General features: G+C 42.3%; 1 protein-coding gene across 17 annotated transcripts; it reads left to right on the top strand.

Moving 5' to 3' along the window:
• Positions 1–20,696: 20,696 nt before the first annotated feature.
• Positions 20,697–93,355, top strand: RIMKLB (ribosomal modification protein rimK like family member B). 17 transcript variants are annotated; one of them, XR_004028270.1, is made up of 10 exons: positions 20,722–21,096; positions 22,585–23,409; positions 36,558–36,788; positions 69,834–70,064; positions 71,933–72,019; positions 73,843–74,046; positions 83,173–83,318; positions 87,433–87,645; positions 89,855–90,559; positions 93,171–93,355. XR_004028270.1 is itself a non-coding variant. In XM_030804524.1 (8 exons), exons 3-7 carry the CDS (start codon positions 36,614–36,616, stop codon positions 83,634–83,636), a joined length of 1,161 nt encoding a protein of 386 aa, XP_030660384.1. In that variant the 5' UTR covers positions 20,722–21,096; positions 22,585–23,409; positions 36,558–36,613; the 3' UTR covers positions 83,637–83,644; positions 87,433–87,468. The 17 variants fall into 17 exon arrangements, 1 of the variants encoding a protein (XP_030660384.1); XR_004028269.1 differs by having other exon boundaries at positions 83,173–87,645; positions 89,855–89,932; positions 90,396–90,559; positions 93,171–93,353; XR_004028267.1 differs by having other exon boundaries at positions 83,173–87,645; positions 89,855–89,932; positions 90,393–90,559; positions 93,171–93,353.
• Positions 93,356–107,933: the final 14,578 nt, after the last annotated feature.

The following is a 107,933-nucleotide window of genomic DNA, read 5'->3' as shown; positions in this document are numbered from 1 at the left end:
AGACAGGAGGTCAGCACAAAATACAGGTCATAAAGACCTTGCTGATAAAACAGATTGCAGTAAAGGAGCCAGCCAAAACCTACCAAAACCAAAATGGACATGAGAGTGACCTCTGGTAGTCCTCACTGCTACACTCCCACCAACGCCATGACAGTTTACAAATGCCATAGCAACATCAGGAAGTTACCCTATATGTCAAAAAAGGGAAGGCATAAATAAGCCACGCCTTATTTTTTTTTTGAGACAGTCTCACTCTGATACCCACGCTGGAGTGCAGTGGCGCGATCTCGGCTCACTGCAAGCTCCGCCTCCCGGGTTCACGCCGTTCTCCTGCCTCAGCCTCCCGAGTAGCTGGGACTACAGGCGCCCGCCACCACGCCCGGCTAATTTTTTGTGTGTGTTTTTAGTAGAGACGGGGTTTCACCATGTTAGCCAGGATGGTCTCCATCTCCTGACCTCGTGATCCGCCCACCTCGGCCTCCCAAAGTGCTGGGATTACAGGCATGAGCCACCGCGCCCAGCCAGCCACCCCTTATTTAGCATAGCATCAAGAAATAACCATAAAATTGGGCAACCAGTCACCCTCGGGGCTGCTCTGTCTTTGGAGTAGCCATTCTTTTATTCCTTTACTTTCTTGATAAACTTGCTTTTCCTTTGCACTGTGGACTCGCCCTGAATTCTTTCTTGCGCAAGATCCAAAAACCCTCTCTGAGGGTTTGGATCGGGACCCCTTTCCTGTAACACCGCTATACGGTCTGGGTTCAGGCATTGAAGTTATTGGACTGCAGAGGGCACTGCCTCATTCAGTTAAGATGAAAAGCGTCGCTAGAGATCTCTCATTCCCAGCAAAATGCCAATTAGGGCAGATTTTAATGTGTGACCTTGACCTTCATCTATTATGGAAAGGTCTTCTATGTTTTTCTTTTGTTTTTTTTTTTTTTTTGAGACGGAGTCTCGCTCTGTCGCCCAGGCTGGAGTGCAGTGGCGCAATCTCGGCTCACTGCAAGCTCCGCCTCCCGGGTTCACGCCATTCTCCTGCCTCAGCCTCTCCCAGTAGCTGGGACTACAGGCGCCCGCCACCACGCCCGGCTAATTTTTTGTATTTTTAGTAGAGACGGGGTTTCACCGTGGTCTCAATCTCCTAACCTCGTGATCCGCCTGCCTCGGCCTCCCAAAGTGCTGGGATTACAAGCGTGAGCCACCGCGCCCGGCCGGAAAGGTCTTCTAAAAAGTTTTGTGTGCTAGATCTAAAAGATCCATCTAAAGGAAACAAACTTACAATGAAGCATTGTGTATTACAAGCCCCTTGTTCCTGGGGTCAGAGCTGCTGTTCTCCAGGTCTGGTTTTTTTTTTTTTTTTTTTTTGAGACAGAGTCTCACTTTGTCACCCAGGCAGAAGTGCAGTGGCACAATCTTGGTCTCAAATGATCCTCCCACCTCAGCCTCCCAAGTAGCTGGGATTATAGTTCGATACCACCACGCCCAGCTAATTTTTGTAGAGATGGGTTTTCACCATAGCATATGGACACCATTCTTAGGCTGGTCTCAAATTCCTGAGCTCAAGCCACCCACCTTCCTTGGCCTCCCAAAGTACTAGGATTACAGACATGAGCCACTGTGTCTGGCAGGCCTGGTCTTCATATACCAGTGCTTTGAGGGCTGCTGCCAATGTAAACAAACAATTGTACAAAATATATATATATGTTGAATAAGTGTGGTATAAGAATAAATACATTTGGTCTTTGGGCCTTGTTCCTGTCACAGAGATCTTAAAATCCTTGGAATTTCCTGAGTGATAAGAGTGTCTTTTGTTATTCACAACAAGCCCCTGATCTTGCATAACCATCAGTCACACCTGAACTTGTGCGACGTTAATGCATGACGTAAGGTGTGGCTCCTATTCCGGATGAAACTGCTCACGTAAAGACCAAGGGATAAGAGGACTGGAACTATCAGCCCCACCCACTGACCTTTGGGAAGCAGGCAGGAGAGGGGGCTGGAAATAAAGCTCTATAAAAACTCATGAACAGTGGGTCTTGATGAGCTTCCGGGTTTATGGATTCATTGGCTGTTTCCACCGGCTAGGAGGGTGGTGCACTCTTAACTCCGGGACAGAAGCCCCTGTGCTCAGGACTCCTGCAGACCTCTTTACCTGGCTGTTCATCTTCCATAATCAACTGGTAAGTAATATGTTTTCCTGAATTCTGTGAGCCATTCTAGCAAATGATGGAACTCAAGGAGGAGGTCATGGGAACCCCCAAATTTATAGCTGGTCAGTCGGAAGTACCGGGACTTTCAATTGGCATCTGGGTGGGAGCAGTCTTGTGGGACTCAGCCCTAAACTTGTGGGATCTGATATTGACTGCAGGTAGATAGTGTCAGTATTGAGTTGGATTGTAGGACACCCAGCTGGTGTTGGAGAATCGGTCAGTGTGGGGGAAAAAACTCGCACATCTGGTGTCAAAAGTGTTCTGTGTGAGGGTGTAGAGAAACAAGTGTATTTCTTAGAATACATACATTAAAAAACACATAAAGTTAAAGGAATCAGAATTCTTCAAAGGGGAGGGAAGAGCCTGTAGTTCCTAAATCGGGACACAAGAGGGCAACAAATAACCACCAGAGCCTTGTCGTCGCGTTGCTTTTCTTTGCAAGGGGTTTATACTTCCAGTTGATTGCTAATATAGTTCATGTAGCAAGAATATTGAACTATGCCTGGCAGGATGAAAGGCTCCTAATGACTAAGACCTGTACTTCATTTATAGTCGCTTTCCTTCTCAGTGCCAGGCACTGCGTTGAGTACTGATATTTTAAAATGATGAATCAGTCAAGGAGTCAAGAATTTAGTGGGAAAGAGAAACAAGTGATTCTTATTTTTTTATTTCCCCAAAATATAAAGAAACAAAGGGTCAAACCCATTTCCATCAGTAATACTAGCTGCCTAAGATGGTGGAGAAAGGCCGGGCGCGGTGGCTCACGCCTGCAATCCCGACACTTTGGGAGGCCGAGGCGGGCGGATCACCTGAGGTCGGGAGTTGGACACTAGCCTGACCAACATGAGGTGAAACCCCTTCTCCACTGAAAATACCAAATCAGCCGGGCGTAGTGACGCATGCCTGCAGGAGAATCGCTTGAACCCGGGAGGCGGAGGTTGCGGTGAGCCGAGATCTCACCATTGCACTCCAGCCTGGGCAATAAGAGCGAAACTCCGTCTCGAAAAACAAACAAAAGACCAAAGATGGTGGAGAAAGACCGGGCGTGGTGCCTGTAATCCTAGCACTTTGGGAGGCCAAGTCAGTCTGGGCAACGAGGCATGTTTTGCCACATCTTAAACCCGTTTTTCCTTTTACATAGACTTGATTTTTAAAGAAGTTTTAGGTTCACGGCAAAGTTGGAAGGCAGGTAGAGTTCCCATGTATTCCTCGCCTTCACGCACGTGTCCTCTAGCATCAACATCACTGACCCAGGGTGGTACATTTGTTAAAACTGATGAACCAACATTGACACATCATCACTCAGAGTCCACCACCAGGCCCAGCTAATTTTGTATTTTCAGTAGAAACGAGGTTTCTCCATGTTGGTCAGGCTGGTGTCGTACTCGTGACCTCGGGTGATCCGCCCGACTCAGCCTCCCAAAGTGCTGGGATTATAGGCGTGAGCTACCGTGCCCGGCCTGCAATTACTGATCTTTTTAACATCTCCATACTTTTGTCTTTTTCCAGAATGTCATATAGTTAGAATCATACAGTATGTGGACTTTTCAGATTGACTTCTTCCATTTAATAATATGCTCTTAAGGTTCCTCCATGTCTTTTGGAGGCCTGATAGGTCATTTCTTTTTATTGCTGATTAATATCCCATTGTCTGAATATACTACAGTTTATTTATTCCTTCATCTACTGAAGGACATCTTGATTGCCCACAAGTTTTGGCAATTATGAATAAAGCTGCTATAAACATTCATGTGCAGGTTTTTGTGTGGGCACTGTTTCCTCTCCTATGGATGAATACCAAGGAGTATGATTGCTGGATCATATGGTAAGAGTATGTTTAGTTTAGTAAGAAACCACCAATCTGTCTTCCAAAGTGGCTGCCCCATTTTATGTTCTACCAGCAATGAATTAGTTTCTGTTGCTTCACAGCCTCCCCAGCATTTGGTGGTGTCCGTGTTCTGAATTTTGGCCAATCTAATAGGGGCATAGTGGTATCCTATGTTTTAATTTTTATGCCCTCAATAACATATAATGTGCAGCACCTTTCCATATGCCCATTTGCCATCTGTATATCTTTGATGTGGTTTCTGTTCAGATATGTTGCCCATTTTAAAAATTTAGGTTAAATTGTTGTTTTTAACAGTTCTTTTATTATTTTGAATAATATGCCTTTTCCAGAAGTGTCTTTTGAAAATATTTGTTCCCAGTCTGGCTTGTCTTCTCATTCTCTTGATATTCTCTTTAGCAAAGTAGATGCTTGTAATTTTGGTTTTTTGTTTGTTTGTTTGTTTGAGACAGAGTCTCGCCCCTGCCGCCCAGGCTAGAGTGTAGTGGCACGATCTCAGCTCACTGTAACCTCTGCCTCCCGGGTTCAAGCAATTCTCCTGCCTCAGCCTCCCGAGTAGCTGAACTTAAAGGCGCCTGCCACCACACCCAGCTAATTTTTGTAGTTTTAGTAAAGGTGGAGTTTCACCATGCTGGCCAGGCTGGTCTCAAACTCCTGACCTCAAGTGAACCACTCCCCTCAGCTTCCCAAAGTGCTGGGATTATAGGTGTGAGCCACTGTGCCCCACCAATGTTTGTAATTTTGATGAAGTCAAATTATCAATTTGAGTTCTCAATTATTTCTAAGTTCTTTCAAAGGATTATGCCTTTGGTGTCATATCTAAAAAGCTATTGCCATATTGAAGGTCATCTAAATTTTCTCCTTTTTTTTTTTTTTTTTTTTTTTAGATGGGAGTCTCGCTCTGCCACCCAGGCTGGAGTGCAGTGGCACCATCTCTGCTCACTGCAACCTCTGCCTCCCGGTTCAAGCTATTCTCCTGCCTCAGCCTCCCAAGTAACTGTGACTACAGGCACACGCCACCACACCCAGCTAATTTTTGTATTTTTAGTAGAGCTGGGCTTTCACTATGTTGGCCAGGGTGGTCTGGAATTCCTGAGCTCCAGTGATCCACCCACCCCCGCCTCCCAAAGTGTTGGGATTACAGGCGTGAGCCACCACCCGGCCTAAATTTACTCCTATGTTATCTTTTAGGAGTGGTATCTTTTGCATTTTGCATGTCGGTCTGTGATCCATTTTGAGTAAATTTTTGTGAAGTGTGTAAAGTCTGTGTCTATTGTCTAGATTCTTTTTTTTTTTCATGTAAATGTCCAGTTGTTCCAGCACTTTTTTTTTTTTTTTGAGACACAGTCTCACCCTGTCGCCCAGGCTGGAGGGCAGTGGCACAATCTCGGCTCACTGCAACCTCCCAGGTTCAAGTCTCCCGGGTTCAAGTGATTCTCTCGCCTCGGTCTCCTAAGTAGCTGGGACTACATGTGCCTGCCACCATGTCCGGCTAATTTTTTTGTATGTTTTGCAGAGACGGGGTTTCACCACGTTGTCGAGGCTAGTCTTGAACTCCTGAGCTCAGGCAGTCTGCTCACCTCGGCCTTCCAAAGTGGTGGGATTACAGGAGTGAGCAACCGCACCCAGCCTGTGTTTTTTATTTCAAATTACACTTGCTCATCACTGATATATAGGAAAGCAATTAATTTTTGTATGTAAACCTTTTATCCGTAATTGTGCTAGAATTGCTTATTAGTTTCAGGAGCTTTTTTGTAAATTCTCGTAGATTTTTTATATAGGCAATCATGTCATCTGCGAACAAAGAGTTTTATTTCTTCCTTCTCAGTCTGTACACATTTTATTTCCTTTTCATGTCTTGTTGCACTAGCTAGAACTTTCAGTATTGAAAGTGGTAAAAGAAGCCATGGTTGCCTTGGTCCTTTATCTTAGTGGGAAAGCTTCAAGTTTCTCACCAACATGATGTTAGCTGTAGTTTCTTTGTAGATGTTCTTTAAGCGGTTGAGGAAGTTCCTCTTTATTTTCAGTCTTTGGAGAGTTTTCTTTTTTTTTTTTTTTTGAGACAGAGTCTCACTGTTGCCCAGGCTGGAGTGCAGTGGCGTGATCTCGGCTCACCGCAAGCTCTGCCTCCCGGGTTCACGCCATTCTCCTGCCTCAGCCTCCCGAGTAGCTGGGACTACAGGCGCCCACCACCACGCCTGGCTAATTTTTTGTATTTTTAGTAGAGACGGGGTTTCAATGTGGTCTCGATCTCCTGACCTCGTGATCCGCCTGCCTCGGCCTCCCACAGTGCTGGGATTACAGGCGTGAGCCACCGCGCCCGGCCCATTTTGTGCTTTATGGGAGTTTTGCAAGCTTTTATGTGCACGTGCTTGTAAGCATGTTTTTCTATCAAAATTTGTGTTAGAATAGGGGTTTTTGGTGCACACTGGGTTGTATGAATCTTAATGCCTTTCTAAAATACTTTCACCTTGAAATATATAAACAAATGTAAAAAAGTGGTCTCGAACTCCTGACCTCAGGTGATCTGCCTGCCTCAGGCTCCGAAGTGCTGGGATTACAGGCACGAGCCACTGTGCCTGGCCAATCCCAGCACTTTGGAAGGCTGAGGTGGGCGGATCAAGAGATCAAGAGGTCGCCGGGCACGGTGGCTCACGCCTGTAATCCCAGCACTTTGGGAGGCTGAGGTGGGTGGATCATGAGATCAAGAGATTAAGAGATCAAGAGATCGCCGGGCATGATCTTTTGTATTTTTAGTAGAGATGGGGTTTCACCGTGTTAGCCAGGATGGTCTTGATCTCCTGACCTCGTGATCCGCCCACCTCGGCCTCCCAAAGTGCTGGGATTACAGGCGTGAGCCACCGCCCTCGGCAGGAGAGTTTTTATTTTTATCCCATACTTCATGTCAAAATGCTAAGAGTTTTTTGTTGTTGTTTTGTTTTGTTTGATAATGAATGGGTGTTTGATTTTGTCAAATGCTCTTTCAGCATCTATTGGTATGATCATGTGGTATTTCTTTAGTCTGTTGATGCGATGGATTGCATTAATTGATTTTTCAAATATTGAGTCAGCCTTGGTTGTGGTATATAATTCTTTTTATTAAATTGTTGCATTCAGTTTGCTAATATTTTGAGGATTTTTACATCTATATTTATGACAGATATTTTAATATCCATAGGATTTGCAGTGATGCCTGCTCTTTCCTTTCTTTTCTTTTCTTTCTTTTTTTTTTTTTTTTGAGTTGGAATCTCTCGCCCAGGCTGGAGTGCAGTGGTGAAATCTCAGCTTACTGCAGCCTCTGCCTTCCGGTTCAAGTGATTCTCTTGCCTCAGCTTCCCAGGTAGCTGGGACTACAGGTGTATGCCACCACACCCAGCTATTTTTTATTCTTTTTTGAGACAGCGTCTCGCTCTGCCTCCGAGGCTGGAGTGCAGTGGGGCAATCTCGGCTCACTGCAACCTCCACCTCCCAGGTTTAAGCAATTCTCCCGCCTCAGCCCCCCCAGTAGCTGGGAGTATAAGTGCCCACCACCACGCCTGGCTAATTTTTGTATTTTTAGTAGAGACGGAGTTTCACCATATTGGCCTAGATGGTCTCGAACTCTTGACCTTGTGATCCATCCACCTCGGTCTTCCAAAGTGCTGGGATTACAGGCATGAGCCACCGCACCCGGACTAATTTTTGTGTTTTTAGTAGAGACAGGGTTTCACCACGTTGGCTAGGCTCCTCTCGAACTCCTGACCTCAGCTGATCCGCTGATCCACCCACCTTGCCCTCCCATAGTGCTGGGATTACATTACAGGTGTGAGCCACCCAGCCCTCTCCCCGTTCCCTCCCCTCCCCTCCCCTCCCCTCCCCTCCCCTACTCTCCTTTCCTTTCTTTTCCTTTTTGGAGACGGAGTCTCACTCTGTCACCCCGGGCGGAGTGCAGTAGCCCGATCTCTGCAACCTTCGCCTTCCAGGCTCAAACGATTCTCCCACCTCCGCCTCCCCACCACGGACGCGTGACACCATGACCAGCTATTTTCTTTTTTCTTTTTTTTTCTTTGATTCAGGGTTTTCTTTTGTTTTGTTTTTGAGACGGAGTCTCGCTCTGTCGCCCAGGCTGGAGTGCGGTGGCGCGATCTCGGCTCACTGCAAGCTCCGCCTCCCGGGTTCACGCCATTCTCCTGCCTCAGCCTCCCAAGTAGCTGGGACTACAGTGCTCGCCACCACGCCTGGCTAATTTTTTTGTATATTTAGCAGAGACGGGGTTTCACCACGTTAGCCAGGACAGTGTCGATTTCCTGACCTCGTGATCCGCCCGCCTAGGCCTCCCAAAGTGCTGGGATTACAGGTGTGAGCCACCACACCCAGCCTCCATTGACTTTTAAAAAGTTAATGCTATATAGACAGCTGCATATATATAGATGCAGTGTTCAATCCTATGCAGATTTGGAGAGGGCTCCACAGAGGAATTATGGAGAAATCAGCGGTTATGAACTTTAGTGCATCAGAATCATCAATGTACAACAAAATGAGGAATCTTCAGCTCTTTCTCTAAGGATTTCAATTTGGTGTGTCTGTGGTGGGGTAAGAATACGTACTTGGCAACCACCTTCAAGTGATTCTGATTCAGATGATCTCATAAATGCTGGCTTTCTTTATACCAGTATTTCTCAAATTTGAGTATGTACCTGAATCCCCCGAGGGCATAATTGCCAGATAAACACAGGATGATCTGTTTACTGTGAATTTCAGATAAACAATATAATTTTTTTAGTATGTGTCTCAAATACTGTAATATTTGGGCAAATAATCTAAGTAAAATTCAAATGTGCTTCCTCTCTAAGCATCATGAGTACTTTCAAATTAGGAGTTTAAATCTCCCTTGTGGCAGATATTTGTGATGATTATTTTGTCTTTTTAGGACATTTCAAAATATACAACCTCATCAAAAGATTTTCCTCTTCATTACTGTTTCTCCTGTTAACTTTTTCTTAATATCTCCATCCTCCTTCTGTGGTCACTTCTGAAACAAAAAGCTCCAGAGAAATGTTACAACTTATTTTTCATACTTTTTCCTCTTTTCTTTGTTTCTCCTTTTATTTTCACACTTCTTGCTCCATTTCCTCTCTCCGCCTGTGCTCTCTCCTCTTTCCTTTGTAAGTCCCCAAGTTGCCCTGGACAAAATGAAATTTCTACCAGGGCTCCCCTCCTTCCTTTCTTCCTTTCTGTTTTCTTCTCTTTTTCCTTCCTTTCTGCTTTCTCCCTAAGCCATCCATGTCAAAATTAAAATCTGTAGGAACAAATTAGGGAGTCAGGGTACTGAGGACCAGCCTACATTATTGTGTTCCAGAAGGAGATTCTGTTCTGACAGTCCTTTTCCTAGAGCAAGTTCCAAGTCAGGAAAAAAAAAAAAAAAAAAAAAAAAAGCAGGGGACCAGGGAGAGCTTCAAGAAACAATTGCTCTGCCTGGGGATCTGTTGGGAGAGTGATGGATGGCACTGCAGTTAGGACTTGGAGAACTGCAGGAAAAGGAGGGGAGTCATTGCCAGGCAGCATGAGGGGAGGAGGTGTCTAGAAGAAACAGCCATTCAGGAAGAGCTTATGAAAGGGGTGGAGAATGCACTGCCTGTGTATGCTGCAAGACCTTTCTGCAGACATTGTGTCTTTGTGAGCTGACTGCAGAGGCCATGTGCATGTGAAATGTATGAGAATGTATGTGTTGCTTATTTCAGATCATGGATGAACCTGTGTGAATTGCTGACTGCAAGAAACGGGAGTGGGTTGTTGAAAAGACCTTGCAGCCAGAGTGCTTGTTTGTGGTTGTGTGGTATGTGTGGCTTTTTGCCAAATGCACTGTTCTGATTCCAGCTCTGAAAGTTTAGTGGAAGTCTGGCAGATTAAGCCAAGACATAACAAAGTCAGAATTTAGAAGAAAATATGGGGGCAACATGAGAGGGAAACAGAAGCTGTTACAATAAGAGACAAGAAAAGGGAGATTTAGGGAAAGGGGAATGAGAAAACAGAAGATAAATAATAGAAATTATTTTCTTAGGAAAATTTTAAAGAAGAGCAGAAAGAAAAACAACACATTCTTTCAGATATAGGCACTGTATACTTTTAGTTCTCCTGGTACTCCAGTGACATAGTTCTTAGTCTCCCTAATTTCTTTCTGGATGGTTTCTCTTGAAATAATGTATATTACAGGTATATTTTGGTTATACCAGAGGATATTTAAACCTTACCAATTATCCAGAAATGAGCATTACCATTTTTATGTAATTAAAAAAAACTTGTTAAAGGAGGGCTGTTGAGCATAATGAAAGTTTTGATCCAGGGATTAATTGAACAGGATTAGAGAATTTTGTGTGAGTGATTAAAATAATGTGTGAAGTGCATGACATATTTCTTTCTTTCTTTTTTTTCTGAGGTGGAGTCTCGCTCTGTTGCCCAGGCTGGAGTGCAGTGGCACCATCTCGGCTTACTGCAGCCTCGGCCTCCTGGGTTCAAGAGATTCTCCTGTCTCAGCCTCCCGAGTAGCTGGGATTACAGGTGCCCAACACCACACCCGACTAATTTTTTCTATTTTTAGTAGAGACAGGCTTTCACCATGTTGGCCACGCTAGTCTTGAACTCCTGACCTCAGGTGATCTGCCTGCCTCAGCCTCCAAAAGTGCTGTGATTACAGGCGTGAGCCACTGCACCTGGCCGTGCATGACATATTTCAAAACAGGGATAATAAAATACACCTTATCTCCACATTCTAAAGATCTATTGTTATTACTTTATTAGCAAAATTTAACAGGGGCAACCTACACCTGGAATAAGATATTTAACTTAGTCATGAGATTTTCTTCTAGATTTGGTAAACACAAGGACAGCAGGCCGGGTGCGGTGGCTCACGCTTGTAATCCCAGCACTTCGGGAGGCCGAGGCGGGCGGATCATGAGGTCAGGAGATCGAGACCACGGTGAAACCCCGTCTCTACTAAAAATACAAAAAATTAGCTGGGCGTCGTGGCGGGCGCCTGTGGTCTCAGCTACTTGGAGAGGCTGAGGCAGGAGAATGGCGTGAACCCGGGAGGCGGAGCTTGCAGTGAGCCGAGATCGCGCCACTGCACTCCAGCCTGGGCGACAGAGGGAGACTCCGTCTCAAAAAAAAAAAAAAAAAAAAAAAAAGGACAGCATAACTTTTAGACTGAATGTGGGATGAAAAGAGACGTCCTCGTCGGGAGCAGCCTAGTTTTGCTTTGTTGCCAGAACATAACTATATATTTTGACTTCAAATTGCAACCATTACAATGTCTCTCTTTCCCAGCATTTTGCTCAATTAATATTTTAAACCAAAATAATTAATAGAAATTGTATTTCCAACACCACTTTTGCTCCATTCATTAATCTATTGTTTCATTCAGCCATATTTTCCTCCTGTACTTTCTACTCTTTTTTCCTCTGCCTCTCTCCTTTGTTAGTTCTTCCTCTCTGTCATGTTTCCCTGGATTTGATTAAAGTCTCCTTCACTTTCTCCTCACCCTTCTTTCTTTTATGGAAATCACTCCTTTTCAGGTTTGTCTTTCTCCCCATTCCTTTCTCTAGTGTCTGTGTCTCCAGCAGGGGGGGTCTGCTGGTGATGAGGAGGTGGGGAATGAGGCCTGGGAGAACGCAGGCTGGGTATATAGGTAGGAGAAAATGGGGCTTCAGCTGTTTCTGCAATCAGCCTACAAAAGGCTGACTTAAAACCTGCCTCTGTAAATCCCCCCTCTTCCGCCCCCTCAAAGGGTCTCTCTACTTCCCCACCTTAAATTCCACCTCCCCCATCCCCATTTCTCTAGTGACATCACTCCTTACCAGCTGTGACTGTCAGGGACTCTGACCTACTTTTGGCCACTCTATTAGGCAATAAGCCATGTTTTCTCCACTAAACTCAGGATTTTCTGCTAAACCCTCTTTGTCTCAGCATGTCAGTGGGTCCCTTTTTAAACCTCAAAACATTTTACAGTTACCTACAATACAGTCATTTTTTCATGCCTGAAGTTCGAGAAAAAGCATAATTGATAAAAAGCTTCTATGACTGTAGAAAATCCATTTATGCCTTAAATGGAGTTATACTTTATCAAAATAGAATCCATACATTTTTGAAGAATCATGTATGTGTTAGTAACAATTTTTTGTTGAATCTTTAGAGGTGATGCTCAGTTAATGGATTCTTAGGTCCTTTGTGGCAAATTATAATGTATGTACCATTATTTTTCACATGTTGGTAAATGCTACTGAAGCGTGAACCCAAACAGCAGGCATTGATATCTAAGTAAAACTTCACTAAGAAGTGGGGGAAACTGCAGACAATCCCTTTTATAGTCTTCGGAGGGATTACAAAAAGTGTTTGACAAAGCAGTTAAGAGCATGTACTTTGCTACTTGGATTCAAATCTTGGCTCTGCTATCTTGCTAGCTGAGTGACTTTGGACAAGTTACTTAACCTCACTGTTGTCTCTGTTTGCTCATCTGTAAAAAGAAGATACTCCATGCCAGGTGCAGTGGCTCACGCCTGTAATCCCAACACTTTGGAAGTCCAAGGCAGGTGGATCATGAGGTCAAGAGATCGAGACCATCCGGGCCAACATGGTGAAAACCCCTCTCTACTAAAAATACAAAAATTAGCTGGGTGTGGTGGTGCATGCCTGTAATCCTAGCTACTTGGGAGGCTGAGGCAGGAGAATCACTTGAACCCGGGAGGCAGAGGTTGCAGTGAGCCAAGATTGCGCCATTCCACTCCGGCCTGGCGACAGATCGAGACTCCGTCTCAAAAAACAAAACAAAACAAAAAATAAAGATAATCCAAACCCAGTAGGGTTAGAACATTCCATGTTCTAAGATATGATAGGTTTATTATGAGACTGGGGACAGTGATGTAACTATGTGTTTCAAGTATTTCTGTGGTGTGATCCTCATGCCTAAGTCTACATTTACCGTTTATTTATTAAGCAAGTATCTATGTTGTCTGCCCCAGTTACCCAGAAAAGTTCTGGGAAACAATAAGAAAGATGGGAACCTGTATGAGTGCAGTAGCATGATCATGGTTAACTGCAACCTAGAACTCCTGGGCTCAAGCAGTCCTGCCTCAATCTTCCAAGCAGCTGGGACTATAGGCATGTGCCACCACACTTGGCCATATTTTTTTTTAAAAAGTTTTTGGTTTTTGTAGGGTTGGGCACAGTGGCTCACGACTGTAATCCCAGCACCTTGGGAGGCCAAGGCAGGCAGATCAACTGAGATCAGGAGTTCGAGACCAGCCTGGCCAACATGGTAAAACACCATATCTACTAAAAAAAAAAAAAAAAAATTAGCCAGGCATGGTGGCAGGCATCTGTAATCCCAGCTACTTGGAGGGTCTGAGACAGGAGAATCGCTTGAACCCGGGAGGTGGAGGTTGCAGTGAGCCAAGATCGCGCCACTGCACTCCAGCCTGGGTGACAGAGTGAGATTCTGTCTCAAAAAAATAAATAAGTACAAAGTTTTTGTAGAGATGTAGTCTCACTATATTGTCCAGGCTGGTCTCAAACTCGTGGCCGCAAAGCGATCCTCCTGTTTTGGCTTCCCAAAGTGCTGGAATTACAAGCATGAGGCACCTGGCCATTTTTTCTTTCTTTCTTTTCACAGTCTCATCTTACTTTGTAGCTTTTTGTTAGCATGAAACCAAAATTGAAAGGTACTGAAAGAGAAGAGAAATCAAGGAAAGAAAAAGAGTTTGGGAATTCAAGAGTTGCTGGAAGAAAGGTTAAACAGGAAAAGCAAAGATTTTTTAAAAATGAGTAAATTAGCTCAGTGATTTAAAAACAAAATCAGGGGCCGGGCGTGATGGCTCACGCCTACAATCCCAGCACTTTGGGAGGCCAAGGAAGGCAGGAGTTCAAGACCAGCCTGGGCAACATGGTGAGACCCCCATCTCTACTAAAAATACAAAAATTTGCCGGGTGTGGTGGTTCATGCCTGTAACCCCAGCTACTCCGGAGGGTGAGGCACCAGAATTGTTTGAACCCAGGAGGCAAAGGTTGGAGTAGAGGTCGAGCCACTGCACTCCCGCCTGGGTGACAGAGTGAGACTGTCTCAAAAAGACAAACGAACAAACAAAAAAGAAAAGAATTAGGAAATAGGACAGGTTAAGAATTTAGATTGAATAGAAATAAACTGATGTTTCTTTGAACCTAGGATAACCACATGAACTTAGACTACTGAACAGGGCTCCCCAGTCTAATTCTTTCATTGTACAAAAAACAGCAAGGCAGATCAGGACAATTATGGTGGTGCCAGGCCATTAGGATGCTTCCAGACTTCATTCATTCATTTAATCTGTAAATGTTTACTCATCATTCAAGGTGTTGCTGGTGACATAGATGTGTGACAGATGCACACACCCCTTATGTGGTTTGCATATTATCATTTCTGTGGTTGGATTCTATGGATGCATTATCTACAAATTCAGTCATGTTTCTCTGCACCGAGAGGGTTTTTTTTTTCTTTGATACTTGATGCTTCCTCTATTCTTTAGATGAGAACACATCTAATATGCCTTTCCATATTTTCTTATTTCATTTTTTCTTCTTTCATTCTTCCCAGGTTGTTATACTTCTAAGATCCTCCCAAAGACAGGGAAATCAGGACTAGGAAATTGCTGCCAATGATTTAATCTCATTGCCTCATTTTCTCTTCAGTCAGAGAGGACTAACAATATTTCCTCAACCTTAGAATGTTGCTTGAGGGTACAATGAGTTTATAAATGTTGAGGGCTTTAAATAAAGAGCATTTTACAAATAGTTATTTTGGTCTCTAAGATACTGCTCAAACTTTCATGTGTCTAAAGATCATTTAGTATGCTTATTCCAAATGCAGATAAATTGCTGATTTTAGATGCTTTGAGTTGCTCAAGAAATGCAGGTACACAGGCTGATTCAGGTCAGAGGCAGAGGTCAAGGAATCTGCATTTTAAACAAGCATTCCAGGTAATTTCTATGTGGTAGAGGGAAAAAAAAAATCTTAACCAGATACAATTAAAGAAGTGGGGGGAAAACCTATATCATGTTTCTTGCCAAGACTGTCTTCTTTCCACCCATTCTTTCTCTTCTGTGATTCAGCCAATGTATGGTCTTTCCTCCCTTTGTGTCTGGCATCTGCATTTTCTTAGCATAGAGAGAAAGCTCAGTTTAATGTGCTGAGATGGAGCAGGGAAAAGGAGGAGGGATGTGGGTGGAGAAAGGCTAGATCAGTGTTTAGCTATTCTACTGCAAAGACTGCAAAGACTGTCAGGCTGGTTCTAGCCGGCTGGCTCCAGGAGAGGAAGCAGTGGGGAGAGCTAGATTTACTGCAGCTGCTGCTACCGTTCCTCATTTGCTAGTCAAGGTTCTGACATTAGACACCAACCACCTTTTCTCCAGCCACATGAATTTTGCAGTAATAACGTTAGATAATCCACAAAGAACACTATTTTAGGTACTGATGATAACCATCTCAAAGATGAAATTCTTGTTTACAATTCTCTTCATTACTTCGAGGCCTCTAGTTTTGATCAAATCCCCGCTAGTTTCCTTGTCTTCAAACCCAGGGGGAAATGATTTGCAACAGATGATGTGTATAGGCACTTAAAGGTTTTTGCTTGACCTGCAATAGACAAACAATTTATTGTTATTTCATTTGTAAATTGTGTTTTTCTGGCTGATGTAGATACACTGTGTACTCAAGTAGAATCAGAAACGTGGGGTTGACTGGACCTGGGTAACTCTGTTAGGGGAGATTTTGTTTTCATTAAACCCGCACTTTTATAGGCCTTCCCCCCAGTACCTTCATATTATCCCATCAAAAACTTAAAAATGGTTTGTACTGCAATATTTTCTCTTTTTCTTTCTTTTTTTTTTTTTTTTTTTGAGACGGAGTCTCGTTCTGTCACCTAGACTGGAGTGCCGTGGCACTATCTCAGCTCACTGCAACATCTGCCTCCCAGGTTCAAGTGATTCTCCTACCTCAGCCTCCTGAGTAGGTGGGATTACAGGTGCCCACCACCACGCCCAGCTAATTTTTGTGTTTTTAATAGAGATGGGGTTTCACCATGTTGGACCAGGCTGGTCTTGAACTCCCGACCTCAGGTGATCTGCCCACCTCAGCCTCCCAAAATGCTGAGATTACACATGTGAGACACCACACCCGGCCTGTACTGCAAATTTAGTTGTCATATTCTAATCAGCTAATCTGACTGATTAGCCGAAATGGCTAGATAACATGTGTATTTCAGCACAACCAAATGGTATAGTTAATTCTAACATCTCTGTTTTGTAAACTTGGGTCTTTACCCTGGTTGTGTATTAAAATCCCCTGGAGGGCTCTGAAAAAATATTGCTGCCTGGATGCCAATGCTGATTTAATCAGCTTTTGGGAGCTCTCCTGTTGATTCTATTTATTTTTTAAAAATAGAGACAGGGGCCAGGTGAGATGGCTCATGCCTGTAATCCCAGCACTTTGGGAGGCTCAGGTGAGTGGATCACTTGAGGTCAGGAGTTCGAGGCTAGCCTGGCCAACATGGTGAAACCCCAAGTTTCTACTAAAAATACAAAAATTAGATGGGCGCCTGTAATTCCAGCTAATCAGGAGGCTGAGGCAGGAGAATCACTTGAACCTGGGAGGTGGCGGTTGCAGCGAGCCAAGATCTCACCACTGCACTCCAGCCAGGGTGACAGAGCCAGACTCCATCTCAAAAAAACAAAACAAAACAAAAAAACAATAAAAATAGAGACAGGTTCTCCCTGTGTTGCCCAGGCTAGTCTCGGACTCGCGTATTCAAGCGATCCTCTTGTCTCAGCCTCCCAAAGTGTTGGGATTACAGGTGTGAGCCATCACACTCGGCATCCTGGTTTTTTTTTTTGTTTTTTTTTTTTTGAGATGGAGTACCCATCTGTTGCCCAGGCTGGAGTGCAGTGGCCCAATGTTGGCTTGCTGCAACCTCCACCCCCAGGTTCAAATGATTCTCCTGCTTCAGCCTCTCCAGTAGCTGGGATTACAGGCACCTGCCACCATTCCCGGCTAATTTTTGTATTTTTAGTAGAGACAGAGTTTCACCATGTGGGCCAGGCTGGTCTCGAACTCCTGACCTCAGGTGATCCACCTGCCTCGGCCTCCCAAAGTGCTGGGATTACAGGCATGAGCCACCCTGCCTGGTCCCTCCTGTTGATTCTCATGTGTCTAGGATGTTTTGGTGCAGGCAAAGGATGAACCCTAACTTCATCTCAAAGACATTACTCACCCATAGAGTTGGTCTCACACTCATAGGGATATGCAGTAAATAGGTATAACTATTTGTATGATTATCACACATATCTAAACATTGTATAATTTCTCTTTGATTGCTATTTGACTGTTTTGGTATCAATTAGCCTTGAATAATAATAGCTAACATTCATTGAGACTTACTATGTTATGCATTATGTTTGAGTTACCTTATTCATCCTTCTATTTTAATAAAATGGTGCTAATATGATCTTCATTTTGCTGATGAGAAAACTGAGGTTTATGGAAGTTAAGCAACAATCTCATGCTGCTAGTAAATGCAGCTGGATTTCAAATCAGATTGATCTGACTCCAGACATGCTAGGTTACGTACAGTATGTCTTCCCAGGGGATTCAATTGACCCTCCCCCCCATACCTCTGAACTTCCTGAAAAATATTAATTCACTGGTTAAAAATGAGTGGTGCATAATTATGCCAAGAAAAACTACTTGGCCGGGCACGGTGGCTCACGCTTGTAATCCCAGCACTTTGGGAGGCCGAGGTGGGAGGATCACGAGGTCAGGAGATCGAGACCATGGTGAAACCCCGTCTCTACTAAAAATACAAAAAAAAAAAAAAAAATTAGCCAGGCGTGGTGGCGGGTGCCTGTATTCCCAGCTACTCGGAGAGGCTGAGGCAGGAGAATGGCGTGAACCCGGGAGGCAGAGCTTGCAGTGAGCCGAGATCGCGCCACTGCACTCCAGCCTGGGTGACAGAGCGAGACTCTGTCTCAAAAAAAAAAAAAAAAAAAGAAAAAAAAGAAAAACTACTTAAAATATTTTTGAGCAGGTGTTGCTACCCAAAGGAGATGTGAGTCCATAGCCGCCTAAACATATCAACCATGAATGCTCAAAGATTATGACTGAATCTATGTACAGCCTTTCTGAACCTTGGGTTTCCAATATGGAAATGGTGTAAATAATTTTTGCCTCCTTATTACTTCATACAAAAAGTATGATGTATGAATTTGATCATTACTCACATAAACATTATCTTAACAATATCATGATAATGGTAATCTGTTTAAGCTTTATCATTGGCTTTGTTTTTTTAAATACCCTCCTGAGTTTTGTTTTACTCCCTATTAGCTTAAGTCAAAAGCAACGTTGTTATATACATGAGAATATCTTAGAATGTGTATGGCACATAGTAGCAATAAACTGAATAACAACTTTTTTTTGAGAGAGAGTTTTGCTCTTGTTGCCCAGGCTGGAGTGCAATGGCACCATCTCGGCCTGAAACCTCCACCTCCCAGGTTCAAGCGATTCTCTTGCCTCAGCCTCCTGAGTAGCTGGGATTACAGGCATGCGCTATCACGCCTGGCTAATTTTGTATTTTTAGTAGAGACAAGGTTTCTCTATGTTGGTCAGGCTGGTCTCAAAACTCCCCACCTCAGGTGATTCGCCTGCCTCAGCCTCCCAAAGTGCTGGAATTACAGGCGTGAGCCACCACGCCCGGCCCCGAATAACAACTTTTAAGGGCAAGTGGCAAGTGAGTTAATAGTCATACTTCCTATGCACAGTTTCACTAGTACAACCCACTTTTTCTGGGGATGCAGTTACCACCAATTGGATTCTTTAAGAGTGGGACTGAAGGAATAGGTTAATTAAATATTATTATTGATCCTCTGTACAATTTTTTCCCTGTGTCAATTTCACTAGGTTTATTTTGTCAGATTTTCAGTGTTAGTATATCTGTGCTCAAGCTTCCCTTGATCACAAAATGCTTCTCTTGGTCTTTGAGTTGAATATACTTTATGTCCCAGGGGGCTGAATATCAGAGTGGAAGTAAATAGCAACATTTTAGCTGTGTAGACCTTATCCCCTTTGTTCTCAAGATAGTGTATCTATCTTATAGGGCGTTTGTTCCTCTAAATTTTGTAAAACTAGACGCCTATCCTAGGTTACTCACTGATGTAACATAATAGCAGTAAACACTTTGAACAGCACTTGATCTGTGTCAGGTGTTAAATATTATATACTTATTAACTCATTTACTCCTTATGACAACTCCATGAAGTAGGTAACTATTTTTATTCTCACTTTTACAGCTCAGCAGATAAAGATACAGAGAGGTTAAGTTACTGCAGAGGATCACATAGGTAGTGGAACCATAAATCCAATCAGGGCAGTCTGGAAGTTGCCACCCTGGGTTATGCTACATCTTTTAAAGGACTCTCGAGACGCTGAAATTTGTCAAAAATTTTTTTAAAAGCAGAAAATGAAATTATATTGTCAATTGACTGGGAGAGGAGCAGTGAAAAGTTGTTAGCTGAGGTCACTGCGACGGCTGAGACCAGCAAGAAGGCAAACTGGTGAGCACATTACTGTACCTCACACACCTGGTGTCTCTGGTGACTGAAGTTATTTGGAAGTGAATCTTCCATGTAAACCTGGGAGGTCGTCTGTAGCCCTTTCTTTTTTTCTCCTTAAGAAAAAGTAATAGCGTAGTTGAACACATTCATATTCGTAGCCTCCTTTGGGCTATACTTTTATTTTTTATACATAGTTTTAGAATTTACAAAATGCTCTTAAAATATCTCATTTCATTCTCACAACGACTCCGGACTGTACTCTTTTATCTTTTCACAACAAAGGCTCAGAGGAAGCGTAGCAACTAACTTGTCCAAGGTTTACGCTGGTTTCTAGGGCGCAGAGCTGGCGCTATCCACCCCGCCGGTATCTCCAAACCCGTTTCAGCCAGGAAATTTATCGTGTGGTTTTAAATTTGCCTCTCAATATACAGAGGTATTGTCTTTACTCCAGTCACGGATAAAGACCTTCTAGGTATGAATGATCTTTGTCTCCATATCTTTGCCTACCGGAGGGAGGAACCACCGTAAGCGGGGACTCCGGGCGGCGGCCGGCGGAAGGGCTGGGCGGGAGGCGTCGGGATGTGGGCAGCGCCCGAGGGGGTCGGGGGCTCGCGTCGGGGCTCCAGGCGCAGATGGATGGGGCCTGAGCAGGGAATGTGAGGGCGGGGAGGGCGTACAACGGAAGGGACTAATCTCGCGGTTTCGAGTTGGGAGCAAACCTCGCCCCCCCCATCCGTTTCCCTTTCTCAGTGAAGACGGTTTCGGGGCGGGTGGGGAGGCGCGTCCTCGGAGCGCCCTCGCGCTCCCTTTTCGCTCCCCGCGGGCGATCCATCGCCTCTCTTCCCCCGAGGCCAGCGATGGCTCGGGTGCGGGCGAGGAGCTGGGAGGGCGGGTCTCGACGCAGGTGTCAGATCCGCTCGGCAGTGCTCGGCGCGCTGGCCCGGCCCCCGGCTCCGGCCGCCGCCCCCCGCCCGCCGCGCCGCCGCGCCGCCGCGCCAGGAGGGCGGGGCCGGGGCGCGCGCCGGTCCTCTGCAAGCGGGCGGGCGGGTGGCGCTCGGTCTGCGGGAGCGGGGCGGTCTCCGCCGGCGTCGCGCGCGCTGTGTGTGAGCGGGGTCGCGCGCGCGCGGCAGGCGAGTGAGGGAACGAGGAGCGGCCGGGTGTGAGTGTGTGGGAGTGAGAGTGTGTGGGAGTGGGGTGAGGGAGAGGCTGACGGGACGCGAGGCTGTGAGAAACTGGGCGAGTGTGCGAGGACGCCCGGCCAGCCTGCGGGAGCCGGGGTCGGCGTAGGAGAAAGGAGGCGGCTCCCGGTATCCCGACCCCCTCCCCCTCCTCTCCTTCCCCCCACTTCCAGCCGCCCGGCGGCCCGCGCTTCCTCGAAGGCCCCAGCCCGGCTCAGTCGGCCGAGAGCGAGGGAGGAGCCCCCCGAACCAGGTGAGCGGTACGACCGCTGCTGCCCCCGGGTGTAGAGCAGTGAGGCGAAGGCGCGCCCTCCCGAGTGGGCGAGTTCAGCGGAATGGATCCCCCGACTAGCGGGGGCTGGGCCGGGGAGGGGACCGGGCCGAGCGCGCCCGGGGTCCGGGGCTAGTTGAGGCCAGTGGTCGCCGCTCCGCGGAGTCGGTGGGGAGCGAGGCGGGGCCCGGCCTTCGCGCGTGTGCCGGGAGGCGCCGGCCCGTGGCGTGTGCGTGAGACCGGGCGAGCTGTGTTGAGGGGGCGGCGACCTCGGGCGTGTAAGGAGTATGGTTTCCCCGCCGGCGAGGGGGTGTGGTAACCCCGGGAACGCCGGCTGGAGTCGGACCTGCGGGCTGCTGACCTGTCCTCGGGATTGCGGCGACACCCCCCGCCCCCCATTCCCACAAATTCTATGGAGCGACCGCGGGAGGAGGATCATGTGGTGCGGTCCCGCAGTTACTGTATTCGATTCCACGTTTTCCTCCTTACGTGTAAATTTTAGAGAGTGGCAGTCATTCCACCTTCTCCTTTGACAGCCCTCTGAATGAGAAGGGGATGACCAAATAATTGCTTGTCTAGTTTTGATTCTTTGAAAATTTGAGCATGATGTAAATATTACACTACTTGCCCCTCACCCGCCCCCCCAAAAAAACGCAAACCAGAGTGGTGATAATTTCAGTCTCCCCTTATTAATATATCCTTATCTCTGATCACACATTTGTTATTCCACTGTTTTATCCCATTTGTATTTGCGAATAGCGATGGGGTGGTAATTCTGTTCTGTGAGTGGCGTTATTACACTAACCATGCTCGATGCAACTGCTATGTAAATTCTTTCAGTATGCTGTCATTTTCCCATTAGTTATATGTATTGTTACCACATCTTCGTGGAGTTAGGTTTAACTCTAAATCGGTATAGAAAGTATATGGGCAGCCTACTATGAAGATTTTTTTTTTTTGTGGGCTTGATATGTTCATTATATTTATGGATGTTCTTTATTAACTATAACCATTTAAATTTAAATGTTTTTAAATCTCATTTTTGTTACTTTCACAATATTGGGTAGCTTAAAGGTCATTTCTATTTTAAAAAATGATTTCTTAAAAGCAATTATGAGAATACTTTTAAGATATTCATTTGGAATAAAACACTCTCTGAAATTCCAGTCGCGGAGATTTAACATTTATTTCCTAAATTTTACTATGTAAACCTCTAATTTTAAAAATAATCATAGTTAAATTTCTTTTCCAATGGTTCCTGTTTTATTTGGTTATTGTGTTAAAGGGGAGGAGGCCTATTTTGTCTTGAGGTAATCAATCCTATTTTATTCCTTTCTATCTTGGTTAGTGCTGTTAATTTCCTTCTTTCATGTCATTGATTTAGTTGTTAGTTTGGCAACATGGCTGTTGATGTTTTTTATCTTTCTCTGTCTCCCTTTTTTCTCTCTTGTCTTCTCTTACCCCTACCAGGTGCTGGAGTCCGCTTGTCAGGGAGGGGGGCAGTCTGTGATTCTGAGAACAGAGCCAAGAAGGGGAACAGCAAATTCAGTCACATACAATCCTCCACTCAGTCAAGAGCCACTTTCCTCTTCCTGCCTTGCCCCCCGCAGGGGGTAAGGAACTGAGCGTTTAATCTTTAGCCCATTGGCTACCAGCTAAAATTCTACTTAGTTTCTAGTGGATAGCTTTCTTATTTTGCCCATGTTTCTTTAGAATCCCTATTTAATATACTTTTGTCAGTAGTAGCATCTAGGAGTAGCAGGGAGAGTGACAATAAATTAGCCCCTTCTTTTTTCCCTTCTCATTCAGGCCCCTTTTCCTCTCCAGAGGGAAATTACCAGTAAACTCTTCTAAATCTTCCACCCCTTCTCAGTCATACTGTGAAGAAACACACTAAAGTGGACATTATTTGACCAGTGAACACGAACCCAGCTTCAGGCATCGGTTTGTTGTGGCACATGGAGAAATATCTCTTTTAAAATATCTCCCAATTACCCTTTTCACAATTTGTATCCACCTAGGATTTGCTGCTGGGGTAAGTCACTAGATTTATTTCTCAAAGCTCCCCTCTCTATGAGCTGAAAGACTGACCAACCATGAACACTGGTAGGGGATGGGGAAAGGGGACAGAGCAGAGCCAGTTGTTCCACAGTTTGGGAAGCAGGAGTAGCTTTTATCATCTTCCTCTGGGGGAGCAGGCATAGAGACATAAACTGAGTGAAAATGGGTGGAGGAAGAACTTCTATACCCACGAACAACATGTGAAGAGAGAGAACCAAACATAAAGTAAGGAGGGTGAGTTTTATTGTATGTTGCTTGCTGACAACTGTTTTGGGGGCGCTTCAGTGATGTACATTCATAGAGAGACTTTGTTTTATGGCAGATTAGTTTACAAAGAGTATTCTGCAAGTGGGATTAAGTCACAAGCAAAGGAGTTCGAAACCAGCCTGGCCAACAAACATGGCGAAACCCCGTCTCTGTGAAAAATATAAAAATTAGCTGGGTGTGGTGACGCACACCTGTAGTCACAGCTACTCAGGAGGCTGAGGCACAAGAATCACTTGAACCTGGGAGGTGGAGGTTGCCGAAATTTTACCACTGCACTCCAGCCTGGGCAACAGAGCAAGACTGTCTCAAAAAAAAAAAAAGAAATTGTAATATGTTATTAGAATCTGAGGGAGGAGGAGATTGTGATAGTGAAAAAAGTATTATTTTTAAGTGTTAGCTGTGTTGATATGTGCAGTTGTTTCAAGAGAGGTTGAGTAGGGAGATTACGTACAGATGTTGGAAATTGTCTCTTAATTGTCTCGGAATTTTCTGCTTGTCATATGAGGGATTGTTAAGAAATAAGATAGTACCTCCAAAAGTATCTACATAATACATTTTAGATTTATATGCCATATGTATCTGTGTACATGTTAGGTTTGTAGGAAAGTACTGACTTTCTGGCTTCATGGTAGCTAATGCCATGGTGTTATTTTTAATGTTTTCTTTTTCAGTGTTTTTTTTTTTTTCCCCCTCACTCAAAATTGGCTTGGAGGACAAAAGCCACAGAGCTAGCCAGCTCTACTCCCCTAGAGGCTGGTCTGCATGGAACCCATCTGTTTATATCTTTTTTCTTGTTTCTGAAATTATGTTTTTGTTTTTTCTTCTAACTTTGTTAACAAAGCTAATTATTTCTGGATCAGTTATATGATCATTATGGGAAGTAAGCACAGGCCTGATCTCTCTCTCTTTTTTTTTTTTTTTTTTTTAAGAGAACCGAAAACATTAATTAGGAATTTTGGATAGCTGCATTTAGATCTTACAGGGGCCGGGTGCGGTGGCTCACACCCGTCATCCCAGCACTTTGGGAGGCTGAGGCAGGCGGATCACTTGAGGTCAGGAGTTCGAGACCAGCCTGGCCAAAATGGCAAAACCCCATCTCTACTAAAAATACAAAAATTAGCCAGGTGTGGTGGTGTGTGCCTGTAATCTCAGCTACTCGGGGGGCTGAGGCAGGAGAATTGCATGAACCCTGGAGGCAGAGGTTGCAGTGAGCTTAGATTGCACCACTGCACTCAAGTCTGGGTGAAAGAGCAAGATTCCATCTCAATTAAAAAAAAAAAAATAGATCTTATGGGGACACCCATTTGCCTGCTATTTAATATTAAAATAGCTATGATTTTTTGATACTCTATTACAACTTGATATAGCAGATTATTAAAATATGTTCTATTCCATAACTTCTCAGTGTTACATGTCAGGTTATGCATTTCCCACTGGGGATAACATCAGGGAATAAAATGGTTATGGGTTCTTTCTTCATGGAGTTTACAGACTAATTTTGGTAATCTCTGTATTTTTTATCTATCAGTTATCCGAGCAGTGTCTGAAGGAGTCTACTGGATTCTTAGCAAATGCGTACTAATTTGTGAATTGATGAACTGGCAAAACAAAAATCTGTTTAAACATTTACATGCCTGATTAATTGTACTACCTTTTATTTCAAAAGTGTCTGTATATCAAGTTGTGACAAAAAAGATTCAAACTTGTTCCTTTCTTAAATGCTTTTATTCTGTATTCAGCTTCTTACATTTTTTTTTCCTTCTGATACTAGCTTTTGGCTTCATGTTCCTATAAATTTAGAAATAAGGTCTCTAAAATGGCATATAGAATTGCTATGTAAGATCAGACCATTTCTTACTACTGTGCTTTCCAATTTTGAGGAGTATTTGAATTTTTCATACTTTATCAGAAAACTGCATTTTGAAAAGTCAGGCAGGTTTGCCCAAATAGCAACCTTGGAATTCTTCCCTGAGGCTTTGGAGTTCTCAGTTTTTAGTTTATTCCTTTGACATGTGATTTAGTTAGCCATATCTGTAAAGCCTTGGGCTTGAGAGTAAATGAATAGCTTTCTAACTCCTTTTTCAAAGTAATATCTGGGACGAAAATTTAGACAGAAGGCCAGACATTTATCATGTTAAATATGAGACTTTGGGACTTTGAACTGTACTGTGCATTAAACCTAGGAACTGTTTTCTGTGCCATGTTCCAGAAATAATTTGATGTAAGTTTTTTCTATTAAGTGAAATCATTAGAAATGTTTGGAGGCTGGGCATGGTGGCTCACACCTGTAATCCCAACACTTTGTGGGGCCAAGATGGGTGGATCACCTAAGGCCAGGAGTTCGAGACCAACCTGGCCCACATGGCGAAAACCCATGTCTACTAAAAATACAAAAATTAGCCGAGTGTAGTGGCACGTGCCTGTAATTTCAGCTACTCAGGAGGCTGAGGCAGGAGAATTGCTTGAACCCAGGAGGCAGAGGTTTCAGTGAGCCAAGATTGCGCCCACTGCGCTCCAGCCTGGGCAACAGAGTGAGACTCCCTCTCAAAAAAAAAAAAAAAAAAAAAAGAGAAAAAGAGAAATGTTTAGATTCCAGAAAAACTTTGTTTTTTTTTTGAACCAGGGTTTTGCTTTGTCACCCAGGCTGAAGTACAGTAGTATGTGATCATAGCTCACTGCAGCCTTGAACTTCTAGACTCAAGCGAACCCCCTGCCTCAGCCTCTTTAGTAGCTGAGACCATAGGCCTGTGCCAACATACCCGGCTAATTTTTTTTTTCTTTTCACTTTTTGTAGAGATGAGACCCCACTATGTTGCCCAGGCTAGTCTTGAACTCCTTTCCTCCTACCTCAGCATCCTAAAGTGTTTATTTTTTGTAGAGATGAGGTCCCACTGTGTTGCCCAGGCTGGTCTCAAACTCCTGGCCTCAAGCAATCCTTTTGCTTCAGACTCCCAAAGTACTAGGATTACAGGTGTGAGTCACTGTGCCTGGCCCCTACCACTTTCTAACTGTGACTTTAAACAAGTTATCTAACCTTTCTGCTAGAACAGCTTCACTGCCAAATGAAGACCATAACACACTGCAGAGGGATGGTTGTGAGGATTAAATGATAAAAATAAACCATCTCATATTATGTTTGGTACATATAATTACTCAGTATGTGAATTTATTTTCTTTATCCAAATTAGCTTTGATGGTTCTGATTTCTTTGTAGAAAAGCATAGAGAAACAAAATCTTAATTCCAGTTTTGGGTCTACTATTGTGATATCTTGGGCTGGTCTTTCTTTAAATTGGGATAATAGAAGCCTGTGTTCCTCACATTATTATATACAGATTAAGTGACAAAATATATATAGAAAGTGTTTTATGGGTCAGACGTGGTGGCTCACGCCTGTAATCCCAACCCTGGGAGGCTCAGGCAGGCGGATCATTTGAGGTCAGGAGTTTGAGACGAGCCTGAGCAACATGATGAAACCTCGTCTCTACCAAAAAATACAAAAATTAGCCGGGTGTGGCGGTGTGTGCCTGTGGTCCCAGCTATTCAAGAGGCCGAGGTGGGAGAATCACTTGAACCTAGGAGGCGGAGGTTGCAGTGAGCCAAGATCACACCATTGCACTCCAACCTGGGTGACAGAGTTAGACCCTGTCTCAAAAAAAAAAAATTGATTTGGTAAGGAAAATGGCATTTTATAAACTCAGATTACCTAAACATGCTTATTTGTTGAACATGTTTTCAATCATGACTTAACCTGTAAAAAGAGAAATTGTCTTTGCAACAAATAGAATTGTTTAAACATAGACTTTAAGAATTCATTTTATAGCACTGGCAGACCCTAGTTTTTAAAAATAAACCTTAATTATATACTATGATAATGGCTTGGGTGCAAATGTTAACACGCCTGTTAAGTTTTCCCTGACTCCTAAAGTCATTCTTCCAGAGGATGTGTTACCTAATGAATGCATTAACACTTGAGCCATGGCTCATGCCTGTAATCCCAGCTATCCGGGAGACTGAGGCAGGAGAATTTTGCTTGAGGCCAGGAGTTTGAGACCAGCCTGGGCAACATAGTGAGAACCTGCCTCTAAAAGAAGAGGAAAAAATTATCTGGGCGTAGTGGTACATACCTGTAGTCTCAGCTACTTGGGAGGCTGAGGTGGGAGGATTATTTGAGCCCAAGATTGAAGGCTGCAGTTGCGTCACTGCAGGCTTGGTGCAGAGCAAGACCTCACTTCTAAAACACACACACACACACACACACACACACACACACAACCCCAGACTAAAACCATTTGAGCTCAGACTTTACTAAATAGGTAAGTGTTTGGGGTATATATTTCAAGCAAAAGGAAGCATGAAAGAATATAATGTGTCTAGAAAATTGGAAGTGACAGAGGGCAGAAGATTTATTTGGAGGCTTTTATAGTAGTCCAAGTGTCATAAGTTGAATATACTGGAGATAAGAGTAAAGTGGGCCAGGCACGGTGGCTCATACCTGTAATCCTAGCACTTTGGGAGGCCAAGGCAGGAGGATCACTTGAGGTCAGGAGTTCGAGAGCAGCCTGGCCAACTTGGTGTAATCCCATCTCTACTAAAAATACAAAAATTAGCCGGGTGTGGTGGCACATGCCTGTAGTCCCAGCTACAGGAGGCTGAGGCAAGAGAATCGCTTGAACCCGGGAGGCGGAGGTTGCAGTGAGCCAAGATCACATCACTGTACTCCAGCCTGGGTGACAGATTGAGACTCCATCTCAAAAAAAAAAAAAGTCAAACGCCAGTGATATTAATATTTAGAAGATAGAATTAGCTTTGTGTAAACAGTGAAAGAAGGATGGAAATAAAAATTGATGCCCAGTTGTCTGAATTGAGTGCCTTAATAAGGATAGGTATATCAGTCAGGGTTCTCCAGGGAAATAGACTCAATAAGATATATATATATTTTTTAAATTGTGTATGTATTTTAAGCAGTTGGCTCATGATTGCAGAGTTGCTAAGTTCAAAATCTGTAGAGTAAGCAGCAGTCTGTAAACTCAGACAGGACTTGATGTTGCAGTCTTGGGTCTGAAATTTTTGGGCGGACCAGCAGACTGACAACTCAGGTAGCATTTCTGTGAGTCTGTCTGTAAGTCCTGAGTCTTGAGGAAGAGTTCCTCCTCAGTTTTTGCTTTTTAGCAAGACCTTCAACTGATTGGATAAAGCCCCTCTACTTTATGGAGGCTAATTTCCTTAAGGTCAACTGATTAGATGTTAATCACATATAGAAAATACCTTCAGCAATGTGTAGACTGTTGTTTGCCCAAATAGCTTGGAACCATTGCCTCACCAGGTTGATGTAAAATTTAATGATCACAATGGGGAATATATGTGCTGAAACATTTCTGTGAATAAAAATACATTCTTTGTTTTTTGTTTTTGAGACGGAGTTTTGCCCTTGTCACCCAGACTGGAGTGCAATGGTGTGATCTCAGCTCACTGCAACCTCCGCCTTCTGGGTTCAAGTGACTCCCCTTCCTCAGCCTCCCAAGTAGCTGGGATTACAGGCGCCCACCACCATGCCTAGCTAATTTTTGTATTTTTAGTAGAGACGGGATTTCACCAGGTTGGCCAGGCTGGTCTTGAACTCCTGACCTCAGGTGATCCACCCGCCTCGGCCTCCCAAAAGTGCTGGGATTACAGGCGTGAACTACCGCGCCTGGCCTTTTTTTTTTTTTTTTTTTTTTTTTGAGACGGAGTCTCGCTCTGTACCCCAGGCTGGACAGCAGTGGCGCGATCTCGGCTCACTGCAAGCTCCGCCTCTCGGGTTCACGCCATTCTCCTGCCTCAGCCTCCCGAGTAGCTGGGACTACAGGTGCCCGCCACGACACCCCGCTAATTTTTTGTATTTTCTTTTTTTTCTTTTTCTTTTTTTTTCCTTTTTTTTTTTTTTTTTTTTTTTTGAGACGGAGTCTCGCTCACTGCAAGCTCCGTCTCCCGAGTTCACGCCATTCTCCTGCCTCAGCCTCTCCGAGTAGCTGGGACTACAGGCACCCGCCACCATGCCCGGCTAATTTTTTTGTATTTTTAGTAGAGACGGGATTTCACCTTGGTCTTGATCTCCTGACCTCGTGATCCACCTGCCTCAGCCTCCGAAAGCGCTGGGATTACAGGCGTGAGCCACCGCGCCCGGCTTTTTTTTTTTTTTTTTTTTTTTTTTGAGACTGAGTTTCGCTCTTGTCACCCAGGCTGGAGTGCAATGGCACAATCTTGGTTCACTGCAACCTCTGCTTCCCGGGTTCAAGCGATTCTCCTAGCTCAGCCTCCTGAGTAGCTGGGACCATAGGTGTGCACCACTACGTCCGGCTGATTTTTTTGTGTTTTTAATAGAGGCAGGTTTTCACCATTTTGGCCAGGCTAGTCTCAAACTCCTGACCTCAGGTGATCCCATCTACCTCAGCCCTCCAAAGTGCTGGGATTACCGGCGTGAACCACCGTGCCTGTCCTTTTTTTGTTTTAAAAAACATGCTCAACTGAGGCAACAGTGGGTGGCATTTAGTTAGGGATGCCCAGTAGGCTCATTGAAATGGATTCTGAAATTTAGTTAAGAAAGAAATACCTAGTGGGTCAGTGGTTCGGAAGGAATAAAGTTTAAACCTGGATTCGGATGACATTTCTAGAAAGTGGAAAGCAGAGTTTAAGAATGAAACTCGGGGGATCATGTGCAGAAGGAGAGATGTCGGGAGGAAGGTCACATAAAAAGAGACTTGATAGCATACCTAAAATTTAATGAGAGAGCCTGGAAAAAACAACATTCAATGTGCTTTTTCCTGTTCTTTCAGCAACACCAATCAATCAACACAGAAGATCCACTGATGGAGATTTCTCCTCACCAACAATCATTTCTGCAATGGACACCAGCTAGGTGTCCTCTAATTCATTTCTGACACTGTCTCCCACAGGTTAAGGGTCAGTCCCCAAAACGACCCCGTACCACGCCCCCCACCAGTACAGGCCTCTGGACTTCAGCCAGAAGGCTGACTGACTTTAAGTTGGAGTTCCCATCAACCCTGTCTTTGGGTTCGATTAATTTGCTAGAACAGTTTACTTAACTCAGGGAAACATGTTTACGTGTATATTATAAAGGATATAGATGAAAAGGTGCATAGGACAAAGTATGGAAAAGGGGCACGGAGCTTCTTTGCCCTTCCCGGGTGCGTCACCCTCCAGGATCTGCTATGTGTTCAGCTATCTGGAAGCATTTTGAGCCCAATACTTTTGGGTTTTTTTGGAGACTTCCTTACATAGGCATGATTGATTAAACCACTGGCCACTGGTGATCAACTTGACTGTTAGCCCGTCTCCCCTCTCCAGAGGTTAGGGGATGAGACTGAAGGTTCCAACCTTCTAATCATGCCTTGGTTTTTCTGGTGACCAGCCCCCATACTAAAGCTGCCTAGGGGCTGCCAGCCATCAGTCAATTATTAGCATACAGAAAGATATCATTTTGGAGATTCTTATGATTTTAGGAGTTGTATGCCAGGAAACAGGGTTGAAGACCAAGTATGTATTTTGTAATATCACACTTTTAAGAGACACAAATTTGTTATTTTTCTCCACAAACCTGATTCATCTCCCGTGATTCCTATCCAAGAGTGGATAGTGTTGAAAACAAGTCTTTAGTATTATTATTTTTTATCCTATGTACAGTCTTTCCCGAAGCAAGTCTGTATTAACTGACAAATGGAATAAATGCTATTAAAATTCTATTGTATGTTATGATAGAATTCTATTCAGATTCTATTGTGTGTTACAATAGAATTCTATACAGATTCCATTGTGTGTTACAAGAGTTCTATACAGATTCCATTGTGTGTTACAATAGAGTTCTATACAGGTTCCATTGTGTGTTACAATAAAGTTGTATACAGATTCCATTGTGTGTTACAATAGAGTTCTATACAGATTCCATTGTGTGTTACAATAGAGTTCTATACATACTCTATTTTAGTGTATGTATTTTTTTCCTTTAGCTTTATTTTTCTTCAGTAGTTGGAATTTTGAGCTCATATGTTAATAGATTTTCTTAGTAAGAGGTACCTTAATATCTTCAGATGGTAGATTGTGATTTTTTGCTTTTTCTGTACTAGAATAAATACCTTTGGGAAGGGTCCTCACAAGAAAGATGAGAGGGAGAGAAATGACTTTCATTTTAACTTTTTTTCTCTTATTCTGTGATGTAATAGAAATCTTTTATGCTCTCATTTGTATCCTTTTGGAAGCTCTAAATATTTGTAATGTATTTTCAGATTTTGACTCTAAACATTGAACTTTTCCTTTGTTTATTAAGGAAATTTGATCCAATAAGAAACAACACTAAGTTTTAGATCCCAGGATGTTGACGTGAAAAAACTTTTAAAGTAGAAAAATTATTCCTCGGGTTGGTCTAATATGGGAACTAAAAGTTGGGAGAAACAAAGTGGTACTTTCTAAACTATTACCTTAGAAAAAATTTGGGAAATCTTAAGCAGTGAAATAAATGTTTATTTCCTATTTCAGAAGATGAATGAAGCACTTTAAGATTCCCATATACTCAGTTTTGCCTGAGTATTCCAAGATACAGTGCTGTTTTTTATTGGTATGCTGATCCAGAAGTTTGTGTGGGAAAACTCTCAAAAATAAACTCTCTTGGTAGAATTTCTCTTTATTTCAAAAAAGGTACTTTTGTCAGTAGTATTTATTCGGCATCTGATATTTATACATTGTTTTTCTTGATACACTGGAGGAAATAAAGAGAGGATGGGATTGGTTGACCTGAGCTTACATTCTAAGAGAGGAAATACTATGGTACTCATCTATACTATATGTGGACATTTGCAAGTGCTGCATTTATGTTTTGCTACTGGAGAATATTTTCGTACAGTTACCTTATTGGGTAACCAAGTTTACTCCTTTAAACTACTAGGAAAAAAGTTTACCATTTTATTTTATAGAGGACTCTACTGTCTTTTAAAATAGTGAATATTATCTGAATTTTAAGATTCTGGATCATTAGCAGGACTGTCATTTTATTGGTGCACGTTTGAGCTCCTGTACTATTTAGATTTACTGGAATTCTTTTGACTTGTCAGCATTTCTGTTTTTTCCTGTTTTTCTTTTTTCTTTATGTTAGCAGATGGGAAAAATAGAAAAGTAGATGTTTTGAAATTCTGTTGAAGAGGAAACAGCTGTGCCCAAGGCTAGGAGAGAACCATTGAGGGGCAGAAGCAGGCAGGCACGCCTGGAACCTCTACCTTTGGGATTGAAGTCTTCACCCAACACTTCTGGCATCTCAGATGTGAATCCAGTTGGAGCACCCCTAAGAAGGCGAGCAGCTGTTGCTGCAGCAGCCCTTGGGGAGGCCCCATCGCTTGGGCCCTGAGGAATGCTAGCCGCATGTCCTCCTGTGGGAATGGCAGTGTACCACTGGACAGGTTTCACTTTCCCCGGTTTCACTTTCTGTGGTTTCAGTTACGCCCTGACACAGTACAATAGGATATTTTGAGAGTGGAAGACACACCGCATTCATATAACTTTTATCATAGTATATTGTTATAATTGTTCTATTTTATTGTTAATCTCTTACTGTGCCTAATATGCAAATTATCATAGATATGTATGTTTAGGAAATAACATAGTATATGGATATGGTACAGTACTATCTGCAGTTTCAGGCATCCACTAGGCTGGTCTTGAACTCTTGACCTCAAGTGATCTGCCCACCTCAGCCTCCCAAAACGAGCTACCGCTCCCTGCCAGTTTGTTTGTTTCTTTTCTTTTCTTTTTTTTTTTTTTTTTTTGATGGAGTTTCGCTCTGTCACCCAGGCTGGAGTGCAGTGGCGCGATCTCCACTCACTACAATCTCCGCCTCCTGAGTTCAAGTGATTATCCTGCCTCAGCCTCCCGAGTACCTGGGATTACAGGCATGTGCTGCCACACCTGGCTCATTTTTGTATTTTTAGTAGAGACAGGGTTTCGCCATATTGGCCAGGCTGGTCTCAAACTCCTGACCAAGTGATCCGCCCACCTCAGCCTCCCAAAGTTCTGGGATTACAGGCAGGAGCCATCGTGCCTGGCCTAGAAAAACATGTTGACTGAAAGCTTTGTGGCTCTTCAGAGGGGAATATTATTTTCTGATTTCAGAATCATTGGAAACACTGTTATAGCCCATGTAATTTCTGACTACTGATATATCAGCAGCGGAACATTTCTGCTTCCCAATTGCTAGTGACTGTAACATTCCATCCTGACTGCTATTGGGGCAGCAACTGCCACACTCAGGTGAAAACCCACCGTACAATGAAATTAATCATCGATTGGCAAGGCATGGTGGCTCACAGCCATAACCCCAGCACTTTGGGAGGCCAAAGTGGGAGGATTGGTTGAGGCCAGGAATTTGAGATCAGTCTGGGTAACATAGTAAGACCACATCTTTACCAAAAAAAAAAAAAAAAAATTGGAGACCGGGCTTGTTGGCTCACGCCTATAATTCCATCACTTTGGGCAACATGACAAAACCCCATATCTACTAAAAAGAGAAAAGTACGAAAATTAGCTGGGCATGGTGGTGGGCATCTGTAATCCCAGCTACTCGGGAGGCTGAGGCAAGAGAATCACTTGAACCTGGGAGACAGAAGTTGCAGTGAGCCAAGGTTGCGCCACTGCACTGCAGCCTGGGTGGCAGAGCAAGACTCCATCTCAAGGGGAAAAAAATTAGCCTGATGTGATTTGCTCCTGTCGTCTCAGCTGCTTGGGAGGCAGAGGAGACAGGTGGATCACTTAGGCCCAGGAGTTTGAAGCTGCAATGAGCTATGATTGCACCACTGTACTCCAGCCTGGGTGACTGAAACCATGTCTCAGAAAGAAAAAAAAAAATCGTCTGCAAACGGATGAGTTTCAAGAGCCAAGTGTCAGGCCAAGGCACGGACATAGCTTCAGAGTGTTGGAAGTCAGTGACAGAGTCTTTCAATCACTACTGATTATAGACATTTTAAGGGCATTTTTACAATTCCTTCATCAAGGGAAGCTGGGGATATTCTACATCAGGTATTCTGGCGTGACTTTTTCTTTTGTGGAGCTTTGCTTTCTGAGACCTTCCCAAGTGGCCTGGAAGGCCCTGTGTGGCTATAACCTTTTTCTAATGAGCGTAGTATCTCTTTGGGTACAGCGTCTGGTCAGGGACACCCTGTGGCCTTCCCTGTGATTGTCCACAGGGAAGAGACTGAAATGCAACCCATAAAAAAAGTCATTCCATCAGGTTGAATTGACAATGCAAGTTTGCACTGTACCTTTCCCATACTGCGGTTAAAATGTAAATCTCTTTTCAAGAAAAGTTTCATAGGAGAAAAAGTTTATCAGAAACATTCTGTTTAAGGAGGAGGGAGGATAAGGTTTACTGCTTGTAATATGCATGGAATATCCTGCTGTAGGGAAGCCATAGTGTTTATATATTTTTCATTTTAATGAGCCTGGTCCTTATCTTTTTTGTGTGTGTGAGACGGAATTTCACTCTTGTTGCCCAGGCTGGAGTGCAATAGTGTGATCTCGGCTCACTGCAACCTTTCCGCCTTCCGGAAGAAATTAGCTGGGTATGGTGGCACATGCTACTTGGGAGGCTGAGGCAGGATAATCACTTGAACCCAGGAAGCGGAGGTTCCAGCAAGCCGAGATCACACCATTGCCCTCCAGCCTGGGTGACAAGAGTGAAACTCCATCTCAAAATAAATAAATAAAAATAAAAAGTTATTAAATATTCAGAACTGCTAACCCTAGAGCATCCAACATTAAGTTAGCATAGTTCCTTCCTAGCATGTGTATAAGCTGAGTTACTACCATAATCCAATTTAGATACCCTGCTTGTTTAACAGAGACTTAGGCCTTCGAGGCAGTGGATTGTGGGGTAGTAGGTGGGTCAAGAGAGAGGTAGGTGGTCAAGTGTGGCAGACATGGCATTTCAAGGTGCTTGGGGATGTGTGCTGTTGGCTCTGGTGGTGCCCCTGCCCAGCAATGCTCTGCTTTCAAACCGTGTGCATTGTGGGGCAGGCCCTTCTTGCTGGTACCTGGGAGGGTGGACCATGTCCAGCTGCCACTATTCAGGAAGCTGCTGGTCTGTACAGCCTTTCCTTCCTGCAGTCTTTGCCCGGGACCTTTCCTTTTGTGTTAGGTGTGCCACGTTATCTGGAATAATACTTGAATGATACTTGACATTTTGTTTTTTTGTAAACATTAAAAAAAAATTTTTGTTGCTTGTTCTGAAACTTGTAACTTTTTTGCTTCTCAGGAAGGTGATTTTTAATGTTGCATTGTTCATGATACAAACTCAGAGAAGCACACACACCATCTGGAAAAAAAAGTCCTTTTTTGCATTTTAGTAAAAAAGCTGAATTTATTTTTAAAAATTCTATTTATAGAAAGAAAACATTGAGTAAGAGCATGCTGTCCTCTGACTGAAATAAATGAAATTTAGTGAACAGACCTGACATTTATTTTGGTTATTGATAACCCTTTTGCTCATTGTCCAATTATTTATTTTCACTAAAGCTACTGTGTAAATGACTTCATCATTGAAGCTTACCTAGTAAGATAAGTGCTACTACCTATTTTTTTTTTCTGCATACCTATAACAAAACCAGGGAAGAAAATTGAATGTAAAGTTAACCACAGATACAAAAATATACTTAAGTGGGATTTCTAGTGATGGGAAAGATGGAAATATATCGATGATTGGCATTTCATTTCTTATCAAGAACAAAGTTGAGGAAGGAGATAAAACAAAAAGTGATCAGATTAAAGTATATTCCTAGACAATATGTAATATTGGGAAGGGTATTTAAACTTTCTGCTAAGTGACCAGCTACCGTTATTAAGTTGCAGTGCCAGTTTCTCCAAGGAAAAATGGAGAAATCGTATTTCTGAAGAGATGGTCAGTTTCCATATTACTAGTGTATAAAAATTTTAGTTTGAATGAAAGGGAAACAATATCTGTACACTTGTTTTTTCCTGTTTATATAATTAGTATATAATCACAGCATTTATTTGTATGAAATCCAGAAATCAAGTAGATTTCTTGATTTACCTTTTATGTATATTTTCTCTTCCATCTAGGTAGACGTTACATCCAAGAGGAAATAATCCAAGCAAGGAAGCACAAGCTGATCAACATGTGTAGTTCTGTGGCTGCCAAATTGTGGTTTTTGACAGATCGTCGCATCAGGGAAGACTATCCTCAGAAAGAGATTTTACGAGCATTGAAGGCCAAATGTTGTGAGGAGGAGCTGGACTTTAGGGCTGTGGTGATGGATGAGGTGGTGCTGACAATCGAGCAAGGAAACTTGGGTAAGTCTATATACTAAGTGATCTTTTGGATTTTTACCTAGAATATGATGAATCTGCATGTTTTAGGAATAATTAGGACAGAGGAATTCTTAGCCTTGTCATTACTAAGTATCTTCTAATTATAAGGTCTAATATATTTTATGGAAGTAATATAAACAGTAATATTTATTAAGTTTATTAGAAAACAATTGTGAGGGAAATTAAAGGTGACCTTCAAAATAGATAAACAATAAAACAAAGTAGGCGCATGTCTGTAGTTCCAGAGGCTAAGGTGGGAGGATCACTTGAATTCACAAGTTCAGGTCCAGCCTGGGCAACATTGTAAGACACAGTTTCTTTTCTTTTTTTTTTTTTTTTTTTTTTTTTTTCAAATTTGTGTGTTTGCTTTCTTCTATAATTCCAATACCTCCACCATCAACGACTTGAGATAGCCGCCAAGGTGTTATATAATCAGTGCCAGTGTCTTCATTCTACAATGAAGGCTGTCACTTCACACTTGGAAGGTTGCACAGCGGCCAGGCAGAGGCGCTCCTCACTTCCCAGATGGGGCGGCCGGGCGGGGGTGCTCCTCACTTCCCAGACGGGGCGGGCTGGCAGAGTCGCTCCTCACTTCCTAGACGGGGTGGCGGCCAGGCAGAGGCGCTCCTGACACAGTTTCTTTTTTTTTTTTTTTTTTTTTTTTTTTGAGAGGAGTCTTGTTCTGTCACCCAGGCTGGAGTGCAGTGGCGTGATCTCGGCTCACTGCAAGCTCCGCCTCCCGGGTTCACGCCATTCTCCTGCCTCAGCCTCTCCATGTAGCTGGGACTACAGGCGCCCACCACCACGCCCGGCTAATTTCTTTTTTTGTATTTTTAGTAAAGACGGGATTTCATCGTGGTCTCAATCTCCTGACCTCGAGATCCGCCCGCCTCGGCCTCCCAAAGTGCTGGGATTACAAGCATGAGGCACCGCGCCCGGCCGACACAGTTTCTTAAAAATAAAAGTAAAGATGATTCTCAAGTTCCTTTCATTTTTACCGTCTTCTATTTTTAAAATACCTTGTTTATAAGGTGCTCCTAAGGAAATTTGTATCTTTGGAGGTTCTTTGATTAATACTTGATTAATAAATTAGATCCACGTGATTCCTTTTTATAAAACACTTTATACATGTAATATAAACTAATACGGTTTTATAGGTGAAAGTGTCTTAATGATTTAACTCAATTGGTGATAAATATTTCTAGTATTTTTAGTATCGTATTTGTTTTAGGATTGTAGGGGAAGATATCCTGGAAAAGTATAGAAATTCTTTAGTACTGATTTTCAGGAAACTAAATTTTTGCTTTTGAAAGTTTTATGGCTTACTATAGCTAAATCGGTAGTTTCTGTCAGGGAGCATTATATGGTGTCATATAAATGGACTTTTTGACTGGCTTTCAGAAAGTACTTCATAATTTAATGATAGTATAAATACATTTTAGATCACTTTCTTCCTTTGTGACTAAAATTATACCGAAGCCCCATGATTTAATTTCCTCATCAATGAAATGGAGAAAGACAGTTATTGTGAGAATTAAGGCTCTGCAAAGTACAATAAAATCTTACCTTTATCTGCCATGGTAGGATAATTTCATTCACAGGCCAACAGATTCAGAATCTTGTCTAAATTAAAATGTTACTATAGGTTGAGTATCACACTAAGTATAATCTCTTAGCAAGCATCACTTTTATTTTCAGTCCTCTTGTAACATGTATTTATTTTATCCACAGTACTTTTGATCAGTTTTTGTTTCCAGAAATGTTTCTTTGTTGTTTTGCTTAAACGGATAAGTGCTCTTGTTCTTTTTTTTTTTTTTTTTTTTTTTTTTTTTTTTTTTTTTTTTGGGAGACGGTCTTTTTCACCAGGCTGGAGTGCAGTGGCACTATCTCAGCTCACTGCAACCTCTGCCTCCCAGGTTCAAGTAAATTCTCCTGCCTCGGCCGGGCGCAGTGGCTCACGCTTGTAATCCCAGCACTTTGGGAGGCCAAGGCAGGCAGATCATGAGCTCAGGAGATCGAGACCACAGTGAAACCCCGTCTCTACTAAAAATACAAAAAAAATTAGCCGGGCGTGGTGGCGAGCGCCTGTAGTCCCAGCTACTCGGAGAGGCTGAGGCAGGAGAATGGCGTGAACCCGGGAGGTGGAGCTTGCAGTGAGCCGAGATCACGCCACTGCACTCCAGCCTGGGTGACAGAGCAAGACTCCGTCTCAAAAAAAAAAAAAAAAAAAAAAATTCTCCTGCCTCAGCCTCCTGAGTAGCTGGGATTGCAGATGTGCACCACCATGCCCGACTAATTTTGTATTTTTAGTAGAGACGGGTTTCACCATGTTGGCCAAGCTGGTCTCCAACTCTGAACTCAAGTGATCACCCACCTCGGCCTCCAAAAGTGCTGAGATTACAGGCATGAGGCACCATGCCCACCTACTCTCGTTCTCTTGAATGTAGTTACTACCATTATCGGGATGATGCTCACTATTTTATTTTCAATGTAATTCTCTTTTCAGTATATATTGCCTGGGTTCAATACCTAGTTATTTAGATTCAGGAAATCTGGGATAAGAGTCTATTTCATTCTTTCATTAAGTATTATTTGAGCATTTACTGTGTGCTGGATAGTGGTATGGTGTACGAAATAAAATAGTCCTCATATATTCTAAAGGATGAGGTCAACATTAGTCAAACAGTCACACAAATGTAAAGTTATTATAACTGGTAAGTTATGAATGAAAAGTATGAATGTCACTTTGCACCCCTCTCACATCTGTGACCAAGATCCTTGATCAAATCAAGGTAAATCTCTAAAACTCAATATTTGTGACATGCTGGTTCAACTTACACAGCTTTTTCAGTGTAAGTGTGTATGTACAGTTGTTGAAATTGGAGTCAGAAACTCAGACACTTTATTGTATTGGGAGCCATGTTCTTGAAGTCTGCATGAGAAGAGACATGCCAGTGTAAAATGTTAGTTCACTCAGCACTGCTCCTACAAGGCTTCTGGTGGTTGGAAAACCAAAGGTTACAGCCATAGTTCCTTATGAAATCTAGTGGCTACTAAGTAATAACACAAAATTTGGGAGGTAGAAATGGGCATCTCTATTTTTTAGAAGTGTGTAGGTTGAAAAGGATCTAGGGTTGAAAACCATTGCTCTTGATATTTTTCCCAGTTACCTAGTGAACATTTTCACTTTATTCTCAAGTGGCATTTCTGTGCCATTCTATCACAGTGGAACTTGCTTTTTTCCATCAAAGCTGTCTTGTTATTTCAGCTTCTCTATCTCTGTTTGTAATATCACCTTTCTCCCATTAACCTAGCCTTACCATTAACTTTTTTTTTTTTTTTAATCCACAAGAGCCAGTATGCTACAAAATTTTGTTGCTTTTTCCTTCTAAGCCATAACTGTTCTATCTTCTCACTATCCTGGGTCAGGCTATCGTGGCTTCAATTTTTTTTTTTTTTTTTTTTTTAGACTAAGAGTGAAGTTTTAATTACTAGGTAAAAGAAAAAGGAGATCAGCTCTCCTGTGAGAGAGAGGGGCACCTGAGTGGGGCTTCCCATGACTTCACATTTTAATGACTTTAGTTAGCCCTCTAGCTCCTAGCTTTTTCTTTCTTTTCCTTCTTTTTTTTTTCTTTGAGACGAGGTCTTGCTCTGTCACCTTGGCTGGAGTACAGTGGTGCAATCTTAGCTCACTGCAGCCTCAACTTCCCTGGCTCAAGCGATCTTCCCACCTCAGTAGCTCTTTCTTTTTCAAAATTGTCTTTTCCTCTCTAGCATTTTCACATCTTCATTAAACACAACTTTTCTCATCTTAATATTCTTTTTAAAATCTTCAGAAACTTTTCCCCTGTAGTGTTAAATCTAATTTTAAAATTTTTCAGACTTTTTGTTGATGCATCTCCTGTATATTCAGGCATTTCTAGGAGGGTTTTTTACATTTTTCATGTATTATTTAATTCCCATATCTTATGAGGGAGGTGATATTACCAGTATGCAGATGAGGAAACAGGCTCTTTCACAGAATTAAGTGGAGAAACTTAAACAAATTGGCATAAGGGAAATGTTCTAAAATTGTGGCTATTTTGCATAATACAGTGAAAATATTAAAAACCACAGTTCTATACTTTAAATGGATGAATTTTACAATATGTGAATTATATCTCAATAAAGCTGTTTAAAAAATGTTACACGTCATTTACACGTTATCTGTGCAGCGTTTTCACAGTCAGGTTAAAGAGAGGGTATAGTTGTAAATGAGTTGAAGGCGTAGAAGTTCTTTTGCTTTTCCTTTTTTTTTTTTCCTCATTGCCTCTCCCTTTGTGTCAGTGTATGTAAAACTGCTCTCTTGAACTTCTCTTAATCTTTTCTATTAATGGTGTCCTATTCCTAGCCTAAGCTTGAAGAAATCACGGAGTCAACTTTCTTCTTCATTCTCCCTTACTTCCAGATATAATGTTGTAAAAGGCTTGTCTGTTTTGTTTGTAGTATATCTGACATAATGTCTGTTCTTACTACCACTAATGAAATCAAAGTTGCCTGAACTATTACAGTAACCTGAATTTGTTTCCACTTTAAACTCATCTTCTAACGTACTGTAGTCAAATTAATCTTTCAGAATTACGGCTGTAGTTATATTTGCCTTTCCCAAATCCCCTTTATCTTTTTATTGCCTAATTCTCCAAGTGTTTTTTTGTTGTTGTTGTTGTTGAGTATCTTCATCGGTTAGAAACTTTTGAAACATTCACCCCAATATATGCCTATTTTAAAATAATGAATAATGTACTGTGCCATTGCCTGTTGTAGGACTGTCCTTGGGCTAGCAGAATTGTATTTTCCTTGTTCATCTCTTTTACTGACAGCGTGGCCTTGGATTTTCAGCCTCTGTGCCTCAAATTAAAACCATCCCCCGGTAGCAAGTTTGCTGATTTTTCACAACTGTCCCACTGTAGTCAAACTACTGTGCCAGCTATTCCATTCCCTCTATGGAAATGGAATCAGACCTAGGTAAAAAAGGCCGTAGATTTCCATTGTTGATACCCAGAGTTCTAGCAGGTTTTCGTTGTTGTTGTTTTAAATGTGTCTCAAGTTGTCTGTCTTTGATTAATTACCAGAGCTCTGAAATAGAATTGACAAAAATATTTCCAGTTTTATACTTGTTCTTTGGGGTGAAGGTTTGTTGACCTCTTTTTAAAAATATAACTTTGGGCACAGTGGCTCATGCCTGTAATCCCAGCACTTTGGGAGGCCGAGGCCGGCAGATTGCGAGGTCAGGAGATCGAGGCCATCCTGGCCAACGTGGTGAAACCCGTCTCTACTAAAAATACAAAAATTAGCTGGGCCTGGTGGCGTGCGCCTGTAGTCCCAGCTACTGAGGAGGCTGAGTCAGGAGAATTGATTGAACCCGGGAGGTGGAGGTTACAGTGAGATAGCACCATTACACTCTAGTCTGACAATAAAGCAAGACTCCGTGTCCCTCTCTCTCTGTCTCTCTCTCTCTATATATGTATATATGTGTGTGTGTGTGTGTGTGTATGTATGTGTGTGTATATAATTTTTAGAGCAATTTTAGGTTTACAGCAAAATTAGGCAGAAAGTACAGGGATCTCCTATGTATCCTCTGCCCATATACATGGATATCTTTGCCCCATTTCGAACATCCCTTACCAGAAGGACACGTTTGTTGAACTTGATGAACTTACATTGACACATCATCACCCAAAGTCCTTAGTTTACATTACTGCTTACTCTTGGGTGTTCTATAGTCTGTGGCTTTGGTCAAATGCATAATTACATGTGTCCACTGCTGTGGTATACAGAATAGTTTCCCTGCACTAAAAATCCTGTGCTCTGACTGTTCATTCCTTTCTCTTTCTCCCTCCTGTTCATCCTCCCCCCTCCCTTCCTCTCATCCATCTCTTGACAACCACTGACCCTCTGACTGTCTCCACAGTTTTGCCTTTTCTAGAATATTATAGTTGGCACTGTGCAATATGTAGTGTTTTTGTATTAGGCTCTTTTACATAGTAATATGAATTTAAGGTTTTTCCACGTCTTTTCCTGGCTTGAGAGTCATTTATTGCATAATTATATTTCATTGCTTTTATATACTGTAGTTTATTCATTCAACTGCTAAAAGACACCTTGCTTCTAATTCTAAGCCCTGGGATTATAAATTAAGCTGGGTTTTTTTGTTTTGTTTTGTTTTGTTTTTGAGATGGAGTTTCGCTCTTATCGCCCAGGCTAGAGTGCAGTGGTGTGATCTCGGCTCACTGCAACCTCTGCCTTTCGGGTTCAAGTGATTCTCCTGCCTCAGCCTCCTAAGTAGCTGAGATGACAGGCGCCCACCACTACGCCCAGCTGATTTTTGTATTTTTAGTAGAGATGGGGTTTCACCATGTTGGCTAGGCTGGACTCGAACTCCTGACCTCTGGTGATCCACCCGCCTAGGCCTCCCAAAGTGCTAGGATTACAAGCATGAGTCACCGTGCCCAGCCTAAGCTGAGTTTTTTGTCTTCCAATTTAATAATTATTGAAGAACTACTTAGTAATGTGGGAGATTCAAAATAACTATTACAGGTGCTTAGATGCTTATCAGCAAAAAGGTACATAGAAAACCAAAGTAAAAATACAAAATTGCATTCATGAAATGCCTGTTTCATAAAGGACAATGTACAAGATTGTGGACACAAGGATGGAAAAGACATAATTGTCAACTCCTGAGGATCTTGTTCTGATAAAGGAGACTGACAAGGAGTCTGGCCTCAAGGTAGGGCCTGGTTGTGAGTAGAGATAGATCATGAGCTCTTTTCATATTTGGCTTACTTGGGAGTGAGTGTAGGTGTGCACCAAGGATGGTAAAGAATGAAGCCTTCATTCAAAGCAAGATTGCTACTGAGACTTGGTGACAAGTTTGGTATAGCTAGATGATGGAACTTTCAATGCCAGGATACAGTCTGGATTTGAGCCAGTAATGACATTTTTCAGTTATGAGTAGAGTATAGAACATTGAGACATTGAGGACATATATTTTGACACCACAAAATCCATATTAAAACGCATTCATTAGGTGAATATGAGAAGTCACATCATCAGTAACATTCTTTTTCTTAGTTTCTTTTGATGGGTAAAAGGCCTAATTAAAAGGTACAAAATTGGATTCATACTTTTGAGTTCAATCTTTTGACGCTTAATGGTCAACTAATATTTGAGAAACTACTATGTGCCAGATACTTTCCAATGTATAATAGTAAATAAAGGGTCTCTGCTCACATGGAGCTCAGGAGTCTAGTAGAATTAAGGACTATAAACTATGCTAAGCAGCTGAGGATGCATTTTAATTCTCATTGAGGGTAAAGTATCATCCCTCGTGTGTGTGCGTGTGCGTGTGTGTGACGGAGTTTGGCTCTTGTCACTCAGGCTGGAGTGCAGTGGCACGATCTCGCTCACTGCAACCTCTGTCTCTCGGGTTCAAGCGATTCTCCTGCCTCAGCCTCCTGAGTAGCTGGGATTACAGGCGCCTGCCACCACGCTCAGCTAATTTTTGCATTTTTGGTAGAGACGGGGTTTCACCTTGTTGGCCAGGCTGGTCTGGAACTCCTAACCTGAAATGATCCACCCCCCTCGGCTTCCCAAAGTGCTGGGATTACAGGCGTGAGCCACGGCGCCTGGCCTACCCTTGTTTTAAATAAGAGATAAAAAAAAAAAAAAAAAAAAAAAAAAAAAAAAAAAAAAAAAAAAAAAAAAAAAAAAAAAAAAAAAAAAAAAAAAAAAAAAAAAAAAAAAAAAAAAAAAAAAAAAAAAAAAAAAAAAAAAAAAAAAAAAAAAAAAAGAAGCTTGCCTATGGCCTTGGAGCTAGACACAAAGTGAGACCCCTTTGAATATTATGTTATGCTGCCTCAGAGTCTGCTGGGACAGATTTAGTACCCTGAAACCAGGTAATTTTTAAAAGGCTATTTAAAAACAAAAATGTTAACCAATGACTCTTCCAGAAGTGCTAGGATATAGTTTAAAAACGAGAATGTTAATAGGTAATGTCTGCCTTTTGAGAGTTTAATTATAATGTGTTTTGGTGAAGATCTCTTTATAGGCACACCTTGGAGATACTGCAGATTTGGTTTCAGACCACCACAATCAAGCAAATATCACAATAAAGCAAGTAACACAAACTTTTGGTTGATGGCTACTGACTAGTCAGGGTGGTGGTTGCTGAAGGTGGCTGTGGCATTTTCTTGAAATAAGAAAACAATGAAATTTGCCCCATCGACATTAAAGATTTCTCTGTAGCACGTGATGCTATTTTACAACATTTTACCCACAGAATTTCTTTCAAAATTGGGGTCAGTCCTCTTAAACCCTGCTGCTGCTTTGTCAACTCAATTTGTGTAATATTCTAAATCTTTGTTGTCATTTCAACAATGTTCATAGCCTCTTCACAGGAATAGAGTCCATCTCCGTTGGAATGACCATTTGGTCATCCATAAGAAGCAACTCAATCTGTTCAACAGTCTCTCATGAGACTGCAGCAGTTTAATCCCATCTCAGGCTACACTCTCAATTATAGTTCTCTTGCCATCTCCACCACATTTGCTGTTATTTCCTTCACTGAAGTCTTGAACCCATCATAGTCATCCATGAGGGTGAGAATCAGCTTCTTCCACATTCCTATCAATGGTGATATTTTGACCTCTCATGAATTATGAGTGGTTTTTTTTTTTTTTTTTTTTTTTTGAGATGGAGTCTCACTCTGTCATCCAGGCTGGAGTGCAGTGGCATGATCTTGGCTCACTGCAACCTCTGCCTCCTGGGTTCAAGTGATTCTCCTGCCTCAGTCTCCCGAGTAGCTGGGAGTACAGGTGTGTGCCACTACGCCTGGCTAATTTTTGTATTTTTAGTAGAGACGGGGTTTTGCCATGTTGGCCAGGTTGGTCTCAAACTCCTGACCTCAGGTGATCCACCCACCTTGGCCTCCCAAAGTGCTGGGATTACAGATATGAGCCACCGCGCCTGGCCTATGAGTGTTCTTAATGGCATCTAGAATGATGAATGCCTTTTAGAACTTTTTCAGTTTACTTGCCGAGATCTTATAGAGCAATCACTGTGGTAGCTATAGCCTTATGAAATGTATGTCTTAAATTATAAGATTTGAAAGTAGAAATTACTCGTCTTTGTCAGCTGTCTCACAGAGCTAAAAAAAAAAAAAAATTACTTCTTGATCCATGGGCTGCAGAATCCATGTTGTGTTAGCAGCTATGAAAATAATGTTAATCCTTTTATACATCTTCATCAGAGCTCTTGGGTGACCAGGTGCATCATCAGTGAGTAGTAATATTTTGAAAGGAATATTTTTTTTCTGAGTAGTAGGTCTCAACAGTGGACTAAAGATATTTGGTAAACCACACTGCAAGCAGATGTGCTGTCATTCAGGTTTTGCTGTTCCACTTAGCACAGGCAGAGTCCATTTAGCATAACTTTAAAGAACCCTAGGATTTTTGGAATGCTAAATGAGCATTGGTTTCAACTTATAGTCACCAGCTGCCTTAGCTCCTAACAAGAGAATTAGCCTGTCCCTTGAAACTTTAAAGCCAGTTATGGACTTCTCTGTAGCTGCTATCAAAGTCCTAGAGGGGGCATCTTCTTCCAACAAAAGGCTGTTTTGTCTACATTGAAAATCTGTTGTATAGTGCAGCCACCTTCATCAATTATCTTAGCTAGATCTTTTGAATAACTTGCTGAAGCTTTCACATAAGCAGCTGCCGCTTTACCTTGCACTTTGCACTGTGTTATGGAGATGGCTTCTGTTCCTAAGCCCCATGAACCAACCTCTGTTAGATTCACCTCCCTCAGCCTTCAAAGAATTGGAGAGTTAGGGTCTTACTCTAGATAAGGCTTTGGCTTAAGGGAGTGTTGTGGCTGGTTGGATGTTTTATCCAGACCACTAAAACTTTCTCCATATCACCAATAAGGCTGCTTTGCTTTCTTATCATTCATGTGTTCACTGGAGTAGCACTTTTAATTTCCTTCAAGCACTTTTCCTTTGCATATACAACTTGTCTAACTTTGGCACAAGAGGCCTAGTTTCTGGCCTGTCTCACCTTTTAAAATACCTTCTTCACTAAGCTTAATCTTTCAATTTAAAGTGAGAGATGTGTGACTCTTTTTTGCCCTTGAACACTTAGAGCCACTGTAGGGTTATTAACTGGCCTAATTTCAATATTGTTGTCACAGGGAATAAGGAGGCCCAAGGGAGAGGGAGAGGGAGAGAGATGGGGAAGCCAGTTGGTGGAGCAGTGAGAACATACACATTCAGTTTGCCATCTATGTGGTTGCAGTTAGTGTCGCCCATTTATAATAGTAACATCAAAGATCACTGTAACAGATACAATTAAAATGGAAGTTTGAAATACTGTGAAAATTATCAAAATGTGACACAAAGACACAAAGTGAGCACTTGCTGTTGCAAAAATGACACTGATTGACTTGCTTGACGCAGGGTCACCACAAATCTTCATTTCTAAAAAAAACACTAACTGCAAAAGGCAATAAGTTGAAGCACAATAAAATGAGGCATGCTTGTATATTTAATCTATTTGGAGTTTGCTGGGCTTCGTGGATCTAGATGTTTATTTCTTTCTAGATTAGGGAACTTAAAAAAAATAAACTATTGTCCCTTTGTCTTTCTCTACTCCTTCTGGAATATCCATAATGCATATTATGGTTCACTTGACACGGGCCTATAATTCTGACAGGCTTTCTTCAGTTCCTTTTTTTTTTTTTTTTTTGAGGCGGAGTCTTTCTCTGTCATTCAGGCTGGAGTACAGTGGTGCAGTCCTGGCTCACTGCAACCTCTTGCCTCCTGGGTTCAAGCAATCTTTCCGCCTCAGCCTGCCAAGTAGCTGGGACTACAGGCACGCGCCACCATGCCTGGCTAAGTTTTGTTTTGTTTTGTTTTTGTGGAGTTGGAGTTTTGTCATGTTGCCCAGGCTGGGCTTAAGCAATTTGCCCACCTCAGCCCCCAAAATGCTAGGTTTGTAAAGGTGTGAGCCACCACACCTGGCCATTCTTCAGTCATTTTCATTCTTTCTTGTTTCTGTTTGACTGACTTGGTAGTTTCGGATGATCAGTTTTCAAGTTCGCTCCCTAGGGAAGATTTTCAATTCAGTCATTTGTTTTCTCTAGCTGTAAAATTCGTTTGATTTTTAAAGATGATTCTCTTTGTTGAACGTCTCATTTGGTTCATTGATTTTTTTTCTTTCTGATCTTGTTTATTTGTGTATCTGTATTCTCTTACAGCTCACTGAATTTCTTTAATAAGATTATTTTGAATTCTTTGTCAGGTACTTTGTAAATCTCCATTTCCTTAGGATCATTTACTTTTGCAGCATGTTATTATTTGATGGTGTGCTTTTTTCTGGTTTTTTTTTTCCTGATCCTGAGGCCAAGTGTTCGTGTTTGTGTATTTGTTGATGTGCACACTTATTCCAGTCCAGTGGCTTTAGCAGAGAAAGCCTTTGAATAGTCAGCTCATGCAGAGATTGCTGTATGGTGTTCTCTCTGTGTGGTTTGGACTGCCACTTGGGTCTGCAGCACTGGGCCTGGAGTCTAGCTTCATAAGTGCTTCACTCAGACCCTGAGTCTGAGTCTGCAGGGACTGTGGCCAGGTGTTGGGATAGGCTTGGCACCTGGGTCTACAATTGCTGACCTGACACTGGGATAGGGCTGGAGGCTGGATCTGCAGGTCCTGGCCTGGAAACAAAATCCTCAGTTACCAGTGTGGGATATGGTGCTGTGGGGGACTGCCTGTCACTGGGTTTTACTGATATAGGGCTGGTGTTGGGATCTAAGGCACATCTGTTACTTGCTTCATTCTCCTGCTTAGGGTTAGTGGAGGTTAATGCATTTGTCTTATTTCCGTGCTACACCCAGGTACTATAATTTCTCAGTTGATTCTTTAGCTCTGATTAATGTATTTTCGTGCATTGGTAGTTGTTTAAACTGTTGTTTCTGTGAGATGACAAACACTGGACCATCTTATTTCACCAGCTTGCTAACATCCAGAAGAAAATTATTTGTTAGACACAGACGTCAGACATTCCAGGTCCTGATGGAGGCAGGCTTCTCATTCAGGTGAAGACTTTTCTGAAAACTCCATGCAGACTGCGTGCTAGTTACAATTTTCTCTCCCAGGAAGGCAAAGGATGCTCTACTTTCCTTTTTCTTTTTCTTTTTCTTGAGATGGAGTCTTGCTCTGTCGCCCATGCTGGAGTGCAGTGGTGCGATCTCGGCTCACTGCAACCTCCACCTCCCCAGTTCCAGCGATTATCCTGACTCAGCCTCCTGGGTAGCTGGGATTACAGGTGCATGCCGCCACGCCCGGCTAATTTTTGTGTTTTTAGTAGAGATGAGGTTTTGCCATGTTGGCCAGGCTAGTCTCACCTGAGGTCAGGATGCTCTACTTTCAAGACATCCTAGAGTTGCATCTGCCCAAAGTCTGCGCCTGGCCCCTTTGCATATGTTTTAAGCCTAGGGGGCACACCAGCCCTGGCAGAGGCCACAAGGGGGCAGGTAGGAGCCAAGGGGAGCCCTGCTCTGGAGTGGCTGCTGTGTAGAGCTTTAGCGCCATATAAAGCTGGTTTAACCATCTATGTGCAGGTATGTGTGGGCATAAATTTTCAACTCCTTTTGGTACACGCCAAGTAGCACGGTTTTCCTGGACCATATGGTAAGAGTATGTTTACTTTTGTAAGAAACTGCCACGCTGTCTTCCAAGATGGTTGTACTGTTTTGGTTCATTTGTTTTTTGAGACAAGGTCTCATTGTGTCACCCAGGCTGGAGCGCAGTGGTGCGATCTTGGCTCACTGCAACCTCTGCCTCCCAGGTTCAAGCGATTCTCCTGTCTCAGCCCCCCAAATAGCTGGGACTACAGGCGTGTGCCATCATGCCCAGCTAATTTTTGTATTTTTAGCAGAGACAGGATTTCATCATGTTGGCCTGGTTGGTCTCGAACTCTTGGCCTCAAGTGATTTGCCCGCCTCAGCCTCCCATGGTGCTGGGATTACAGGCGTGAGCCACTGCACCCGGCCCAGGTTGTACTGTTTTGCATTCCCACCAGCACTGAATGAGAGTTCCTGTTGTTCCACATCCTCTTCATTGTTTCGTGTTGTCAGTGTTCTGGATTTTGGCCAGTAAGATGTAGTGGTATCTCTCACTGTTAAAATTTGCAGTTCCCTGAAGACATGACACGAAGCACTTTTTCGTATACTTATTTGCCATCTGTATGTCTTCTTTGGTGTGATGTCCAGGTCTTCTGCTCATTTTTTAATTGGGTGGTTTATTTTCTTATTGTTGAATTCTAAGAGCCCTTTGTATATTTTACATAATAATCTTTTGTTATATTATTTGCACATATTTTCTCCCAGACTATAGCTTGTCTGAAAATAATAGTTATTTTTCTATACTTTCTTTTGGTTAGTGCTACCATGGTATATCTTTCTCTATCCATTTGCTTTTTTATTTTTAATTTTTAAACTTTTAATTCTTTTATTTTTTACCCACATGAGTTTACTGGGCCATTTTATTCTTTTTTTCATTTTATTTACTGTTAAAATATGTGTTTTTCTATATTTACAGTAAATTTTCTTATGGATGACACGTAGTTGGGTCTCGTTTTTTGATCCACCTGACAATCTCTGTTAAAATTGGAATATTTAAACCATTGACGTTTACAGTGCTGTTGATATGGTTGAATTAACATATCATGTTTGTTATTGTTTTCTCTGTTACCCCTGTTTTTCTTATTTTTGTCTTCCATTCTTTTTTTGCCCTGTGTCATTTTAAATTGAGCATTTTAATTCTGTTTTCCCTCCTTTCTTAGCATTTCATTTATGTAGCTTTTTAAAGTGGTTACCCTAGGGTTTACAATATACATTTACAACTAATCTAAGTCCACTTTTAAATACCCACCTCATGGGTAGTGCAAAATATTGCTAATTCCTCCCACCAGTCCCTGAGATCATTGCTGTGTTATTCATTTCTTTTAAGTGTTATATGTAACTGTATGTGTGTGCCTGCACAGACACACACACACACACAGTGATTATACATGCAATCAAATAAAGTTGGCACTTTGGTTTTTTGTTGTTGTTCTTGTTGTTTTTGAGAGACAGAGTCTCACTCTGTTGCCCAGGCTGGAGTGCAGTGACATGATCTTGGCTCACTGCAACCTCTGCCTCCCAGGTTTATGTAATTCTCCTGCCTCAGCTTCTCAAGTAGCTGGGACTACAGGCATGTGCCACCACGCCCAGTTAATTTTTGTATTTCTTTAGTAGAGATAGGGTTTCACTATATGTTGATCAGGCTGATCTTGAACTCAGCCTCAGGTAATCCATCCTCCTCGGCCTCCCAGAGTGCTGGGATTACAGGCATGAGCCACTGCACTCAGCTAAAGTTGGCACTTTGTATCCATGGGTTTTGCATCTGTGAATTTCACATTCACACATTCAACCAAATGCAGATCAAAAATCTAGTATTTTTGGCCAGACGTGTTGGCTCATGCCAGCACTTTGGCAGGCTGAGGCGGGCGAATCAGTTGAGGTCAGGAGTTCAAGACCAGCCTGGCCAACATGGTGAAACCCTGTCTCTACTAAAAATATAAAAATTAGCCAGGCATAGTGGCGGGCACCTGTAATCCCAGCTACTCGGGAGACCGAGGCAGGAGAACTGCTTGAACCCCAGGGGTAGAGGTTGCAGTGAGCCAAGACCGTGCCACTGCATTCCAGTCTGGGCAACAGAGTGAGACATTGTCTCAAAAAAAGAATCTAGTATTTTTGGACACATGATGAAATATATTTGTCTATCTATACATGCATACATTCGTGGAATGCAAAACCCACAGTTAGGGCCAACTTTTGGTATCCATAGATTCTGCATTGCCAACTAGGGGAACTTGAGCTTGTGTGCATTTTGGTATCTGTGGGGGATCCTGGAACTAGTTCTTTCTTACAATTCCCGTATCTCTCCGTACATTATCCATCAGTTTTTGCTTGTTGTCTACTTTTTTTGTGGAAGTCCTTAGCTTATGAATCAGTCTTTTAAAATCCTACCACTCCTGCTACATCTGTCTCTGGTTAGTTTAGTTTTTGACTCTGGTTTAGTTTCTTCAGACTGTGTTTTTGCCTTTTCAGATAACTTGTATTTTTTGGTTGAAAGGTGGGAATTGTGTAAAAGGAACTGGAGTAAATAGGCCTTTAGTGGTATAGTGGTAAGGTGTGGAGGGGGGTAAAGCATCCTATGATTAGGTTTCTGCCTGTTGGTGAGCTTTTGCTACTGGACTACGAACATAACTAGTGTATCCCAATTATTTTTATTCCCCTTTAGGTGGAGCATAATGTCCAGAGGGGGCTGGAGTTTTGTATTTTTCTCCCCCTAGGTAGGTTAGATTTTAGTAAAATCCCAGCAAGTTAATAGCTTAGTCTTCTAAGCTTACCAGAAACTGGAAGTCCTACTTAGGCTTTTTTTATTTTTTGAGACGGAGTTTCACTCTGTTTCCCAGGTTAGAGTGCAGTGGCATGATCTTGGCTCACTGAAACCTCCACATCCCAGGCTCAAGCAGTTTCCCACCTCAGGCTCCCTAGTAGCGTGCCACCATGCTCCGCTAATTGTGTGTGTGTGTGTGTTTTTGTTTGTTTGTTTTTTAAGAGATGGAGTTTGCCATTTTGCCCAGGCTGGTCTTGAACTTTTAGGCTGAAATGTTCCACCTGCCTCTGAAGCAGAATATTTCCCTGACCACTTCGCAGGTGGGAACTGGAGTGGGTGGGCTCCAGCAGGGGTGAACTCCACTCACTTACTGCTCCACCCCTCATGGGAGGGGGAACACAGGTAAGCGGGTGCAGGAGCTGGGGCAAGTGCTTTTGGGTGCTGGCAAGAGTGAACTTCATACTGGCGCCGCCACAGTGTGTAGGGGAGGGTACCCACAACCTCTGAAGCCCCAAAGGAAGTGTTACAGTGCCGTTTTAGCTTTGCCATCCACAGACGGCTTAAGTGTTAACAGCTCAGTGGAGGGTCAATGTGACAGCCTTTTGCACCCACACCCTTGGCACCCAAGTTCTTGTCCAGTGTTGAGGAGGAATCAGGTCACATAAATGAATTGAAGGTGGTAAATGTGGGGTAAAATACCATGCAGATGAAAATGGCTCTTGGTGGGAAGCGGAGCTGAAAAGGGGATGGAGCGGGAAGGTAATCTTCCCCTGGAGTCCAGCCAGAGATGGCTGGACTCTTCTCCGAAGCTTCTCCGAAGCTGCGCTTTCGAGCTGTCCCTCTGAAGTCAGGCTGCTTCTCTCTGATGTCTAACTGTAGTCTCCGATGTCCAGCTGCTTCTCCTGTCTATGCTGGCTGAGCCTGGGCTTTTTGTGGGCACAAGATAGAGAGTGGGGAGGGGCAGGCCATGGGTGGTTTTGGAAAAGGCAGCATTCGAGCAGGAAAACAGGGATGTAAATTCTTACTTTGGGCCATGGTACCAGGCTTTTTGGCTTGAGGGTCGGGCCGTCACCAGGGATCTCCCTCTTTTGCCCAGAATTTCCCTGCCTCCTGTCCCTATGACCTCAGCCTCCCAAAGTACTAGAATTACAGGCATGAGCCACCATACCTGACCTAATAGTCCATTTTATGTGTTTGCTTCATTTTGTTTATCCATTTTGCATTCCCATCAAGAGTGCAGAAGGGTTTCAATTTTCCATATCTTTGTCAACTTCTGTTTTATAATAGCCATCCTAATGGCTTATCCCATTGTGGTTTTGATTTGTGTTTCCCTAATGATTAGTGATTTGGGAGGCCTCAGCCTCCCAAAGTGCTGGGATTACAGGCATGAGCCACAGTGCCCAGCCACCCTGGCTGCTTTTAGATGTCTTAATTTCCCAAATCGTCTCACTCCACCTTGGTCACAGGGCCTAAGATGGTCCATTGCATGTCTCCAGCTATAATAGCTTGCCCCAGGCATCTGCTGGACTGTAGCTGGCTTGCAGCTTTCTCAGCCTGAGAACCTAGTTAGGTGAAACAGAGACCAGACCTTAGAGAGATCTTAATATTGCTAATGAGATCTGCCCTACACCCTCCAATTTTAGGTAGGGATTTGGGCTGCCTAAAGTCTTCTAGATCAAGACAACTCTGCATTGTGGAAAGGATAGGGCAAGGGTGAATAAAATACCATCTTTTCTACCATTTTCAATGCAGCTCTTTTTTTTTTTTTTTTTTTTTTTTTTTTTCAATTTTCTTTGAGACAGAGTCTTGCTCTGTTGCCCAGCCTGGAGTGCAGTGGCGTGATCTCGGCCCACTGCAACCTCCTCCTCCCAGGTTCCAGAGATTCTCCTGTCTCAGCCTTCTAAGTAGCTGAGATTACAGGCATATGCCTTCACGCCTGGCTAATTTTTATATTTTTAGTAGAGATGGGGTTTCGCCGTGTTGGCCAGGCTGGTCTTGAACTCCTGACCTCAAGTGATCTGCCCACTTCGGCCTCCCAAAGTGCTGAGATTACAGGTGTGAGCCACCATGCCCGGCCTCAGTGCAGCCTTCTTGATTGGGCATTTGCTTGGTGCTGTAGACCTTTCACTGTTTCTCTTTTTCTTTGAGACGGAGTTTCGCTCCTGTCGCCCAGGCTGGAGTGCAGTGGCGCAATCTCGGCTCACTGCAACCTCTGACTCCCGGGTTCAAGTGATTCTCCTGCCTCAGCCTCTTGAGTAGCTGGGATTACAGGCGCCCGCCACCACACCCAGCTAATTTTTTGTATTTTTAGTAGAGACAGGGTTTCGCCACGTTGGCCAGGCTGGTCTCGAACTCCTGACCTCAGGTGATCCACCTACATCGGCCTCCAAAAGTGCTGGGATTACAGGTGTGAGCCACTGGGCTGGGCCTCCTTTCACTGTTTTTCAGAGGTTCAGTAAGATGATTTTAGCCAGTTTCTGTTTTTTTAATGTTAGGCAAGGAGGGGATGATGAGGGCTTGGAATTTCCTATTCCACCACTTTGCTGACATCCTTTAGTGGTTCTTTAAGCTCTGGTCAGCAATTGGTAAACAATCCTTGCTTTGTGCCTGGAAATGTCTTTATTTGCTTTATTCTTCAATGATAGTTTCATTGGGTTTAAAACTGTGGAGAGTCAGTTACTTTGTACTCCAGTGTTTTGTAGATGTTGTTTTTATTTCGGCATCTTATATATGTAGAATAGTCTCCTGTCATTTATAGTTAATCTGATATTCCTCTTGGATACCTGCGGATTTTTTTTTTTTAACTTTTTTAGCTTTTACAATATCTCAAGCGAGGATATATATTTTTTATCCTTTTGAGGATCTTGAGTATACTTATTTTAAAGTCATTTCAGATTGCATTATCATGTTTGTTTCATCAGGATGGAATTCATCTCTTGATTACTAAGTTTATTGCCTGTTTTTCTTACTTTTTTCATGTGCCTTAACATTTTACTTTGCAGGCTTATTTTAGAGTATGAAGTACTCTGCTTCTTCTTCCCCTGCCCAAGTTTGTTTCTTGCCGAATAGTAACTTTGGTTGCGTCTGTTTGGTGTCTTGGGTCCCTTGGACTAGAACTAGAACTTTTATTGTGGACTGGAGCTTGAGACCCTGTTGGTATTGGAGATTTTTGTAGATTTAATGACCAAATCAACACATAAATGGGCACATGTCTGTATAATGTGAGGCTGTTTTCTCTTGCCACTCTAGCCTTTAGCTTTTACTTAGCAGGTGATTCCTACTTGCCCTTTGTTTCTGCCATTGGTCAAGACTTTAGTTGCCTGTCTCATTTGGAGCACTTTTGATCCTAAGGAATCAAATTACTGGACTCTTCTGCCCTTTGTAATATATGGAGCCCAACACATCTAGGTCCATTAATTGAAGTCACATTCACGATTTCCTATTCAATTTCTGTTTATGGAGATAGTAATCTTGTGTTTTAACATGGCTGAGTATTTAAAAAATTAAAAACTGTATATTTACTGCATTGTGTATTTTTGGGGTGGTGTTACCTCTTTAATAAGGAAGAAGGAAAAATGGTTCAAAATCTTAGCATTCAGATAATCTGACATTTTAACATTAATAACTGTTGTATGCGTATCCTAAGAGTAAAAAAGTACTAATGGCATAATTAAAATGCAGACACTTTGTGAAGATAATGCCCATCACCTGCCTTCTTGAATATTCTTCCAGGGGGAAAGCGTTATGCATATAACAGAAAATTTTATTTATATATATATATATATATATATATATATATATATATATATACACACACACACACACACTCTTTAATTTTTTTACGCAAAAGAATCATACACATTGTTCTGAATATTATTTTTCCCTGACTTAATATTTTAGAGGTTTTCATATGTCAGCCCAGCCAAAATTCTTTATTCTTCAATTTTTAGTTGAGGTATAATTCATACAATATACTGCATAGGGGCTGGGCGCGGTGGCTCAAGCCTGTAATCCCAGCACTTTGGGAGGCCGAGGCGGGCGGATCACGAGGTCAGGAGATGGAGACCATCCTGGCTAACACGGTGAAACCCTGTCTCTACTAAAAATACAAAAAATTAGCCGGGCGTGTTGGCGGGCGCCTGTAGTCCCAGCTACTCGGGAGGCTGAGGCAGGAGAATGGCCTGAACCCGGGAGGCGGAGCTTGCAGTGAGCTGAGATCGCGCCACTGCACTCCAGCCTGGGTGACACAGAAAGACTCCGTCTAAAAAAAAAAAAATATACTGCATAGGTCTTATTGGTGGACATTTGTGTTGTTTCCAGTTTGCAACTTTGAATAAGTCAGCTATAAACAAATCTTTTTGATGACGTTTATTATTGTTTTTCTTGGGAATATGCCTACTATTTAGTATGGCTGTATACTATTCAGTTGTATAGAATTGTGATTTAGAAATACCTGTAGATGTTTTGTTTGAAACACCTGGGCAGGTGGTTGCTCTTGGCAGCTAATGGATAGAGGCTAAGGATGCTGCTAAATATCTCATAACACATAGTACAGCCCCCAACAACAAAGAATTATTCCGTTCAGAAATATCAGTTCTTGAATTTATATTATACATATTTTATTTAGAAAACAAATGCTTCTTGTTAATGCAAAAAAAACCCCCCACATTTTAAAACCTTTGCTCAGATCATTGCCACATCTTAACTCAGGATCTACTATTATTTCAAAGTTACAAGATGAGATCCGTCGTGTAGTATCTATTTACTACCATAGCCATGAATAGATATGGAGGAGGAGAATGTTCTATTATTAAGTAACCTGAATATAAGGAAAAACATGAAATTGCTTTAAGTCTGAATAAGTGAGAAACTATAATAAGTTGAGATTTTAAATTCATGTGAAGTAAAGAGTTTGTTAATTAAAATTGATTCAGGCTGGGCATGGTGGCTCACGGCTGTAATCCCAGCATTGTGGGAGGCCAAGGTAGGAAGATCATGTGAGGCCAGGAGTTCAAGACCAGCCTGGGCAACATAGCAAGACCTTGTCACTACAAAAAATAAAATAAAAATAAGAAATTAGCCGGACGTGGTGGTGCACACCTGTAGTCCTAGCTACTCGGAGAGGCTGAGGTAGGAGGATTGATTGAGCACAGGAATTTGAGGCTGAAGTGAGCTATGACCACTGCACTGTAGCCTGGGTGACACAGTGAGACCCTGTCTCTGGATAGATGTTGATTGATTGATTTAGGTAGATTGTATGACTACTTACTGTCTACTATATATTGACCCTTTGAAAGGTACAGTGTTTGAGTAGGATACTGTCCTCACCCCATCAAGTGCTTGTAGGTCTACTAGAGGACAATAAAATAGTGTTAGTGGTTGTAATAGATGTACAAATAAGGTACTTGGAGAACACAGAGGAATTATCTGGTAAGGCAGTGGAATGGTGAAGTTTCGTGGAAAAGTTATATTTTACCTAGGCCTTATGGTACCGAAGTAGACTTAAGGCAAAGAAAGGAGCCTAAATTTGAGATATGGGAGAAGGAAGGAGAACTTGGAGAAAGGATAACTTGACCTAATTGTTGCCAAATTCAGAAATATAAGGGTTTGAACTAGGGGAGCAGTTCAAAGCTGTTCATGGGAGATAGTAATCTTGTATTTTAACATGGCTGGAAATAGAATGAACTAGTTTACCTGAAAGGTATTTTGAAAGTAAATATATTGGTTCTGGTGACCTGTTGACGCTCAGAAAGTTTGTTTATGTTCTTATGAGCAGGAAGTTAGTGCCTACTACCCTCACCTTAATACCTTTATTATGTATGCATAAGAATCTTTGTCTCGTAGATGAAAAATAATATTAAATCATATAGTATTTAATGACATCTAAGGAATCAAGCTATATTTGGACTGAATGTGAGTTCATTTAGTGGGACTGAATGTGAGTTCATTTAGTGGGACTCATGCGTGTAAAAATCCTTGATTTTGTTTTTGTTGGTGGCCATTGGGTTTAGATGTTATCATGTTTTACTTGCCCATAGTATTGTGTAGCTTCTCAAAGTTTATTTTAGTTGTTTCTTTTTATTAACTATTCAACACAGGAACTAGGAAGGCGTTAACTTGTATTCCAAATTATTTTATAAAAATAGATATATTTATGTATTTAAAATAAAAAGCATCTTCCAGATGGAGAAAGTAATAAACACCAAAAGGCAAACTGAATTCTATCTTCGATGTTCCAGTTTGCCATTGGTTAAAACCTTTGGAGTTCTTTGTAGTCCTTTCATGAGACTTGATGTCAGCTAAGCAAATAATACATTAAGGATCAGAAATTCACTTCAGGGGAAAATGAGGAGAATTGAGGTCGTTTTCTCGCTTCTGTCATCTTCTGGATTATATATCTTAAATTTCATCTAATAGGCAATAAGAAAAACTGTCCTTATATGGATACAGAAAGTTTGTAGGTCAAATCAAAAATTTTGTTTTCCTTGGTCAGAGAGCTGCAGAATATTTGGTAATGATGTCAGCTGTGGGGTATTGCTGCCTACTTACCAGGCAGCAATATTTATCAAGCAGGCTAAATTTTTTTTTTTTTCTTTTTTACATGGAGCCTTGCTTTGTTGCCCAGGCTGGAATGCATTGCCACAATCTCGGCCCATTGCATCCTCCACCTCGTGGGTTCAAGTGATTCTCCTGCCTCAGCTTCTAAAGTAGCTGGAACTACAGGCGCACACCACCATGCCCAGCTAATTTTTGTATTTTTAGTAGAGACGGGGCTTTGCCACGTTGGCCAGGCTGGTCTCAAACTCCTGACCTCAGGTGATCTGCCAGCCTCAGCCTCCCAAAGTTCTGGGAATATAGGTGTGAGCCACTGTGCTCAGCCTAAAATTTTTTTTTTATAAATGTAAATACCAAGGGATTAAGCTTTAAAACAGAGGGAAATATTGCTAAGTAGATAAGATACATAATTAGCTTTGGGTCAAAAATTTTAAAACTTTATTCATTGAACTTTTGCGTGTTTTTGTTTAATGACATATTTATGGGAATGGTTATTGTTTTAGACTTTCTTTTTTGTTTGTTTGTTTTTTTAAGACGTAGTTTCACTCTTATTGCCCAGGCTGGAGTGCAATGGCGGGATCTCGGCTGACTGCAACCTCCGCCTCCCAGGTTCAAGCAATTCTCCTGCCTCAGCCTCCTGAGTAGCTGGGATTACAGGCATGCGCCACCACGCCCGGATAATTTTGTGTTTTTCATAGAGATGGGGCTTCTCCATGTTAGTCAGGCTGGTCTCAAACTCCTGACCTCAGGTGATCTGCCTGCCTCAGCCTCCCAAAGTGCTGGGATTACAGGTGTGAGCCACTGCCCTGGCCTAATTTTAGACTTTTTATTGTCTGTATTAATCTCTTCAGTGCAGCAAGTTAACCAATTTTGTTACAACTGAAAGATTTCTTCCTCACATGGTAGTGTTTTCCAGTTTTGGAGTGGAGAACCATTGTTAGTTCTTTCTATTTTAGTTTTAAGGATGGGCCTAATTTTAGAAAGCTACAAGTTTGGTGTGTGCTTGAAAATTATTTTCTTTTTATAAGGTGCTATTTAGGGATGCTGGGTAATTTCTTTCTCCAAGCAGTTAAAATGAAAAGTCTAGTAGCTTTGTCTTTCTTTTAAAACCTTTTTATTTTGAAATAGGTTCAAATTTATAGAGGCATTGCAAAAATAGTACAAATAGCTCCTATATACTGTTTATTCAGTTTTCACCCATTGTTAATACTTGGCCACATTTGCTTTGCCACTCCATGTAGTTGGTTTGTTTTCCGAGTAGATCAAGGTGCCCCACATTCTTAAGCACGCATTTCGCTTTTTTTTTGACGGGTCTTGCTCTGTCTCCCAGGCTGGAGTGCAGCGGTGTGATCATGGCTCACTGCAGCCTTGACCTCCCTGGGTAGTACTACAGGTGTGTGTCATGATGCCCAACTAATTTTTGTTTGTTTTTTATGGAGATTAGGTCTTATGTTACCCAGGCTGGTCTTGAACTCCTGGGCTCAAGTAATCCCAAGTGCCTCAGCCTCCCAAAGTGCTGAGATTATAGATGTGAGCTACCTTACCTAGCCAGTTTCAGGAATTTTAGTACTACTGTTAATTATTTTCTTTTCTGAGACGGAGTTTCGCTCTTGTTGCCCAGGCTGGAATGCAATGGCACAATCTCTGCTCACCGCAGCCTCTGCCTCCCGCGTTCAGGCAGTTCTCCTGCCTCAGCCTCTCAAGTAGCTGGGATTACGGGCATGTGCCACCACGCCCGGCTAATTTTTTTTTGTTTTTAGTAGAGACAGGGTTTCACCGTGTTGGCCAGGCTGGTCTCGAACTCCTAACCTCAGGTGATCCTCCCGCCTTGGCCTCCCAAAGTGCTGGGATTGCAGGTGTGAGCCACCGTGCCCAGCCTTATTAATTATTGTTAACTAATATATAGTTCATACTCAAAAATAGCTATATAATTTTAGCATTTTTTTCTCCTTTATCCAGGATTTCTTCAAGATCACACATTGTATTTGTCATGTGTCTTTAGTTTCCTTTAATTGTGACTGTTTTTTTTTGCCTGTGTCTTTTTTGACATTGACATTTTTGTAGAGTACAAGTGAGCTTTTCTGCAGAATGTCCCTCAGTTTGGATTTGTCTGATATATACTAAGGATTAGAGTCAGGTTATGCATTTTTGGTAAGAATATCACATAAGTGAAATGCTGTACTTCATAATTCTTTACATCAGAGGCATATACCCATTTTTCTCAACATTTGATTACTTGGTTAAGGTCTTCCAAGTTTCCCTACTATATAAATACAGTGTTTTTCTTTATTAATAATATGTGGGGAGATTGAGACTGTAAATATCCTATTTTTATATCAGACTTTTAATAGTTTTAGCCTCCATTGATGAATCTTGCCTGAATCAATTATATTATGATGTTGTTACAAAATGGAATTTTCCCCCTCATCTCTATTATTCATTCTGTATTTATTCGTTGGTATTGTACTGTAAGGAAGGATTTTCTCTTTTTTTTTTTTTTGGAGAGGAGTTTCGCTCTTGTTGCCCAGGCTGGAGTGCAATGGCGTGATCTTGGCTCACCATAAGCTCCGCCTCACAGCTTCAAGCGATTCTCTTGCCTCAGCCTGCCGAGTAGCTGGGATTACAGGCATGCGCCACCATGCCCGGCTAATTTTGTATTTTTAGTAGAGACGGAGTTTCTCCATGTTGGTCAGACTGGTCTCGATCTCCCGACCTCAGGTGATCCGCCTGCCTTGGCTTCCCAAAGTGCTGGGATTACAGGTGTGAGCCACTGCGCCTGGCCCATGAATTTTCTGTTATCTTCTGGATTTATGGTCTCATTAAAAAAATTATAATCCATTACCGTCACTATTCATTTTGCTTAAATTGTCAGGGTTAGGGACAGTGGGAGCCTTGACCTACCTGGCCTCAGGTGATCCCAAGCCAAGCCTCTTAAGTAGCTGGAACTACAGGCATGTACCACTGTGCCCAGCTAAGTTTTGTATTTTTTTGTAGAGACAGAGTTTTGCTATGTTGCCTAGCCTACCTTGGAACTCATGAGGTTCAAGCAGTCTGCCTGCCTCAACTTCCTGGAGTTCTGGGATTACAGTGCTGAACCACCACACTGTGCAATTAATGGTTCTTGAATGTACATCCTAAGTGTTTCTGCTGGACAACGCAAAGCTTAAAATAGCATTCTTCATAAAAAGTTGATCTAGTAATAATGAGCTGTTTCTTAGAACTCATTTTGAAAATGCAGTAACCAAGGCCTGAAGTAATGACCTATCTGAAGTCCATTAAAATGTCTTCTCTCCTGGACAGTATTTGTGTGGTCATCCGTGATGTTTTCTTCTTGACTATTCATTATTTCGTAAGACTTTTAAATCTTTTTGTCTGATTACACACACACACACACACACACACACACACACACACACACACAACACAATTGCAAAAACGTCTTAGTCTAAATAAGAAAAACATCTTAGTCTAAATAAGAAAAGGAGACTAGAGAGTAAAGTTGTAGTTTTCTTTTTTTTATTTTTATTTTTTTTTTTTTTGAGACGGAGTCTTGCTCTGTCGCCCAGGCTGGAGTGCAGTGGCGCGATCTCGGCTCACTGCAAGCTCCGCCTCCCGGATTCACGCCATTCTTCTGCCTCAGCCTCTTCGAGTAGCTGGGACTACAGGCGCCCGCCACCACGCCCGGCTAATTTTTTTTTTTTTTTTTTTTGTATTTTTAGTAGAGATGGGGTTTCACTGTGGTCTCGATCTCCTGACCTCGTGATCCGCCCGCCTCAGCCTCCCAAAGTGCTGGGATTACAAGCGTGAGCCACCGCGCCCGGCCTGCTGGACTGATTTTTAAAAATTTTTTTGTAGAGACAGGTCACACCGCGTTGCTCAGGATGATCTTGAACTCCTTGGGCTCAAGCGACCCTCCTGCCTCGGCCTTCCAAAGTGGAATTACAGGTGTGAGCCACCACACCTGGCTTCTTGTCTCTTATAAAGGCACTAATCCCATTGATGAGAGCTCTACCTCCTTGTGTCATCACATTGAGGGTTAGGATTTCAACACTTAACATTTTGGGAGACACAAACATTGAAATGATGACTGATGTATTTATATTTTCTCTTCTTTTCCCAGACAGGGTCTCGCTCTGTCACCCAGGCTGGGGTGTGGTGGCCTAATCTCAGCTCACAGCAACCTCCGCCTCTTGGGTTCAAGCAGTTCTGCCTTAGCCTCCCCAGTAGCTGGGATTACAGACACCTGCCACTGCGCTCGGCTAATTTTTATATTTTTAGTAGAGGCAGGGTTTCACCATGTTGGCCAGGCTGGTCTCGGACTCCTGACCTCAGGTGGACTGCCTGCCTCGGCCTCCCAAAGTGCTGGGATTATAGGTGTGAGCTACCACACCCGGCCATATTTGTATTTTCTAGTTTCTGAATTCTTTGATACGGTAAATAATAATACCAACATGATGAATAACAACACATTTTATTTTGTGTCCCCTCTTTTAGAATACTTTTTTCCCTGACGGTCATTATAGACTTCTTTTTTACAGTGTTTTTTATTTCAGTAGTTTTTGGAGAACAGGTAGTGTTTGGTTACATGGGTAAGTTCTTTAGTGGTGGTTTCTCAAATGGGTGCACCCGTCATCCAAGCAGTGTACACTGTACCCAATGTGTAGTCTTTTATCCCTCACCCCCTGCCACTCTTCCCCCCTGAGTCCCCAAAGTCCATTATATCATTCTTATGCCTTTGCATCCTCATAGCTTACCTCCCACTTATAAGTGAGAACATATGATGTTTGACTTTTCTTTCCTGAATTACTTCACTTAAAATAATGGTCTCCAACTCCAGGAAGATGCTTTATTCTTGATATTAATATTTTAAAGAGCATATGTCTCCTTTTGCTGTTTTCTCCACAATTGACATGCACTTAGAGAATTCTCATGGTTGTTTGACCTAACAGTGATTAACTGGGCTACTCTTAAAAATAGGAGAACTGGACCGGACGTGTTAGCTCATGCCCATAATCCCAGCACTTTGAGAGGCTGAGATGGGCGGATCACTTGAGGTCAGGACTTCAAGACCAGCCTGGCCAACATGGTGAAACCCTATCCCCTCTAAAAAATACAAAAATTAGCCAGGTGTGGTGGCTCACGCCTGTAATCCCAGCATTTTGTGAGACCGAGGCGGGCAAATCATGAGGTCAGGAGTTCGAGACCAGCCTGGCCGATATGGTGAAACCCCAGCTGTACTAAAAATACAAAAATTAGCTGGGCGTGGTGGTGTGTGCTGTAGTCCCAGCTACTTGGGAGGCTGGAGCAGAAGAATCGCTTGAACCTGGGAGGCGGAGGTTGCAGTGAGCCGAGGCTGAGCCATTGCACTCCAGCCTGAGCGACAGAGCAAGACTCTGTCAAAAAAAATTTTAAAAATAAAAAAATTTAGCTAGGTGTGGTGGTGTGTGTCTATGGTCTTGGCAACTTGGGAGGCTGAGGCAGGAGATTCACTTGAGCCTGGGAGGCAGAGGTTGCAGTGAGCCGAGATCGCGCCACTGCACTCCAGCCTGGGCAATAGAGCAAGACTCCATCTCAAAAAAAAAAAAAAAAAAAAAAGAATCAGTTCTTCAATTATAACTTCAAGTATAACTTGATGGAAGGAAAATAAATAAATAAAATAGGAGAACCAGGAGGAAGCGGCGCAAGGGTTAAAGGACACTAACTGTTGGGGCTGGGCACAGTGGCTCATGCCTGTAATCCCAGCACTTTGGGAGGCCGAGGCCAGTGGATCACGGGGTCAGGAGATCGAGACCAGCCTGGCTAACATGGTGAAACCCCATCTCTACTAAAAATCCAAAAAATTAGCCTGGCATGATGGTGGGTGCCTGTAGTCCCAGCTACTTGGGAGGCTGAGGCAGGAGAATGGCGTGAACCCAGGAGGCAGAGCTTGCAGTGAGCCGAGATGGCGCCACTGCACTCCAGCCTGGGCGACAGAGCAAGACCAAAACTAACTATTGAGTACTGTGCTCACTCCCTGGGTGACAGGATCAGTTATACCCCAGACCTCAGCATCATGCAAATATACAAACCTGCATGTGTACCCCCTGAATCTAAAATAAAAGTTTAAATTATTAAAAAAGGAGAGCTTGTTTATTTTATTTTTTTTTTTTTGAGACAGAGTCTTGCTCTGTCACCCAGGCTGGAGCGCAGTAGTGCAATCTTGGCTCACTGCAACCTCTGCCTCCCAGGTTCAAGCAATTCTCGTGCCTCAGCCTCCCAAGTAGCTAGGATTACAGGCATGCGCCACCATGCCCAGCTAATTTTGTATTTTTAGTAGAGATGGGGTTTCACCATGTTGGCCAGGCTGGTCTCAAAACTCCTGACCTCAAGTGATCCACCCGCCTCAGCCTCCCAAAGTGTTGGGATTACAGGCATGAGCCACCATGCCCAGCTGGAGAGCCTTTTAATAACATTTGTTACACATTTAACATAAAAATCATGAATCATCTATAGTTTTAACCTAAAAAGTAGAAGGGAAAGCATGTGGATTTTAATGCTTTTCGTTTTACTATTCTGTGGTTTCTACTGCCATCCTAAAGAATGACACTGTCCCTTTCTATGCCACCTAGAGAGGGAGGGGTCAATGTGGCCTTCTCATCGTAACTTAAAGGGAGGTTTTCACGGTGTCTGGAACCCTTGATGTCCTACAAAGAGCACATGGAGGAGGAGGATGTCCTCAAGTTCCTTGCAGCAGGAACCCACTTAGGTGGCACCACCCTTCACTTTCAGATGGAATATATATCTATAAAAGAAAAAGTGATGACATCTGCATCATCAATTTGAAGAGGACCTAGGAGAAGCTTCTACTGGCAGCTCCTTTCATTGTTGCCATTGAAAACTGTATTGATGTCAGTGTCATATCCTCTAGGAATGCTTGCTGGCAGGCTGTGCTGAAGTTTGCTACCGCCACTGGAGCCACTCCTGTTGCTGGCTGCTTGACTCTTGGAACCTTCACTAACCAAGTCCAGGCAGCCTTCCAGGAGCTGTGCCTTCTGACGGTTATTGATCCCAAGGCTGACCACCAACCTTTCACAGAGACATCTTAGTTAACCTGCCGACCATTACTCTGTGTAACAGATTCTCTGCACACTGTGGACATTGGCATCCCATGCAGCAACAAGGGAGTTCTCTCAGTGGTTCCAATGTGGTGGATGTTGGCCCTGGGAAGTTCGGCAAACGGATGGCACTACCTCCTGTGAACACCAATGGTAGATTATGCCTGGTCTCTACTTCTGCAGAGATTCTGAAGAGATTGAAAAAGAAGAGCAGGCTGGGCACGGTGGCTCAGGCCTGGAATCCCAGTACTTTGGGAGGCCAAGGCGGGCAGATCCCCTGAAGTCAGGAGTTGGAGACCAGCCTGGCCAACATGGGAAAACCCTGTCTCTACTAAAAATACAAAAATTATCCAGGCGTGGTGATGCTCACCTGTAATCTCAGATACTTGGGAGGCTGAGGCAAGAGAGTTGTTTGCACCTGGAAGGCAGAGGTTTTACAATGAGTAGTGGAATTGTGGGTAAAGTTCTTTGAACAATTATGTGCACTTGTTTACTAAATAACAGGGGTCTAAGGGAAGAAACCATTCCTTTTATATCCATTTATAAGCTCTACGTCAAAGGCATGAGTGATATTTGGTGAGTGCTCAAGAGATCAGTAGCTCATAAGGCAGAGTCCTAAGAGATGCCACTTTGCCTTTTTGGCTCACATTCATCTTTCCAGCCTTGGATCACTTCTGCTTTCCTAGAATAACATCAGGTATTTGTTACAGGTGGCATTGAATTTCTTTCCATCCTCACTAATACCCCCATAGTGCACTGTACAGATCCAACTATACTTTGGGTAGAGCACTCCCATTTTCCGGTGGCAACAGATAGGCTGTTTATACTGGAGAGTAGAACAGTTTTTTGCTTTCTGTATCCCATTTTTAAAAAGGAACAAAAGCTATTTCCAGGTTAGCATAATGACAAGGTAATAATGGTTGAATTTTTTCTTGACAATTACATTGTCTTTCTTCCTGATGACTCAGGCTTTTCTCAAAACTTAATCTTCTTGTTTTCTTTCATTTAATGGTTTTGATTGTTCTCTCCTGATTTTCTTATTTCTTATAATACTATTTAATAATTGTAGATTTTGCAAGTTTTTAAAACTTTTTTATTTATTTTTTTTGAGACGGAGTCTCGCTCTGTTGCTTAGGCTGGAGTGCAGTGGCACAGTCTCTGCTCACTTCAACCTCCACCTCCTAGGTTCAAGTGTACCTCCTGCCTCAGCCTCCCAAGTAGCTAGGATTACAGGTGTGTGCCACCATGCCTAATTTTTGCATTTTTTTAAGATAATTCTTTCTTTTTTTAATTATTGTACTTTAAGTTCTAGGGTACATGTGTACAACGTGCAGGTTTGTTACGTAGGTATACGTGTACCATGTTGGTTTGCTGCTCCCGTCAACTGGCCATTTATATTAGGTATTTCTCCTAATGCTATCCCTCCCCCAGCCCCTCACCCAACCAACGGGCCCCAGTGTGTGATGTTCCCCACCCTGTGTCTGTGTGTTCTCATTGTTCAACTCCCACCTGTGAGAACATGCAGTGTTTGGTTTTCTGTCCTTGTGAAATTTTTGTATTTTTAGTAGAGATGGGTTTTGCCATGTTGGCCAACTGGTCTTGAACTCCTGACTTCAAGTGATTTGCCCACCTCAGCTTCCTAAAGTGCTGGGATTACAGGCGTGAGCCACTGTGGCTGGCATTGCTGGTTTTTTTTTCACTGATTTTTTTCCTTTAAGTTTTACTTTCTTCTCCTGGCTCTTATTGAGGTCCTAGGTGTCCCTTTTTTACTTTCATATTTTCAACTTACATATTCCTATTTCTTTAGCTGTTCTCAGGCTGATTCCCATAAATGAATTTTTTTTTTTTTTTTGAGACAGAGTCTCGCTGTGTCGCCCAGGCTGGAGTGCAGTGGCGCGATCTCGGCTCACTGCAAGCTCCGCCTCCCGGGTTCACGCCATTCTCCTGCCTCAGCCTCTCCGAGTAGCTGGGACTACAGGCGCCCGCCACCACGCCCGGCTAATTTTTTTTGTATTTTTAGTAGAGACGGGGTTTCACCATGGTCTCAATCTCCTGACCTCATGATCCGCCCGCCTCAGCCTCCCAAAGTGCTGGGATTACAAGCGTGAGCCACTGCGCCCGGCCCCGTAAATGAATTTTTTTTTTTGAGATGGTGTTTCACTCTTGTTGCCCAGGCTGGAATGCAATGGCAGGATCTTGGCTCACCACAACTTCCGCCTCCTTGGTTCAAGCAGTTCTTCCACCTCAGCCTCCCAAGTAGCTGGGATTTTATGCATGAGCCACCACGCCCGGCTAATTTTGTATTTTTAGTAGAGATGGGGTTTCTCTATGTTGGTCAGGCTGGTCTTGAACTCCTGACTTCAGGTAATCTGCCCTCCTCAGCCTCCCAAAGTGCTGGGATTACAGGTGTGAGCCAGTGCGCCCAGCCCTTTTCTTTCTTTCTTTTTTTTTTTTTAACACACAATTTCACTCTGTCGCCGAGGCTGAAGTGCAGTGGCTCGATCTCAGCTCTCTGCAACCTCTGCCTCCTAGGTACAAGCGATTCTCCTGCCTCAGCCTCTCGAGTAGCTGGTATTACAGGCGCCTGCCACCATGCCTGGCTAATTGTTCTATTTTTAGTACAGACAGGGTTTCACCATGTTGGCCAGACTGGTTTCGAACTCCTGACCTCAGGTGATCCACCCACCTCGGCTTCCTAAAGTGCTGATATTACAGGTGTGAGCCACTGAACCTGACCCTATAAATTAATATTTAAACATAAATACACAGTTTTCACTCCACCAATATGACTGTATACATATATGTATAGTTCCAGTCTACATTTTAAGTACAGTAATTCTACTTTAAAATCCTTATGTCATTACCAAAGTCTTTCCTATCTAAATCCAAATCCAACATCTTCTGCCCCAGACCAGCTTCCCTTCTTAACATTCCCATTCTCTATATCCTTATCTCAAAAAAAGGAAGCAACTCATATAAATACCTTGTTTGTGTATTATTTGGGGTCTCCCTAAATAGAATGGTGTTGGATAAATGTTCAAGAAACATTTATTTTAAAAAAATTGTTTTCTTTTTTCATTATAGGGGCATATGTTCTCACTTTTTAAAAAACATACAAAACATAATATAGATTGAGAATTGCATAGGGCACAATATTCAATTTTTCTCTTCAACCTTCTTCTTCCTGCCTTGCCACCCAGTCATATTCAGAGGAAGCCAGTTAAATCGTTAAACCACTTAGATTTTTTTTTTTTTTTTTTTTTTTTTTTTTTTTTTGAGTCTCTCTGTGTCACCAGGCTGGAGTGCAGTGGCACTATCTCGGGTCACTGCAACCTCCACCTCCTGGGTTCAAGTGATTCTCCTGCCTCAGCCTCCCGAGTAGCTGGGATTAGAGGTGCCTGGCCACCACACCCAGTTAGTTTTTGTATTTTTAGTAGAGTTGGGGTTTCACCATGTTGGCCAGGATGGGCTCGATCTCTTGACCTTGTGATCCGCCCGCCTTGGCATCCTAAAGTGTTGGGATTACGGTGTGAGCCACTGCACCCGGCCCACTTAGATATTTTTTATGTGTATGCACAAATAAAACTTTTTCTCAGATTTGCCCTTTAAAATAAAAACTCAGCATTATGTATCTGGGCATTTGTTCATCTCTGAACATACATGTTTATGACATTCTTTTTAATGGCTATATGGTAATTCATTGTAGTGATGTGTAATATAATTTCTTTAACCAGAGATTTTTCTAATTAAATTTTCTTTTTTCTTACAGGGGAATATCTCTATCCCAATTTAATATTAACAAAATAGTACATTTCATTTTGTGATCCAAACTTGGTGTATTACTATTCCTCTATTTTGTTGTATATTTCCCTCTAATGGTTTTGGCCTTGTATTTATATATTTCAGGTCTGCGGATCAATGGAGAGCTAATCACTGCCTACCCACAAGTGGTGGTAGTCAGAGTACCAACCCCTTGGGTGCAAAGTGATAGTGACATCACTGTTTTGCGCCATCTAGAGAAGATGGGATGTCGGTTAATGAACCGACCTCAAGCCATCCTGAACTGCGTTAATAAGTTCTGGACATTTCAAGAGTTGGCTGGCCATGGTGTTCCTCTGCCAGATACCTTCTCTTATGGTGAGCCTACTAAAGAGCATACATAGCCTCTTAAATATTAACCACTGATAGTTTAATAGGATAAATTTATAGACATGAAAGAACATCTTATAGAAGTGACTTTCAGTTTTAACATGCTGGACAGGATAATTACGAATTATAAAGATTTGTTTCATATTATGGGGGAAAATAGGGTTAAAAAACTTTTTCTGTAAAGGGCAAGATTATAAGTATTTTAGATTTTACAAGCCATAAGTTCTTTGGTAACGCTCCGTAATGCTGTTGTAGCATGAAAGCTGCTATAGACAATGCTTAAACAAATGAGTAGCTTTGTTCCGATGAAACTTTATTATAAAAACAGCCAATAGGTCAAATTTGACCTGCAGGCCTTAGTTTGCCAACCTCTGTGGTAAAAGATAATTCTAATTTTATGACATGAATTTTTCATTTTCTTCATTACCATTTTGATAACTCAAATATTTTAATGTTTTTAAAGAAAGTAACACTTCAGTAGGTGTGCTTTAAAGCAATGCTTTCAAACTTCTGGTAAAAGGGTTTTTTTTTTTTTTAAAAAGATCAATCTGTGGTAGATTAATACTCATGTAAAATATAATAAAATGATCACAGCAGTGCCAGATTGCTATAAAAAACTTCTGCTGCCTACCCTTTTTGTATTTATCTGACCACATAACAATAGTGAACAAGTCCTATACAGGCACAGGTTACAGGACCACATTCTGAGTAGCACTGCTTTAAACAATATTTTGCTAATGTATTTCCTGCCTTTAATTCTCTTGTTTGGAAAAGATTAAACTTAAATCAGTCCAGAGTTTTCCATAAAGGTATTTCTCCAAATAAATATCTAGTAGAATGCTTGGAGATTTAATGAGGCTTTACAAAGGAACCCTTGTCCTCTCATTGTTAATATTTTAAAAAAAGGAACTCTTTCCCCCCCAACCCCCACCAAGCCTGTATGGCATGTGTGGACGCAGTTTCTGTTTTTAGCAATTGCATAAGAAGAGACAGAATTAATGTAAGTTGAGAATTCTGTGTTTTTAGTGCTTTGGGGATATTAATAGTTTATAACATGATTGTACAATTTTGATTTTATGAGAATAGAAAGAAGGAAAAACAGGTTAACTAAATTAACAAGTATTACCTTTGTTCTATTGATGAAGGATTAAAATTTGGTGACCAAGTCATAATTTTGCAACACTATAAATTTCTCGTATTTCACTTGTTTAATGTCTCAGCTTTTCTCTCTCATCCTGCTGATTTTTGTAGCCACAATCTATTTTTGCTCTAATCTTATTATTGTATCATTTGGTTTTGGGCAATAAAAAGAATAAGAAAGGAGACTTAACCCATGATGCTGAGTTACCCCAGTGTAGAAAGAACTCTGATTAATAATGGAGATAAGAAAAATTGGTGTGTGTGTGTTTGTTGATAATAAAAAGAGTGTGTCAGTGTGTGTAGCATCTCTTCAACCTTGGATAGATCTTAACCAACTCATTCTTCAGTTCCTTAATTCAAGCAGGGAATTGAATATATTAAAGTAAATCTTGGGGCTTCTGTTACTTGTGTGGGACAATAATAAGGATAAAAACATGAGAAATGGCATAGAATTAGGAAACTCTGCTTAGCTGAAAGATACTTTAGATATCAGAATATGTATAGATTAAGGGAGCTACTATTTGTTTTACAACGTATCGTTTTAAACTGATATTCAGTTATATTTTCAACTTACACATACTTTCTCCAAGAAAAAAAGATAGCCATCAGGCTCTTACCTTCAACTTCCTTGTGCTGTTGGTTGTCTTTAGTATTGATAAAATTGATCACAAAATACTGCTGCTGTTTGTCTTAAATTTTTTTATTGCTCAAACCAGGTGGCCATGAAAATTTTGCTAAAATGATTGATGAAGCTGAAGTACTGGAGTTCCCAATGGTAGTAAAGAATACGCGGGGTCATAGAGGTGTGTATGAGTTGTTGGTAAGGTATATAGTTTTGAAACTATTCTTGCTTATTAATATGAGTGATTTTGAAGAATAGAGAGAAATTGTTAGATGCATGATACCTCAGACTTACAGAAGGCTACTATGAGTTGTTCAGTTTGGCTAAAAGCTATTTGTTTAGTGGTTACCTAGAGATTTTAACATACATACTTAGACTGAGTCTCAAGTTAATGTCTGTATCTTCCTCAATAATATAAAGACCGCCCGTAATCCCAGCACTTTGGGAGGCTAAGGCAGGCAGATCGCCTGAGGTCAGTAGTTCAAGACCAGCTGGCCAATGTGGTGAAACTTCGCCTCTACTAAAAATACAAAAATTAGCCAGATGTGGTGGCATACGCCTGTAATCCCAGCTACTCAGGAGGCTGAGGGAGGAGAATTGCTTGAACCCGGGAGGCGGAGGTTGCAGTGAGCCGAGATCAGGCCACTGCACTCCAGCCTGGGCGATAGAGCCAGACTCTGTCTAAAAAAAGGCAAAGAAACAAGAAGACCTTAGATCACTAACTCCAGTCATCGCCCTCTAAAGATATGTAGTTTGAAGACTTAAATGCATAAGGTAAAAAAAACTATAACACTTTATAAGATGGCATATGAAAATATCTTAATGACTTTGGATTAAGGTAGTTTGTTGTTGTTGTTGTTGTTGTTGTTTTGAGATGGAGTTTTGCTCTTGTTGCCCAGGCTGGAGTGTAGTGGCGTGATCTCAGCTCACTGCAACCTCTGTCTCCCAGATTCAAGCGATTCTCCTGCCTCAGCCTCCCAAGTAGCTGGGATTACAGGCATCCGCCACCACGGCCAGCTGCTTTGTTTTTTTGTATTTTTAGTAGAGATGGGGTTTCACCATGTTGGCCAGGCTGGTCTCGAACTCCTGACCTCTGGTGATCCACCTGTCTCGGCCTCCCCAAGTGTTGGTATTACAGGCGTGAGCCACTTCGCCCAGCCTAAGGTAGAATTTTAAGGCATAAAATGATACATCAATCTGAGTGCATTGACATATTTTGTGTTTTGGCAGGGATGGCTGGATCAGAGTTCAGCTGGAACTGTTGACTGCATTCTTTATATTTGGCTTCTCCAATAGAGCAGCCAAGAGTCTCAGGCCTCCTACAGTGAATGCTAAAGTGAAGAAAAAATCTCTATGACCTTTTATGGTCTACCCTCATAAGTCATAATAGAATTACTTCTGCTATATTCTCTTGTTCAGAGCAATCACAAGCCCTCCTAGGTTCAGCCAGAAGTGACATAGATTCAGTATCTCTCCTTTCCCCTCCCCACCATATATCAAAAACAGCCACTTTCATTGGCACAAAAATAGACAAATAGAGCAGTGGAACAGGCTAGAGAATTCAGAAAAAAATTGAGGTAACATACTGCTATATTACTATATCCTAATCTCATATATTAATATATTGTATAATAATATATCACTTTTAATATATAATAATATGTAACTTTTTAATTCAGAGATAAAAAGTTTTGCTAGTGAATAAGACTGACATTATTGGCTAACCTGGAGAAGTACAAATCTAGACCCCTGCCTCACAGTGTATACCAAAATAAATTTTAGTTTGTCATGAAAGAGTTTGGGGAGTGGTAAAAGGAGATTATTTACCTTGTCTTTATATATTTTTGTATTATTTCACTGTTAAAACAGTTCTAACAAGGAAAACTTAAATACAGTGTAATTGGTTCTGAAATAGCACATTGTGATACAAGAAGATTCAGATAATAGGTATTAGCTGCCCACAATTGATGACTTAACACGTATTTTTATTCTTTTCAATCATAGGTAAAGCTGTTTTCTTGGCTCGAGATAAGCACCATTTGGCTGATCTAAGCCATCTTATTCGCCATGAAGCGCCATACCTGTTCCAGAAGTATGTTAAAGAGTCTCATGGACGGGATGTACGTGTCATTGTCGTGGGAGGCCGTGTGGTTGGCACCATGTTACGTTGTTCAACAGATGGGAGAATGCAAAGCAACTGCTCATTAGGTAAAAATAATGCAATTATCTTTCTAGTATATAAAGTAACATTTATAACTTGTCCAGTGAGTATTCGTATGTGTAACTCTAGACCTTCTTAATAAGTTGAAAACGTATTTCCTTTTACATGTAAATACGATTTTTACACATGCCATCAATGTAATTAAACTCTTGTTATTTTTCTAGTAATATAATTCTGTTTCACTGAATCATATTAAATCTGCCTTCACCCATTCTCAATTTGTAACCTAATTTACACATGTATTGGTTATCTGACAAAAGTTAGAGATTCCCTCTTTGGTTATATACTTATTTTGTATATAATTGGAGTTTCTATAAGATGTCATAACCCATTTTACCCATTGGTCCAAACAAGATCGCTGATTTTGATTTTCTTAAATACGTATTTTCTCAGATCTCTTTATTGTTCAGGTACATCAGAACTTAGGCTCTGGGATTTTATCCTCCTCTTCTCTGTTTATATCACTTTCTTAGTAATCTTGTACAGCTCATGACTTTAAATACCATTTGTATGTTTATTATTTCCTAATTTCTATCTCCAATTTAGGCTTTTTTCCCTGCTCCAACTCCAGGTTTATATAAGGAATTGCTTACTCAGTATCTCCAAAACTGAACTCCTTACAATGTGTTCTACCTGTAGTTATCTCCTTATCATTTTATTCTTATGTATGTATATATGTATGTATGTGTGTATGTATATATGTATGTATGTATGTATGTGTGTATGTATGAGTGAGTGAATGATGGGGTCTTGCCTGTCTCCCAGGCTGGAGTGCAGTGGCAGGATCACAGCTCACTGCAGCCTCAACCTCCCAGGCTCAAGCGATCCTCCTGCCTCAGCCTCCTAAGTAGCCGAGACCACAGGCACATGCCACCATGCCTGTCTAATTATTTTATTTTTTGAAACGAGCCTCACTCTGTCACCCAGGCTGGAGTGCAGTGGTGCAATCTCAGCTCATTGCAACCTCCACCTCACAAGTTCAAGTGATTCTCCTGCCTCAGCCTCCTGAGTAGCTGGGACTACTGGCACCTGCCACCATGCCCAGCTAATTTTTTTATTTTTAGTAGAGACAGGGTTTCACCATGTTGGCCAGGCTGGTCTCAAACCTCTGACCTAGGTGATACACCTGCCTCAGCCTCCCAGAATGCTGGGATTACAGGCATGAGCTACCACACCCAGCACCAGCCTAATTTTTTACATTTTTTTTTGTAGAGATAGGGTCTCCCTATGTTGCTCAGGCTGGTTTCAAACACCTGGGCTCAAGCAATCCTCCTGCATTGGCCTTCTAAACTTGTGGGATTATAGATGAGAGCCACCACATCCAGCCTCTCTCTTTTGCTTAATGACAGCTCTGTTTTTCTGATTTAGATCCAAATCCTTAAAGGCGTCCTGGTCCCTCTCTATTCTTATACCTCATATTCAAATTGTCAGGAACCCCTTGAAATCTCTACTCAGAATGTTTCCAAATCTGACCATTTTTTACCATCTCCACTCCTAATACCATCTTCTCTTATTTGGATTACCTATAGTAGCTCCTTAAGGAGTCTTCTTGCTTATACCCTTCCCTCCTAATCTCTTCCTAACACTGCAGTGGTATGATGGATGCTTTTACATTGCAAGTCAAATCAGCCTTTGCTCAAAATCCTCCAATAGGGCCGGGCACAATGGCTCACACTGGTAATCCCCAACACTTTGGGAGGCTGAGGCAGGAAGATCATCCTGAGCTCAAGGTTCAAAACCAGCCTGGGCAATCGAGGGGGAGACCCTGTCTCTACAAAATATAAAAATAAATTAGCTGGGGCCAAGCTTGGTGGCCCAAACCTGTAATTCCAGCACTTTCTTAGGCCAAGGTGGATGGAACACTTGAGGCCAGGAGTTCAAGACTAGCCTGGCTAACATGGTGAAACCCCATCTCTACTAAAAGTATAAAGTTGGCCAGGTGCAGTGGCACATGCCTGTTTAGTCCTAGCTCCTTAGGAGGCCAAGGCATGAGAATCTCTTGAACCAGGAGGCAGAGGTTGCAGTGAGTCAGGATTGCACCACTGCACTCCAGCCTGGGCAACAGAGTGAGACTCTGTCTCAAAAAAAAAAAAAAAATTAGCTGGGCATGGTGGCATGCACCTGGGGTCCCAGCTGCTCAGGAAGCTAAGGCAGAAAGATTGCTTGAGCCTGGGTGGTCGAGGCTGCAGTGAACCATGATCATACCACTGCACTCCAGCCTGTCTCAAAAACAAAAACAAAAAAAATTCCTCCAATAGCTCCCCAGTTTCATTCCCAGAAAAATCTTAAGTTCTTGCCCTGGCTACCAGGCCGCAGGTGATGTCATTCCTACTTACCTCTCTGAGATCTATAATCACATGGATGAATCTCAAAAACATAATGTTCATTTAAAAAGGCAAGTCAAAGAAGAGAATACATGTATTGCATTTATATAAAATTTAAATATATGCAAAACCAAACAATGCAGTGTTGGGAATACAAACATTTAGTAAAACTAAACAAAGGGCAATATATTGCCGGGCACGGTGGCTCACGCCTGTAATCCCAGTATTTTGGGAGGCTGAGGCGGGCGGATCACGAGGTCAGGAGATGGAGACCATCCTGGCTAACACGGTGAAACCCCATCCCTACTAAAAATATAAAAAATTAGCCGGGCGAGGTGGCGAGCGCCTGTAGTCCCAGCTACTGGGGAGGCTGAGGCAGACCCTGGGGGGGCGGAGCCTGCAGTGAACCGAGATCACGCCACTGCACTCCAGCCTGGGCGACAGCAACACTCCATCTCAAAAAAAAAAAAAAAAAAAAAAAAGGGCAATATATTGATAATCATGAAATTCAATATGATGGCTTATTCAGAATACATGATAGAATAAGAACACAGTGAAGATTTGAAAGATATTGGTTATATTAATTTTACTTTCTACTTTTTTTTTTTTTCTCTGATGGAGTCTTGCTCTGCCACCCAGGCTAGAGTACAGTGGTATGATCTCAGCTCACTGCAACCTCTGCCTCCCAGGTTCAAGCAATTCTCGTGCCTCAGCCTCCTGAGTAGCTGGGACTACAGGTGTGCACCCCCATGCTAGGCTAATTTTTAATAGAGATGGGGTTTCACTGTGTTGGCCAGGCTGGTCTTGAACTCCTGGCTCAAGTGATCAGCCTCCCAAATTGCTGGGAGCCACCAGGTGTGAGCCACCGTGCCCAGCCTACTTTCTGTTCTTGAAAAATGACTTCTGCCTCCTTGAATTAGCTCTTCATGTCTCATTTTAATTTTTCATTATAACACATCCTGCTGACTAGCTAGAAGAGTGCTAAATGGCATCTTTTATGGGTCACTTTTACTTTACTACGTTGAGATTTAATTAATAGTTACTCTTCTTACTTCAGGCAAAAGGAACTTTAGAAAGTAACTTAGTTTTATATTAAGAAGTAATACTTTTTTCATTAAGTTTGTTTTGAGGTCGGGTGCTGTGGCTCAGTCCTGTAATCCCCCACCCACTACTTTGGGATGCCAAGGCAAGAGAATGGCTTGAGTCCTGAGGTTTGAGACCAGCCTGAACAATGTAGAGAGACCCCATCTCTCATGCTGGCACATGCCTGTAAATCCAGTTAACTCAGGTGGTTGAGACGAGAGGGTGAGGGGGAGGTCTCAAAAAAAAAAAAAAAGAATTTTTTTTTCTTAATTGCCCTTTGCATTTTAAAAATAAATCTTCTTTGGATAGCTTACTGTTCTTTCAAAAATTACCAAATTTGTTTTTGTCATATTTTATTTAGATTTTTTTTTTGTTTCAGTTGCAAGGTTTAATAGAGCAAAAACAGAGCTCCCATAAAATGGGAGGGGACCCAAAAGGGGTTGTCGCTCCCTGCTCAAATGCGTGGGGTTTATATACTGATCATTGCCCCTCCCCCTGTGCTCTTAGGCGATATATGATTTGACTATTTCTTTACCTCCTGCTTTAGCCTAATTTGTATTTTAGTGAGCCCTCTCTACTACCTGATTGGTCGGGTGTGAGCTGAGTTACAAGCCCCATGTTTAAAGGTGAGTGCAGTCACCTTTCCCAGCTAGGCTTAGGAATTCTTAGTCGGCCTAGGAAATCCAGCTAGTCCTGTCTCTCAGTCCCCCCTCTCAACAGGAAAACCCAAGTGCTGTTGGGGAGGTTGGCTGACGACCACTTTTAACTGCTTCCTGCTGAATTGGGGTATAGTAGGGGTCATGCAGTCGAGATTTCCTTGGGAGGGCTGCCTTCGATGTCATTAACATTGGTGCATGGGCTAGCAGGCCTGTCCAGGGGTCTGCGATAGATCTTAGTCATGGACTGAATCTGGGGCCACATTTGAAGAACCATTTGTAGTTTTACAGCTTTGATTCTAGAACAGACAAACTTAACAAGGAGGTTAAAGATACAGGAATTGAAATGTATGACCTGAAGTGCAGCGGCAAATGGGTGTGGGCGGTGAAAGTGGGGTTTCCTTTAGAAAAACTACAATGGGGCGTCAATGTTTCCGGGAAGCCGCGTTCTCCATAGAAGCTCTTGGTAAGGGGAGCTACTGGTAGTACAGCGGCAAGGAGGAGGTGCAGTGAGAGTGAAAGGTTTGGTGAAGGGTTTTAAGTAATTTCCGTTGGTTAGCTGCAGGCAAAAGTATTTTTCCTTCTTTGGCGGCTAGCCATCCTGAGGGGAGGAAACTACGTCCTCATGAGGTTTCCCATTCTGTTTCTTCTTCTGAGTACTGGGGCTTGGTTTCCCGGAGGGGATTACCCCATGCTAGGGTCCTTCTATAAGTATTTCTAATGGAGGGTCCTGCCTGCGGCTCTTTTGGCTTCAATATCCGCTTGGTCGTTCCCTTCTATTTCTCTTTCCTTTTCCTTCTGATGACCCTGGCAGTGTAAGACTGCCATCTCTTTAGGTTTCTGTACAGCCAAGAATAATCTCCTAATGGCTTCCTGATGTTTGATAGGTGTTCCTTGGAAGTTAGGAATTCCCTTTCTCTCCATATTGCTGCGTGGGCATGGAGGACTAGGTAAGCATATTAGAGTCTGTATATATATTTACCTTTTTTCCTTCTACTTCTAGTGCCCAAGTGAGATCTGTTAGTTCTGCCAGCTGAGCACTAGTTCCTGGAGTGAGGGGGTTACTTTCTTTTTTTTTTTTTGAGACGGAGTCTCACTCTGTCACCCAGGCTGGAGTGCCGTGGTGCGATCTCTGCTCACTGCAAGCTCTGCCTCCCGGGTTCACGCCATTCTCCTGCCTCAGCCTCCCGAGTAGCTAGGACTACAGGCGCCCGCCACCACGCCCGGCTAATTTTTTGTATTTTTAGTAGAGACGAGGTTTCACCGCGTTAGCCAGGATGATCTTGATCTCCTGACCTTGTGATCCGCCCACCTCGGCCTCCCAAAGTGCTGGGATTACAGGCGTGAGCCACCATGCCCGGCCAAGGGGGTTACTTTCAAGTATTCCATTATCACTGAGCACTGCATACCCTGCTTTTCGAAGTCCTTTTTCTACAAAGGAACTTCCATCAGTATACAAGTTGAGGTCGGGATCAGTCAAGGGAACCTCTAGAAGGTCCCCTTAAGCAGCGTAGGTGTGAGCAATCACCTGTTGACAGTTATGGTCTATCTTTTTTTTTATTGTCTGGAAGAAATGTGGCTGGATTAAGAGTTGCACAAGTGCACAGTTGCAGTACTGGCTCTTTAATAGAGCCTGATATTTAAGCAAACGGTTGTCTGACAGCCACAAGTCTCTTTTAACAGTGAGTATGCTGTTTACATTATGAGATGTCCACACAGTAAGATCTCTTCCCTGTATTATTTTAACTGCTTCAGATCCTAAGACTGCTACTGCTGCCACTACCCATAAACAATGAGGCCAACCCTTTGCCACTACATCAATTTCCTTACCCAGGTATGCCACAGGTTGCAAGCTGGTCCCTCGGACCTGTGTAAGGACTCCTAGAGCTATTCCTGTTTTTTTCTGTGACATATAAAGAAAAGTCTTGGCCTGTTGGCAATCTTAACACTGGGGCTTGGGTTAGGGCCTTCTTTAGGGCCTGGAAAGCAGCTTTTGCTTTAGGCATACATCTGACTAAATGGGTATTGGCTTTCTGAGTTTCCTTAATTAGTGTATATAATGGCCTGGCTATTTCGCCATACCTGGGAATCCATAATCAGCAGAAGCCTGTTATGCCAAGGAACCCTCTTGGTTGCTTTAGGGTTTTGGGATGAGGATAAGGCAGTATAGGCTGGATACGTTCCTCGCTGGGGGCCCTGGTGCTTTTGGATAATTTTAGCCCTAAGTGTTTAAGCTGCTGTGAGCAGAGCTGAGCCTTTGGTTTGGAAACCTTGTAGCCACAGGTGGCGAGGAAGTTGAAGAGCGCTTGGGTGGCTTGATGACACAAAGTTTCTGAACAGGCGACTAAAAGTAAATTATCCACGTACCTAAGGACAAGAGTGTCCAGGTATGAGAACTGGCTCAAGTCTTGGGCTAATGCCTGGCCAAATAGATGGGGGCTATCCCTGAACCCTTGAGGTAAAACAGCCCAGGTGAGTTGAGATGTTGGGTTCGAAGGATCTTCAAAGGCAAACAAGAATTGACAGGATGTACAGGGATACAGAAAAAGGCATCCTTAAGGTCCAGACTGTAAACCACTCTGCTTCCTCTGGCGTTTAGGAAAGCAGAGTATAAGGATTAGGTACAGCTGGGTATAGAGGGACAACAGCCTCATTGATAATCCTGAGATCTTGCACTAACCTCCACTGTCCGTTGGGTTTCTGTACTCCTAAAATTGGAGTATTGTAGGGGCTACTGCATGATTTTACTAGGCCTTGGGCTTTAGGTCCTTAACAGTCTTTTGGAGTCCTTGTTGGGCCTCGGGTCTAAGGGGGGTACTGCCTTTGGCAGGGAAAGGAAGCAGAATCCTTTAACTTGAACGGGACAGGCATTCTTCGCTTGTCCATACTGTCCTTCTGTTGCCCAGACTTCAGGATTAATTCCTTCCTCAAGTAGGGGACAATAAACGGGTGTTCCTTTTCATATATTCAGGTGTATAATGACCCCTGCTTTTGCTAGAATGTCTCTCCCTAACAAGGGAGTGGGGCTTTCAGTGATAATTAGAAAAGCATATGAAAAAAGTTCCCCAGTCACAGCTTAGTGGCTGGGAGAAGTATCTAGTGACTGGCTGTCCTAGGACCCCTTGGATAGTGACAGATCTGGAGGACAGTTGTCCGGGACAGGAGAGTAAGACTGAGAAGGCTGTGCCAGTGTCCAGGAGACAGTTAACCTCCTGGCCCTCAATGGTCAAGCATACCCGGGGCTCTGTGAGGGTGATGGCATGGGCTGGCACTTGCCCCGGGCACCCTCAGTCCTGCTGCTGGATCATCTGATAGTGGCTTCTGACTCAGAGGACCTTCGTCCCCTGGGGCAGTGGGCCTTCCAGTGATTCCCTTGACATAAAGGGCATGGACGAGGGGGCGGCTTATTTCTATTTGGACAATCTTTTTTAAAGTGTCCTTGTAGACCACACTGGAAGCAAGCCCTGTTAGGCATTGGATTTGCCCAGCCTTTCTGTTCCAGAGCCTCCAAAGTCCACTTGCCTGAGCGCCATGACTAAAGCAGTGGCCTTTTTCTTATTTCGTTTGTCCCATTCCGCCTGCTCCTCTTGATTTCTATTATAAAAAACCGAGGTTGCCAAGTTCAATAGGGTTTCTAAGTTTTGCTCAGGGCCTAAGGCAGACTTTTAAATTTTTTTTCTAATGTCTGCAGCTGACTGAGTGACAAACTTATCATTTAAGATTAGTTGGCCTTTAATAGCCAAGTGACAGGGAGGTATGCTTCCTCAATGCCTCCCTTCGTCTCTCCAGAAAGGCAGTAGGATTTTCTTCCTTTCCCTGTGTTATAGTGGACATCATTGAATAATCTGTAGGCTTTTTCCTAGTTTTCCTTAGTCCTTCTAGCATGCAAGTTAGCAAATGTCTGCAGCACCAATCTCCATGTTCAGATTCTGCGTCCCAGTGAGGGTCTACACTGGGAACTGCCTGCTGGCCTTGGGGAATTGTTCTTTCCTCTGTTGTCATCCTATCATTGACCTGACTGAGATACCAGAGATCGCCAAACTCTCGGGCTACAGTTATGGCGGCACTTCTCTCATTTGGTGTTAGTGTCTGATTTAGCGGTAACATTATATCTCTCCATGTCATATCAAAGGATTGTCCTAACCCTTGTAAAACACCAGTATAGCCATCAGGGTTATCTGAGAATTTGCCCCGGTCTATTTTAATTTGCTTCAAGTCTGAGAGAGAAAAAGGTACGTGCACTCTGACTGGGCCAAATTCTCCTCCTCCCTCTGCTTGGAGGGGGCATAATCGGGAAATATTGGCACTCTTTGGTTCATTGTTTACCCCTTGTCTATCTCCTTTTGGGTCCTTATTAGTTGGGGAAGAAGCTGGGGGGACGCCGGGATAGGGAGGTAGACTCTGAGGGCTTTCTGTAGGGCATAAATCACACTTTTTACGTAATTGTGAGTTGTTTGTTAATGAAAAGAAAGTTTGTACATATGGCACTTCACTCCATTTGCCAAGTGAGAAAATCAAGTTCTACTTCCTTTCTCTTCCTTCCTTTTGGCAAGGCCAAAGATTTCACTTCAGCCAGCTACCTTATAACCCAGAAGCCTTTTGGCTTAGGAATGACAGCTAGGTTGAAGTGGGGGCTATAGAGGAAGAGAACTGTGTTCAGGTCACCACCACCTTCCCAGATTTCACCCCATCCTCGGTTCTGCTACGCATTTTTATTATTTTTATAAATCAAAAACCAATAACACTTTTGCCATCTATAAAGTGGTCTAATTTATGCTGAACTTCCCCTATACTTGGTTTATATTATTGCAAGTAAGATAGACTTGGAAAAAATATTGACAGCTTATGAAATCATCAATTCCTGGGAGACTGGATAGGGAGAGGATTCCTAATTAAGGAAATCTAGACTTAGAAGTCCTAATTTTACACTAGAATAACACCTTTGTTTTTGCTATTAATTTAGAAGAAAGGCTTAGCCTTGGAGGCCAACTTTAATTTTATTTCAAAAGTTTATGATTTTGTTAATTTCCTGTCTTGTTTCTCTTGCCAGGTGGTGTGGGGATGATGTGCTCATTGAGTGAACAAGGGAAGCAGCTAGCTATCCAGGTGTCTAACATCCTGGGGATGGATGTGTGTGGCATTGACCTGTTGATGAAAGATGACGGCTCCTTCTGCGTCTGTGAGGCCAATGCAAATGTAGGTTTCATCGCCTTCGATAAGGCTTGTAATCTAGATGTAGCTGGTATCATAGCAGACTATGCCGCCTCCCTTCTACCCTCTGGCCGGCTCACCCGGCGTATGTCCCTGCTCTCCGTGGTGTCCACTGCCAGTGAGACTAGTGAGCCGGAGCTGGGTCCCCCAGCCAGCACTGCTGTTGACAACATGAGTGCAAGTTCCAGCTCTGTTGACAGCGACCCTGAAAGCACGGAGCGAGAGCTGCTCACCAAGCTCCCAGGGGGCCTGTTCAACATGAACCAGCTGCTAGCCAATGAAATCAAACTACTGGTGGACTGACTCCACTGGTAATTAACCAACAAAACCCTTGTAAAACTTTCTTTTTGCTTTTCTATTTTTAAAACCAACTTGCAATGCTGTTCATGGAGGATGCTCAGGAATATGAGAGAAAATTAGTAGGATTAGTTGGAGAGAGTGGGAGATAGATGAGACCTCTGCTAGTAAGATGTTACTTCATTTACAAATCCTACGAATAGAGAGGCAGAATAGGTAGGGTATAGAAAAATGTCAGGCTCTCATAGTTACCCTTTTAAATTGCTAAAAAATGTGTATGCTCATAGGCCATGAGGAACAAATACTTTTTTTTTATGGTCCCTTGCTTTTGTTTTTGTACAAAAAAAAATGGTTTTGCTACAAATATCCAAGTAGCAAACTTCACATTGTGTTGGAAGATTTGTCATCGGCGAGGAAAACACCTGCTTAAATTACAGGAATTTTTGTGTTACACAGCTCTGAAAATTCTGCCATTTCCTTATCTGCCTTTAGTTTGTAGTTTATGAAATCTTGAGGGGCTCTTTTACTGGGATTTCTTATTTTGCTTTTTCCCCCTTAATTTGGTGGGAGGGTCAAATTGAATATAACCCAATAAAGGCTTCTTAATGACAAAATTGGCATGTTTGCATGATGAAATGGAAATGAACAGTATTGCAATGTCCGGTATACAAAATAACATTTATTCAATGTAGATAAAATTACACTAGTTTAAAATATGTGCATTGACTTGTATTTGTTAGTGTTTTAGTCTTTTTTGAAAGATGTGCTCTGTTAATGTTGCTTTTTTTTTTTAATACATGCTAGTCTAATATTTCCTGCTCTATGCCTGCATCTATAACAATGGCCAAAGTGAAGAAAATGCTACCTTTTTTGTTAACAAGACACTGACTTGAAACATGTACATTTAAAGCCTTTTATTTTTTCCCTTTTTGTTTTGGTGGTTGGGCATTTAAGGACAAGGAAAAATATTTTTGGGGGCAAATCAAGAGCCTATGAGTTCTAAGTATAAAGCTGAAGTGATTTCGAATGCCAGCATTATATATTTGCATTTTTCACATTTTACGAGGGAGTATATATGTATGTGTGTGCACGCATGCATGTGTATGTGTTTTGCTTTTTGTTTACATCAACTAATCAAAAAGGATAATTTAGAAAATGGAGCATGATGGGAAACAGAGTTTTTGACTTTAAAAAACAGATGAGTTGTTTTCATAAGTAGACTCCACTGGGGTAGAGGTATTCACCTTAAAACATAGGGTGAATAGATGCTTTTTTAGGCCTTTTTGTGTGTATGTACGTTGTTTGTTTTTTTCTTTGTTTCCAGCCTGTTCAGTGTACAGTTTATTCAAGGCTACATGCTTTTCTTTAATGCTTCTGGCTATGCATTTTCTCTTTTTACATATAGGATTTGGGATTGGGGGTGGGTTGGATGTTTTTGTTTGGGGACTTATTTAGTAGTATTGAGTCTCTTATAGCCCTACTCTTAAGCCTTCAATACTGTCCACTCTTTATATTCCTTTACTTGCAGAATTTATAAAAGCCCCCAAACTGCATATAATATGAGCCTTTAAAACATGGGTAAAACTAATCCCATTGATGGGTTTGGATGGTATGTTAAGAAATGGAGATGCTGCAGAGCCCAACGTAATTTTTTAAACAGCAAGTTTTCCATCTCCCTACAAATCCTCTGAAGCTTTTACCCAAGCCCTTTCTTGCCTCTCCAGTGCTATTTTCCTTCAGATGGACGTTAAACATAATTTCTTGGACACTACTAGAGAGACTTCGAGGCAATAATAAAAGATCAGTATTAACCAGCTATAACAGAGGTTTGATCATGCTTACTTGTACAGTTTTTCCCCCGTTTTAAAAAAAGGAATGTAATAAAATTTGTTTTTTCCATAGAATTAAATAATATTAAAATTGAGTGAAAGGTTGATTGTTGATGAACAGAATAGTACCTCTCATCTGTGCAGTGTCTCATTTCACCTCAGAGAAAAGGATACATAAGAGGAGTTTGTAATTTATCTTAGGATATTCTAATTGCATTTAAAAGAACTTATCTTGCACAGGGTAAATGGGGGACTCACATACATATATTAGTACCTCTGACTCATTAACAGAAAGAAATACTTGGTACTTCTTTCACTGAATGACCATACTGTGGAGGATGCATACTATTTGGTATAGAGAAAATGAGGAAGAAAGAACTGCTTAATTAAATCATCATTCATATGTTCATGTAGAGACCATCTGGTTGCCATGTGTGTTATGACACATACACTTTGAATAGTTATATATCACAAGTATGTAGATTAATACATTTAAAAACAACCTCTTTATTCAATGAAAAGTTCATGTTTGTGTTGGTGGGGTAAGGCATCAGGAAAAATGTAGTTAGTCTTTTCTTAACTTATACCAAATTAACCAACTATATTATAGGAAATATGTGAAATTAGTTCATTAGCTTTATTCACTATTATGCATTCACATGATATTAAAACGTACACTCACATGTTAGAATGAAAAGAGCAGTAGTTAGCTTAAATTTTAAAAACATGGATATCTTGAATTCCTTCAAGATGAAGGTAAAGAATAAGAGCAAATCATTCTGGAAGTACCCTAAGGAAACAGCAGCAGATATTTAGGTTAAATTTATTTTCATAATTGTTTAATAACTTTTGTATAATCTTCATTGCTATTATGAGATAAAATGTATATATCAAATATGTGTAATCATAAAATCTGAATTGTAAAATTTTTGTATATTGTTAAAATTGTAATTCTAAATTGTATTTCAAAAATAATTATTTCTGATATTGTTTTTATGTCACCCATGATGAAAACTGGACTTTATATATCTAAACATATAAGTATGAACTATTCGATTTAAAATTTTTCATAGTTTTCTTTTTTGGTGCCTATAATTGATTGGTCATTTCTGCTGGCTTTTCACCAATGAACACTGAAATCTTTCTGTATATGTTATCAATAAGAAAACTACCCTGGAACAGTAGAAAAACCCAACAAGAGACTTGGCATTCATCGAGCACATTATCAGACTTTGAGAAGATATTGAAGGCATTGACTTTGAAAATCATCTTTTTCTCGAGAAGAAAGCAATGAAGAAGCAAATTTGCTTCATTCAGTGAATCCCCAGTTTGGGGCTTATGGGGCTTAGAGACATTGTGAAATCAAATCTTGTGTTATACTTTTCTCCTGGCTCACTTTTTTTGAGAAGGTTTATGGGCTATTTGGCTGGTGAGACACGATCCCCTCCTAAGAAAATGTAGGTGCTCAGACAGGTAACCACTGCTGCTACTGTTTTTATTTGTTTGTTTGTTCAATTTTATTTAAGATTTGTTTTTGTTGTACTAGGATTTTTAAAAATGTAATATATTGCAGGATTTATAACCAGGTTCACTGACTGCTTGCTTGCTTTCTTTTTTTTTCTTCTTCTTAAAAAAACAAAACAAAGTTTCATTTAAAATACATTTAGGCACCTTTGGAGCTTGGATTTTGGAATGTTTCAGTAGTGGACAGAAATCTGCTGTTGGAATCTTCTAGTCTTCCAGGTTTAATTTGAAATGTTTTTAGTTTTGTTTTGGATTTTTGTGTGGTATTTTATTTCCTTTATTACCAATGCCATTTTGCCATGCTGTTTTGGGGTGGCTGCCTAACTCTAGTGAAAATTATTTCTATATTAACGAAAGTTTGGCCTTTGAAGATCCTTAATGTTTTGCATTTTTTACATTGTTTTTAAAGAAATATTCTAACTGCTTGCACTGTTACTGTTCTTTACCAGCCTTTTCAGGAGCCAAAAAAACAAATACAAACAAACAAAAAAATACCCAGAGAACAAACTTTCCTTCTTCCCCCTTCCTGATGATGAGTGAGAAGTATTGAGAACTTTCGGGGTCAGTGCCCTTCTAAACTCCCCTTCCCCCAATAATGCAGCTGTATAATGAACGGTAAATGCACCGGTTTGGATTCAGGCACAGCCCCAGTCTGCCTGCAGGTAATTTAACTCTTTCTCCTTTCTTTCCATCACTAGGCTAACTTTCTTTTTTTAAAACTTCCTTTCTTTACGTACTTTAAAAAGTAACCATGGGTTTGTCATAATTCTCACTTAAAAATAATGCATAAATATATCTAGCAAATAATATGATTAAAGAAGAGCTTTTGGGGGTAAAGTTTGACTTGGTTACGATATACTCGAGGCTTTCTCGGGAATTTTGTTTAGCCATTTAGATGGCTCCATTTCTTGCATATATGTCTATAATTAAGTATTGCAGAGTGTGAATTTTTTGGCTTTGTTTTTGTTTTGGGTTTGTTTGTTTCTTCCATTGTGCTACTCTGGCTTAAGCTTTTTCAGGGGTTGGTGTTCCGAATACACAGTGAGCTCACAGTATAAAGACATCAATTAGGAGTTGACAGGTATGGAAAACTAGAGTTTTGAAAGGTAAAATTAGGTTCTAGGTTATATATATGGTAAAAACTCAACATAGCATTCATTTTACCTTAGTGCTTCTCTCTGTGACATTATAAAAGTGAAAGGGAATAAGATGAAGATCATACAAAAAAATTTAGTTCTTTTAGGAGCAATGTGATTTCAGAACTAATCGTTTTGGCATTTCTAAGATACTAGTTCTAACAAGGAGATGTGAGCAGTTTGAGATTATCAGAAAATCATGGTTTAAACCTCAAAATTACAGGTTTGAACAGATAGGAGGACATTTCTGAAGCACAAGATGGCTAAGCACGTTAACTAAGGACATAAAATGTCAGGGATAGGACTACAACTCGTCCATTTTAATAGCCTTTCTGTTAGGTAATAAACTAATCTATCCTCTCCTCTGTCTTTACCCCAGTCTACCTACCCATTCTTCCTTTCTCTCATACTTCCTAAAGTTTTAGCTCTGAGCTTTAATTATTTTGGGATATTGTCATCTTTCTAATAGGTAGAATTTTAGTGAAAGTAATCAGGACCTTTTCAAGATATACTTCTGCATAATTTCATCCTGTGGCTTTGGACGTACTATCCAAAGAGGCTATATGTCCAGCAAGTCACTAGTTAGTGAATAGGAAGTCTTGGCTTGTAATGCCATTTCTTGTAGCTGAAGGAAGACATGTGATAAGTGATTAACCTGTTCTGTGCTTCAGTTGACTCTTATAAGGACAGTCATTCCCTTTAAGCATCTTAAGACAAATACTTATCTGTTGAATTGGAATTTACTAACAGAGGGATTCCAGCTGCACTCATGGAAGAATTTGTGATGTATACTAAAAAAAAAAAGGCTCATTCAGGAGAGCCTTGTACTCTTGCTGATAAGAATGGCTAACATTAGAGCATACAGACTATGTGATTGTATAAGGCATGGAGAGTTAAACAACCTCCGGTCAGCTGCCTGTTTGAATACCACTGACTTGTTAAGAATGATCTTGCTTTTAGATTTTACCATATTCAAACTTATTAGGTGAGCCTTATATAGCATATATACCTGGCTGCTATTGTGGGGTTTGGGAACATGAGGGGTGGGGTGAACTGTTGTTGTTTTAGGTTTCAGTCAGACAGACATCCCTGTGCCTCAGTTCCCAGAAGCACAGCAGGCCTCTAGGAGCATCCGTGGGAACGGCGCAGTCCTGACATCACCAACTCTCCTGCTCAGGCTCATCCCATATACAGAGGTCAAAGGGTGGGGTTTGAGATTGGGGGAAGGAATGAGAAAGTAGAAGCAATGTCACTTCAGTGCCACTGTTGACTAGTCTTTGGTGCTTATGTCAGTGTTTGTTTTATTTCCTGATTTTTTAAAGTTGGCAAAACTACATATTTTTATCTTGATGAAGGCAGTGGGGAGGGTGGAACAAAAACAAGCCATTACTGCTATTTCTAGTTCATTACCGGAGACTGTCCCCTTAATAGCTAATGTAGAATAAATTTGAAACATAGACCTAGATGACAAAAAGAATGGGAATAGAAATGAATCTCAGGATTTGAACAAACAGAAGACGTTTGTGCTGTGTTAATCCCCAGTTCTACAACTGCTATTACATTTGTCATTCTGTCTCCCCTTTTCCCCTAATTCTTTTATGTATGTATACGGTTTGAGGAAATGTGCATTTATGGTCAGTCCTTTTTAAAAGACTTAATGAATTTATTACTCTTTTGCAAAAAATATACCCACTGCTTATATGGGCATACAAATGCTACCCTATTTTAAATGTAGGTGGCGTATGTGTTCGTGTTTTAATGTATTCAGAGCCATTGGGCAATAAGCAGTCCAGAACATTGAAAACTCAAGCAGGTAAAGCACCTAACACCCTTAGTTTCTAGAATTACTTTAAAAAACTTTTATATTGCTGCATCTTCCACAGTTCTTTGGGTAGTCTCTGAACTTAAAATTTGTAGGAGTTGTAGACTGCCTACTTAAATTTTTAAGTTATGGTATTTGTTCATAGATTGTAGGGGTAGGTAAAGAAGGAAACATAAGAAAATGTCTTCTTGAGGTGGCAGCTGCTGAGTGGCTGAATCTTACCACTTTCTGCTTTTTTTGGAAATTTTCCCAGCTTAGCATGAACATTGATCATACAGTGTTTGATTTTCTGTGATTGAGATTTTTGTTTTTTATTTTCGGAGGGAAGGTCTTGGAGAAACATTAAGAAGTTTTTGTATATACAAAAATACGAAATGTTAAACAAAGGAATTTCTTCTTATTTAATCTGAATGGTAAGCAAGAACTCTTTCTATATACCCTTCTGCTGCAGCAGACAACTAAACTGGTAGGTGGCAGCAGAGGAAGGAATTCTTCAGATTGATGGCTACTGACTTAAAGTCTGCATAGGAGAAGAGATAGAGCATGACATATACCAAGTGAAGCAAGGGGGACAAAAATGGAAACAGGACTAAGATTCCTGCATTTTGACTCTAAATGGTAAGTTATCTTTAAGAATGTGTTTTTAGTCTGATAGCAATGTTATATAAATTATATGATTTGGTACTATGGCATGTAATCATAAATGCCTGTAGGTCCTCACCTTACGTTGAATTTGACCTCACTGGTAAACCGTCATTCTTTACTTTGAATAACTAATAGTATGTAAAATTAGGATTTTCTCCTCAGTATGTTGGTATATGTGACCTTTATGGCAAAATTATGCTGACAGTAAATCTGAATTTTAATTTGCAAGATAAATAAAATATGCATTGTTAATCATTTTATACAAATAAAAGGTTCTGGCCATGCACTGTGGCTCACGCCTGTAATCCTAACACTTTGGGGAGACTGAGGTGAGTGGATCACCTGAGGTCAGGAGTTCAAAACTAGCCTGGCCAACATGGAGAAACCCCATCTCTACTAAAAATACAAAAATAAGCTGGACGTGGTGGCGGGCGCTTGTAATCCCAGCTACTCGGGAGGCTGAGGCAGGAGAATCACTTGAAACCCAGGAGGCAGAGGTTGCAGTGAGTGGAGATCACGTCACTGCACTCCAGCCTGGGCAACAAGAACAAAACTCCATCTCAAATAAAAAAAAACTAAGAGATTCTTCCCTTTTTAGTGTGAGCTTTGGGAGATAACAAGAGAGTATAATTGGAAAAAAATTATTGGGGGTGGCATGATCTCTTCCAGCTGGCTGTCTCTAGGTCAAGACCCATTTCTTTGTCACTGTGCCATGTTCCACCCTGCCTGTTCACCTTTCTCTCTTGCTTATCTGGCTGGGCTTTTCCCCTGTTCCTCTATCTCTCCCTGTCGTTGTGCCTCTCCCTTATCCAAGTCTATTTGTAATCTGCTTTCTCTCACATTCAGTCCTGAATTTTAATTATCCGATGTTGCCATTTTCCATCTCTGCCTGCCTGTTTTTCCTAAGAGAGTGTGCATGTCTGTCTTTCTTTTCCTCCCTCTCTCCCCACTTTTCATTTGCATTCTTTATTAGAATTTGACTAGACTGAATAAAAATTAAATGATACTTTGAAGTTCTCTAGAATTCAAGAATGTAAATTTCAATTAAATTTATAAGATACAGACCTGTTTATTCACCCAACTACTTATTTAACTATAGTATCTGTTGTTTCTGGCAGCCAAGCTGTGTATGATCAGTTGGATAGAAATGAAAGGCATATGGTTCTTATCTTATTTCAGCTTCTTTTTCCTTGAGACAGGGTCTCACTCTTTCTCTACTGTACTTGAGCCTGGGTGACAGAACAGTAATTTTGATTACTATATAAAAATGTTAATGCTTTAGAACTGAAAGAAAGTGATAAACTTGAGTTTTAATCTGAATCAAAAATTGTTTTTTTCTGTAATTTATTTTTAAGTTAACCTGGAACACGAGAGAGCATTTAACTTGAATTTTGTTTGTCTAGGCATATTGGCACAATAATTTTGTTTTGTGTGTTCTATAAGGAATTTTTGTTAGATTTTTTTCTTTTGGTACAATTTTTCTGACTAAAATGCAGCATAATTGTCTATTATAGGATTGCTAAGGAGTAAATAGTATGGAGACATTTTTGTGGTTTTATATATATATATATATATATATATATATATACACACACACATACATACACACACACACACATATATATATATATTTTTTTTTGAGACAGAGTCTTGCTCTGTCACCCAGGCTGGAGTGCAGTGGCGCGATTTCGGCTCACTGCAACCTCTGCTTCCTGGGTTCATGCCGTTCTCCTGCCTCAGCCTCCTGAGTAGCTGGGATTACAGGCGTGCGCCATCACGCCCAGTTAATTTTTGTATTCTTACTAGAGACAGGGTTTCACCATGTTGGTCAGGCTGGTCTTGAACTCCTAACCTTGTGATCTGCCCGCCCCAGCCTCCCAAAGTGCTGGGATTACAGGCATGAGCCACCGCAGCCAGCACAATTATATTTTTAAAGTTATGAATATTCAGTGTCTTAAATGGGGTTGTTTTGTTTTGTTTGTTGTAAAATATGTTATTTCTATAGTGCAGTTTAAATTAATTCCTGGGAGGCTGGGCACTGTGGCTCTTGTCTGTAATCCCAGCATTTTGGGAGGCCAAGATGGGAGGATCACTTGAGGCCAGCCTAGATAACAAAGCAAGACCCTGTCTCTAGACGAAAGAAAAAAAAAAACAACTTTGGGAAAATGTACTTAACTAAATAAGCTGTCTAAAATAAGTCGCAAAACTTGCAGATTAGAAAAGGAAAAACATTTTGGCTGTTTTGGTGTCAGCATCTTAATTAAGTAGAAAATATTATGGACCTATAAATTGAACTTAAGACTATTCATTCACTAGAGAGAACAATTTCCAGGGAGTTAGAATAGTTTTTTTAATAATAACATTAAATGTCTTCTAAGTCAGAATCAGAGTATATCTTTGTTAACTGAGCTCACCAAGACAAAGAATGATAATAACACAAAACTGTGGTTTTTGGTAGTCTAATCAATTTAGAATGTTTTATTGTCATGTTAGTTGATTTTCTGTCTTTATTTTTATTTTTTCTTATCCTGGTTATAGAGACTTAAAATCTGTGATTTAAATAAGTTGTGTTTTTCCCCTCTAGGTTCTTTTGAAGTAACCAGTGATCCTTTTTGCTTACCCCCATCAACAGAGTGGATGAAGATAGATTTGACTATGTGCTCTTTCAAAGTGGAGAATATGAATATACAGAACAAGAAAGCAATAACTCTAACCTGTTTGATTCCGTCTGTTTTCTAAATAAAGACACGATGCACTGGAAATAAAATAGCATGCAGTGTGACTTGTTCTTTGTATCAGTTCACTTTGGTCCAGATATCTAGACTTGATGTCTAGCTCCACATGTCATTCCCTTTTTTCTACTCTTCCCCTTTTGCTCTTGAGTCCTTTGGTTCTTAACAGACTGATTTCTATGATACCTTCTAAAATGATTACTCTTTTTGGCACATAGGCAAGCACTATTCAATGGATTTTCCCCTGTCCTTTTTATCACACTTTTATCTGTCCATGCTGAATAGTTGTTGCTGTACTTTTTAATCTCTGAAGAAATGCAAACTTTTTAAAAATTTCACCCTGAACATCATAGAGTGTACTTACACTTACATGGTACAGCCTACTATACACCTAGGCTATATGGTATAGCCTATTGCTTGTAAGCTACATGCCTGTACAGCATGTGAATACTGTAGACAATTGCAGCGCAATGGCAACTATCTTATTAAAATTTAATGGCCGGGCACAGTAGCTCATGCCTGCAATCCCAACACTTTGGGAGGCTGAGGCGGGCAGATCACTTGGTCAGGAGTTCCAGACCAGTCTGGCCTGGAAACCCTGTCTCTACTAAAAATACAAAAAATTGGTACCAGGCACCTGTAATTCCAGCTACTTGGGAAGCTGAGGCAGAATCCCTTGAGCCCGGGAGGCAGAGGTTGCAGTGAGCCAAGAACACACCACTGTACTCCAGCCTGGGCGACAGAGCGAGACTGTCACAAAAATAAATAATAATAAATTAGCATGGTGCTGGGCATGGTGGCCTACGCCTGTAATCCAGCACTTTGGGAGGCCCAGGTGGGCAGATCACTTGGGGTCAAGAGTTCGAGACCAGCCTGACCAACATGGTGAAAACCCATCTCTACTAAAAATTATATATGCAAAAATTAGCCAGGCATGGTGGCACATAATCCCAGCTACTCAGGAGGCTGAGGCAGGAGAATCGCTTGAAAAACCTTAGCTGGGCACGGTGCCTCACGCCTGTGATGCCAACACTGGTAGGCTGAGGTGGGTGGCTCACTTGAGCCCAGGAGTTCAAGACCAGCCTGGGCAACATGGTAAAATCCTGTGTCTACAAAAAACGAGCCCAGCATGGTGGTGTACACTTGTCCCAGCTACTCAGGAGGCTGAGGTGGCAGGATCACCTGAGCCCAGGAGATCAAGGCTGCAAATGAGCCATGATCATGCCATTGCACTCCAGCCTGGGTAACAGAGTAAGACCCTGTCTCAAAAAAAAATCTCTACTTGATTATTATCGTTTAACAAGTTCATTGTTAAAGCATGTATGGTCGTGTCACCTTAGATCCTCCAAAAGGCAGACACCAAGGTGGAGTCAGAGACGCTAGATAGGCTAGAGCTGTACTGAGGGAAATGCCTGTGAGGGATACAAGGGAGGGGACCAGTAGGCAGGGAAGGCCTTCAGAATGCAATGTACATGTGACAGAAGAGAGAGAACTCAAACCTCAGCTGCTCTGAGAGTCTGCCAGCCTGATGAGGAATCTCAGAGCAGATTAGCCATTAAGAGTAGTCCCGGATGGGGCAGAGATGGCCTGACTGCTAGCCCGGAGCAGCCTGGGGAGAACACATGGTTTTCATGTGAGTGCTGCCGCGGATCAGGAGGACTGGCAGCTGGTAGCTGGTGGCTGTCAGAGAGGAGAACTGAGTGGCACAATTCTACTCCTTAACACTACACAGATGCACTTTACACCTTTGGGTAGCCCCTCCACAGTTCCATGAGCTTCTGATGTGAACTCCACATTGCATTGCATCTTTTCCTGCCACTGACACCCTCTTACACTATAAAGTTTGTCAGATTATGTCCAATTTGCAGGACTGCTTGCATCATAGCCTGAATCTTAATTTCCAACGGCCCTTTCTTGCTCTAAGGCCCTACTCAAGCCTAACATTTTTTTCATGTCATTTACTACGTGGGTTGGAGTAGTCTTTCTAGGTGGAATGTCTTGCTTTCTGAACCTAGAGAACCTGAGTTACAGTGCTTGCTTCCTTTGCAGCAGGTGATGCAAAATGTAGTAATGTGTCTTTACTTTGTAGAGTATTCCAGCATGCCCATGACCCCCGGTCTCCTAGAACCCTTAAAGGAATGGCAGATGCCGGTCAGGTGCGGTGGCTCATGCCTGTAAATCCCAGCACTTTGGGAGGCCAAGGTGGGTGGATCATGAGGTCAGGAGTTCGAGACCAGCCTGGCCAAGATGGCGAAACCCCATCTCTGCTAAAAATACAAAAATCAGCCAGGCGTGGTGGTGCACGCCTGTAGTCCCAGCTACTCGGGAGGCTGAGGCAGGAGAGTTGCTTGAACCTGGGAGGCGGAGGTTGCAGTGAGCCGAGATCATACCATTGCAATCCAGCCTGGGCAACAAGAGCAAAACTCCATCTAAAAAAAAAAAAAAAAAGGAATGGCAGATCGCCAAATCCATGTAGAGTTTCTCTTTCACCTGGAACACATAGCAAGGCTTCCAGTGTGCTAGCTACCTTATATTCATTTTGCTTATTTAGCATGATGTCATTGATGCAATGTTCTTTTTTGGGGTTTTTTTTTTTTTTTTTTTTTTTTTTTTTTTTTTTTTTTTGAGACGGAGTCTTGCTCTTTCACCCAGGCTGGAGTGCAGTGGCGCAATCTTGGCTCACTGCAGGCTCCGCCCCCCGGGGTTCATGCCATTCTCCTGCCTCAGCCTCCTGCGTAGCTGGGACTACAGGCGCCCGCCACCTCGCCCGGCTAATTTTTTGTATTTTTAGTAGAGACGGGGTTTCACCGTGTTAGCCAGGATGGTCTTGATCTCCTGACCTCGTGATCCGCCCGCCTCGGCCTCCCAAAGTGCTGGGATTACAGGCGTGAGCCACCGCGCCCGGCGCAATGTTCTATGGAATGCCCAGATGGCCCACGTATTAGGCCGTTCTTGCATTGCTATAAATACCTGAGACTGGATAATTTACAAGAAAAGAGATTTAATTGGCTCATGTTTCTATAGGAAACATAGCAGCATCTGCTTCTGGGGAGGCCTCAGGAAGCTTCCATTTCAGGGCGGAAGCCAAAGGCGGAGCAGGTACATCACATGGTGAAAGCAGGAGTGAATGGGGGGAGATGCCACACACATGACCAGATCTCTCCAGAGAACTCACTGTCATGAAGACAGCAGCAAGCTATGCAGGATCTGCGCCTACAGCCCAAACACCTCCCACAAGGCCCCACCTTTAGCATTGGGGATTATAGTTCAACATGAGATTTGGGCAGAGACAAATATGCAAACTATATCATTCCACCCCAGCCTCTCCCAAATCTCGTCCTCACATTACAAAGTACAATTATGCCTTCCCAACAGTCCCCACAAAGTCTTAACTCATTCCAGCATTCATTCAAAAGTTCCAAGTGTCAAATCCAAATTCTTATGTCGAAATGAGTTCCTTCTACCTAGGAGCCTGTAAAATCAAAACAAGTTATTTACTTTGAAGATACAATGGGGGTATGGGTATTGGGTAAACATTTTTGTTCCAAGTGGGAGAAATAGGCCAAAAGAAGGGTTACGGAGCCCACGCAAATTCAAAACCTAGCAGGGCAGTCATTAAATCTTAGACTCCATATTCCATATCCAGGGCACACTGCTGCCAGGGATGGACTCCCAAGGCCTTGGGCAGCTCTGCCCCTGTGTCTTTGCAGGGTTCAACCCTCTCAGGTGCTCTCACAGGTTGTTGAGTGCCTGTGGCCTTTTCAGGCTCAGGATGCAAGTTGCAGGTGCATCTACCATTCTTGAGTCTGGAGGATGGTGGCCTCGTCTCAGAGCTCCACAAGGCAATGCCCCAGAAGGGACTCCATGTGGGGCCTCCAATCCCACATTGCCCCTCCGCACTACCCTAGTAGAGGTTCTCTATGTGGGCTCCACTGCTGCAGCAGGTTTCTGCCTGAACACCCAGGCTTTTCCATACACCCTCTGAAATCTAGGCAGAGGCTGCCAAGAACCCACCAGTCTTGCAATCTTTGTACCTGCAGGCTTAACACCATGTGGAAGCCATTTACAACTTGTATTATCCAAAGTGGTAGCTTAAGCTGTACTTGGGCCCCTTTGAACCCTGGCTGGAGCTGGAGCTGCCGAGATGTAGGGAGCAGTGTCCCAAGGCTGTGCAGGGCAGTGGAGCTCTGGGCCTGGCCCATGAAAATCATCCTTCCCTCCCAGGTCTCAGGGCCTGCAATGGAGGGGCTGCTGCATAGGTCTCTGAAATGTATTCAAGGCCTTTTTTCATTGCTTTGACTGTTAGCACTGGCTCCTTTTTAGTTATGCAAATATCTCTAGCAAGTGGTTGCTCCACAGCCTGCTTGGATTCCTTTTTTTTTGTTTGAGACGGAGTCTCGCTCTGTCCCCCAGGCTGGAGTGCGGTGGCGCAACCTCGGCTCACTGCAAGCTCCGCCTCCCGGGTTCACGCCATTCTCCTGCCTCAGCCTCCCGAGTAGCTGGGACTACAGGCGCCCGCCACCGCGCCCGGCTTTTTGTATTTTTAGTAGAGACGGGGTTTCACCGTGTTAGCCAGGATGGTCTCGATCTCCTGACTTCGTGATCCGCCCGTCTCAGCCTCCCAAAATGCTGGGATTACAGGTGTGAGCCACCGCGCCCGGCTTTGGATTCCTCTTTTGAGAAAGCTTTTTCTTTCTTTGCCACATGGGCAGGCTACAAAATTTCCAAACTTGTATGTTCTGCTTCCCTTTAAAATATAAGCTCCAACTTTCTTCCTCATTTCCATCTGAGACCCAGCAGCTTGGATCTCGCTGTCCATATCACTATCAGCATTTTGGTCACAACCATTTAACCAGTCTCTAAGAAGTTTTAAACCTTCCCTCATCTTCCTGTCTCTTTCTGAGCCTTCCAAACTCAGCCTCTCTGCCTGTTACATAGCTCCAAAATGACTTCCACATTTTCAGGTATCTTTATAGTAATTCCCCACCCCGGTGCCAATTTTCTCTTAGATTGCTATGCAGAAATAGCTGAGACTGGGTAATTTATAAGAAAAGAGGTTTAATTGGCTCGTGGTTCTACAGGCTGTACAGGAAGCATAGCAGCATCTGCTTCTGGGGAGGCCTCAGGAAACTTCCAATCACGGCAGAAGGCAAAGGGGAAGCACGCACATCACATGGTGAAAGCAGGAACAAGGTCAGAGGGCAGGTGCTACACACTTTAAATGACTAGATCTCGAGAGAACTCAAAAGACAGTACCAAGCTATGAGGGATCCGCCCCCATGATCCAAACACCTCTGGCCAGGCCCCACATTCAGCACTGGGGATTACAATTCAACATGAGATTTGGGTGGGGACAAATATCCAAACTATAACAGCCTATAATTCACATTTTATCATCAAAGGAGCAAACATTATTCTTGGGGCAAAACTAAGTAAATATTGTCTGTCCCACATGGATGTGAACTTTTTCTAGTCTTTTTCCTGATAGAAGTAGGGGGAAAAATGCATTTACTAAATCAGTGGATGTGTATTATGTACCTCAGACTTAGTACTCCTACTGTGTGCAGTCACTGAGTGGGGAGTAAACCAGAAAGTGTCCTCAGTGTGAGAACTGAGGTGGATCCAAAAACGGCAGCTGGCTGTGCATGGTGGCTCACACCTGTAATCCTAGCACTTTGAGAGTCCAAGGCGGGAAGATCACTTGAGGTCAGGAGTTTGGAACCAGACTGGCCAACATGGTGAAACCCTGTCTCTACTAAAAATACAAAAAATTAGCCGGGCATGGCTGGGTGCAGTGGCTCATGCCTGTAATCTCAGCACTTTGGGAGGCTGATGCAGGCAGATCACCTGAGGTCAGGAGTTCAAGACCAGCCTGGCCAACACAGTGAAACCCCGTCTCTACTAAAAATAGAAAAATTAGCTGGGCATGGTGGCTTGCCCCTGTAGTCCCAGCTACTCAGGAGGCTGAGGCAGAAGAATCACTTGAACCCGGGAGACAGAGGTTGTAGTGAGCCAAGGTTGCATCTCTGCACTCTAGCTTGGGCTACAGAGCAAGACTCTGTCTCAAAAGAAAAAATTAGCCGAACATGGTGGTTCATGCTTATAACCCCAGCTACTCAGGAGGCTGAAGTAGGAGAATCACTTGAACCTGGCAGGCAGAGGTTGCAGTGAGCTGAGATTGTACCACTGCACTCCAACCTGGGCAACAGAGCAAGACTCCATCCCCACTCCCCCCACAAAAAAAACAGCAGCTGGAGGCTGGCCAGGGAACTATTTTTCTCATAGAGGCCTCCCTTCCTTCCTTCATTCATTCCTTCCCTCCCTCCTTCCTTCCTTTCTCTTTCTTTTTTCTTTCTTTTCTTTTCCTTCCTTCCCTCTTTCTCTTTCTTTGACATGATTTAAAAAATAATTTTCATTATGTATGCATTAACATTGTTTTATTGTGGCAAGAACACTTAACATGAGTTCTACTCAACTGAGTTTTAAGTGCACAATGCAGTATTGTCATCTACAGGCACAATACTGTGCAGCAGAGCTCTAGAATTCATCTTGCATAATTGAAATGTTATATCCATTGATTAGCAACTTCCCGTTTCCTGCAACCACCATTCTACTCTCTGTTTCTATAAGTTTGACTATTTTAGATACCTCGTATAAGTGGAGTCATGGAATATTTATCCTGGGACTGGCTTATTCTCTTAGCATAATGTCCTCAAGTTTATTATGTTGTTGCGTATTGCAGGATTTCCTTTTTTAAAGCTGAATAATATTCCATTGTGTGTATATACTACATTTGTTAAATCCATTCATTGGTCAATAGACTTCAGGTTGTTTCCAGTCCTTGGCTAAGAATAGTGCTGCCTATGAACATGGAAGTGCAGATATCCAAGATCCTGATTTCAAGTTTTGTTTTGTTTTGTTTTTTTTGATAAATACCCAGAAGTAGTATTGCTGAATCATATCATAGTTGTATTTTTGGAGAAACTTCCATGCTGTTTTCCATAGCAGCTGCACCATTTTACAGCAGGTTTTCTTAAGGGAGGTCTAGGTGGCATACCTCTATGGCTGTCAAAGCTCACAGTGTACAAATCATTCTCAAGCAGAGGATAAATGAAGGTAAAATCCACTGACACCCCTCCCATTCTGGTGACCTTACTCCCTAGAGAAATCATTGTTAATATTTACTTGCAGCCCGGGCGCAGTGGCTCACGCTTGTAATCCCAGCACTTTGGGAGGCTGAGGCGGGTGGATCACGAGGTCAGGAGATCGAGACCACAGTGAAACCCCGTCTCTACTAAAAATACAAAAAATTAGCCGGTCGTGGTGGCGGGCGCCTGTAGTCCCAGCTACTCCGAGAGGCTGAGGCAGGAGAATGGTGTGAACCCGGGAGGCGGAGCTTGCAGTGAGCCGAGACTGCGCCACTGCACTCCAGCCTGGGTGACAGAGCAAGACTCCGACTCAAAAAAAAAAAAAAAAAAAAAATATTTACTTGCATATACTTCCAAAATTTGTATATCCATTTATAAGCATTTCTTAACCCAGTGGGATCATGATATAAGCAGTATTCCCTAACTTAACATTACATCTTGACTATCTTGCCATACAAGCAGGTATACTGCTATCTCAATTTTTTAAACAGCAACATAAAATTTTATTATTTGTTTCTTATTTTTTATTTTTATTTATTTATTTTTTTGAGACGGAGTCTCGCTCTGTCACCCAGGCTGGAGTGCAGTGGCGCGATCTCGGCTCACTGCAAGCTCCGCCTCCCGGGTTCACGCCATTCTCCTGCCTCAGCCTCTCCGAGTAGCTGGGACTACAGGCGCCCGCTACCACACCCGGCTAATTTTTTGTATTTTTTAGTAGAGACGGGGTTTCACCGTGGTCTCGATCTCCTGACCTCGTGATCGGCCCGCCTCGGCCTCCCAAAGTGCTGGGATTACAAGCGTGAGCCATCGCGCCCAGCCTAAATTTTATTATTTGTTTCTACCATAATGTATTTCCTTGGCTTAGTTAAATGAAATAACTCAGTATTCTTCCAATAAATTCTCACTCCCCGCTCCCCCGCCACCATTTTTTGAGACAGGGTCTCACTCTGTTGCCCAGGCTAGAGTGCAATGATGTGATCAAAGCTCACTGCAGCCTCAACCTCCTGGGCTCAAGAGATTCTCCTGCTTCACCTTCCTGAGTAGCTGGGACTACAGGCATGTACCACCACACCTGGCTAATTTTGAAAATTTTATTTTTATAGAGGTAGGGTCTTGCTATGTTGCCCAGACTGATCTCAAACTCCTGGCCTCAAGCAATCCTCCCACCTTGGTCTCCCAAAGTACTGGGATTACAGATGTGAACCACTATGCCTGACCGATTTTTCTCCTTTGCTTACATTTGTTACATGCAGCCACAAAATTCTAATACAAGAAAAGAGAATAGGAAACAGGCACAGTGGCATGTTTCTGTAGACCCAGCTATTTGCGAGGCTGAGGCAGGAGGGTCACTTGAGTTCAGGAGTTTGAGGCTAGCCTGTGCAACACAGCCATACTGCCCAAGGTAATTTATAGATTCAATGCCATCCCCATCAAGCTACCAATGACTTTCCTCACAGAATTGGAAAAAACTACTTTAAAGTTCATATGGAACCAAAAAAGAGCCCGCATTGCCAGGACAATCCTAAGCAAAAAGAACAAAGCTGGAGGCATCACGCTACCTGACTTCAAACTGTAATACAAGGCTACAGTAATCAAAACAGCATAGTACTGGTACCAAAACAGAGATATAGACCAATGGAACAGAATAGAGCCCTCGAAAATAATACCACACATCTACAACCGTCTGATCTTTGACAAACCTGACAAAAACAAGAAATGGGGAAAGGATTCTATATTTAATAAATGGTGCTGGGAAAACTGGCTAGCCATATGTAGAAAGCTGAAACTGGATCCTTTCCTTACACCTTGTACAAAAATTAATTCAAGATGGATTAAAGACTAAATGTTAGACCTAAAACCATAAAAACTCTAGAAGAAAACCTAGGCAATACATGCAGGCCATGGGCATGGGCAACGACTTCATGACTAAAACACCAAAAACAATGGCAACAAAAGCCCAAATTAACCAATGGGATCTAATTAAACTAAAGAGCTTCTGCACAGCAAAAGAAACTACCATCAGAGTGAACAGGCAACCTACAGAATGGGAGAACATTTTTACAATCTACCCATCTGACAAAGGGCTAATATCCAGAATCTACAAAGAACTTACACAAATTTACAAGAAAAAATCAAACAACCCCATCAAAAAGTGGGCAAAGGATATGAACAGACACTTCTCAAAGGAAGACATTTATGCAGCCAACAGACACATGAAAAAATGCTCATCATCACTGGTCATCAGAGAAATGCAAATCAAAACCACAATGAGGTACCATCTCACACCAGTTAGAATGGCCATCATTAAAAAGTCAGGAAACAGGCCGGGCGCGGTGGCTCACGCTTGTAATCCCAGCACTTTGGGAGGCCGAGGCGGGCGGATCATGAGGTCAGGAGATCGAGACCACGGTGAAACCCTGTCTCTACTAAAAATACAAAAAATTAGCCGGGCGTGGTGGCGGGCACCTGTAGTCCCAGCTACTCCGAGAGGCTGAGGCAGGAGAATGGCGTGGACCTGGGAGGCGGAGCTTGCAGTGAGCCGAGATTGCGCCACTGCACTCCAGCCTGGGCGACAGAGCGAGACTCTGTCTCAAAAAAAAAAAAAAAAAAAAGTCAGGAAACAACAGGTACTGGAGAGGATGTGGAAAAACAGGAACACTTTTACACTGTTGGTGGGACTGTAAACTAGTTCAACCATTGTGGAAGACAGTGTGGTGATTCCTCAAGGATCTAGAACTAGTAATACCATTTGACCCAGCCATCCCATTACTGGGCATGTACCCAAAGGACTATAAATCATGCTGCTATAAAGACACATGCACACAGGTTTATTGCAACACTATTCACAATAGCAAAGACTTGGAACCAATCCAAATGTCCATCAATGATAGACTGGATTAAGAAAATATGGCACATATACACCATGGAATACTATGCAGCCATAAAAAAGGATGAGTTCATGTCCTTTGTAGGGACATGGATGAAGCTGGAAACCATTATTCTGAGCAAACTATCACAAGGACAGAAAACCAAACACTACATGTTCTCACTCATAGGTGGGAATTGAACAATCAGAACACTTGGGCACAGGGTGGGGAACACACACCAGGGCCTGCCATGGGGTAGTGGAGTGGGGAGGGATAGCATTAGGAGATATACCTAATGTAAATGATGAGTTAATGGGTGCAGCACACCAACATGGCATATGTATACATATGTAACAAACCTGCAGGTCGTGCACATGTGCTCTAGAACTGGAAGTATAATAATAAAAAAAGAAAATTTGGCACATATACACCATGGAATACTATGCAGCCATGAAAAAGATGAGTTCATGTCCTTTGCAGGGATATAGATGAAGCTGGAAACCATCGTTCTAACCAAACTATCATAAGGACAAAAAACCAAACACCACATGTTCTCACTCATAGGTGGGAATTGAACAATGAGAACGCTTGGACACAGGGCGGGGAACATCACACATCGGGTCCTGTCGGAGGGGTGGTTGGCTGGGGGAGCGATAGCATTAGGAGAAATGCCTAATGTAAATGACGAGTTGATGGGTGCAGCACACCAACATGGCACATGTATACATATGTAACAAATCTGCACGTCGTGCACATGTACCCTAGAACTTAAAGTATAATAAATAAAATAATAATGCCTCGCTTTCACAAACCAGTAGAAGTTATGGATTGACCTGAGTGACACTAGATCTAGTGAAGGATAGTTGCGCCATCGTAGGGATGTAGTAGGATTAAAGAATTGCCAAATCTAATTAACATCTAGGGAGTATAACGTATCAAAAAGAAAAGTCATTTGTACCAGTTCAATAAAAATCAATTGAATATTTGAACACACACTTGGGGATTGTAATCAAAATCCATTTTTGGTATAATTAGAATATGGGATCTTAACGGAAGCATAAAGTGCCAATTCAATATTTCCAAAGCAATTTTTATTTCATTATATTCCCCACTTTATACCTAACTCTACAGGAAAACCCATTCAAGTGACAATACACACCAAGATCAGCCAGTCAAAAACAACATGTATTTATTGGGCACATATCATAAATATTTCATAAATATTTATATATTCAGTGTATGTGTAAACAGAGGAATTCTAGATCACTTTATGTAAAGCATCTCTGCCAGAGAGCATGAAATATAATGATCCTAGTCTGGGTTGAACAGAACTAACTCTTGATAACATAAACATATTATATCATCCCCAGAGCAGATTTCCCAGTTAAGGGAGTTTGCCATGAAGTCAAGCAATAATTAAGACCCATCAAGTCTATTATTTGCACAATAGTCTTTAATAACCCTAAGCCATGGAGCCCTTTGGGTCCAGGAATGGCAAGACCAGCAAGAAGATCACCATTGACTGTGGACAACTCTAAATAAAGTTTGACTTTTTTAAAATCTTAACCACTGGAGCATTCCTTCTGTAGCTCTGGAGAGCACCCTCCACCACATTTGCTCGCAATATCCTAGAATCTTTGTGCTCTCGCTGCAGTTCCCTTTGGGTTCCATGTGTTCCTCATTCCCATCCATGCCTGGCTGGATTGCTGCCGAGACCAACTCGGTCGTGGAGACCCTAACCCAGCAGTGCTAGAGGAATTAAAGACACACACACAGAAATATAGAGTGTGGAGTGGGAAATCCGGGATCTCACAGCCTTCAGAGCTGAGAGCCTTAAACAGAGATTTACCCACATATTTACTGACAGCAAGCCAGTCATAAGATTTACTGAAAGTATTCCTTATGGGAAATGAAGGATGGGCCGAAATAAAGGGATGGGCCTGGCTAGTTATCCGCAGCACGAACATGTCCTTAAGGCACAGATCTCTCGTGCTATTGTTTGTGGTTTAAGAACACCTTAAAGGGTTTTCTGCCCTGGGTGGGCCAGGTGTTCCTTGCCCTCATTCCGGTAAACCGACCTTCCAGCATGGGCGTCCAGGCCATCAGGAGCATGTCACGGTGCTGCAGAGATTATGTTTATGGCCAGTTTTTGGGCCAGTTTATGGCCAGATTTTGGGGCCTGTTCCCAACAGATTGCAGAGTTAAGTTTATGATTATGAAATAAAAACTAAATAATAAAACAAAAAAATAAATTCAGGAGAGAATATTTGTAGAATATAGCAAACCTTAAAAAAAGGAGCACAGGACTTAGATCAGACCTACAACAATAATATATTATTATGTTCAGTATCAAGCGATGCTGTTTCCTATGCTTTCATATACATTTTCAAGTAGCCTTCAAAAGAACCCTACATTATATGAAATTAGTATTTTTGGTATTTTCAGAAGAGCACAAGTTATTTATTTGTCTTGCTAAAAAAGTACAGAGCTGCATAGCAGAACATGTGTCCATGTATCCTGATTTCTAGAGAAGAAAAAGAACATTTTGCTGAAAAAGCCACTGTGGGCCAGGCGCAGTGGCTCACGCCTGTAATCCCAGCACTTTGGGAGGCCAAGGCAGGTGGATCACAAGGTCAGGAGATCGAGACCATCCTGGGTAACACGGTGAAACCCCGTCTCTACTAAAAAATAAAAAATAAAAAAAATTAGCTGGATGTGGTGGTGAACGCCTGTAATCCCAGTTACTCGGGAGGCTGAGGCAGGAGAATGGCGTGAACCCAGGAGGCAAAGCTTGCAGTGAGCCGAGATCGTGCCACTGCACTCCAGCCTGGGGGCCAGAGCGAGACTCCATCTCAAAAAAAAAAAAAAAAAAAAGCCACTGTGATCCAAGTGGGAGGATCACTTGAACCCCAGAATTCAAGGCTGCAGTGAGCTATGATTGTGCCACTGTGTATTCCAGTCTGGGCAACAGAGTGAGACCTCATGTGTTAAAAAAATTTTTAAAAAGGTTCTAGAATTGGATGGTGGTTATGGTTGTATAACAATGTGAATATACTTAATGCTACTGAACTGTATACTTAAAAATGGTTAAAGTGATACATTTTATGTTATGTATATTTTACCACAATTAAAAAAACTAATATAAAAAGATTGCAACAGAACTCTACCATTAGTTGGCCGGGCGCGATGGCTCATGCCTGTAATCCCAGCACTTTGGGAGGCTGAGGCAGGCGGATCATGAGGTCAGGAGATCGAGACCATCTTGGCTAACATGGTGAAACCCCGTCTCTACCAAAAATACAAAAAATTAGCCGGGCGTGGTGGCGGGCGCCTGTAATCCCACCTACTCAGGAGGCTGAGGCAGGAGGATGGCATGAACCCGGGAGGTGGAGCTTGCAGTGAGCCGAGATCGCGCCACTGCACTCCAGACTGGGTGACAGAGCAAGACTCCGTCTCAAAAAAAAAAAAAGAACTCTACCATTAGTTTATTAGGTACACATTTTATTACATCTTTATCAAAATTAAAAGTCTTAACAAATATATATATATTTTAAATTATGGTATTATATAGCAAGTTTTCAATGAATCCTAGTAGGAATAGTATTTTCCAAGCACACATCTAAACTCCTGAAATTCTTCTGTTCGACATGTTTGCCCTTTGAAATCATGCTTTTGGAGTATTTCAAGCTAAACTTAATATCAGTTCCTGCTTCTCATAGTTCAAGTCACTTGATCCCCATCTTTTTTTTTTTTTTTTCTTGAGACAGAGTCTTGCTCTGTTGCCCAGACTAGAGTGCAGTGGCACCATCTTGGCTCACTGCAATCTCCGCCTCCTGGGTTCAAGTGATTCTCCTGCCTCAGCCTCCTGAGTAGCTGGGATTACAGGCGTCCACACCGCGCCTAGCTAATTTTTGTATTTTTTAGTAGAGACGGGGTTTCACCATCTTGGCCAGCCTGGTCTCAAACTCCTGACCTCGTGATCAGTGGCTCACACCTGTAATCCCAGCACTTTGGGAGGCCGAGGCAGGCAGATCACCTGAGGTCGGATGTTCGAGACCAGCCTGACCAACATGGAGAAACCCCGTCTCTACTAAAAATACAAAATTAGCCAGGCATGGTGGCGTGCACCTGTAACCCCAGCTACTTAGGAAGCTGAGGCAGGAGAATCTCTTGAACCCAGGAGGCAGAGGTTGCAGTGAGCTGAGATTGTGCCATTGTAATCCCAGGTACTTGGGAGGCTGAGGCAGGAGAATCGCTTGAACCTGGGAGGCAGAGGTTGCAGTGAGCTGAGATCATGCCATTGCACTCCAGCCTGGGCGACAGAGCAAGACTCTGTCTCGAGAAAAAAAAAATAAGGAAAAAAATAAAATATTTGTCTAGTAAATCTAACATCTTATTACCACAGTAAAAAGACAGTGATTGGTGATATTATGTAGTTTTATCTAAATATCTAGCTTTGAAAAATTTATTTCCCACTTATTCTTTTAAGGCAAGTCAACAAAAATGTATTGAATGCTTACTATGTGCCAGAGATTGCTGAATTTTAAGGAAACCTTTTGTTCCTCTCTCCCATTAACCGTTTCATAGATTTCTTTTTCTG

This window comes from Nomascus leucogenys, chromosome 23 (genome assembly GCF_006542625.1).
Source record: "Nomascus leucogenys isolate Asia chromosome 23, Asia_NLE_v1, whole genome shotgun sequence".
In the NCBI taxonomy this organism is placed as follows: Eukaryota; Metazoa; Chordata; class Mammalia; order Primates; family Hylobatidae; genus Nomascus; species Nomascus leucogenys.
This window is presented reverse-complemented; position numbering and strand designations above follow the sequence as displayed.

Excerpts from the sequence above, each read along its gene's own strand:
- RIMKLB (XM_030804524.1), top strand. The coding sequence starts at position 36,614 with ATGTGTAGTTCTGTGGCTGCCAAATTGTGGTTTTTGACAGATCGTCGC. Across the intron at positions 36,789-69,833 it reads AATCGAGCAAGGAAACTTGG|GTCTGCGGATCAATGGAGAG; the intron begins GTAAGTCTATAT and ends TATATATTTCAG. Across the intron at positions 72,020-73,842 it reads GAATACGCGGGGTCATAGAG|GTAAAGCTGTTTTCTTGGCT; the intron begins GTGTGTATGAGT and ends TTTCAATCATAG.